This window comes from Suricata suricatta, chromosome 7 (genome assembly GCF_006229205.1).
Source record: "Suricata suricatta isolate VVHF042 chromosome 7, meerkat_22Aug2017_6uvM2_HiC, whole genome shotgun sequence".
NCBI lineage: Eukaryota > Metazoa > Chordata > Mammalia > Carnivora > Herpestidae > Suricata > Suricata suricatta.
The window spans coordinates 34,046,621-34,188,653 of record NC_043706.1 but is presented as its reverse complement, the minus strand read 5'-3'; the positions used below and the strand labels follow the sequence as shown (position 1 = coordinate 34,188,653).

The 142,033-nt window shown below is 47.9% G+C and overlaps 3 protein-coding genes, 2 long non-coding RNA genes and 1 pseudogene across 12 annotated transcripts in view; 2 read left to right on the top strand and 4 right to left on the bottom strand.

Annotated features, from left to right (window-relative positions):
- RAB44 (RAB44, member RAS oncogene family) overlaps positions 1-31,789 on the bottom strand; it is a 36,687-nt gene extending 4,898 nt beyond the window's left edge. For 2 of the 4 annotated variants that reach the window (XM_029945173.1, XM_029945171.1), the window contains exons 1-11: positions 31,683-31,789; positions 26,900-27,192; positions 13,870-13,981; positions 12,492-12,660; positions 11,116-11,262; positions 10,456-10,546; positions 9,985-10,080; positions 7,721-7,908; positions 5,681-7,131; positions 1,579-1,660; positions 462-576 (exon numbers count right to left, since the gene is read on the bottom strand). In XM_029945173.1, coding sequence (XP_029801033.1) covers positions 462-576; positions 1,579-1,660; positions 5,681-7,131; positions 7,721-7,908; positions 9,985-10,080; positions 10,456-10,546; positions 11,116-11,262; positions 12,492-12,660; positions 13,870-13,981; positions 26,900-27,106 — 2,658 coding nt within the window. In that variant the 5' untranslated portion in view covers positions 27,107-27,192; positions 31,683-31,789. The remainder of the gene's footprint in view (positions 1-461; positions 577-1,578; positions 1,661-5,680; positions 7,132-7,720; positions 7,909-9,984; positions 10,081-10,455; positions 10,547-11,115; positions 11,263-12,491; positions 12,661-13,869; positions 13,982-26,899; positions 27,193-31,682) is intronic. The other 2 variants (XM_029945172.1, XM_029945174.1) reach the window with 2 other exon arrangements.
- On the bottom strand, positions 16,647-17,032 carry LOC115296695 (annotated as a pseudogene).
- An 11,594-nt stretch (positions 31,790-43,383) lies between the features above and the next one.
- CDKN1A (cyclin dependent kinase inhibitor 1A) lies at positions 43,384-52,649 on the bottom strand. The gene is made up of 3 exons (XM_029944443.1): positions 52,546-52,649; positions 46,194-46,643; positions 43,384-44,900 (listed from the first exon to the last, which is right to left on the bottom strand). The coding sequence occupies exons 2-3, from the start codon at positions 46,636-46,638 to the stop codon at positions 44,851-44,853; spliced, it is 495 nt and encodes a 164-aa protein (XP_029800303.1). The 5' UTR covers positions 46,639-46,643; positions 52,546-52,649; the 3' UTR covers positions 43,384-44,850.
- Positions 52,650-61,659: 9,010 nt separating this feature from the next.
- On the top strand, positions 61,660-122,702 carry LOC115295583. Of its 5 annotated transcripts, XR_003910483.1 has the most exons (5): positions 61,660-61,896; positions 62,404-62,514; positions 66,484-66,636; positions 80,062-80,222; positions 122,547-122,702. It is a non-coding gene; the product is annotated as an uncharacterized LOC115295583 (long non-coding RNA). The 5 variants fall into 5 exon arrangements; XR_003910484.1 differs by lacking the exons at positions 80,062-80,222; positions 122,547-122,702 and having other exon boundaries at positions 62,404-62,510; positions 66,484-66,739; XR_003910480.1 differs by lacking the exons at positions 80,062-80,222; positions 122,547-122,702 and having other exon boundaries at positions 66,484-66,739.
- LOC115295584 lies at positions 69,111-73,863 on the top strand. Its single transcript, XR_003910485.1, has 2 exons — positions 69,111-69,205; positions 73,689-73,863. It is a non-coding gene; the product is annotated as an uncharacterized LOC115295584 (long non-coding RNA).
- SRSF3 (serine and arginine rich splicing factor 3) lies at positions 114,576-121,709 on the bottom strand. The gene is made up of 6 exons (XM_029943595.1): positions 121,571-121,709; positions 119,878-120,085; positions 118,290-118,424; positions 116,019-116,057; positions 115,704-115,790; positions 114,576-115,555 (listed from the first exon to the last, which is right to left on the bottom strand). Exons 2-6 carry the CDS (start codon positions 120,081-120,083, stop codon positions 115,528-115,530), a joined length of 495 nt encoding a protein of 164 aa, XP_029799455.1. The 5' UTR covers positions 120,084-120,085; positions 121,571-121,709; the 3' UTR covers positions 114,576-115,527.
- Positions 122,703-142,033: the final 19,331 nt, after the last annotated feature.

Genomic DNA, 142,033 nt, shown 5'->3' with positions numbered 1-142,033 from the left:
GTGGCTTCTCTTCAACTAGACCAGAAACTCCTACAGAGAAGACAACATGTCTTCCTCATGCCCCTCTGCTGTGCTAGTACAAACCGCAGAATTTCACTATACATGTATTAATTAGGCACATGGGGAAAGACCTGGAGTTGGGTGGACAGATGAGTCATCACTTAGCGCGGTACGAGACTTGCACTATCCCCAGGCATTAAGAAGACATCCCCAAGCTAATATATAGGAAAGAAGTGTTTGTAAGATCAAGGAAGTAGTTTGTTTTGAAGGCTGTACTGTATGTCGTGGTTTCTCTGTATGCCTATGCTCCCAGCCCATCCAGCCACATGCCCTCAGTCGTCACATCACCCAGGTGTCTGTTGGATCATTTGTAATCCTGGGAGAAATGCGGGGTGTGGGCAGGATGCAAGCTCCCTCTCGGCTCCCCAAACTGAGGCCAACCCCGACAGCCGTCTGCTTACCCGGAGACAGTTCAGCCAGTAGTGCACGTGGGCAAAGCTCTTCTGGGAGGTGATGTCGTACATGAGGACCACCCCATCAGCCTTGCGGAGTATCTGCCGAGACATGCTGTGGTACCTGTCCAGACAGGCTGCGTGAGGCCAGGCTGGGGGCTGAGCCCGTGCCCTGGCCTCTCTAGGCCTTTGCTGCTCCGTCTGTGAAGTGGGACAATTAACCTGGCCCGCTTCTGAGTGCTTCCCAGAGTTTTCCTCCTCACAGTGTAGTGCTTGTTGAATAGGTAACCGTTCTCATGGCTCAGACTTCCAAAGGCACCACACAGTACCCAGTGAAAAGTCTGGCCCCCCGCCCACTAATCTGTACTTTGACTTTTCAGCTAATAAAGCATCTTGGGGGTGTCTCCCCAAGAGGTATCTCTTTTGTGGCTTCAGAATATCCACGTTTGGTGTAGGTGGACGCCAACTGACTCAGCAGGGCCACCGTTCCTGACGCTTCAGTCTTTCCTGGTGTTTTGCAACATAAGGGAGGTTGTTTTGAACATGGTGATATAATAGTCATGTCTCAGTTTATCAAGAGGAAAGTTTCTGGAAGCGGAGCTGCCGGGTCAAAAAAGATGTGCCATTTTTTTTTAAGAGAGAGAGAAAAGAGAATGAGGGGGAGGGGGACAGAGGGAGAGAGAGGATCCCAAGCAGACTCCATGCTCAGCGCAGAGCCCGACTCAGGCTTTGATCCCACGACTCTGGGATCATGACCTGAGCTGAAATCAAGAGTTAGACACTTAACCAACTAAGGCATCCAGGAGCCCAGAAGATGTTTTGATCACCACTGCGTAACTGCAAAGAGACAGGCCAGCGTTTTCAGGACAGGCAATTGGACGGTTGTCCCCAAGGGCCGTGTGGGGATGGCCCTCCCAGCTGCCCAGCCGAGGGGCTCTGGGTCCCTGGCCCCCCTTGCCCCCCTGGGGCTTGACCCATCTCTCCTTGCCCAGCCTCCAAAAGCCTTAGGGGCTGGATCCCTTTTGGGGTTGCCTCTCGCCTATGTTGGACCCTTCAAGGTCAGGGCCGTACCCCACCCCCCTGTACCTCAGGCGCCCTGACCCGGCGAGTGTAGACGGCGTGTTACCTCTCCTGGCCAGCCGTGTCCCAGAGCTGCAGCACGAACCACTTGTTGTCCACCAGCAGAGTTTTGACCTTAAAGTCCACTCCTAGGACACACAAAGAGCGTCAGAGCTGCTTCTGAGTCACCATCCGGGACTTCCAGCCAAAACCTGTCCCCAGTACCCGTCTCTCAGGCCAGCGGGCTTCCCCTCAGCTCTCTGAATCCCATCCATACTCCAAGAAGCCTTTCCTGACCGCCGAGCCCTCCCAGATCCTGGCGGTCAGTGCCAACTCGAGGCACCTTGCACGGTTTTGACCTCTCTGAACATATCCGTCTTCCCAACCATACAGCAATGTTTATCCTCAGGGCACTCAAGAAAACCAGTTTCATTATTCTATTTTTAGAATACTCTGTTTCAGTCCTAATTATGGCGTGTGTCTCCCCCCTTCAACCAGACAGAGCGGTAGAAACAGGCAGTGGAGGAGGGCGGAAGGAGCCCTGCCTCCAGGGATGCCTGACTGGGTGGTGAGCTGTGCACCCTCTGCTGCTGTCCTGGCTGTGTGGCCCCAGGCAAGTCACTTTACCTCTCTGAGCCTCCCTTTCTCATCCGCAAGATGACAATTTACAAAGACCCATACAGGGCGCCTGGCGGGCTCAGTGGGGGGAGCACAAAGCTCTTGATCTCAGGGTTGCGAGTTCAAGTCTCATGTTGGGCACAGAGCTAACTTAAAATAAGTAAATAAATAACTGTAATAATAATAATAATTTTAAAATAAAACAAAAGAACCCACATTGCAGAGTGGTTGGGAGGATTAAATAACTTATGTTCAAGGCTCAGCCCAGTTTCCAGAGGGAGTGCTTGAGAGGGGATCATTTTCACTATTATTCTTTTTTTATTAAAAAATTTTTTTAATGTTTATTTATTTTTGAGAGACAGAGACAGAGCGTGAGCAGGGGAAGGGCAGAGAGAGAAGGAGACACAGAATCTGAAGCAGGTTCCTGGCTCTGAGCTGTCAGCACAGAGCCCAATGTGGGGCTCAAACCCACGGGCCGTGAGATCATGACCTGAGCTGAGGTCGGCCGCTTAACCGACTGAGCCACCAAGACACCCCTATTCCTTTTTTTAATGTTTATTTATTTATTTAGAGAGAGTGTGTGCGAGCAGGGAAGGGTCAGAGAGAGTGGGAGAGAGAGAATCCCAAGCAGTCTCTGCACTGTCAGCATAGAGTCTGACTCGAACCCACAAACTGTGAGATCATGGCCTGAGCTGAAGTCGGGCATTTAACTGACTGAGCCACCCAGGTGCCCTTCATCATTATTCTCATCTCCCTGAACCCCAACCCTTCAAATTTCCCAGCTCCACCCCCTGCTGTGGTCAGGCTTTCAGACCCTTCTGTCCCTGGAAATATGAAGGTAATAGTGAAATCCCAGGGAAGTGTAGAAGATTTGGAGTGTGCCTTCCTGCCAACCCCCACAGCCCTGAGCTTATGGTGACCTCCCTGAGCACCTGCTGCTGTCCCCTCCCCCTCTGCCCCCACCCCCCATGCTCTCCATAGAAAGTGACCGCCTGGGAGGCCGGATTCTGAAAAATGGTGATGCAGAAGTCTATAGCATCTACTTCTCTTTACTGTCCTCTTTCCTGAATGTCTCAGGAAGCCCAGGAACTCTGCAGGAACTCTGAGGTTGTCTAACCAACCCCCAACGATAACATCCAGCTTCGACTTAAATACCCACCATGTAATCTACGAACGACTCTTAAGTGTCCCTCACATTTTGTGACTCCCCCATTACCCCCACTGTGCTACCTCCCTGCCATTCCTACTTCAACCCACCCATAGAGCCCCCATACTGTCCCCCAAACATGTTATAACATAACCACATAAACTGTTAACAATGTAACAGTTATCTCCTTCCCAAGGAATCTGCTATTTACATTAAGAATATAACAATTATCTCCTTTGGAAGGAATCTCCCCAGGGAGAGAGTAGTGCTGAACCCAGAAGAGGGTAAAAGCCAGAAGAGGGTAGGGCATGTGCTTTGATGGCAGGAGACTCTGGGTATGAACTTTGGGCCCCAGCGAGGGCAGGAAAGTTAACCAGGTCTTCAATGATCTGTCCCTCTCGTCTGTAAAATGGGGCTATGGAAAAGCCTGGCAAAAATGCGCATTCAGCTATAACCCATTTGCCTCTGGCTCTGGTCCTCCACCTAGCCCCGTTCTTCTGAGAGAGGGGGTGGGAATGAAATGTTTTAGACTAAGGAAGCCAGAATTGTCCCCATCGAGAATGAAGCCCGAAGGATGGCAGCCACCAGGGGGCACCAAACCGCAGCTGGCACTGGACAGATTTGGATCATCCACCTGGATCTCAGATACTCCCCAGCTGCCTACCAGTGCTTTCAGGCTCATCCTGTCTTTACAATCATGCATCCTGTTTTTCTTGATCTAATTTTGTGGGACCTTCTTATCACAAAATAATGGAGGCAGATCAGTTATACAGGGAGGGCTTTTGTAAGGAATAAGGGATGTAAGGTAGTCAGTAACCGACAACATAGTGATCAATAACAGTGGCCTTGCAGGGGCCCCTGGGTGGCTCAGTCAGTTAAGGGTCTGACTTCGGCTCAGGTCATGATCTCACGGTTTGTGAGTTCGAGTCCCAGCATGGGGCTCTGTGCTGACAGCTCAGAGCCTGGAGCCTGCTTCAGATTCTGTGTCCCTCTCTTTCTACCCCTCCCCCACTTTCACTCTGTGTCTCTCTCTGTTTCTCAAAAGAAAATAAAAATGTAAGAAAATTGTTAGAAAATATAGCAATTGTCTTGCAGACCCTGTGACCCCGCTATGCATACAAGCCGGCTATGAGTTCCCTATTCCCAAGGACACTGCAATTTTAACTGGTTCCCCAGGTGAGGATTCTTAGAAAACAGTTTGAGAATTTGTCTTAGAGCCTCTTTTGCATGAGGCTGTCAGTTACTCACTGGCGTGGCTGGTCCCCAGTCAGCCTGCACCCTGACTGGCATGAACACATGGATCACCCCCATCTTTGTGCCTCCCTGGGTCTCCTCTTCCTTCCCGAGCTTACGTTTATGTGGCTCTAGACAATGCCAAGTGGTCATATATCCCTACGTTTCTAGGTAGAGGACTCTGTGTTTGGGGACATTTCATTTGCAGGGGCACTGAATTAGACATTAGCAAATATTTGCTTATAATAATAACAACAAAAACAGGGGCGCCTGGGTGACTCAGTTGGTTAAATATCTGACTTTGGCTCAGGTCCTGACCTCGCAGTTTGTGGGTTTGAGCCCCACGTCGGGCTCTGTGCTGACAGCTCAGAGCCTGGAGCCTGCTTCTGATTCCCTTTCTCTCTCTCTGCCCCTCCCCTCTCTCTCTCTCTCTCACAAATAAATTAGAAAACATTTTTTAAACTTAATAACAATAAAATACTATTTATTGAGCACTTATGACATGCCGGATATTACTCTAAGAGCCTGACAGGCACTGACTGAACTAATCCTTACAATCATTCTAGGAAGTCAGCACTCTTGTCCCCATTATGCAGATAAGGGATTGGGCCCCCAGAGGGGTTGAATAATTCGCCCAAGTTCAAACTGCTAGCCAGTGGCAGAGAGGGGATTTGAACTCAGGTACTAACCTGACCATACTCTAGAAATACATGTTGGGTCAAGTATTCAACTTGCCCAAGACAACTTCCTGCCAGAGCTTGGCTGCCAGGCCTGGGGCTGATCCTGAACAAAAGGAACCGACGGGGCCGCTGCAGGGGCCGTGTGGGCGGAGACTTGCATCTTAACACAGTCCGTGTGGGCGGAGACTTGATTCTTAACACCACCAACCAGCGGTGGCCCCTAAATTGCAGGGTGCTTTGTTGATGGGGCGCATTATAAGCTAATCAGATCAATGCAGCAAAGCAAATTACCTATAATTAGAGATAATTAGTAAAAGAGTAAGATTATGCCCACATAAAATAAAGTCTAATGCAGGGCCCGTGGCCAGGAGAACCTGCAGCTTCCTCAGAGATGGCTCTCTCTGGCCCTGTTCCAACTCCCTGGCCCTGGCCCTGGGCATGCCCTCCCTCCCAGCCTTCCCCCTCCCGCCCCGGTTCAGGTGGGCCCTTACCCACAGTAGCTGTCAGCCCAGGGGTGAAGGTGTTGTGCTGCAGCAGGTTTAGGAAGGACGTTTTGCCCACGTTTGAGTCTCCCAGGAAGAGGACGTGAAAGAGGTGATCAGGCTCAACGGGACGCTCACTGGCAGCGAGGGATCCTGGGGATGGGGTCGGCCCAGCCTCCCTGGAGTCAGTTCCTGGGTCTTCAGGCCTGTTCTCTGCCCTGGATGGTAGGGTGCCTTGTTCTTCTCCGGGGGCTCCTCTAGGTGAGGGCAGGGGCTGGGTTTCCAGCTCAGCTGTGGGAGGGAGGCTCTGTGTGGGCTCACGGGGCTCTGCTCCGTCCCCACGCTGAGCCCTCTCATGGAGAGACTGTTTTCTAGAAGCAGGGGCTTCTCCTTCAGCCTGAGCCTGTGGTACGTCATTCAGCAGACGATCTTGCTGGGGGTGTTCTGAATGTCCAGTTTTCAGGCCATGAGCTTTGGTTGGCTGCTCTGAACTGAGGTCTTGCCTTCCTTTGTCCACTTGTTGCCTTCCCTTGACCTTGGGCCCTTCTTTCAGACTCTTGTGGGAAAGGGCAGGCAGGCCTTCTGGCGCCAGGACTGGGCTGTGAGCTTCTCTTGGCCTTCCAGGACCTTGGCCTTCATGGACCTCCTGTGCACCAGGACTCAGCTGACCCTGCTCCAATCCCTCTGTGGGAGCCGGACCCGCAGGCTCCGGGTCCTGGGACGGCTCAGCCAGCCCTGGTGTGGGGGCTCTGGCTCCTGGGGACCTTAGTCCTGGCTTGGAGCCAGGGACGGCCTTGTCTTGATGTAGGGCCTCTCTCTGCCTGCGCAGCTTGTCTGGGACAGGCCCCGGCCTCGGGCTCTTGTAGTCTGGGTAGGAGGCCTGGAGCTGCTCGCTGGGCCCAGCTGGGGCCTGGAGAGGGGAGGAGGTCACCGGCGCAGGGGGTGCATCCTCCACAGGAATGAGCACTTTGAGTGCAGCCGCCACTATGCTCCCTGATTCCTCTGTCGGGGCCCCTGGGAAACTCCCGTGGAAGGTGGCCTCGGGGCCAGCCCCGGACTCCTCCTTAGGCTCCGGGCTGTGAGGCGGCTGGACGGGCTGCCCTGGGCTGATGTGCTGCCCATCTAGGTCCACTCCTGTCCCCTCCTTGGCCCTGGGGGGCACCCCCGAGGGGCTCCTTGGAGCCCCATCCAGGTCTGAAGGTGGCTCCCACCCAAACAGCAACGCATGTGGCTCTGAGATGGAGATCTGCCTAACTTCTCGGGGCGTCTGGGGGGCTGAAGGCGCTCTCAGGGTTGGCGGTGGACTCCAGGAGAGCTGCAGGGCTCTGCGTGAGGACGTGTTGAAGTTGCTCAGGAGCTGGTGCCAGTCGTCCTCGCTCCCATACAGTCCAGCCAGGGGAGCCTCCTCTGAGGAGACCGCCTGGGTGTCTGCAGCCTTCACCTCACCTGCTCTGGGGACACTAGACGGGGTTTAGGAAGCTGAGGTCAGGAGAGGGGCAGACAGATGTCACACCAAGCCCACTTACATGTCTCCCCATCAGTAACACCTTACAGCTGCCCCTCTCCACCCCGGGTCTCTGCCCAGGCAGTCCTTCTCATCCCACATGCACCCCCCTCCTCCCCCTCAACCAATCCTTTGGGGCCTATATGAAACCTCACCTCCTCCAGGAGGCCTTCCCTGACCATTCTGATCCATCTCACTCCTCTGGGCTGTAACTGGTAGAGTGAGTGCCTGCCTGGGATCCATTACCACACTAGAGTGCTTGCACGTGCTTGTGTGTATGTGTGTGTGTGTGTGTGTGTGTGTGTGTGTGTGTGTGTGTGTAATCCCAGTATTTGACCTTGACACATGACTTTCCTCTCCCTGCACCTTAGTTTCATTGTCTGAGAGGCGGGTATGAGACTGTCAGCCAGGCAGGATTGTTGTAAGGCTTAAGTGGGGGGGGATTCTGGGTGTGTCCCAGTGCTGACCAGAGCCTCAGAGAACTCCCTCACCTCTTCCAGGAAGTCCCTGGTCCCCACCTCAGCCCAGGGCCAGCGGCTACTTGCCTTGATTCCTCCTCCATCTGCCAGGACACGTGGCCCCTGGTGGCAGTCAGCTGTCCCTTGGTTGCCCGCAGGCACTCCTCCGCTTCCTCCAGCTGCCCGGCCAGGTCACGCTCAGCCTCCCGAAGCTGCTGGTTCTCGGCCATGGCCACCTGGTGTGAGCCTCTGAGGCGGTGCAGCTGGGCCTCCAGCTGCAGGAGGGGCCATGTGAGGAGGAGAGTCGCGCAGATGCCCTTCCGGGGCCACAAACAGCCTCTGGAGGCCACCATAGGGTATAGACCCCAGGCTTCTGGAGACCCAGCTTAAACATAAGATTGGAGGGGGGTACCTGGGGGTCTCAGTCAGTGGAGCATCAGACTCTTGATCTCGGCTCAGGTCATGATCTCAAGGTTTGTGAGTTTGAGCCCCACATTAGGCCTGCTTGGGATTCTCTCTCTCTCTCTCTCTCTCTCTCTCTCTCTGCTCCTCCCCTGCACGTTCTCTCTCCCTCAAAATAAACTTAAAAAAAATAAGATGGGGGGTGGTTACCTCTTATTGGCCTAGTGAGCTCCCTGACCTCCCACTGAGCAGAGACTAGCAGAGACATTTGAATCGCAAGGGGAGGAAGAGGGGAGGGTTGTATGAGAAGCACAAACTGCAGCAGCACAGGGGCCCGCAATATAAATGGGGTCACACCCTCCCCCACTCAAAGCTCTGTGATGGTTGCTCATCTCTGAACCCCGTCTGGTCTGCGGGGAGCTCCCAAGCCAACAGCAAGTCACGTGACTCGGATATGGTTCACAGCTGGAACACTGAGAACGGAAGGTGGAACCCTCGCTGGGGTATGCGGTGCCCTGCAGAGTTCCTCCCAGCCCGTGACATCTCTGACCTCCTCCTTCACTACTCTCCCCTCTCTCTGTCTGCTCCAGCCACAGGTCTGTCTTCTTGCTACTCCTAGAACATTCATAGTGTATGTCTACCTCAGGGCCTTTGCACTTGCTATTCTCTCTGCCTGGACTGCTCTCCCCAGATATCACACAGCCCACCCCTCATCTCCTTCAGGTCTTTACTCCAGTATCAACTCAGTGACACCTTCCTGGACTCCCCCGTCAAAACCCTCCTATCCCCCTGCCCGGCTTCCCTTCTCCTTAGCACTGTCTCACATGTTATAGATTTTAGTTGCTTATGTTGCTGGTCATCCATCTTCCTACCTAAGGCTACAACTCCATGGGCAGGGGTTATGTCTGTCATGTTCCCAGAACCTAGAACAGTGCCAGGCACTAGTAGGTGCACTGTAAATAATCACGGGGTGAAGGAATGAATGACCTCGGAGGAGAGGCTTCACATTGGTGGGGAAGGGGACAAAATGGCCTCATGTGGAAAAGCCAATCTCCTCCCTTGGGTGAAGGGGCCTGTCACAATTTCCAAGAAGCAGGGGCGGTACAGGCTCCTGGAAGTCAGCCCGTTGGGTGGGTGAGACCAGGTGGCAGGACCAGCCAGGGCAATGGCGGGGAAGGCTCTGGGCACCTTGTCCGGTGCTGAAGAAAAGCTGGCTGTCCTACTAAGGAGAGTGGTCTGGGAGCTGAGAGAGGAAGGGATGGCAGGGCAGTGTCTCAGACCCAAAGACTCAGCCACAATGCCAACTGGAAGTGACCAGAGGCCATGGGACCTAGGGTGTCAGGGCAGCAGGGCTCTAGGTCAGATTCAGAGACAGTAACAACTGTGATGTGTAAAGCACCTACTAGGTGCTGGGCACCATACTGGGCCCTCAAATATGTTACCTGTTGTCATCCCAGTGGCCTACTAAGGCAAGAGTTCTGATCTCCAACTCTCTGATGAGGAAACTAAGGCCCAGAGAGGTTAAAGACCTGCCCAAGGTCACTCAGCTGACAGTGGAGACAAAACCCCAATGCCACAAAGTGTCTCCCACATTGAGACCTCATGCTTGCCCTGTGCCTTCCTGCTTCGAAGAGCTTTCCCATTGATTACCTCATTTACAAAACTAGCCTGGGAGATGCAGTAGATGTGGCTATTCCCATTTTATAGATGGGGCAATGAAGGCCAAGACAAGCAAAGTTATCGCCTTAGATCTGCATGGCTCTTAATTGCAACTGCCGGGATTTGAACCTGGGCCTTCCCAGCAGCCCCTCTGCACAGCCTGGCCTCATTTCAGGAAAGGGGGTCACTCTCCTTCGAGAGCCCAGCCAGCCCCGTGAATTTTCAGGAGATGGGTGTCAGAGCCTGTGACTGCTCAGAAGTTGCGCCCCCGGGGAAGCGCTGTCACTCACCTGCCTCTGGCCCTCAGTCAGCCGCTGACATTCATGCTCCTTGGCCTCCAGGACCTCTTGCATCTGGGAGCTGAAGGCCAGGTCCCGGGAGTTGCTCTGGGAAACAGAGAGGTTTCAGCTCCTGCGCTGCACACGTTAAGCCCCAGCAGGGCCAGGCTGGCCCTCCCCGCACTCCACCTCACCCAGGCCCCAGGGACACAGGGTCCAGGATGTCCCAGCAGGAGGGATCTCAGACCTAGCTTGTGGCAATGAGGAGACAGGCCCAGAGAGCAAGGCCTGGCCGAGATGGGTAGGGGGCTCAGGCTCAGCACTTCCTACCCCCTCTCTCAGGAATGCCAGCCGGTCAGGGGCTGACAGGACCAATGCCCCGGAGCCTCCTGCTGCCCCCACTGGCCAGGCTCTGGCCCCACTACTTAGCCAGCAGAGGAGTCCAGGGCTGGAGTACGGGGTGGGGGGCTTCCCAAGGGCCACCTCAGCCTGCAGCTGCTGCTTCTCCTGGAGGATTTGCTGCTCCACTTCCTCGTAGAGCTGCTGCACCTCTCGATGGTGGTCAGAGTCCCGCCTGGCAGGGGGGTGACAGGTGCACAGTGTGTCAGTGCCCCAGGGCCCTGCTGCTGGCAGGGGTGGTCTGGGCCTGGGTTTAGGATCCACCCCACTGCTCCCCTCAGCAGTCACTGACCCCTGCCACCATGAGAACACTCATCCCAATAACAGCCCCTGACCCGTATGCCCTTGACATTGGTCACTGCGATCCCATTGTGCTGACTACTGTAACCAGCCCCAAGGTGTTGGTCCCCCCAGCCCCATCACATGGTCCCTATTGCCCCATCACTCCGTCCCCACTTCCCACTGTCACACCCCCTGCCCCAAACTCAGAACCCCTGTCAGGTCACATGCGTCATAATGTACATGAGCGAGTGGCCCTGCATTAAGACACACTGGCCACTCCCTTTACCAGCTCTGTGCTCCTCATCAGGCCCCCAAGCCCTCCGGCTCAGCTCTGCCCTCCCCTCCACACCCCAGCTCCCAGGCCCGTGATGAACCCCTGGCCTCCATGCTCCTGGAGCTGAGGGAATTCAATTCACATTCTGCTGCAATGCAAAGAGCCCGTCCTCGGCACGCCCCGCTCACTTCTGCAGCATCAGCTCCAGAGTTTTTTTGGTGGCCTGAACCTCCTGCAGGCAGCTGTCCGTCCTGGCCAGGAAGCCCTCCAGGTTGCCTGCCAGCTGGGGCTCCTTCCGCCGCAGGGCCACCCACAGCTTCCAGACCTCCTCCTGCCTAGGGAAGGGAAGAGCCAGAGACAGAGATGTGAGGTGGGACCAGGAGGCAGGGGGCCCCACTTCTCCATTTTAATGGCCACACTCCAGGAGACCTGGGACCCTGGGGCCATGTATACCCTACTGGGAACATCTCAAACTTCCACCTCCCCCAGGAAGCTTGGCCAGACTCTCCCTTTGTGAACCCCCAGGGTACTTTGTCTCTCCGTGGTTGGGGATGAGCTATTGGGTAGGGGGAGGGATGGCTTGGGGGCCTGATGGCCCAGGGTTTCCATTGCCTTCTCTCTTCTCTTGTTCTGTGGCTGTGTGACTTTGGTAACTCCCATGCCATCTCTGGGCTTATTAGTAAAATACCTGCCCAGTAAGGTCGCTGGAGAAGGAGACCGGCCCAGTGAAAGCATCAGCTTGGAGCTTGGCCCATGGCTGGCCCTCGACAAATGTTGCTCTCACACGGATTTAATTAAGTTATGAAGACAGATGCCAGAGGATGGAGCCCAAGCCAAGATGCCAGGTGGGCAGATGGCCCCCTGCCACACCTGCCCCGCCAGCCTGCGCCCTAAGACCCACCCTGCTCACCCAGCAATGCCTGGTCCCGTCCTCGGAGCGCCTGTCCTCACAGAGCCCCATGAGGTAGGTACACAGGCAAAAGTGAGTCCCTCCCTGGCTCTAAGAGACCCAATGGGACCTGGGGGAGGTGAGAGAGGCAGGGTCCCCCTTCTCGGAGCATGCGTGAACCCCAGGAGCCCAGGGTGTGAGACAGTTTGGAGGAAATGACCTCCCCTTCTCCAAATCTTCCCAACCCGGGCATCATTGGGGGATCCTCTTTGTGGGTTAAGAAAGGCATCCTCCGTGAGTCGTGTTTTTAAGAATGTGAGTACCTGGGGGGCCTCATACCCCCAACCCGATAATCCTGGGGAGTAATTATGCAGGGGAGGGCAGGGAAGGAGCGAGTGGTGGTGGGAGGGACTCCTCACGAGCAGACACCTTCCACAGCGGCTTCATTTAATCCCACAACTGCTCTTAAACTCGCTGCAGCTGGGAAACAGAGGTCAAGGCTTAGGCCACTGGCCCGCGCTCACACCTCTAACAAGTGGCCACCCCGGGATTTGCACCCAGCTCTATCTGGTGGCCTCCGACCTTGACCCTGTGTCCAGGAGGGTCCTCACCCCCACGGACAGGCAGTGCCTGCTCCTGCCCACCCCCTGCCCCCGCACACAGCACCAGCCTTACTCAGGAGGGAGCTGGCCTGCCCCCAGCTGCTGCACGAAGGCAGAGAACACCTCCTTCTCCTCAGCGCCGGCCGCCTCCAGCGCCGGGAAGCCGGTGCCTGCAGATTCTCTCTTGGAGGGCACTGGCCTCTTTCTGTGGAGCTCGTGGGTGCTGGAGCCAAAGATGCTCTCTGTGGGACAGAGGGGACAAAAGGCAGCAGAGTGGGGATGGGCTCAGCCCCTTGATCTCCCATCTTGCCCTGCTCCAGCCCCTGGGGACATAATTATATCTGTGTTGGTCACATTTATACAGGGCCATGTTCAGACATTCAGCATATCAACCTTGAGAAGCTGCTCAAGTTATGGGGCGCCTGGGCGGCTCAGTTAGGCATCTGACTTCAGCTTGGGTTATGACCCGGGGTTCGTGAGTTCCAGCCCTGTGTTGGGCTCTGTGCTGACAGCTCAGAGCCTGGAGGCTGCTTTGGATTCTGTGTCTCCCTCTCTTTCTCTGCCCCTACCCTGCTCACACTCTCTCTCAAAAATAAAAATAAATCGAAAAAAAAATTTTTTTAAAGAGAGAATCTACTCTAGTTATACAGTCTGCCCATCTTACAACATGTAAATGCAGATTCCTGGCCTCCCTCTCTGTTGTGCCCCAAACTTTTGGAAACTCAGCGGACCTGAGAACTCGTGATGGCTTTGCCGAGGCTTAAGGCCGAGCTGTGCTTGGTAAGGTCTCTGCAAGGACATCACCTCTTCCACTCTCTGGGTGAGAATATCCACCCTCATCGGGAAGATTAGTGGGAATAGTGTACCCTGCCAGCCTTGGTCCTTTTAGGTCCTTTTGGGACTGTCCTGAGATTCAGGTATTGAAGTATCCCTGCCCAATGGGGACAAAGGGTCTGGGAAGTCCTCAACCACTAAATATTACCCTCTGCTGCTCCCCAGGGCCTGGAATTCCCTTAACCAAAGCCTGTCTCAGGCAGAAACAAAGGTCTGTGGTCTCAGGAATGGGGTTGCTTAACCTCTTGCTCAATGGAAGCCTTTTTTGGGAGCACACAAGTTAGGCATCAGAAAGTAAGCCCAGAGGCCTCCCTGGAGGAGGTGTATGCTAAGGGGAGCCCCCAGCCAATGAACTGTTCTCGCTGGTGGTGAAAGAAGTGACCAGGCCTCCTGGGCTAGAGTCTTAAGACCTAACTCTGTCTTAAACCAACTGCCTGCCCACGCAGGCTTAGTACCCTCATCTCCAGAGCAATCCACACTATCATCCATGCCCTGAACTGTCCATGCCCTGAACTGCTCTCAGGTGCGGTCCTCTATCCCCTCCCCATACTGGGCACACCGCATGGGGTGCCTGACTGTGCAGCAAGTCCCCAGAGGCCCTCCCAGGACAGACATACTGAGCCCAGAGCTGAAGTCTTCAAGAGAGAGGCGTCCCTTCTGCTCCACGTCCACCCAGTCGAAGATCATCTCCGGCGTGTCCTTGCTGCTCAGGAAGGAGAAATCGGCCACCTGCAAGGGAGAGGTATGTTGGGCGCTGTTCCCACTGGGGAAGACTCTGGATCACCCTCAAAAGTAAAGAGGTGTTTGGGGGCACCTGTGTGGCTCAGGCAGTTGAGTGTCTGGCTTCGGCTCAGGTCATGATGTCACGGTCTGTGAGTTCGAGTCCTGCGTCCAACTCTGTGCTGACGGCTCAGAGTCTGGGGCCTCCTTCATGTTCTGCGTCTCCTCTCTCTCTGCCCCTCCCCCGCTCATGCTGACTCTCTCTCTCAAAAATGAATAAACATTTTAAAAACACCTTTTTTTTTTTTAATTAAAAAAAGAGGTGTTTGCCTTCAGTCACTCCTACCTCCCTTTCCCCAGCTTTGGAGTCCCAGCCCCCACCTGCTCCATGAGCCGCCCTTGAGGCCCCAGGACCCCACCCAAGAGAGCCTCCCTCAGCACGGCCTTGATCTTCCTCCACACTTTTTCCCTTTCTCCCACCAGCATCAAAACTTATCTGCTCTGAGTCTCACCCTTCAGGATCCTAGTAAAGGACAGTAGCTAATCCTCCCCAGAAAGTGTTTATCTATCGATGTCCAAAAGAATTCTCTGGAATCAGAAAGTAAGTCCAAAAGGTAGACAGCACGTTCTTTCAGCATTCCACAGGGGCAAAGGGCGCCCGAGCATCTTCTAGACCATAGGAATGAGTGTCACCTCCTCCCCTGGTACGGACTGGAGGTCCCAGACTGAGTGAAGTCACACATTAACCTGTTGGGTTTGTCCAGGAGAGATGTAAACAATTTCTGTCCTCGGGAACAGAAGACCACAAAGACTAATGGCCTGTTGTACATTAACCAGCTTTCGGAAATCGAACCCAGCCCTCTCATTGTAACACTTGTGATTCAGCTTTTGAAACGCTCTTTCAACCGTTCATAACATCTCTCATTAATTAATGAGCTAAATAAGATCTTTGAGATGGCTTTATTTCATTTTTGCCCAAGGTCATAATTTTATCTTTTCGAAAACTGTACTTGAAGACTGTGGGAGGTTCCGTGGAGAGGCCCCAGTGAACGCCGGTGTCAGACCCAAGTAACCCGCGGTCCTGGAGAGGTGCCCTTCATGGTCTCTGGGAACACAAGCACTTCCTCTCTTGGCTCTTGGAGGGAATCCCATGTGTGATAGAACTTTAGGTTTGCTGACTCTGTTTCTAAAATTTTTTAAATGTTTATTTCTTTTTTGAGAGACAGAGCATGAGACAGGGATGAGCAGACAGAAGGAGACACAGAACTCGAAGCAGGCTCCAGGCTCTGAGCCATCAGCCTGGAGCCCGATGCGGGGCTGAAACCCATGAACCATGAGATCATGACCTGAGCCAAAGTGGGACACTTAATGGACTGAGGCACCCAGGTGCCCCATTGGTGACTCTGTTTCTTTTGTCGTCGTTGTCTTTTTTTTTTTTTTTTTTTTATTCCTCGCTAGTTTTGTGTTTTCATCTTTGGTGACAGAAATGACGGGGAATTCAGTTTTATGGACTGGCCATTGGTGATCTTTGTGGGACGGTTAATGGAGACCTAGTGTCTGTTGGTTAAGAGGTAACAGAAAACCTGATTTGCTGATCTTTGGTGGTGGTGATGGTGGTTTTTCTATGTGTGCTCCAAATTGGTGAAGCACTTTGTACCCACTGGGAAGGAGAACAACTCTTTGAGATCTGGACTGGTGAGTTTTGTGTGCATGTGTTTACTTCTGACCTGTAGCCTGTGAGCTGCGGACATGAAGCCACTCTGTCTGTGTATCTGTGTGTCTACGTGTCTGTAGTTCAGAAAGACCTTTAACTCTTCTGTGAGTGTGAAATATTTTTCTGCATCTGAAGGGTATTAATGAATTAGAGTGCTAGGTCTCTTACAGGGGTTCTGTGTTGAGATTGGTTTATAAAGACAAATAAGTGTTTATATAAATCTAATGTTCCCCCAGATAATAAAAAATAAACTGAGCTTATAATGCTTTTAGGTGCTAGATTTTTTTAAAGTTCCTCTTAAAAGAAATTGCTAGCTCAGAAAGATTTTAAGAAACCAAGTTAATAGGGGCGCCTGGGTGGCTTAGCTGGTTGAGTGTTCAAATTCGGCTCAGGTCATGATCTCACGGTCAGTGAGTTTGAGCCCTGCATCAGGCTCTGTGCTGACAGCTCAGAGCCTGGAGCCTGCTTCAGATTCTCTCTCCCTCTCTCTCTGCTCTTCCCCTGCTTACTCTCTCTCAAAAATAAACAAACATGGGCGCCTGGGTGGCTCAGTTGGTTGAGATTCCAATTTTGGCTAAGGTCATGATCTCACGGTCCGTGGGTTCGAGCCCCATGTCAGGCTCTGTGCTGACAGCTAGCTCAGAGCCTGGAGCCTGCTTCAGATTCTGTATCTCCCTCTCTCTCTGACCCTCCCCTGCTCACACTGTCTCTCTCTGTCTCTCAAAAATTAAAAAAAAACCACACACACATAAAAAAAATAAACAAACAAAAAATTTTTTTAAATAAAATTAAAATTAAAAAAGGAACCAAGTTAATGTAATTAATGTGGATCTTTGGATAAATTAGATTGGTTTAATAATTTTACTTATAAACCATAAATAATATCTGTGTTTTCTCTGCTTTATTTTAGGTATCATACAATTATACATTCTACAAGATCTGGATTTTTTTTTCAAGAGAACAAATCTACACCTTTATTTATTTACTTTTCAGTTAGTTTAAATCCTTGAAGGGTACAGCATCACACGGATTCTGTGGCCAATGGCTTTAGCAGCAAGGTTGCTTCGGAATTTGGCGCGATCCATGCCACTGTTTCCATGAGCACGAGTTACTTTCCCCCAGATGACTCTAGTTTTATTAGGTTTGCCACCAGGAGTCACTGTGTTGTTTTTTGCTTTGTACACATAAGCACATCGCTTGCCTAGATAGAACTCAGTTTCATCTCAGGCATAAACACCTTCAATTTTAAGAAGAGCTGTGTGCTCCCTCTGGTTCCGGAGACCCCGCTTGTAGCCAGCACAAATGGCTCTGGACCCCAGCCTTCCAGACATATTTGTCCTTTCAGGAGTCCTGTTCCCAGCAGGCCCCACTTATTTCCACCCAAAGTTCAGCAGCAGGAACCCCCCTCACCTCTGGATTTGTTTTTTGAGAAGAAACTAGTTAATCAGAATTTTCCACACTTCTGATTTTGTCTTCCTGATCAAATAATCCAACATAATCCTTACATAATATTTAAGATTATAAAAATGTAAATTTGGGTTCAACTAAATTGATTCATTACACAATTCCAAGATCTTTGGATCTTGGATCACAGTGTGAATTAATATTAATTAATATTAATTAATTAAGAATTTTGGGGGGCACCTGAGTGATGCAGTCGGTTAAGCATCTGACTGTTGATTTCAGCCCAGGGCATGATCTCACGGTTCATGAGCTTGAGCCCCACATAAGGCTCTGCACTGATAATGCAGAGCCTGCTTGGGATTCTCTCTCTCTCTGCCCCCCCATCTCTCTCTCTCAAAGTAAATAAATAAACTTTAAAAAATAAAATAAAATAAATAAAGAATTGTTGGCTACCTGGACAATTTCTGAGAAAAACTGAAACATTGGGGCACCTGGGTGACTCAGTCAGCTAAGTGTCTTACTCTTGATTTTGGCTCAGATCCTGATGCCACGGTCGTGGGACCGAGCCCTCTGTCGGGCTCTGTGCTGGGTGTGCAGCCTGGTTAAGATTCCCCCTCCTCCTCCTCTGCCCCTCTCCTCCCACCCCCACTCTCTCTCTTTCTCTCTCTCTCAAAAAAAGAAAAACTGAAACATTGATTGCTAAGCATGATTTTAAGTTTATATCTTTTTTTAAAAAGATCTTTAAAATTTGTTTTAATGTCTTATTTATTTTTGAGAGAGAGAGAGAGAGAGAGAGAGAGGAGAGAGAGAGAGAGACAGCATGAGCAGGGGAGGGTCAGAGAGAGAGTGAGACACAGAATCTGAAGCAGGCTCCAGGCTCTGAGCTGTCAGCATAGAGCCCGACACGGGGCCCAAACCCACAAACCGTGAGACCATGACCTGAGCCAAAGTCAGATGCTTAACCTACTAAGCCACCAGGCGCCCCAAGTTTATGTCCTTTTACTGCTTCTTGCTACGTGCAAGAGAGCAGCTAGAACTTTGAGTCATGTTAATGCGTCAAGTCATGTTCATGAGCCACTTTAAATAGTTGTGCAAGGCAAAGCAGAGATTCAAGTAGATATTTGAACACCCAAGCCCATAGTGGCACCATTCACAACAGCCGAAAGATGGAAACAACACACGTGTCCACTGAGGGATGAACAGAAAGACAAAATGTGGCCTATACGTACAGTGGCCTATTATTCAGCCTTAAAAAGGAAGGAAATTCTGACACGTGCTATATATAACATGAATGAACGTTAAGGACCTCATGCTAAGGGAAAGAAGCCACTCACGAAAAGACAAATATTGTATTTTTCAGTTATATGAGGGACCCAGAGTGGTCCAATTCATTGGAGACAGAAAATAGAATGGGGGCTTCCAGAGGATGGGGAGTAAGGAGAATGGAGTTGGTGTTTAATTGGGGCAGAATTTCAGTTGGCGAAGATGAAGATGGTAATAGTGCTCAACAATGTGAAATATACCTAATCCCTCTGAACTCTATACATAAAACTGCTTAAGATGGCAAATTTTGTGTTATGTATATTTTGCCACAATTTTTTTATTATTAAAAAATTTTTTTATGTTTTTTATTTATTTTTGAGAGACAGAGAGAGACAGCACGAGCAAGGGAGGGTCAGAAAGAGAGGGATACACAGAATCCTAAATAGGCTCCAGGCTCTGAGCTAGCTGTCAGCACAGAGCCCAACGCGGGGCTCGAACACTCACAATTTTTTTTAAAGGTGTGCAAGCAGGGGCACCTGGGTGGCTCAGTCTGTTAAGTGTCCAAATCTTGATTTCAGCTCAGGTCATGATCTCATGGTTCGTGAGTTCGAGCCCCCAGCCGGGGTTTGCACTGTAAATGCAGAGCCTGCTTGGGATTTGCTCTCTCCCTCTCTCTGACCCTCCCCTACTTGTGCGGGTGTATGCATGCTCTCTCTCTCTCAAAATAAATAAGTAAACTTTAAAAATAAATAAATAAAAAGTTGTGCATGTTATGTGACTGTAGAAAGTCATGTTAGGTCTGTGAGCTTTGCTGGTCTACTAAAATGCTTGAATAACACAGACAGTTCCCAAGTATTTGGATCCCAGATCTTTCTGTGAAAGAGACTAGCTACTTTGGTTAAGCAATATAGTCACCCCGGATGTTTGAGACAATATAAGGACCATTAGTGATAGAGAGATACAGCTGAGTCTGCAAGGAAAACGGGGTAGGTTTTTGCTTCCCAAGGAATAAAGGAGCGGTTTTGTCTTGAGTTCTGATTGTTCCAGAACATGAAAAGGCATGAACGTGCCTTTTCTCTGAATGGATACAGAGAGTTGTAGGGGGTTTGCTGAAAAAGAATTTCATATGCCCTGATTTATAATACCTGACTCTGAAAATAAGACAACATATGTTAATATTTTGCCAAATGCCAAATTTGGCTCAGTATTGTTGGACTTTAAAATAAAATTAAAATTAAAATAATTTGGGGGAGCGTCTGGTGGTTCAGTCAGTTGAGCATCCGACTCTTGATTTTGGCTCAGTCGTGATCCTAGGGTTATGAGATGGAGCCCCTTGTCGGGCAGGCTCTGCTCAGCGTGCAAAACTAGAATTCAGCTCTATCTCTATTAAAACGATAAATCGTCATAGCACTCTCAGCAATAAAAATAAATAAATAATCTAAGGTACTTCTCCTATGAAAAGGCTAAATATCCTTGTATTCATGTTACCTTCTTCTATGTTTATCTCAAAATATTTTATTTTATTGTCACTTTGATTAAATAGGTAACCAAGTACTATCTCTAAGGCTCCTATGATCCTATTAATCTAGTGGCCAAAATCTTCTCTCATGGCTCTTTTAATTTTGCCTTCCCAATATAAGATCCTAAATTTAGAAAAAAATAATAAAAATTTTAGGATCTTCTTCTCTACATTTATTAAATACTTCACTATTATAAGAGCATTATGGGTAAGAAATAACAAGTTTTGGCCAGGATGTGGAGAAAAGGAAACCCTTGTGCACTCTTGGTGGGAATGAAATTGGTGCAGTCACTGTGGAAAACAGTATGGAGGTTGTTCAAAAAAATTAAAATAGAACTACTATATTATCCAGCAATTCTACTTCTAGATATTTACCCAAAGAAAATTAAAATAATAATACAAAAGATATCTGCATCCCCATGTTCATTGCAGCATTATTTAAAAAAATTTTTTTTAAGGGCATTTGATTTACTTTTGAGAGAGAGAGAGAGACAGTGAGAGGAGAAGGGACAGAGAGAGAGAAGGAGAGAGAATCTCAAACAGGCTCCGCATTGTTGGCATGGAGCCAGTGGGGGGCTTGAACTCACAAACCACGAGCTCTTGCCCTAAGCCGAAATAGAGTTGGACGCTTAACCGACTGAGCCACCCAGGTGCCCCAGCAGCATTATTTACAATAGCTAAGGCACAGAAACAACCTAAATGTTCATAGATGGGTAAACAGAGAAGATGTGGTGTGTGTGTGTGTGTGTGTGTGTGTGTGTGTGTGTGTGTGTATAATATACATAAAATGGAACATTGTTCAGCCATAGAAAAGAATGAAATCTTACCATTTGCAACAACATGGCCGGACCTTGAGGCATTATGCTAAGTAAATCATGTCAGACAGAAAAAGGTAAATATTGAATGAGCTCACTTACGTGTGGAATCTAAACCAACCAACCAACCAAAAAACTGAGCTCATGAAGACGCAGAACAGATTGGTGGTTGCCTGAGGCAAGGGTTGGGGGTGGGCAAAATGGGTGAAGGGGGTCCAAAAAAGTACAGACTTCTAGTTATAAAATGAATAAATCATGGGGATATCAGATACAGCATGGTAAGAATAATTAATAATCTTGAACTGAAAGAGCCTGGGTGGCTCAGATGGTAAAGCATCCAACTTCGGCTCAGGTCATGATCTCACAGTTCGTGGGTTCGAGCCCTGCGTCGGGCTCTGTGCTGACAGCTCAGAGCCTGGAGCCTGCTTCAGATTCTGGGTCTCCCTCTCTCTCTGACCCTCCCCTCCTCGTGCTATCTGTCTCTGTCTCTCAAAAATAAATAAAAAGCATTAAAAAAATTTTTTTAATAAGTGCTTATCACAAGATAAAAATTTTTTGTTACTCTATGGTGACAGCTGTTAACGGGACTTAACGTGGTGGTCACTTTGCAACACATGCAGATATCAGATCATTACGTTATACACCTGAAAGTAATATAATGTTGTACCAATTATGCCTCAATAAAAAAATATATGAAAAAATAATTTTCAAAAATTATAAGGAAATTCTCACTTCAGATCCTTGATGCTGAAATAGTTCTAATGTTCTTTTGGACAATATGGATGACTTACAGAGTATTTAAAAAATTCATTAAGGTTAATTAACACAGTTATGTTTAAGATCTGCTCCCAAAAGATAATGAACTAATTCTTACCAATAAAGAGAAATCTTGCAATATTTGTTGCATGTAGATGAAAATAAAAACTGAGGGCTTAACCTGTAACAAAATCTGGCATTAAATATGGCTTGGGTTAGGAGGGTGGAGGTTAAGTTTAAAAACAACATTTATTTATTTACTTATGGTTTGGGTTAAAAAAAAAAAAGAGCATCATCGGAAGAACTATCAAATCAGAGGAGATGTCCGAGCTTTACTCAGGTAAGATGTAAATAATATAATATTTCAGAAATTGCATGTTTTATGGGAAGGTCCTGGAGATGCCTCAGTGCCTTTGCAAGTGCTTATCTTCAGGTAAAAACACTGATCAAACCCTCATGACATAGTTATGTGCTGTATGAACACACAGAGAACTTTACTATAAACAGAGACCTTTACTCTCTGTTTTCCACTCTGATACTATTAGTTATTGTAATAAATAACTACAGCTTTTCAGTCTCATTACCAACTAAGTTTCTGCTTTCCTACCGTGCCCTGAAGTCTCAGGTAAAACCTGCAGGCCACAAAGGACCGACCCAAAGCCTTGCGGGAGAGGACTGTACCAGGTTCTATGCTTCTGACACCTCTGTTTCCGTTGCTTCACTTGAGTACAAGGGTTCTGAGCTGACATTAGCCGACCCTCAGACTGAGCTGGTGGACTGACAATTTCTAAGACTCATGAATCCAGAAGCGGCCAGCTCACCCAAGATCCAGCAAAACAAGAATTTATTATGTAGAACTGAGTGAATTGTTCAACTGAGGTTAAACATTTTAATGTTTGTTTATTTTTGAGAGAGAAACAGAGTGTGAGCAGGGGAGGAGCAGAGAGAGACACACACAGAAGCTGAAGCAGGCTCCAGGCTTTAAGCTGTCAGCACAGAGCCCAACGCAGGGCTTGAATTTATGGACCATGAGATCATGACCTGAGCTGAAGTTGGATGCTTAACTGACTGAGCCACCCAGGTGCCCCTGAGGGTAAACATTTTAAATGCCGTCTGAATCTCACTGACCCCCTCCCGTGTTAGAAAACAATACTTTTACTGAACCTCCTTACTTTCCCTGGCAATATAGTTGTTTACATAGGTTCAGTAAAAATCCGTCTTTCCTTTCTGTTGGGGTATAGATGGATGAATCAATTGTGTAACCGGAGAGTCATGTAGGAGAATGATTCTCGCTTAATCAGACATGACAAGTCTATTGTAAAGAACAGCCATGGAACCAATGTCAGCAAAACCCTTCCAGAAACCTGGCCTGAGGCCAGTTGATAATAAAGACCACTTCTGGGCATGAGGGGGACCTTAGAAAAATTGGGAACCCCATGAAGAAAGGAAACCCCTTGCATTTATAGGGGCTGCAGGTAAAAAGTTGGTGGAGAGAGAGTCTTGAGTTTAGTTTCCCAGCCTGAGGATAGGAACTAGGGTGGCCAGCCTGACCCAGTCTGCCCCTGACTTACCCAGCTTAAACACTGGAAGTCTCGCATCCCAGGTGTCCCTCCAGTCCTGGGAAAACTAGGACAAACATTTACTCTACATAGAAGAGCAAATAACAGAGGTTTTAAATCTAAGGTTCCGCATGAAAATTTTTAGATAGAGCTAAAATGGCTTCATACCTTCAAAGTCTAGATTTGCAGAGCAAACTCAGGGACGCACATGTTTCACTTACGGAAACCTAATAAGAATAGGCTCTTTTATATCGAGAATAAGCCTGGGAGATTATTTATCATCACAGAAAATTACATGAATAATTGGAGACTTGGAAACAGGGCTGAAAGGTAGAGAGCATGTCCCTTCAAGCATTGTCTAGACTAAAGGAATGCACTCCGTCCATCTCATTGTTTATCTTTAATTAAAAGTCCCAGACTCGCTGAAGTTACTTGTTAACTTGTAGATTTTTGCCCGGGGAGAGATGGAAATAATTTTTGTCTAGTAGAACAGATAACCCCAAAGATTTATGGCCTGTGGGACATCAGCCATGTTAAAAATTGAACTCAGCAATCTTATCCTAACATGGTCCTGTCCAATTGCCTTTAAATACTGTATCTTAGCTTTTCACATACTTTATGAGCCAGTTGTAATATCTCACTGGCTCCTTCATCAATTAACAGTAATAATTTGTTAAATAAGACCTTTGATAAATGTTGATTTTATAGTTACTTGAAAGTCTATTTTTTATCTTTTTGAAAAGTATATATATATAATTTATATAATAGATAAAAAATAAAAAATATATATATTTTTTAAACTGAATTATTCTAGGGAGTTGGCAGGGGTTCCTCTGAGAAAGTCTTATTTATTATTTAAAGTCATCTCTACACCCAGCATGGGGCTCAAACTCACAACCCTCGAGATCAAGAGTCACATGCTTTACTGACTGAGCCAGCCAGGTGCCCCTGAAAATTATATATTAAAAAAATTTTTTTAAACATTTATTTATTTTTGAGAGGGAAAGAAAGACAGATCATGAGCAGGGGAGGGGCAGAGAGAGGCACACACAGAATCGGAAGCAGGCTCCAGGCTCCAAGCTGTCAGAACAGAGCCCAATGTGGGGCTCGAACCCACGAACTGGTGGATCATGACCTGAGCTGAAGCCGGATGCTTAACTGACTGAGCCACCCAGATGCCCCTGAAAATTATATTTTAACATCAGCCATTTATTTGTACCTTGTGGCCCTGAGGCTAGAGCACAAGAAAGGTCAGTTCTGATGGGGGAAGGACAAAGTCTGGAGCACGGAGCAGTGTCCGGAGGCCCAGAGTGCCTCCAGCAACCCAATGGGCCCCTTTGCAGAGAATGAGGAAGAACCAAGAAAGAACTGGTCAATGTTGGTCTAGGCCGAGCGCCTCAGACTCATTACTGGGACACACAATCATGGCCCATCTTGTGTTCGGTCGATGTCTACCATCATCGACACGGTTTGACTTTCAGAACTCTGACTGCTTCCCAAGATAAACTTCCCTGCTCAGTGGGCCCGAAATGCTATCAATCTCAAGTTCCCTCTTTGGCTTGAAGTCCTTTCCTTTGTTAAAATACAAATGTTTCTGGAAGAGTAGCGCACCAAACTTCCTGTCGGCCATTTACACATTAATATAAACAAATCTCTCAATGTTTCCGAGAGCAACTTTTTAAATTTCTTTGCTTGCCTCAGAAATCATGTGTATTTGTCAATTAACATGGAGAACATTTTGGAAGGCAAACCATAAGAGACTCTTAAATACGGGGGCGCCTGGGTGGCTCAGTCAGTTAGGCATCCAACTTCAGCTCAGGTCATGATCTCATGGTTCATGGTTCGAGCCCCATGTTGGGCTCTGTGCTGACAGCTCAGAGCCTGGAGCCTGCTTCAGATTCTGTGTCTCTCTCTCTCTGTCCCTCTCCTGCTCGCATTCTGTCTTTCTCTCTCTCAAAAATAAATAAACATTTAAAAAGAGAGAGAGAGAGACTCTTAGATACAGAGAACAAACTGAGGGTTGCAGTAGGGGTGGTGGTGGGGGATGGGCTAAATGGGTGCCGGGTGTTAAGGGGGCACTTGTTGGGATGAGCACTGGGTGTCATATGTAAGTGATGAAGCACTGCGTTCTACTCCTGAAACCAATACTACACTGTATGTTAACTAACCTGAATCTTAAAAAAAAAAGTAATAATTTGTTCCAGAAACAAAAACATTAATGTTATCATGAACCAATGTGTTTTTCAGGCAGCCAGCTCAAAAAAAACAAAAAAACAAACAAAAAAAAAACCCCAATGGAGAACGTTTCTTTGCATACAAACATAAGTAGCTGATATATACATTGTGCTTTTTGCCCACTGATCTTTATATTTTCATTAATTAAGACATCTTTAATTGAAGTGAGGCTGACACACACTGTTACATTACTTTCAGGTGCACAACACTGTGACTGGACAAGTCTCTATGTTATTGTACTCACCCCAAGTGTGGCTACCACCATACAACACTACTACAATACCTTTTTTTTTTTTTTGAGGGAGAGAGGGAGAGAGAGAGAGAGAGAGAGAGAGAGAGAGAGAGAGAGAGAGAGAGAGTATGAGCTGGGGAGGGGCAGAGAAAGAGAAGAAGAGAGAATCCCAAGCAGGCTCTGCACTGTCAGCGTAGAGCCCGATGTAGGGGTCGAACCCACAAACTGGGAGATCATCAGGACCTGCGCTGAAACCGAGAGTTGGACACTCAACCTACTGAGCCACCCAGCCACCCCTACGATACTCTTAACTGTATTCCCAGTGCTGGGCCTTCCATCCCCATGACTTCCATAACTGGAAGCCTGTATTCCCCACTTCCCATCACGCATTTCACCTGTCCTTCTTTTTTATTTTTTTCAATGTTTGTTTATTTCTGAGAGAGACAGAGACACAGAGTGCGAGCCGGGGAGGGGCAGAGAGAGAGGGAAACACAGAATCCGAAGCAGGCTCCAGGCTCCAAGCTGTCAGCACAGAGCCCGACCTGGGGCTCGAACCCACGAACCGTGAGACCATGACGTGAGCCTAAGTCTGATACTCAACTGACTGAGCCACCCAGGCGCCCCTTGCCAGTCTTCTACTCACCTCCCCGCTGGCAACCAGTTTGTTCTAATTCTGGGTCTGCTTCTCCTTTTTGTTTGTTCATTTGTTTTGAATTTAATTCTACATATAAGTGAGATCATATAGTATTTGTCTTTTTCTGACTTATTTCACTTCCTATAAAACCGTCTGGGTCCATCATGTTGCCACAACTGAGAAGATGTCCTTTTTTGGATGACTAATGCTCTGTTGTATATATATATATGCCACATCTGCCTTATCCAGTCATCCATCAGTGGACACTTAGGTCGCTTCTAGATCCTGACTATTGTAAATAATGCAGCAACGAGCACGGGTTTGAATTTTTGAATTGGCATTCTTGTTTTCTTTGGGTAAATACCCAGTAGCTGAATTATTAGATTGTGGGGACATTTCTATTTCAAAATTTTTGAGGAATTCCCCATCGTGTTTGCCACAGTGGCTGCACCAATTTACATACCCACCAGCAGGGCCTGAGAGTTCTTCTTTGAGAGCAACTTTTGGATGAGAGCAGGCCCTGCCTTCCTGGGATGGGCGGTCTCAGGAGGCTAAGAAAAGGGATTCAGGGGGTGCCTGCGCGGCTCAGTCGGTGAAGCCTCTGACTTTGGCTTGGGTCATGATCTTGTGGTTTCTGGGATCCAGCCCCACATCGGGCTCTGTGCTGCCAGCGAGGAGCCTGCTTCCGATCCTCTCCCTCTCTCTCTGCCCCTCCATCGCTCTGCCTCTCAAAAAGAAATAAACATTTAAAAAAGAGGAAAGAAAGGGGATGGATGCGCTAGGGCCTGGGACTCACCGCCAGGTCCTCGCGGGTGACAAAGCCCCTCTCCTGGGCACCACAGTCCTGGAAGAACGCCTGCAGTTCTGCGGCCACCTGGGGGGGCCAGGACTCTGGCTCTGGGGCCACGGGGGCATCCAAGCCATCAGCTGTTTCTCGCATCTGCCGGCGGCGGCTGGAGCCCAGCTTTCGGCCTTTTCGGGACATTCTCGGATCGCTCTCCATACTGCTTCGGCCTGGCGACGGAAGAATGGTCAGGAGGTCCTGAGCTGCAGAACACAGTCACTTTGCTGCAAACCGTCTCTTGGCTCCTGGAGAAAACACACCATGACTGATGAAGCTGATTGGACCCCAGCTGGCCTCTCCCACCTCATGGCCTTGCCCAGCCTCGTGGCCTCCAGCATGAGGCCTTTGCCCTTTCTTTTTCTTCTGCCTGGAATATTCTCCCCACAAGTTCTCTATGTGCCCTCATCTGTTTCAGATCTTTGCTTGTCAAAAGTCTTCTCTGGGGGCACTTGGGTGGCTCAGTCGGTTGGGCGTCCGACTCTTGATCTCAGCTCAGGTCTTGGTCTCAGGGTCGTGGGTTCAAGCCCCGCATTGGGTTCCTCATTGGGCATGAAGCCTACTTTAAAAAAAAAAAAGAGGGGCGTCTTGGTGGCTTGGTGGGTTAAACGTCCAACTTTGTTTGGCTAACGTCATGATCTCACAGCTTATGAGTTCGAGCCCCACACTGGGCTCTGTGCTGATAGCTCAGAGTCTGGAACCTGCTTTGGATTCTGTGTCTCCCTCTCTCTCTCTCTCTCTGCCCCTCCCCTGCTCACTCTCTCTCAAAAATTAAATAATAAACATTAAAAAGGAGAGGTCTGGCCCTTGCCAAACCACTTCCATTCTTGGAATATCAGATTTCCTCTCACTTTGCTGCCTCTGTCCCAGCTTCCCTGACTCTCTTATCCCCCACCTAACTGATGCCTCTTCTCCCTCACCTAAGAGGCCACCTCCTCCAAGAAGCCTTCCCTGCAGGCATCCCCGTGCCCCCTAGTCTGTGGCCCCATGATGCCCTAGGCTCCCCAATGGATTTCACTGTGCATCTTGGTTCACATTCAGCTTCTTAGCACACAGTAGGTGCTCAAGAAAATGTTCTCCAATTCATTAATTGGGGTCCTCCCCACTGTCGCTGAAGGTCTTAGGTCAGTCAATTGATAAGGATTTGGATGGATAAGGATTTGTCTAGGTGAGACCCCAAGGACAGAAAAGAGGCTGGAGTCTGGAAGGGGAGCAGTCTGGGCCTGCCCCGGGGGGAATAAGTCTGGGGCACACGGAACTGTGTGGGGCGAGATGCACTAGATGTGCACAGAGTTCCGACCGCTTGCTGAGGGCCGCGGGACTCCGGCCAAGCTCTGAAGGAGGCAGGTGGGGTTTAGAAGCAGTGAACAGCATGTGCAAAGGAACTGAACAGCGGGAACAAGACCCCTCTGTGCTTTCTCTGCTGGGATGGAAGGTCACAGACAGGCTGAGTGGAGGGGGCAGGGGACTCTGTTCCAGGGATGGATGGGGGGCTTATTCTGGGGGTCTGGAGCCACTGGTCCAGCCCACCTTTGGGCAAGTTCTCTCGCATGGGTTGCATAGGATTTGAATGAAGCAATTCCCCAGCCTGTGGAGTCCCCCAAACTTTAAAGCGAAGTAGAGTCTCTCTCTCTCTCTCTTCTCTCCCTCCCAGTCTTTCTCTTTCTTCTGTGGGTTTTGTGTCTCTATCTGCTTTTCTCCATCTTACTGTCTCTTTGTCTCTCTCTCAGATGCAGTTCTAAGACCACAGATGACAACTGCAGAGTCAGATCTGAGGGGCCTGCAAAAGCCAATTGTGCACGTCTCTTCCTAGCACGATGGCTTGGGGTCAGCTGCCCTGGGGAGTGTTTAGGCCGTGCGAACCAGCAACTGCCCCCACAGGACCGTCAGCAGCGCAGCATATCTCCGCCCAGAGGACCTCCATCTGCCCAGACTTCTCTCAGGACCTAGCCTGTGTTTGCATGACAAGTGTTTACTGAGCACCGACTGAATGCCATCTCAGTGGTTAGCCGCGATGCCATGATGCCACAATGCCATGATGCCGCAATGCCATGGTCCCATTAGGTGAATAGGGAAAAGACGCCCCTTCCTCTTGGCAGTCCATCCCACGCTCTTGAATCACAGACATGGAAAAGGAGGCCCAAGAGAGGAAGTGACTTACAGTCACAGTGCTTTGGAGTCAGACAGAACTCTGCCTCTCCCAGCCCTGCCACTTGCTAGGCGTGTGACCTTGGGCAAGTCATTTAACGTTCCCGTGTCTGTTAGCTCCCCACCCACCCACCCTGCACCATGTCTGTTTCCTTATTGGAACAAGGGACTACAGTCTACCCCGCCCCCCACCCCTGTACCCAGGGCTGCCGTGAGGCTTAGACGTGATAATTCAGTTGAAACACCACCACCCATTCCGCTGCACAGCCTACCTCCCTTTCTGGCTCTACTTCCTCCTAGCACTTGTTACCTTCTCAGAATAGAGTCTTCTAGTCACTTATTTTGTCAATTTCCCATTGCCTCTTACTGAAATATAAGCCTCCCATGAGGTGAAAGCATGCTCCTTTGTTTACCGCTTTCATTTAATTACCAAAGCCTCAGACAGTGCCTTGCATACAGTTGGCATTCAGCAAATACTTGTTGACTACATGGCCCACATAAAGCACTCACAGCTGTGCCCAGCACACAGTGACGGCTGGGTGAAGGTGGCGTCGACAATGGTGGTGATGACATAGGTGGGGGCAAAATTCCATTCAAGCCTCATAGAAGCCGAGTACTGTATAGATGAGATTTATACTCACTTGACATAGGAGGAAACTGAGGGAGGGGGGCTCTGAGAAGCAAGAGACCTGCCCTAGCCATGATGCCCATAGCAGAACTGGCCCAGGATCCACCTCGCTGGTGTGTGTGTGATAGGCTTCCCCCAAGACCACTTTCTGGAGAGGTTCCCCCTCGGTGGCCCAAAGGCCCCGCTGTGGACCACAGACGTCTGATGCCTATGCGTGAGACAGGGCATTGGAGCAGGGCCGGTGGGCAGGCTTTGCTTGTAGGTCTGAGGCTTGAAAAACTCAAGTTGCACGTGCATTTCCACTGAGGGAGATAACATACATGAGGCAGCAAGATAAGACTCTCAGTGTGGAAGCTTCTAGAACCAAAGCCCTGGGGGAAGAGTTTATAATGATATGGGTGTCATTTCACTGAGTCTGCCAGGCTCCTGCCAGTAAAGGAGATGAGAATCCTAAAATTCCCTGTGGCCCTATCCCAGAATAGGGGGTGTTCTTGACCTCCCTTCCAGGGAGTTCCTGGTCGAACTGCGTCACCGCGGCCCACGTCCAACAGTTCCCTGGCATTTTACAAGAAGGCAGCAGTTCTGGACCCCTCACCGCACGCACCCCCTCGGCCCCAGTCCTTTCCCTGGAGGGCCGCCCGGAGGCACCACCCCCTGCCTGGCGGGAGGCCCCCGGGCAGAAGGACAGCAGACACGCACCACCAGCCCTGCCTCAAAGTACAAACACCTCCAGTCGGGGATGGCGAACTCCCTGTTCATGGCCTTGTAGCAACTCTAAAAACAGCCTGTGCCCCCTTCGTGGCCAGGCAGGACCCCTCAGAGATGGTGCGGCCACACGCACTCCCTCCTCAGCCAGCTCCCACTCAGCTACCACCGACCCCTCCCTCACGAGTCTGACAGGACAATTCCTCACATGTCGTTGGCATGGACAAGGTCCTGCCCACTGGGAGTCACTCAGGACAACATCCCTCCAAGTCAGCCAGCGGGGGGGACCCCTCCGTCCTCTGCCACATCCCCACCCTATCGTTGTACCTCACACCCTTGGCAGTCAGAAGCCTCTCATGACCAGGAACATGCACACGCACCCCCAGCCCAGCCACCTCTCCCCCCCACATCCCTCACCCAAGCCACCATACAAGTGTGGAAGCCAAACTTGAGAGCAAAGGGATCCCGCTCCCAGGCATCAACAGGAACAAGCTCTCTCCACCGCGGCACTGGATTAGGGGAGCAGGCGCTGTGGGCTTTGGGTCAGGGAATGGAGAGCCATGTAAGGAAAATGAGGAAGGGGGGGGTGCCTGGGTGGCTCAGTCCGTTAACCATCCGACTTTCGCTCAGGTCATGATCTCACAGTCCGTGGGTTCAAGCCTGGAGCCTGCTTTGGATTCTGTGTCTCCCTCTCTCTCTCTGCCCCTCCCCTGCTCACGCTCTATTTCTCTCTTAAAAATAAATAAACATTTTTAAAAAACGGGGTAGGCGACAGCTAGTGTAAGACTTCCCCAACTCCATCATTCTTTCACCAAAGGGGCAGGGAACTGCTTCTGCCCTTCGCCTCACTTACTCCAATAACTGAAAATGATAGTGATAGTCACAGAACCCAAACTGTCCAGCGTGGTGGGTCTGAGAGACCACCGAGTGCCTTTCTCTGGTCTACTCACCCTCTCTCTTCCCCTCACGGACCTGATAGTAAAATCAAGGCTTAGAAGCCGGGTGACTCGCCTAAGGTCACAGAGCCATCTGAGGTAGGCAATCTGTCCCTGTCCCCTGCCCAAGTGCCTTCATCAGACCATGCAAGGAGCTCCAAATTCTCAAGAAAAGAGGGCTCAGACCTTTGCACCCTTGTCACAGGAGCCAGATGAGGACCACTGTTTCTTCTCCCATCCCCACCCTTCTCCCATCCCCACCCTTCTCCCATTGCCACCCCGCCGAAAGAAAAGAAAGCATTGCAACTGCGGTGACTCCCACCTCTCAGAAGCTCCCAGTCGGGCACCCAGAGCTGGCCTCTCCGACCTGGTGATGGGGCAACTGCTGCTCCCAGGAGCCCCCGAGCTCTGGAGTTATTAACAGTCTTGTCTCTTGCTTAATCGCCCTTTCCGCTCTGGCAAACCAATCTCTTGTTATCTACAGGACTTCCTGTAGGAGGAAGCACTGGCTGTCCTTTCATAATCTGGGCTGATACTCCCCTAGAGTCTTAGAACTGCAGAGCGCTAGAACTAGCAGGGAGGTCCTTCTAAGCAGAGGCTCTGAGGGTAAGGTGAGCTGCTCAGGGCCACCCGGCTCTCAGTGGCAAAGCCAGGACTCAGACCCAAGTCTCTGGTTGCCAGCGTGATGCGATGCCTTATCCAAGCCAGAGTGTTGAAGGGACATGGTTATGGCCAAAGCTGGTGTGCAGACTGTCCTGGGGTAACTGTACACGTGACTCAGACTTTGTGTGCAAATGCCAGGGGAGGCTTACATCCAAATCATCCTTTAGAGAATAGTCTCACTTAGTACCGAAATGTATTGTAGAGCTGCAACCATCAGAAGAGTGTGGTCCCAGAGCATGAATATACAGGGATGAATCAATGGAACAGAATAGACAGGAATAGGAAATGCATATGGGAATTTAATATCTGTTACAAGTGGCAGTTCAAATCAGTGGATAAAAGACAGTTTATTCAAGGGGTGTCCGGGTGGCTCAGTTGGTTGAGCGTCTGATTTTGGCTCAGGTCATAATCTCACAGTTCCTGAGTTCGAGACCTCCATTGGACTCACTGCTGTCAGAGCAGAGTCTGCTTCAGATCCTCTGTCCACCCCCTCCCTGCCCCTACCCCCCTCAAAAATAAATAAACATTTAAAAAAAGATGGTTTACTCAGTAAACCATTTGGAGGCTGGACTAGCTATCTCCAAAAAGCGAAGTTGAGGCTCTAATTCAAAGATCATTCCAGACGGGGCACCTGGCTGGCTCAGTCGGTAGAGCATGCAACTCGGGGTTCAGTTCAAGCCCCTGGTTAGGTGTAGAGATTGCTTCACATTAAATAAAATCTAGGGGTGCCTGGGTGGCTAAGTTAAGCATCTCTTGATTTCGACTCAAGTCATGATCTCACAGTTCATGAGTTCGAGCCCCACATGGGCTCTGGACTGACAGCGCTGAGCTCTCTCTCCCTCTCTCTGTGCCCCTGTTCGTGCTCTCTCTCTCAAAATAAATAAATAAACATTTAAAAATAAATAAATAAAATCGTTTAAAAATAATAAAACAAAATTATTCTGATTGGTATAAGTTCAAGCATTAAAAATAACATAAACTTATATGTTTGGGATAGGTTTCAAAGTAATGGAGGGTTGGGGGATGGATGGGGCACAGATGAACTGAGGCCTGGCCCTGCTCTGGTTACCACTGAAGTTGGTGAGAACATCACTGACTCATTCTATTCTCTCTACTCTGGTGTATGTTTCAACAGATGCAGTAAGAAATCATGGGATAGTTTTTTAAACAATCCTGGAACAGGTAAGGCCATTCCAGGCTTATCACAAAGCTCTAGAAGCCATAAGAGAAAAGACTGACACATTTGATGACACAGAGATTTTAGAATAAAAAATAAACAACTAAAGGGCAAAAAAAAAAATTAACCACTGACAAGTCAAAAGCAAACAAACTGTGAAAAAATATTCACATGTCACAAAAAATAAGCTCATTTCCTCCTTAGACAATGAGTTCCTATAGAGAAGTTGGGACCATCAATAAATAGACAATTCATGGGGGGGGATAATACCAATGGTTTTTCAACATGTGAAAAATATTTTCTTCACTTGTAATAAAAGAAATACAGGGGTGCCTGGGTGGCTGTCAGCTAAGTGTCTGACTTCAGCTCAGGTCATGATCTCACAGTTCATAAGTTCAACCCCCAAAGTGGGTTCTGTACTGACAGCTTGGAGCCTGGGGCCTGCTTCAGATTCTGTGTCTCCCTTTCTCTCTCCGCCCCTCCCCTGCTCACACTCTGTCTCTCTGTCTCTCAAAAATGAATAGATGTTAAAAAAAATTTTTTTAATTGATAGCATGCTGTGCTGTAAAGGATGCAGGGAAACATTTTCCCTCATTGTGAGGAAGAACATAAACTGACACAGCTTTCCTGAAAAGCAGTGTGACGATATCAACACTAAAAAGGAAGGAGCTTTTTACTCAGCAATTTCACTTCCAGTCATTTGTCCTACAGGCAAAATGACGATATAGAAAGATTTCATTACAGCATCGTCTACAGCAGCAAAGGGCTGGAAACAACCTAAATTTCCACCAACAGGGAACTGATTACAGCTCAAATATGTCCACATAGGGCCTACCAGGCAGCTGTGGAGAAAATGAAAAGGATACAGGTGGACCAGTGTGAAGACCTTCAAAATATATTGTTGAGTGAACCCAGCCAGGTGTAGAGCAGTGAGTGTAGCATGCTTTTCGTGGAGGAAAAAGCATGTGGGTGAAATGTGTGTCCTGCAAATGCACGTGCATTCCCGTACGGTGGTAAATGCGCCAAATATTTCTGACAGAATATACAAGAAACTGGTAGCAGTTAGGCTGGAGAGAAGTGTTCGGACGGAGAAGGAGGGTAATTTATGTTTCACTGTTTATTTTGTACCCTCTTGATATATTGCCTGCTGAAAAAGAAATTTAAGGGGTGTCTGGTTGGCGTCTGATTTCGGCTCAAGTCGTGATATCATGGTTCGTGAGTTTGAACCCTGCGTTGGGCTCGCTGTTGTCAGTGCAGAACCCACTTTGGACCCTCTGTCTCCCTCTCTCTCCACCCCTCCCCTGCTTGCATGTGCTTGCTCTCTCTCTCTCTCTCTCTAAAATAAACATTAAAAATTTGTAATAATAAATTTAAGAATAATTTCTATACATTCAGGGGCACCTGGGTGGCTCAGTCCGTTAGGCTCCAACTCTTGATTTAGGCTCAGGTCATGATCTCATAGTTGGTGGAATCGAGCCCCGTGTTGGGCTCTGCACTGACAACAGGGAGCCCACTTGCGGCTCTCTGCCCCTCCTCCCAGTGCACACAAACCCTCTCTCCCTCTCTCTCAGAATAAGTAAATAAACATTTGGAAAAAAAAGAAAGAAAAAGAATAATTTGTACATATTCAGAGAGAATGATGCAGGAAATGTGGTAAAACGTGAACATTTAGGAACTGTGGGTGAAAAATATGTGACACTTATTTTACTATTTTTGCAATTTTTCTGAGTCTGAAATTATTTCAAAACAAAAAGTTTTGAAATTTAATAAATGTAATTTCTAAATAAACCACTGTTGTCACAATGAACCATCCTTTTTACCCCATTTTTATAGCTGAGGAAATTAATAACCACAGAGTTTCTATAGCTCTATTGAACTAAGTAAGGCATTCATTAAAAAAATTTTTTATGTTTATTTATTATTTTAGACAGAAACAGAGTATGAGTGGGGGACGGGCAGAGAGAGAGGGAGACACAGAATATGAAGCAGGCTCCAGGCTCTGAGCTGTCAGCACAGAGCCCAACACGGGGCTTGAACCCACAAACTGTGAAATCATAACCTGAGCCGAAGTCGGACCTAGTGAGCCACACAGGCGCTCCAAGGCATTCATTTTTTTAATTCAAAAATATTTATTTATTTATTTATTTATTTATTAGCACCTAATACGTGCCAGACACTGTGTTAGGCACTCAGGATATGAAACCGAGGGAGGAAAAATAGGTAATAAGGGCTACGAAGGAAAGGATAGCAAAGTGAATGGAGGGAAGTGTATTTGAGATGCTTGGGGGAGACCTGGACGAGGAGGTGATGTTGGAATAGAGTTTACGAGGAAGAAGAGCTGGAAGAGGCGTGTTCAGAAGAGGAACAGTGGGTGCAAAGGCCCTGAGGCAGGAGCGTGCTTTGTGTACACGAGGAACAGTGAGGAGCCCTGTGTGGCTGGAGCAGATAATGGAGGGAAGAGCGGAGAAGATGAGGTCAGAAGTAACAGACAGGAGGACCTGTAGGCCAAGCAAGGGCCCTGTAAGGACCTAGGGTCTTACCATAAGTGAGCGGGAAGCCATCTGGAAGTTTTAAAAGGATCCCTCTGGCTACCTTCACTGTGGATAATAGACTGTCCTAGGCAAGAGCAGAAGCAGGGAGACCAGGGAGGAGGAGGCAGTTAGGATAATTCACAGAAGCGATGACTTGGACCAGGAGGGAAGCCATGGACTCTGGATGTAATTTTTAAAATGTTTTCTTAAGTGTATTTATTTATTTTGAGAGACAGTGAGCAAGGAAGAGGCAGAGAGAGAGAGAGAGAGAGAGAGAATCCCAAGCAGGCTCTGCACTGGCAGCGTGGAGCCCCACACGGGGCTCGAACTCACAAACCGTGAGATCATGACCTGAGCCAAAACCAAGAGTTGGACGCCTAACCAACTGAGCCACCCAGGCGCCCCTGATGTATTTTGACAGTAGGGCCAACATCGTTTGCTGCTGGTGAGACCACAGCAACAAATCCAAGACTGTTTTCTCAGTAGTGAGGGGCTCTCTCCATTTCCTGGGAACAGAGTGAAGTTTGATTTTTAAGACCCAGCCCCTGAAATGTCAATTCATCTGTCCCCCATCCCCGAGCGCCACCTCCCAAGCATGGAAACAAAAGGGGCACGCGGAAGGCAGCGGTGTCCCCAGGCCTCCCAGATGAGAGGGTCAGAGCTCAGCCCCAAGGGAAAATCTGCCTCAGACCAGTCAGCAGGAGGTGGGAGCCAAGTGCCGAGAAAAAAGTTACATCCAAGCCTTTCTGGAAACAGCACAGCTAATTTTAAAATACGGTATGTCTGGACTTAAAAGCACTGAGGTCAGAAACTACATTTTACAAAAACTGACTGAATGAACAAGGATCTATGACTGTGAGACCGTTTTATCAATGGGGACGTTTCACACTGCAGTTTTTCAAGTCCCAGGTGGCGACCTGGGTCCGGGGGGGGCTCCACACTGTCTCTAGGTGGGGCTTTGGCAGGTTTCCCCGGTGGGAGCTTGATTCAAATTTGCATTTACACAGCATGCTTCAGCTTTATGTATGACTGAGAAAACCGGAGTTCCTTCTGGAACAGAGCAGGGGCCTAGGGGAGGAGGCCTCCTGGAAGTGGTCACAAGGGTGGTGGCCCTGTGCGAAGCATTCCCCTTTCTGGTTTATGTCTAGCAGCAGTGTGGCTGGGGTCCTCTGCGGGGTGTCCTGGCCCCCCACCACTTCCTAGAAGGGTGGCTTCGGGCAAGCGATGTAACGGCTCATTGCCTCAATGTCTCACCTGTAAAACGGGAAATAATGGTGCCCCGCTCATAGGTTTGTTGTAAGGATTAAATGCTACAAACCACATAAAGCATTTTGAACCACGTTAGGCAGATGATCATCAGCGCTGGTCGTTGTTATATTTGTGACTTAAAAGAAGGAACCTGAGCGGCACCTGGGCAGCTCAGTCGGTTAAGCGTCCGACTTCGGCTCAGGTCATGATCTCACTGTTTGTGAGTTCGAGCCCCATGTTGGCCTCGGTGCTAACAGCTCGGAGCCTGCAGCTGCTTCGGATTCTGTGTGTGTCTCTCTCTGGCCGTATCCCGCTTGGGCTGGCTCTCGCTCTCGCTCTCTCTCTCTCTCAAATATAAATTTAAAAAAAGGAGTCTGAGTCAGAGAATCTCCAACATCTCCATCCTGTCATTTAGCAGATGGCCTTGTTCAAATACCAGAGACGGATCATCAGGTGACGAGGGCAGCCGCCTGGAAGCGGGGTGGGGCGGAGCACTGGGCTGGAGAGGTGAACGCTGGAGTCAGGAAGGACATTTCAACGCAGAGAACAATTCGTTCCTTCAACAATATTTATTGAGCACTTACAGTGTGCTGGGCACTCCTTAGGTGCTGAGATATAGCAGCAAATGGAACAGGCAAAGACCTCCCCCTCGCGGAGCTCTCATTTCTGTGGGCTGGTGGGAGAAAGTAAATGTGTTAGGTTAATTTATCAGATGTCAGAGAGCTTACTGTATATAAGTTCAGCTTAATTACTAACCGACTCATCTCGCTTCTGTAACAATGCCCACCTGCCTGCTAGATAGATAGGTTGCAAAACTCTCCCCCACCCCTTTTACTAAGACCTGGTCAAAGGGCAAGGTCAACAGGTGAAAGCACCCAGTCACCGTCTCTTGTGGTATCTCAGGTGTCTAACTATGATTGCTTATTTTAAAGGGACAGAGAACTTTAAAATGATAGGTTCCCGGCAAAACTAACGTCTGTGTATTACAATGTAATTGGCTACCATGGAAGGCTGTGAATGTAATTGGTTAAATAAATAATGATGTATTCTGTCTATATAATCTCACTGCCGCCTTTGTTCGGGGCCATTCTCTGCTCCTTAACACCAGGGAGATCAGGTTTGGCCTGGCCGTAAATAAAACCATGCCTCGCTTCTCTTTGGCATCTGGTGGTCTTTTCGTCATCACCTGCAACAGTAAAGACGCAGTGACTTTTGCCCACATGTTTACCTGGGCGCCAGGCTGGCGGAAGGGAAGTTACAGAGGCCACTGCTGATGCACCACCCATGTCCCCCGGGCCCACATCTCTGTTCACCTGAAACCTGGGTTCCTGGCGGTGATACAGCTTCTCCAGCAAAGGGAGGTGTCAGCAGTTAAAAAGCCCATAGCTACCTAACTAAGCAAGTACCCCAGAGGGACAATTCTAGAGCACGTGCCACATGGCTCCTCAGACCTCCCTGGCGGGTCTGGTCCCAGTTGTACAAGCAGAACCTGCCTGCCAACACCTTTATGGTTTTTTCCTTCCCTTTCTCACACTCTTTTCTCTCCTACTTGTGCTCCCAGGGACCCCCTCCCAAATAAGCCTCCTCCACACAAGTCCTTGTCTCAGGTTGCTTTAGAAGGGGACAAAAATCCACCTGGGTGGCTCCATCAGTTAAGCATCCAACTTTGACTCAAGTCATGATCTCACTGCCTGTGAGTTTGAGTCCCGCTTCGGGCTCTGTGCTAACAGCTCAGAGCCTGGAGCCTCCTCAGATTCTGTGTCTCCCTTTCTCTGTGTCCCTCCCCCACTCGCTCTCTGTCTCTCTTTGTCTCTCAAAAATGAATAAATGTTAAAAAAAAATTTTAATGAAGGGGACAAAAATCTAAGACAGTTGGTCCCAGAAATGGCAGAAAGCAGGATGGGCTTCTGAAAATTGAGCCCTCACCGGTGTGATGATAAGGGGGACCAGACTGCTGGCAGTGAGCAGAGAGGTGACAACCCGTGTCACACGGTGACCACACAATGACCAACACTTAGCTGTGCGGGGCAGACAGGGGTGAGGATCGGAGGGGATGGAGTGGATTCCAGGCCAACACTGATGGGCGCAGTGGGTCTAACACTGGAAAGACACAGGGCCGTGGAGTGTGTACTTGGCTCCCTGGCTGACTGCCCTGCAGGTCTTGAAGGAAAAGACTGACAGGCTCAAGGAGCACGCTGTGGGAGAGGAAGAACGCCACAAGAGCATTTTAAATAGCCCTCCCTGCTTCGGGTGAGCTCGAGCCCCGCTTGGGGTAAAACATGAGCCCGGGTGAGCCCCACTTCTCTCTCTTTCTCTACCCCTCGCTCACTTGTGCCTCTCTCTCTCTCGAATAAATAACTCACTCTGTGGCCCACCAGCAGGCTGTGTTCGTGATCAGCCCCAGGACCTGCTCATAAACACGGTGGGGCTACAGGGAGGCTCAGTGCACGGCTCTGGGCAGCAGGAAAAGTGGGGGAGGGGGAGTGGCTGAGACCTGGAATAGGGTGATGTGGATGGATGTCCCCGGGAGCCTGTACCCCACATCCCCTGAGAACTCCAGGTCCGCAGAAGCACTCCTCCCCTGCTAAATGAGGATGATTTCCCATCACCTGAAGCCCACACAAAGGTCACGTGGGGTGAATGCCGCACAAGCCGACGCTTATCTTCCTCCAGCCATTGCACCTCCCCCCGTGGCCTCTAGACCAGAGGCAGCAAACGTTTTCTTCAAGGACAAGAGAATAAATATTTTAGGCTTGTGGACCACGTGATCTCTGTCACAACTACTCCGTTCTACTTTTGTACTACTTAAAATAATAAGACAAAAACAGCCATAGACAACAGGCTAGCAAATGGGCATGTCTGCTTTCCAATAAAACTTTATACAAAACAGGCAGCTGGTTCACAGAGCTGTGGTTTACTGGCCCCTTCTCTACATTAACAGTTAGAGTCAGGTTTCAGCACTGCCCAACCAGGAAAGTACAGACTCACTCCAGAAGGAAATAACTTACCCAAAAAGCTACACCTGGCTAATGAGCGTGGGTAGGAACAGGGCAACACACATGGGAGATCTTAAGTATGTGAGGACGGGGCTGGGGGAGATGAGGAGGACAGGCCAGATAATGAGAGCTCCTATGGAGGCTTCTCTCCCGACTCAGGACTGAACATCCCGGCAAGGCCCCCAGAGCTGGTCCCAACACAGTGCTGACTTGGTGGTCCTTAAAGCTTAGGGGGAGTGACAGCCTGAGGTCATTGAAGGTGCGATGCTGAAACTGTCCTGGAGGAGAGCTCAGGAGGGGTTAGAAGGTGGGTGAGACTGGATGGACTTACTGCATGAGGACCCGCCAGCTGACTGTCATCCCCAGGAGGTCCCAGGAGACCCTCCCTTCTCAGAGCGACAAAGGATGCCCCAGGGAGTGGAGCTCAGTGCTGGCTGGGAGATGCTGCCACCGAATGCCACGGCCACTGTCAGTGGACACACTAAGATTCAAGAGGAGCAGAGGCCACATAGCGCCATGTAATCATCAGAGGCGAAGTAGACACAAGGCCTGATGGAAAACCAGAGCTCTGTGGCCGTGGTGTTCCCAGGGGTAAGAGAGATGACCCTTTAGTAGGACGTTGCTTGACCTACCACAACAGATCTCAGAGGGTGAGCAGAGGCTGATGCTGGCTGCCGTGATAGAAAATCGCAATCTCTGGGCACCTGGGTGGCTCAGTGGGTTAAGCGTCTGACTTTGGCTTGATCTCGCATTTCGTGGGTTCAAGCCCCACGTCGGGCTCTGTGCTGGCAGCTCAGAGCCTGGAGCCTGCTTCGGATTCTGTCTCCCTCTCTCTCTGCCCCTCCCCGACATGTGCTCTGTCTCTCAAAAATAAATAAAACGCTAAAAAAGTTTTTTTAAAGAAAATCACAATCTCTCACCCAGCTTCCAGGTTTGAGCAAGTTCTCAGACCCAGACTTACCAACTGAAGAGAAAAGACACATAATATCACTGGAGGTATATTAAATAAATATTTCCTCCATCTTTTCCCTCAAAGTGCCCTCTGGTTAGTCACTGGAATAGCTGTACAGTGTGGAAAAGGGAATAACCAGGTCTCCTGAGGTCTATTGGATACAGAGTCTGAGCTTATACTGGGACCAGGTGACCCAAAATATCGTTATGGCTTCCTTTTAAAGGAGGGGGACATGTGAGCCCAGGGGATAAAGGAGTCCTCGCCGGGGTCATCTCAGAGTCCAGTAGGCCTGTGGACACGCTCTGTAGTTATTTCCTAGCCCCTGAGGGCAAACTGGGGTGGATACATTTAGCAGTTGGCAGAATGCGCACTGATTGGTTCCCTTATCTGTGGAAGGAGAGCCATTAATGGAAAGAGAGACTGAATGGAAGTCTCTAAGGTTATCCCACAAGTCAAGAGAGTGAATCAGAACCAACACCACATACCACGGGAAGTGCAGAGACCAGTGTTACTCTCACAGACCTGCAGACGCAAGCTGGTCCCCATCAAACCCCCCTTGCACCCACCATACGGCTCCTGCAATAACCAAACAAAGCATGGCACTTGGTGATTATCCACGTAGTAGCCCTAATGGCAGCCGTTATATCAGACACGGAATCTTTGCTAGAATAGTCTACACAGCGTCTGACTGTGAGAAAGCTAACACTATGGCCAGTGCATTCTTTCCAATCCATTTCAGGAAAGGGAAGAAACAGGGCATGTTCACATTCTTTAATGTTCTTTTTTTTTTTTAATTTGTTTTTTTGATACAGAGAAACAGCACGAGAGGGGGAGGGGCAGAGAGAGAGGGAGACACAGAATCCGAAGCAGGCTCCAGGCTCTGTGCTGACAGCTCAACGGGGCTCGAACCCATGAATGTGAGATCATGACCTGAGCCGAAGCCGGAGGCTTAGCCAACTGAGCCACCCAGGCGCCCCCATGTTCGTGTTCTTTATAAGAATTCAGAGACCTGCCGTGTTTTTGTTTAAGTGGGCAAATGAACTGAGAGGTGCTGGGACATTCCCTCTATAGGAAAAGACAAGTGCTGTGGACACGTTCCCCCTCAGAAGAGGCATAGCTTTAGTGAGTCAAGTTGGACTTCAGAGGCCATATACAAAGGCTCTGGTCCAGACGACATGGGGAGCTGCCATGTTTGCTTGGAGTCCAGAACAAAAGAGGGCTCTGTGACAGGTCCATGACAAGCACTTGGGACATACGACCCTGTGTGTCCCGTGGTACTAGAAACAATCTGCGGCAGATAAGTGAACAGTGTGAAGTCTCTGAGAAGCCCCAGTGGGAGAGCCCTACCTCAGACCCCTAGGGTTCTAGAGCAAAGCCATGCTCCACACAGAAGAGAATTATCCCATATTTGGAAAGTCGTTTGGGGCCAAATTGCAGAATCAAGAGCAAACACAGGTTATTGGTTTTTGTGTTTTTAATTTTTTAAATGTTTTACTTATTTTTGAGAGAGAGAGGGAGAGAGACAGCGTGAGCAGGGGAGGGTCAGAGAGAGAGAGAGAGAGAGACAGAATCTGAAGACAGACTCCAGGCTCTGAGCCAGCTGTCAGCACAGAGCCTGATGCAGGGCTCGAAGCCACGAACCGTGAGATCATGACCTGAGCTGAAGCCTGACGCTCAGTTGACCGAGCCACCCACGCACCCCCACAGGTTATTGTTTTTAAGCCACTAAGTCCTGAGTGGTTCACTCGGAATAGATCATCAGAAACGTGCGCATAAAGTACTTCGTTCTTTTTAATGTTGTGTGATACTCCACTGCTGAAAGATACCACAATTTGCATATCCATTCTTGATGTGGACATTTGGGTTGTTCCCAGCTTGGGTCTGTCAAGAATAACGCTGCTATGAACATGTCTTTTGGTGGAACTATGTACTGATTTCTCGTGGGAACAAATCGGAATGGCAGTCTGGTATCACGAAGCAGGCACGAGGGAAGCTATCTTTAGAAGGCATTGCCCGTTTTCTAAAGTTGTTGAAATATTTTAGACTTCCGCCAGCAAGGTTTAAGACTTCCGCTTTTCCCGGGTCCTTGCCCACGCTTGGCATTGTCAGTCTTTTTCACGTTAGTCATCCTGGTAGGTATACCGTGTTATCTTACTGTGGTTTTCATGTACATTTCCGCAATGAGTAACGATCTGCAGCTCCCTGGTGAGTAACATATCCCTTACTAAAAAAGACCACACAATGAGCCAAAATATTGACCGTGGCGATCTTTGCAGAGGTGTGATGTGTGTTGTGTTTGTTTTGTTGTCGTCTGCTTTTTTGCCTCATGGTCTGTTTGTTAAGCTCTCTGCGTTTTTAAACTTTAAATGCTTAATTGTTAGAATTGTAAAAAAAAACAACCAAAAGAGCATCTGCCCACTTATTCTTACAAATGACAAGGCATATCAGCCACATGGTAGTATTATAAGTAAAATCACCAAGAAACATTTATTGAGCACCTGCTGTGTACCCAGCACGGAGGGAGGGGCTACGAAGGGCAGAGAGAAGTAGAGACCCTGCCCTTCAGAGGCTTACAGTCTAGGTGGAGCCAGGAGAAAACAGTCCAGGCCCAGCATATTATAGGAACTTAAGATGTTTGGGGTCAGACCCACTAAGTGCTTCGGTGCCTCCAGGGGCTCAAAGTTCAGTGATGGGAAAGACAATGTCACAACTCCCAGGGCCATATTAGCTCTCTCAGCCCACCCTGGCCACAGCCTCTACCCTACCGTCTTCAAACATCTGACTCCTTGTTCAGCTGCTATTCAAAGTGCAATGAAATGGGGGAGGGTGGAGCATGGGGAAGGTCCTTAGATGAGTTCCAGGGGCTGGTGTCACACTCTTCCTCCTCAAAAAATCTGCTCCCCGCGACATACCCCTGACAGAGAGATCCCCACTCAAGAAGGCCTGTCCGGCCACCCGGACCCTCTGCCTTGGAAGGTAAGAGGAGGTGGTCACCGCTTGAGCTGCCTGAGGTAGAACTGGGGACCCCTACTTCTAGCACACCCCTTTCCCTCCCAGTCCACTAAACTGGGGGGACAGGCACCCCAGAGCTGCCACCTCGGGCTGAGAGGGCACTAGAGGGAAAGGGCATGGGGGAGGGGAGGGGAGCAGAGAGGGACTTGAAAGCCCAGCTGGAAAAGAGGGGCATCTGGGGCAGGGGAGGCCAAACATTCAGACTGGCCCCCCTAGGGGTGGCAGAGGGGGTGAGGGGAAGTGGGTGGTTTGCTACAGGACCCTACCTTCGTCCAGGCCTTCACAGGGCAGGGTGGGGCACCAAGGGCCAGGGAAGTGCCACGTTCCCAGCCGTGTTCCAGGCTGTGCCCACTTCAAGGTCACCCTGCTCAATCTTAGAGAAGGGGAGGAGACTCCAAAGGGTTGATGGCGCCCCACCCTGCTGGGCCCCCTTCAAAGTGCTATCCGTTTACTTCTCAAATTATAAAGAATTGGGGTTTGAGAACACAGGAAATGAGCAGAAATTTCCTAACACCCATGGGGTGGTGAGCAGAAGGAACCAGGCCCCTCCGGGGAGCACCACCCAGAAGGTGAGGGTCACATGTGCCCCTCCTTACCTCTGGGAGAGTGGAGATGGAGAGTGTAGGATGAAGACGTTTTAAATAAGTTTGCACATAAAAATACCTAGCACTCTAATAAGCTGTCTGCTATCTAATGGGTTTTTAAATAATTGGAAATGCCAAAGGCTGGAGGGAGTAGGGGAAGGGTGGTGGCAAGCAGGGTATGTACATGAGGAGGAGTTTAAATTAAAACACAAATAATAATTAAGACGCACAAACTGAAGGACTAAAGGCAAAGGTGTAGAAGAGGCCTGTGGGGGCGGTGGAGGGGGGTGGCTTGTTTCTAGGAGCTTGAGGCTTCCAGGGGGCAGATTAGGGCTTCCTCTTGGAGAAGATCAGCCGACGTTTGGAGTGATAGAAATCTGGAAGAGAGAACAGAAGTCAGCCAGGCGGGGAAGGAGAGGGGCCCAACGGAGCCAGCCATCCAAAGCTCAGCAGAGGGGGCAGGGACCCCTCCCTAGGGCCAAAGGGACACATTGCCAAGTACAGGGGAAAACTCTGGCAACTCCCACTCCATCTCCCAGGGGACCACCGTGCAGGGGATCCCACCACGCATAACAGACATGACTGATGATAACCAGACCAACATGCGTGGGCCTGCTCCAAGCCAGGCTGCCTACCACTGTAGCCAGAAGCCCTGTGTAGTTAAATTAACTAGACTCAGATAAGATGAAAACTTCAACTCCTTAGTCACACTGGCCACATGTCAAATGCTCAATGGCTACATCGTGGCTAGTGGCACTGGACATTTGCATCACTGTGGAATTCTATTGAATAGCACTGTTGTAGGAATGCAATTAGATAATCTATGAGAAGTGTCCTGCACCATGACTGGGCCAAATACATATGAGCTAGTATCTTCAGTACTGGTAGTTCCGACCCGGCTGCAAATCTGCCTCAGGATTCTTGACTGCACCTCCCTGAGCTTCAGTTTCCTTACATATAAAATGAAGATGACCATTGGTGTGGTGCCCTAAGGATTGAACAAAACGCCCTCTCTACAGGCTCTGGTCTAGGGCCTGGCATAGTAAGTGCTCAAATGTCAGCATCGCTCATCCATTTTTTTTTTCTTATCAAGCACCTACTGTGTGCCAGATGCTGTCCTAGGTGCTGGAAATTCAGCAATGAGTGGAGATAGAGATCCATTTGTCATGGAGATAATGACATCGTGGGGAAGATAGACAATATCAAGACAAGGAAGTAGCTGTTGATAGTAACCAAAAAAAAAAGCCAAAGAGAGCAAAATTCGCAGGGAGGGTGGATGGGAAGTGTGTGTGTGTGTGTGTGTGTGTGTGTGATTCGTTTTCTTCCCACTGCAAATTCGCTGTGGGACCATAGGCAAACCACTCTACCTCTCTGAACCTTATTTCCACTCCTTTAAATAAAGAGTGGAAGAAGGTCATATGAGACAGGGCTGCTATAAGGACTACATGAAATCCACCTTAGAAATTCACTTTAGCGGAGGCCCTGGCGTCTAAGATGTTCCCAGTAGATGTTAGCTAGTTGGTCTTGGCTGTAGGCCTGCATTGTGACCTCAGGCAAGGTGCTTTTGTCTCTCTGGGCTTGCTCCCCCTGGGCCACATAGGTCAGCCCTCACGCCTCGGATTCTGAGGGTCTTGATCCCTTATTGTGCCCTTCCCTGCACCTAGCCTCACCTGTCATGCTGGTCTGCCGCCGTTTTCGGCCCTGAGAGGTGCCAGGTGCACCCGGAGACGCCTCCGGCCGCTCAGGGGAGTGAGGCATGAGAGTGCAGGACAGGGACAGGTCCAGGTGGTCCTCCTGAGCTGTCCCCTGCAGCAGGGCAGGAGAGGTGCTGGGCCGCTTGCCCCCGCCCAGGTCATCCCGGGCCCCCCGGGGCCCCGTAGGCAGGTGGAGCTTGGGCAGGCCCAGGCCCCGCACGCGCTCCCAGACAAAGTCGCCCTCCAGCGGTGTCTCGGTGACGAAGTCAAAGTTCCATCGCTCACGGGCCTCCTGGACGCAGCTGGCCATTAACGCGTCACAGTCTCGGCGCAGCTGCTCGCTGTCCACGGGGCCGAAGAGGCGGCGGCAGGCCTTGCTGCCATGCAGGATCTGGTGGGCATCCCTGGACGGCTCCGACATGGCACCTGCAGCCAAGACATGGGAAGGCCCCGGTCACTCGGGAAACCGGACCGTACCTTACCAGGCTGTGCTTTGCTCACAGGAAGTCTTTGTACCAGAACGTGAGGGCTCTCTGGCTCCTTCCAGCCTCTTCTCCACCACTGCCTTCCCACAGACCGCCCCCAGTCCCCAGCCAACAGCCAGTGGGTGGGGGCAGAGCCGGGTTATCCTGGCACCCCAAGGTCACTTGGGGCAGTGAGCTGCTGAAGGACAAGCTTATGTTGACAAAGACAAGTTTATTGCAATAGCAGGGATCAGAGTCCTGTTTGCCACCAGGCTTTATCAATTAAAATCAATCTGTTTTCCCCCCAAAGGCGTCCCTCATGGGTGCGAATGCCCCAAGTACGTGTGAATTGCCAGAGTCCAGTAGTTTCCCAACCACGGCCTCGGCGAAAAGGTCGGAGACCAAACTGAAAGGGACGGGATCGTACAGCGGTTAGTACTCTGTGTGGTGAAAGGACAGGCGGGCAGCTCCTCTGGCCTCCTGAAACCCCTCGGCCCAGACGCCCATGTGAAATAACCCTGTTCTGAAACACAAAATTACCCTGGTCGCTGGGATAAAAAACACCTAGGATCCAGTCCTAGCTCGCTGCCTACTACCTAAATGTTAAAAAGTCACTTAAGGGGCGCCTGGGTGGCTCAGTCGGTTAAACGTCCGGCTTCGGCTCAGGTCAGATCTCACGGTTCGTGGGTTTGAGCCCCACGTCGGGCTCTGTGCTGACAGCTAGCTCAGAGCCTGGAGCCTGCCTCGGATTCTGTATCTCCCTCTCTCTCTCTGACCCTCCCCTGCTCACACTATCTCTCTCTGTCTCTCAAAAATAAATAAAAAACATTAAAAAATATATTATTAAAAAAAAGTCACTTAAATGGGTGCCTGGGTGGCTCAGGCGGTTAAGTCCCGGCTCTTGGTTCAGCTCAGGTCAGAATCTTGTGGTTTCCTGAGCTTTAGCCACATATTGGGCTCTGTGCTGGCAGCAAGGAGCCTGCTTAGGATTCTCTCTCTCCCTTTCTCTGCCCCTCCCCCCACTCGTGCTGTCTCTGTCTCTCTCAAAAATAAACTTTAAACAAATAAATAGTCACTTAAAGATTTTTTTTTATTTAAAAATTGCAAAAAGGGGCACCTGGGTGGCTCAGTCTGTTATGCATCGACTTTAGCTTGGATTCTGATGTTGTGGTTCATGAGCCTGGCATTGGGTTCTGTGCTGACAGCTCAGAGCCTGGAGCCTGCTTCAGATTCTGTGTCTCCCCCTTCTCAGCCCCTCCCCCACTCATGCTCTACCTCAGTTTCTGTCTCTCTCTCTCAAAAATAAACATTAACAAAAATTTTTAATTAAAAATTTAAAAATATATAAATTGTAAAAATAAAACGTCACTTAATATCTCTTGGCCTCAGTTTTTCTCATCTATAAAATGGAGCTGTGGAAGCACGCTCAAGCAATAGGTAAGGGAGTCCCCTCAGGCAAGCAGATGAAAGAGCTGAGAAGCTGTAGCTTATGGTTAAGAGTGAAGGCTCTTGGCTGGAATCCAGGCTCTGCTGGATGACCCTAGACAAATGGCTTAACCTCTCTGGGCTTGGTTTTTCTCATCTGTAAAATGGAGACAGTAATAGTGAATGTTGCAGAGGGTAGATGTGAGAATTAACTGAGTTAATGTAGGGGACATGCTTAGAGAAGCAGCTGGTATTATAGAAGTACTTGGAACACAGAAATGTTATTATCTCGCTCGGTGTTCGGTTCTGGCTGAGCCTTCCCCCACATCACTCCCCCGGGGCCACCACCCCCTTCAGACAGCAGCTGACAGGTGCTGTGTGCTGAGGGCCTTTCCCAAGGATGTCATCAAGCTGGAGGCCTGGGGGCGAGGAGGGGCTGGGCAGGGCAGGGCAGAACGATGATTTCTCCCAGGCGGAGCCACATCCTGCCAGGCACATCAGGTGATCTGAAGTCTAGACAGCCTGGGAGCCCCTGTCCCGTGTTGGCTCTGTCCAAGGAACCCGTTTTGCAGGCAAAGAAAATTAGAGGTGGCCGGTCTGCCCGGTTCCTCTCCTTCCACCTCAGAAGAGGGAAAACCAAGGTTGAGTTTGCTCGTGACGAAGCGCTGGCACCCACCTGCCCTGCCCTGGCCTGACTCCAGGACTGAGCGGCTGTGCAACCTTGGCAGGGACCGGGTTTTCCCGAGGACTAGTCCTGCTTTGCAGGCTCTGAGGGTGAAAGCTCTGCTGAGTGACCTCCTGGGGCAGGAAGACCCGGACCCCTGCCACACCTACCCCTCCCCACCCCACCTCTCACAGCTGATGGGGGAGGAGAGGCACCGGGTGACCTCAGACCGAATTAAAAGAGCAAGAGTTTGAAGAGATAGGAGGCTTGCCTCCAAACCTGAAAACGTAAAATGCCAAGGGCCACTGTCCCATAGAGGGGCTACCCAGTGCAGTGGGCAGGGCCCTCAAATAACCTTTGCCCACTCTCTTCAGGGTAAGAATCGGGATTTATTTATATATTTTTATGTGCCAACATGCCGTTCCTAAAAAGTGGGTATATTTGTTTTTGTTTTTACAGAATAAGTAACTAAGGCTCAGAGTAGTTAAGTACCTTGCCCAAGGTCACACAGCTCACAGAGTTTGAACCCAAGCCTGTTTGCCTCGGGTTCTGTGCTCTGGTGTTCATCCTTACTCTTTTCTCTAGTTTTGTATTACTAACCACAGGCCCAGCAGAATCATTTGGGGAACTTTTTTTTTAATGTTTATTTTTTATGTTTGAGAGAGAGAGAAAAAGAGAGCACAAACGAGGGAGGGGCAGAGAGAGAGGGAGACACCGAATCCAGACACAGAATCCGAAGCAGGCTCCAGGCTCTGAGCTGTCAGCACAGACCCTGAGGTGGGGCTGGAGCCCACCAACTATGAGATCATGACCTGACCCGAAGCTGGGCACTTAACTAACTGAGCCACCCAGGCACCCTACTTGGGGAGCTTTTTACAAATACAGATTGAGGGACAGCTGGGTGGCTCAGCTGGCTGAGCACCGCACTCTTGGTTTTGGCTCAGGTCATGATCTCACAGCCATGAGATGGAGCCCCATGGGGGGCCTCTTGCACTGGGCATGGACCCTGCTTAAGCTCTCTCTCCTCTGGCCCTCCCCCACTCACACTCTCTCTCAAAAATAAAATAAATTAATACAGGGGTGTTTGGGTGGTCAAAACAGCTACTGACTCTTGACTTCGGCTCAGATGGTGATCCCAGGGTGAGGATAGAGCCCCCAACTTCAGGCTTTACCCTTAGTGTGGGGCCTGCTTGGGATTCTCTCTTTCCTCTGCCCCTCCCCTGCTTGCTCTCTCTCTCTCTCTCTGAAAAAACAACAACAAAACAAAAACAAACAAAAAAACCCATATTGATAAGGTCCATCTCCCACCAGATTAATTTAACTCAAATGAAGGGGGATTTAAGCAGGTTTTTGGCAGTTCCCCAGATGGGCACTCTCGGGCACCGTATAAGAGGGGATACAGAGGCTGGCTGAAATGGACATTCTGGGTCTCAGGGCCTCCACTGGCACAGGGAGAAGGCGCTTGCCTAGGATTTTATCAGGACGCTGGATACTCCCTGGCTTCCAGGAGCTGGCCCCAGAACCCAGGCAGATATCCTGTCTCCTAAACCCCTGCCCTTATGGCTCTCATAGGCTCCACCAAAATCTGATCTCCCTCCCATAATCCTAACTCCCAGCTCAGGGAGAGCTGAGAAACACAAACCCCTGTTTTACAAACAAGGAACGGAGAATAGCTTCCTTTGTTGGCCTTGGTGCTTTAGATTTCAGCCAATTTCAATTCCGAAGTAAATAGTAAGCACTCATTACACACGGATGAACCAATTACTCTTGCTAAGGGGCGTTGGCAGAAAAGCGGCGAGTGAGGCGAGTGATCTTGGCGCAGGCGAAGCGAGCGGGAAGGAAAGGCGAGCGGGAAAGAAAGGCGGGTGACATAGCCTTCCGCAGGAAGGCGTGTTTGCTATTCGCGCCTTGCCCGGAAGGGGGCGCTGGTCGCCAGGAAATCACGCGCAGGCTCGGTGGTGCGTGGGCAGAGCCTTGGGAGCAGGCAGTAGTGATGAGTCAGTTTCCTGCAAAGCTCTCCCCACCCGCCAAAACTTCGCTTCAACTCAGGCTGCGCGTCACCCTCTGGAGGTGCGGGGGGTGGAGGGGGAGACTAGGAGGGGAACCAGGGGCCGCAAACACGTCACGCTGAGCCAGCCAGGCTTCCGAAAGCCCCGCCACTGTTGGGAAACCGGGCGCTCCTCTGTCACTCACTCACACACACACACACACACACACACACACACACACACAGCACGCACAGGCGCGCAGAGGTTTGGGCCCCCGGGCGCTCCTCTGTCACACACACACACACACACACACACACACACACACACACACACACTGCACGCACAGGCGCGCAGAGGTTTGGGCCCTCCACCTTATCTCCACGCCCAAAGCACGGGATGAGTCAGATCCCTGGAAAATAAAAATAGACGAAAGCAAGGAAAACAAAACCGCTCGAAAGTCCTCCTCGAAACGCGACGTGGAGGGAGGGGGGGGGAGGGAGGGGGGAGCTGCCTGGGCGCCCAAAAGTGCCAAACCCTAGTAAGTCCAAGAGTCTTTCCCGAACGAGAAGGGCGCCAGGGTTCCCCGAGGGTCCCCGACAGGGCGGCGGCGTCCGAAGGACGACACGACCCCCGGCTCCGCTCAAACCTGTCGCCCTCGGAGAGGGCATTTGGGAGGGGGGAGCGCCGGGAGCCCCCGGATGCGGCTGGCGGAGTCCCGGAGCAGCGTCGCGCCCCCCGAAGTCCCACCCTCCGATTGTGACCCCTCCCCGTACCCCCTCGCGGGACAAGGGCTGCACGCCCCGCCGCTCCGCAGCGCAGGGCTCCGCGACCCAAGGGCAGGCTAGGCGGGGGTTCGGCGGGCGCGATGGAACAGAGGGTGTGTCCGACTCCTGCTCTCCTCACCCCGACTGGCTGGCGCGCGCCCGCCGGAGCCACCGCTCTGCGTCCTCGAGGTCGCGCTGCGAGGCGGGGACCGCACACCCAGTCCTGGACCTCCTGATGTTCCTGGCTTCCCTGAGAACACTTCGTGCCAGCCAAATAGGTCACTGTGCTGATGGGGTGGGGTGGGGGGGCAGAGACCGCCGAGGGCCGAGAAGAGGACTTTTGGGGTGCCACTGTCCCCCACCAGCCCGGGCGGGGCTCTGACCTCACCCGGTTCGTTTTCCGGGGTCTCCTTGTCACCATGAGTCACCTCCTCAATTGCCCTGAAGGGACGTGTACCAACACGTTCCCAAGGACCAGGGACACAGCCCGCGCTGACCTCAGCGCCCAGCCGGTGGCGGACACGAAGGCGTCGGGACAGGGGAGACGGCACCTATTGGATCCGGGGCTGCCCGGGAGAGGATCGCCGATGAACCTGCTGGGCTCTGCGTTCCCACCTCTCCGGGAGCGCGGCGCTCAGGGGCTTCATCCGCGCGCCGCTAGGGCTAAGGGCGCCAGGGGTCCGCGACGCCCCGGTCCCCGCCTCCCCTCCGCCCAGCTTTGTTTCAAGGGGAGGGGAGCGCGGCAGGGGATCCCTCCAACTCGTGCCCTCCCTCCGCCCGGAGTCACGGCCACAGCGCGGCCTCTGTCACACGGGCACTTACAGAGACACCCGTGGGAGCACAACCCAGACCCGCGCACCGACCCACGCACGGCATTCACCTGTGAAGACAGCACACGCACACAGACCTGCGAGGACACACTCACGGACGTGAACGGACACACAGGCGGACACGCTCGGCTCCGCTCAGAGCGGCCGGCCCAGGGCCGGCTCCTGCCTGTCTTGCCTGGCACGACTCCCTCACCTGGTCTGAGGGTCTCAGTGGCTCCGCGAATCTGCGCCCGGCTCCGGGTCTCTAGGGCACCGGCTAGAGCGGCGGCTCACACCTCTGCTGGCACCGCCCGGCGCTGCCCTTATAAAGGTTCAGTCTCGGAGGCGGGACCCGTTGCTCCGCCCGCCGAGGGCCTGGGACCGCCCTTCCAGGGCCGCGCGACGCTCGGCGCTCCCCGCCTGGCTCTAGAACCTCGGAACTCGGATGCCAATGCCATTAGCAGCAGGAGGGCGCTTCCCTCCCCCCAACCCCTCGCTCCTGGGTCTGTGTGCTTGACATAGTGGGGATGCTGAGCGACTCATCTGGGCAGTTTTAATTGGGGTGTCAGTTGGCACTCCCCAGGAAGAGATGGCTTTCTCAGGAGCCCCCTTTCTGGCCCCAAAAAGAACCGTTAATAAAGAAAACTCCTTAAGTAATAAAAAGGATATCCCTCACTTCGCCATTTCCAGAAGCGCGCCCTATTGCATCACTATTCCTACGGATCCCTCACTACACCACCTCTCCCAAAGCATCACCTAAGCGCCCACCCAGACACCCCAACAAAGCATATTGGAGGCCAGGAGGGGATTCGATCCCCTTTACTGCACAGATGAGGAAATCAAGGCCCACAGAACTAAAGGAAACTGAGGCTCAGAGAAGTTTAGTGATCTGACTCAGGTCACACAGCAAATAAATAGCTATGATTGGAGCATAAGCTTATTTTTTTAATGTTTATTTATTTCTGAGAGAGAGAGCTTGCACAAGCAGGGGAAGGGCAGAGAAGAAGAGATACAGAGGATCTAAAGCGGGCTCTGCGTTGACAGCAGCAAGCCTGACGTGGGGCTCAAACGGTGAGATCATGACCTGAGATGAAGTCGAACGCATAAGCAAGGAAGCCACCCAGGCCCCCCTAGTGCACAGGTCTATTGCCTCCCACCCAGAGCCCTCTGCTCTTTGTGCCCTCCTACACAGTGGCTCTAGAAAGAGGGAAACACCCAGCACCCTTCATTTTCAGGCAGTGTACTGAGGTGACATTGATCAAAAAACAATTCTGGAAATGCCCACCGGTGTTTCTCACAGATACAGAAGTGAGGTGCCCGCTTTCTCCCACCCAGTTCCCACCCCCAGCCCCTCTTGCACCCCATTTTGTCTCCTTTCGCCTAAAACATTTGCAGTTTGAGCTTTTAAAAAATGGCAGAGAACGGAGGTACCTGGCTGGCTCAGTCAGTAGAGCATGAGACTTTTGATTTTGGGGTTGGAGGTCAAGCCCCGTGTTGGGCATAGAGCTTACTTAAAAAAAATAAACTGAAATAGTAAAATAAAATAAATGTTTAAATCTTTTTTTTTAAGAAAATGCAGAGAACAGAATGTTAATTTGGACAGAAATCCTACTAAAAATTAGAACTCTGGCTTGGAACGGCTACAAAACTGACATCGAGGACTGCTCCACGTCTAGAAATCTCTGCCCAGACATGCCCAGCCTTCTTCCGCGAATGCAGCTAACCTCAGGGAGGACAGGTCTCCCCACCACTGGCACAGGAGCCCAGGTAGGAGTGGGAGGAACAGACTCATTGCCTACCTGATATTGGACTTGGGCCAGGACTGCAGATGGACCTCAGGAGGACCTCAAAAAGGCCAGTCCCCTCTTCCCTTCCCAGCCCCCGCCCCCAACATACACATACCCAAAGGCTGTGTTGTCAAATGTCCCGCTGAGGACAGCCACATCCTCCTCCCGCCTTGAATCCCCTCGGCTTTCAGGCATTTCAAATAGACTTGACATTGTCTGTCTGTTTACTTTGGGGAAAAAAAATTTTTAATGAAGGCCTGTATTGAATTATTTAAAGCTTTGTGATACTGAACTTCACAATAAAATAATTCTTTTTGTTGTTTTTGTTGGGAAATGAGTTCTGTTTTTTTCCTATAACTTTTTGCTCACCACTACCACAACAGAATTCCACAAGTACTTATTAAGCACCTACTAAGTGTCTAATACTGTTCCGTACTTAAAAAAAAAAGAGTTTCCAACCATACAGTTGAGTGTGTAGCCAGGTATGCCCTTAAAGAAGGACTTCTGCCCTGAGAAGGGCAAAAGAGCAGATTGTTAGAAGTTGCACACAATATCTGATGCAAAAAATGCACACACACACACACACACACACACACACACACACACACTGGATCCCAGGCCAATCCCAAGAGATCTGCACCAAACCACATATTTCTGTTCAGAGAAATGCAGACCAAGGTCTCCTTGGGGTCTCGGGGGTCTCCTGTGTCTTACCACCCCCCTCTTTGCCCCAAAGCAGGCAGCTCAAAGGGCAAAACAGCCAGGAGCCAGTGCTCAACATGTTGGGACATGTTCCGGACGGCCCTGGGGCCAGTCAGGGCTACAGCCTGCTGCCTGGGCATGCTTCCCCGGAAGGAGGGCAGCTTAGGGATGGAGAGAGGCTCAGCTTGGGAGACAAGAAGTTTCAGACCAGCCAGCCCCCACCAGGAGGGAGGTGCTGACAGAAAGGAAAGGTGGTTAGCCCAAGCCTGAAGGAGGAGGGCATGAGCGTAGCTACGGGAGCTGCTCAGGAAGGGAGAGGAAGTACTAGGAACAATGTCACCATTTCTCAGAAAATGTCTGGGGAGTCCCAAACAGGGGTACTTGGCTTTCAGAGGAATTCACCTTCACACAGGCTCCTGAGAAGTGAGACCCCAGGAAAAAAGGCAGAACAGAAATATTATTGCACCACTGAGAAGAGCAGAAGTCCCGCTTCTTTTTCTGTTAGTTTTTGTTGGTTTTTATTATTTTTTTTTTTTTAGGAAGAATGAGTTTGGGAGCCCTATCCCTAACTTGCTGGGGGCTTTACCCAGCCAATACAAAAATATTAGGACTACTAGACAGTGAGACAGAGAAAGAAAGAATATGTGATACACAAACACTTCCAGACTCCCTGAGCTGACCATTTCACCTTTCTGGAGTCTGCAATTTCACCATTATAAATTCATTTCTTTGGCATTAGCTCATTCCATTCTTTATTAAATAAGCTCACATAGGCAAAAGTGCTTAGCATAGTGCCTAGCTCATAGAAATCACTCTGTGAATATTAGTTAATATTATTGCTATACAAACACCTCTAGGAAGGACGTTTTTAATCCCTGATTGAGTAATCACTTACACTTAGTGGGTAGTTTAGATAGGTTTTCTACAAAACATACTCTGAAGTGGAGATACTCTTTTTTCTTTTAAGTTTACGTATTTAAAGCAAGTTCAAGTGGGGGAAGGACAGAGAGAGAGAGAAAATCCTAAGCAGGTTCTGCACTGTCAGCACAGAGCCCAGTACAGGGCTTGAACTCACAAACCGTGAGATCACGACCCCAGCCAAAGTCAGACTCTTAACCTACTGAGCCACCCAGGTGTCCTGAAGTGGAGGTACTCTTGGATGAGGTTTCTTGGGGAGTACCTTCACAGTCAACACCTGTGGGGGTATAAAAGCCAGATGAGTAGGACTGTAATGGAGGCCAGAGGCCCCAGAGAGCCCTAGCTGATCCCGCGGGAAGCTCTGGGGCTGGGATGCCCTGCTGAGTTCCCTGAATTGAAGTAAGGGGGCTAGACCTTTATATTCCTGCTGTGACCAGTCACTTGAATGTGGCTGCCCCTGGGGGGCATGACGTGGGGCACGAGAGCTCCCTCATAGGAGGCTGACTCCTGAAGAAAGACTAGGCTGTAAGCATCGGCAACCAAGGCTCCCAGCAGCCAATAGGGAGAATGAGTGGCTGGGTCCCGCTGAAGGTTCTGGGTGGCACAGCAGGGCATGAAAGGGCTGATCAGATCATTCAAAGACTAGAAGGCGAGGAAATCCTGCGAACACAGGCAGCTGGGGAACGAAGGGCTCACCGTGCCTTGCGCGTATTGGTCCGTGTTCCGCGTATTGGTCTGTGTTCCGAGAATGAGTCCTGGCCAACCTACCCCACCCGGCTCCACTCCTTTCTCTACCGGTTGAACTCCTACTGATCCTGCATGACCCAACCCTCGTGAGCCCTCGGAGGGAGGCCCTCACAGGGCTTCCTCTGGCTTCCAGAGTGTCTGGTGAGCAATCCATCTCCCTGTGCCTTGCTGGCTTGCTTGGTTTGCGTGCCTACTGCATTCCCTGAGCTGGGAACCTGGAAGGGAAGAGCCCATATTTTATTCATCTTTGTACCTTTGAGGTCTAGCGGCCTCAGCCAGAACTCCTCAAATATTTATGAAAGGGCCATTTTTGGCCTACACTCTGGGATTAGACTTCAATGTCACTGCTTCTGAGTCCCTTCTAATTATTCATTCACTCATCCATTCATGTATAGATATATAAAATTAACACTCATTGCTCAACCCAAGAACCAGAACCTTACAAATCACGGACACCTTCCTGTGAGGTCCTCCCCTATCCTGTAATAAACACGATCTTGAATTTTAGGTTGAACTCTCCTTTGTTTTCAGGAGCTTCATCCCATGTGGCCAAGACCGTAGGGCTCACCCACTTTTCTCTGTGTTCCCAGCCCCTCCTTGCACTTACACAGGGTCATGTGACTAGTTCTGGCCAATGAAATGCGAGTACACGTGACATGTGCCTCTTCAGGGCAGACGCCAAGGGAAACTCTCCAGGCTTTCTGTCCTGTGGCAAAACTGGGGTATCCTGTCCCAGATGCTGCACCTCAACATGGTGGAGCTTCCATCGGCCTGGGGTCCTGGGGGACTGTGTGGAATAGAGTGCCCCCCCCCACTTTGTGTGGGATCTGTGAGAAAGCAGTAACCCTTCATTGTGTAAAGTCGCTGAGATGTGGGGACTATTTGTTGCTGCACCATAATCTACCTGACATTTATTCGTGTGGCCATGGGTGGCTGCCGTCTGTAGAAGGTTGTGGCACCCAATGAACCACACCTCTGGGTCCTCACACTCTTTCGTAGTTTCTTCCCCTTAAATCTGTCTAGTTTGTGACTCTTTCGGCCAAAAGAATGGGACAGAAATAAGCTGGTACCCATTCCAGGTTTAAGCCTTAAGAAAGTCTGGCTTCTTTCTGGGGCCCCTGGGTGCCTCAGTCGGTTAAACATTCAACTATTGGGGCGCCTGGGTGGCTCAGTTGGTTCAGCATCCGACTTCGGCTCAGATCATGATCTCATGGTTCATTGGTTCAAGTCCAGCATAGGACTCTCTGCTGACAGCTCAGAGACTGGAGCCTGCTTTGGATTCTGTGTCTCCCTCTCTCTCTTTGCTCCTCCCCTGCTCGTGCTCTCTCTGTCTCTCTCTTTAATGTTTAATAAACATTAAAATTTTTTTAAAAGGTCTAGCAACTTTCTGCTTTTTCATTCTTGAAACACATGTGAAACATTGGATTACTCTGACAGCATCATGCTGTGAGAAGTCATGTGGAGAGATCATGGGCAAGATAACTGAGCCCCTCCCCCCCACACCAAATAGCCCCTGCTGATCTCCCAGCAGTGGGCAGCACTAATGTGCCAGCACTGGGAGTAGGGCCATCTTGAAAGTTGATCTTTCAGGTGACTTCCCAGCCGAAGCCACATGGAGTAAGACAAGCCAACCCCAATGTGCGCCTCCTAAATCATGGAATCGTGAGCAAATAAAGATTGTGGTTGTCACCATGTTCTAATATGGTTTGCTGTGAGGCAATACCTAATTAAATCAGGGTTCAATCGTGTTCACTGTTATTTAACATTCTTTGGTCCCCATCTCCTGTCAGGGAGCACTTGGGGTTATTTCCAGTATTGTTTTATTAGGCACAGGGATGCTCTATTTTTTTTTTATTTAAAAAAATTTTTTGAAAGAGAGAGACAGAGCATGAGCAGGGGAGGGGCAGAGAGAGAGGGAGACACAGAATCCGAAGCAGGCTCCTGGCTCTGAGCTGTCAGCACAGAGCCTGACGTGGGGCTCTAACCCACAAGTCGTGAGGTCATGCCCTGAGCTGAAGTTGGATGCTTAACCAACTGAGCCCCCCAGGCGCCCCTGACTATTCTTATCCATTTCTCCAGGGCACATGCACCAGAGTTTCTCTTGCATATACACCTAGCAGTAGAATTGCCCACCATCTTCCTGTCAGGAGAAGTGATGGAGAAACACCACACCCAATGTTTGGGCCTGCCTGTCTCTTTCAGGATTATTGGGACAAGTGTAAAGCACTGAACAAATGTTAGGGATTATCATTGCTTGCATTTTTGTGGAGGAACAAATGCAGCAGTAATGGTGGAATTACAGACACTGGACATCTGAGAGCAGACATTTGGTGGCAGGGGACGCTGCCCACAGACACTGGGTTCAGTCCTCTGAGCTGGCCTTCCAAGCTCCAAGACACCCTTCTCCTGGGCCCATTAGCTTAGAACAGCCTTCTGGATGATCCCCATAGAATAGGCATTTTGTGCTCTTTCACTGTTTTCTTCCCTAATGTTCTTCCCTAACTCCCGAGGAATAGCCCCTCACATACACATCAAAGTCCTGAGGGTCTTGGGTTTGGATCTTTTGACTGCTCGACAGTGTTGAGTCTTAGAAAGTGATTTCAGAATTTGAGATTTATTATCTCACTCCTCACCATCTCCACCTCCCTCCCTCCCCATCCATGACAGGTGGTGTGTGTGTGTGTGTGTGTGTGTGTGTGTGTGTGTGTGTTTGAATCAGACTCCACCCAACATGGGACTTGAACTCCCGACCCCAAGATCAAGAGTCACAGGTTCCACTGACTGAGCCAGCCCCCCAGCCAGCCAGTCACCCCCATGACAGGTGTTTTAAACTCATATTACAGACGGGGAAACGGAGGCCCCAGGAGGTACTGGCTTTGGCAGAGGTGACACAGGCAGCGAGTCTGGGCAGACCCCTCTGGCTGTGGCCCCACCCTCCCATCAGCTGCTTGTCCTTGTCTTTGCTTCCCTAGGATAGCTCTGAGGGTGTCTCATGGTCATAATACCGCCAGGGCCATTGCAGAATGCCAAAAGCTGCAATCACCAAGCCCCAAATGCTGGTGGCCCCAATCTTAGAGCGAGGGAGAAGACAATGTCTCCCTTTCGGCGCACTCAGTTTGCTGTAAGGAATAATTGAACAATTGTCCATATCTCCTTTTGGGCCCATGTAAGCAGCCCAAGGCTGGACTTAGGAAGAAAAGGGGGGGCACATATGTGTTAGGATGGCACTACCCACTGTGACAAATAGACTCTCCCATTGATTTCCAAGGCAACCCAAAGAAGGGTGTCTCTCACACACATAGAATACAACTACGGTGTTCTGGCTGGCCAGCAGGTGACCTCCGCGTGGTAATTCTGGGATGCAGGCTCTCTCCGCCTGTGGTTCCAGGACATCAGGATCTCTGCTTTCTGCTGGAGTCATGAAGCAGGCCCGTGCCTTTCTGGCTCAGAAGTTACACCCATCATTTCCCACCCACACTTCATTGATGAGAATGTGTCAGGCACCCCACGTAGATGCAAGGGTCAACGTAATCCTTAGATAGGGGCACAGATTTGTGATGACCTGTGAGCTAGCTGTGCCACAGCAGGAGAGAGAGGAAAAATAAAGCCCCTGCCCCCCTCCATCCCCCCTTTACCCTCCTACCCTACCTCCGCCTGCCTACAAGAGGGTCTTGTCCTGCCCAGTTTCTGGGCCCTGCCACAAGAACAGCCACTTCTGAGCTGTGTGACCTGAGACCTCAATATCTTCATCTATAAAATGGGTACTTTCATATCCACGATCTTGCAACCTCCCTGAGAGAATGGAAAAACATGAAAGAGGCCTGATGCTCCTCCATCCCCCAAGGAGGAAACCAGGACACAAAGAGACAGTGTGACTGGTCTAACGTAACACAGCAGGATCCAATTTCCTCTCTCTGGTACACAGGTTTGTTTTGTTTTGTTTTGTTTTTACTGGTCAACATCAAAGTCTGCTGAGAACACTGAAATTCGGGGAAAACCCTTTACTCAGCAAATCTGTCTGAAACCGCCCGAGAGCCTTGGAGCATTGCTAAGAAAGGGCCTTTGATTGCCTGAAATGCAGGTACAGAGACCCTGACAGGTCCTTGATGGGGTTTGTGGGAGCCAGCCTGGGTCTGGTGGGGGGCCAGGGGTGAGGCTTCAGCACGGACTCCATCCTCCCTCACCTTGTGGATGCCTCAACTCCCTCCATTAGACCCTGCTTCTCAACAGAGCAGCAAGAAAGGGAAGCCCCTTTAGAAAAATGTTCAGATCCTGCAAGCTATGGGGTCTCTCTGGAAGAAGACACTGGAAATAACGACTCATCACCCACATCCGGAGCACCAAGCACCATCCAAGACAGTGTGGCAATGCCCCCTGGAGTTGTGGTATGTACAGCCTGCTTGGCCAGGGGTACAAGGTAGGCTTATTCCTCATAATATAGCTTTGTAGTTGTTAATATCATTTTATTTTTTTAATGTGTATTTATTTATTTTGAGAGGGAGAGAGAGGTAGAGAGAGGAAGGGAGAGAGAATCCCATGCAGGCTCTCTCACCTAGTGCAGACCCCAACAGGAACCATGAGATCATGACCTGAGCTGAAATCAAGAGTCAGAAGCTTAACAGACAGAGCCACCCAGGCACCCCATTAGTTAATATCATTTTAAATAATAACCAATACAATTAAACAACATATTCCAATTTCTGGCCCTATCCACACCTACCAAATTAAAATTGGGTGAGGGTCAGCCAGCTACACAAGTTCACAGGTGTTTTGAAAAATCTCCCGGGTGCCTGAAACATCCGCACCCTCTACCCTCATGGCTCTGGGGTCCCTGATGTAGTCTATCTAGGCTCGGGGACCCCTTCCTCAGCTCAGGGAGTTCTCAGCAGACCCTTCTACCCCGATGAGAACGAGAGAAGTAGGGATGGGGGACAGGTGAGGTGCTCAAGACAGGTGAACAGAAGACCGGCTTTTCCTCCTGGGCAGTCAGCACCCCCCACCCCACAGCCCTGAACCCCCACTCCCTTCCCCCTCCTGCAGCAGAGCACCGCGTCAGCCTCCCCAGAGGCACAGCTCAGGCTTGGCCTTGCCCGGGCTAGCCTTTTGTTACATCATCCTCTGGCCTTGCGGGTGCTAGGGGAGCGAGCCGCCCACTCACTGCTGGATACAACCAGCTAATTATATCACCCAGAGACCCAGGGCCGAGCGTGTGGGCATTTTTCAGCTGACCCAGCCTGTTTCTACTTGCTTTGCATGATTGTTCTTGATTTTTCAAAATAATAATAACCACTACCAACCAGGGGGAAAAAAATCCCCCCAGGGGCTGTGGAGCAGGCTCCCGGAGCAAGAGTCCTGGGCCACCTGCTGTTCCAGAGAGACCTACTCAGCATTCTTGGTTGCCAAAACTAAAAGTAAGTTTCTGGACTCCCAAATCAGGGCTCTGTAGGCGAAGCGGCTGTCAGGACAGGATACGCCGGCATCAGCAGAATCAAAAAAGACAAATATTGGCATGACGGCGTCTATCACAGTAGCTCAGCAATGCAGCTCTTCCAAATCTTTAAAGTTCTATTTATAGTTGAGTCAAAAGTGCAGAGAGTTTTGCTTCTCCATAATTTCCTGTATTTATTTTTTTGAGGAGACAATGCATTCACATGTTGTGTAGTCAAAAGATGCAAAAGAATACGCACTGAAAATGTTCCGTCCTCTGCCTGCCCTCCGGGCACCCGTTTCCTTCCCAGAGCCTGTGGCTGGTCGCTGTGTCTCCTGCCAGAGATAGACCATGAACGTTCAGGTCCACAGGCCTTCCTCCAAACCCCAGGAGACTGGCTGGTTTCAGAAGCTAGAGCTTCTCAGGTTTCAGATATGTGATACGGGGCAAATGCATGGATTCAATAACACTCTCCCCTCTCCCTCATTAGGTTCAGCATTAGGATGACTCGCCTTCAGGGTGTTAGCGCTGTAAGTTCCATGCCCAGGAAACCCTGTCAGTCCCAGGCAAACAGGACCATTGGTCACCGGAGGTCTGGTGTGTAAGTTATTCACACTAATAGGGACAAGAAACACCGCAAATGTCTTCACATCTTTTCGGTTTTGCTACCATACAAATTTGACACAAACCAAAGAAAAGATTGTGTACCCGTAAGCAAATATGCATATGTTCCTATGACTGCTCACGTGGGAGGAAGCGCAGTGTGGGGCACCTCGCTTTTTTCCACTCCACTTATCTGAGAGCCGATCTACATCAGTACAAAGAGCCCGATTCCCCTTGCCGCTGCCTGGCACTCCATCATGTGGACCAACATTTTGGCCGCCTCCAATCATTTTCATTTATTTTTATTTTTTTAATGTTTGTTTTTGAGAGAAAGACAGACCATGAGTGGGGGAGGGGCAGATAGAGAGGGAGACACAGAATCCAAAGCAGACTCCAAGCTCTGAGCACAGAGCCCAGTGCAGGGCTTGAACCCACGAACCACGAGATGATGACCTGAGCCAAAGTCAGAGGCTCAACCAACTGAGCCACCCAGGCACACGTCCAGTCTTCTGTTATTACAAACTCATGTAGTTTTTTATTTTAATTTTTTAACATTTATTCATTTTCGAGAGATAGAAAGAGACAGAGCCCGAGCAGGGAAGGGGCAGAGAGAGAAGGAGACACAGAATCCAAAGCAGACTCCAGGCTCTGAGCTGTCAGCACAGAGCCCGATGCAGGGATCGAACTCACGAACCATGAGATCTTGACCTGAGCTGAAGTCGGACGCTTAACCAACTGAGCCACCCAAATGCCCCAAGAATGATTTTTTTTCCCAAGCAAGAAAACAACATACTGCACTAGGATCCTCTAGAGAAACAGAACCAAATTTTATATACATACCAAATATATATACAGGTATCCCACAACTTAGCAAAGTTTGCATTACCACACTCTGTTTTTATGAAAGACCTACATTTGTACCTATTTTTGCTAACCAAAAGAAATCTGAAAAAGACTGTCACCTTTACCAAAAAAAAAAAAAAAAGACGGGGAGCTAAAAGTGACAATAGTGTTCAGTGTTTGTTGGGCAACGGGCTGTGACAGACTCAACGCCCCAACCGTAGCCCCGCCCCCGCTCTCAGCATCTCAGCATCCAGCGGCCATAGCCTTGAACTGCATTTTTGAGCATCCGTGCTTTATCTCAATTTATTTGGTGCATCTGTTAGCAAGATGTGTCCTAACACATCTGAAAAGCCTAAGAGAAGTGTTTTGGGGTCTGAGAACACTAAAAAAAGTTCCATATAAGTTAACAGCAATTGTTTCTTTGCTTTCTGCCATATCGGCTTACGAAAGTTTTCATAAAACACTCTTACTTTTTATGTATCTATCCAGAGACAGACAGACAAATAGGTTTACTGTAAGGTACTGGGGTTTGTGCTTTAGGGGGAGGGCTAATGTTCCTAATATAGAGGCAGGGTGGCAATTTCAGCAAGAGTTAATGTTGCAGGTTTGGAAAGACCATCCAGAGGCAGAATTCCTTTGTTTCTTAGAGTGCGGGTGGGCTTAAATATACCTAAAAGACACCTTCTCAGCAGGGTGCCTGGGGGGCTCAGTCAGGTAAGTGACTGACTTCCCGCTCATGTCATGGGCTCATGAGTTCAAGCCCTCCGTCGGGCTCTGTGCTGACAGCTCAGAGGCCTGGAACCCGCTTCAGATTCTGTGTGTGTGTGTCTCTGTGCCCCTCCCTCACTATCTCTCAAAAATAAATAAACATTCAAAAAAAAAGATACTACTTTCTCAACAACAGCTATATTGGTGTTTGACCAAACAACTGGGTTCAGTGTTTGTTGGGCAACGGGCTGTGACAGACTCAATGCCCCAACCGTGGCCCCGCCCCCGCTCTCAGCATCTCAGCATCTAAGTCAATACAAAATTAATCATCATACCTATTTAATACTGGGGTCATAATACTGAAGTATTTAATACTTCAGCTTTGACTGTTTGTCATGGGTGGGATGTGAAAGTCCCACCTTCCCAGAATTAACAGGCACAGAGGAGATAAAGCTGGGACACATAAAACAATCACAAAGAGTATGAAGCAGCTGGTATGGGGTAAATTGCAAGGTTCTGTACACGGCCTGAAAAAGTCCCCTCAAATATAGTCCAGAAAACTAGACATACCCCTGGAAGTTCATGCCTAATACTGAGACAAGAACCTTCCTCTTGTGGATCTTGCCCGTTTTTAAATAAAAACATAAATCTTTAATAAAGAACAGCAGAGGGGCGCCTGGGTGGCTCAGTCGGTTAAGCATATGACTTCAGATGAGGTCATGATCTCATGGTCTGTGAGTTGGGGCCCTGTGTCAGGCTTTGCCGCTGACAGTGCGGAGCCTGCTTCAGATTATCTGTCTCCCTTTCTCTCTGCCATTTCGCCCCCTCTCAAAAATAAATAAATAGGGGTGCCTGGGTCGTTCAATTGGTTAAATGTCCAACTTCAGCTCAAGTCATGATCTCACAGTTCATGAGTTCGAGCCCCACATCGGGCTCTGTGCTGACAGCTTGGAGCCTGGAGCCTACTTCAGATTCTGTGTCTCCCTCTCTCTGCCCCTTCCCCTCTCGAGCTCTGTCTCTCACTGTCTCTCAAAAATAAATAAACTTTAAAATAAATAAACAAACAAGCAATCAAACATGAAAAAGAGAAAGGAAAGAACACCAGAGCAGCCTTAAGAAAGCTAGAACACAAGGAGAACACACGCTCCAGTAAAGAACACAGGTACGATAGGGATCCTCTCTCCCTGACTTGCGACTATTCATCAATTCCAGCTTCTGGTTGAGTTTCCAGACTTAACATTTTTTCCCAACTAGATGTGTAAGTCAGGTTCCTAAGCTGCCAAACACTCTAAGATTTCAGAGACTTCTTGTTCCCCATAGATTCAAAAGGCCTTCCAGCTTCTCCTCTCTGCCAAGAGCTTGGCTCCAAGAATTAAGCCATTTTTCTGCTGGTTTACCCTGAGAACAAAACAGACCCAGAGGGTATTCATTCATTCACTCACTCACTCACTCACTCACTCACTCAGGTAGAGGCTATGGCTGCAAGAAGAGACAGAAAGTACTATGCACCAGCAACAAAGGAAAACAGATTCACTTGCGCAAAAATCCTACCCGGGTAGGTCTCAGTGACTGGGCCCAGTTAAAGAAAGGAGCTGGATTTCATCAGAAGTCTGAATTAGGAGTCCCCTTCCCCAAATTAAGGAGGATCCAGGTGGGGCTGAAATTTATGCAATGATGGAAAGAAAAAGAACACAATTATAAATGTAATGTTGCAGGCACTCCCCATGCAAATAAGTCCTGGAAGCCTCCCTTCATCAGCTTTACCATAAATCTACCCTGTTTATGGCTAAATAAAGATCAGGGAGGCGGTGGTGTACGTGCAAGGAGTGGCCCCTTGGGGGGCCACCGTTTTAAAACTTAAAGGGCCAGAATAACCGGGGCTGGAGGAGAACACAAGAGAGGCCAGAGTGGATGGGGCCATCCTGCAATGCCCAGCTCAACCCATCTCATGCACCCTGTACCCCACCCCGCCTGCCTCTACGTGAGATGCTCTGGTGGGGGGTGCCCCCATCCCTGCCTCCCCCAAGAGCAATAATAATAATAACAACAACATTTAGTATTAGAGCAGCTGACACTCAGTGAGCACTTTCTCTGTGCCAGGTACTGTTCTAAGTACTTTATCCATAGCTACTCAGTGAATATTCCTAACGATCTATGAAGTGCCATTACTTTCATCCCCGTTTTCAAGATTAGGAAACTGAGGTAGAAACAGATATTAAATCACTTGCCCAAGACAGAGACAGAACAAGGATTTGAACCCAGACAGGCTGGCTCCAGAGGCGAAGCTCTTACCCACTAATAACAATAACAGCTAACACTTAGGTGGTGATTACCCCGAACCAGCTGTGTGCTTATGTTCACGTGTATCAACTCAACTAATTCTTACAGGTATATGATTAATTTCTCCATCTTACAGATGAGGCAACCAAAACACAGAAAGGTCAAGGTGCTCACCCAAGTCACACAGCTAGGAAGCTGCAGAAGAGAGACTTGAACCAGGCACTCTGCTTCCTGAGGCCACATATTTTGTGCACAGACCTGAACTCCCGTGCCATGACTGGATTTAAGGGTAATCTGAGGGCAGTGGTCACAGCTCACGTTTCTCTGCATTAGGTGTGGTGCCTCCACTGTAGAATTGAATAAGCACTCGATAAATATTCAGTGGACGTTCATCTAAAAGAACTCTTTCTGGCATGTACAATAATCATGTTCCACGTTCACCATAGAAAGTCTGGAAAATACAGAAAGGCTCCAGGATGAAATGCAAGTCATCCTCCCTACAGCAGGGATAACCACAGCTAACATTTTGGTGTCTTTACAGCCCGCATTACAAAATAGGGATCCCACTCTATGTCCTGTTTGGAAACCTCCTTTTCTCTCACTTATCAATACATCACAAACATTTCCCATGACCTTACAGTTTCTTCTGCAACTTCCACGGAGGGATAATCTGTGATTGCTCAAGTGTCCTGACCAGGGTGCTGCCAGCAATGAGCCAGACTGTCCCCCACAAACAGCTCTCTCCCACCAATCTCTCCATCCCCCACATACGCCCCACCATTTACATTTGACCCTTTGCTACTTCCTGGCCTCTCTGGGAAGCTCCCGGCATTCCCTCTGCCTTTCTCTTAGACTCAGGGTCTCCACCACTCCTACCGAGGGCATGTCCTCCCATCCTTCTCAATCCTGTCCCCACACCTCTCCTCTCCTGTCTTCCCCTCTTCAAGTCACACTGCACCCTTCTCACACCTCCCCTCAGCCCCCATCAAACTTTCCCATCCTCTGCCCCTTTCCCACAGGACTCGCTAGAAACCATTCCATCAGCAGGCTGGCATTAGGCAATGGGTGTTGTAACGCGCAGAGCGACGGGGAAGAGGACACCAGCTACGGTGTTGGAGGCGGCCCTGTGGGAGGCTCGCTCAGGGACACAGGTGCATTTTGAGCAGGGGCCTCTGATGCACAATGCCTTTTACCTAAAAGAGATCTCTCATGGTGTGATTTCAAGCTACCAGACAGGGCCTGTGAGAGCTATTTTGGTGCAGGGAGCTCTTTTGATGTGCCTTAAACCCCAACAAGGAGGCGGAGGCCTAATCCACCCTAAGGGTGGGGCGGCCTGGGCGCCTTGCCCCATTAGGACGGAATGAAAGGCTTTTGAAGGTGGTGGCTCAAGACAGGTGGCTTCTTGATTGTAGCCACAGAGTCTCAGCCAGGCTGGAGGAAAGGCGGGGGCTGTGCTCTGTGACTTGAGGCAGGTGTCTGTGCCTTCTCCAGTCTCATTGTCATAATAGCACCTACACTACCTACCTCACAGGTTTTTCTAAGATGAGATAACTTCAGTAAAAGTGTTTTGCCAGGGGTAAAACCTCAAAGTCAGGTGTGATTAGACTTCTTTGTCTCTTTCTTTCTTTTTTTTTTTCCCGGAAGGTGCAGTGAATAACTTTATTTTTAAGGCATTTTTCTCCCTAGCTGCATTTCCCCCTACAGACAAGTCAGAGGATGGAACTTAGTGTCCAAAGAGCCACCGGCGAGTCCCCTTAGCTCTGGGCTTCTGCAGCCTCCTATCTCTCTGCTCCCAGAGCGGCTCAGATCTTATCACTGGCACTTATTGGGGGACCAGCCTAATTCATTTGAACAACGGTGGGGGGTGGGGGGTGACCATCTTGCCAGATTGTCCAAGATTGAGCGGTTTCTCAGGATGCAGGATTTTTTGTGCTAAAACCAGGCCAGTTCTGGGTACATAAAGGATGGTGGGTCACCATAAGTGTACCTAGAAGTTAGGTTGTTCAGTTGCTGAGTGTGGGAAGATGTGCTATGTGCTGGTCCTTGTAAGATGCACACGTATGGGTAGGGCTTGGATAATGTGATGTATTTGGTGTGGTGTGGGTAATGTATACACGTATACATTGTGTGCAATGTTTTTTTTTCTTTTACTCAGAGGTTTAAGTCTATATTTTGTGTTCGATGTAGTGTGGAATGCATGCCATCTGCGCGAAGAGGGAGCCGTGCGATGTGGTGTGTAGATGTGAGTGACTCGGCCATCTCTGCAAAATACACGATGTTTGTAGTGCGTGCTTGTGTAGGTGGCGCTTTGTGTGTGCTGTGTTGAGGGCCTTCTGTCTTTGGCGAGCAGAGTGAACACTGTGATCGACGTGGGAACGGTCGCGTAGCAGCGGTGTGCGGGGACACGGTGTTGCGGGTCGTGCATGCGGGTGCCGTGAGGTGTGCGTTCTGTTTGGCGTGGGGGAGACATGTGTCATTTGTGAGCCAAATCCAGAGTGTGGTCGTGTGTGGAGGTGTGTGTTGGCGTTATCTGTGCAGGGAGTGCGGTGGCCCCGCGTGTGGGCTGCTCCTAGGCGAGACCCTGGAGGAGGCGGGACCTCTGCTGGGGGCCGGGGGCGGGGTATTCTGGGAAACGAGGCCCCGCCCACCGCGGAGGCGAGGGCGCTGGGCATGCACGTGGTGCCGGCGTCTGTCCCCTCGCCTGGTGCGGGCTGGGCTTTGTGACAGCCCCTCGGTGTCTACAGTGTCTCACTTGATGGCTCCTGGCGGCAGAGCGCCTTGCCCCCTCCCTGTGTTCCCCGGGCCAGTACTCAGAGCCTCCTCCCGAGAGGAGTTCTTATCCCCACCGCACCGCACAGGTGAGTGGCCTCAAGCTCGGAGAGGTGAGGGAACCCGGTGCCCTCGGGTCCCTAACGCCCCAACTTGCTGCCCGGGAGTTTACGGCGAGATAAACGCCGTGGGGGAGGGGAACTCTGAATAGCATGACCTTCAGTTGCCCCCAAAACCTTGTCTTAGGGTGCTTGCCAAAATCTCTCCTGAGACCTTTCAGAATTTCTAGCCCATGATGGAAGGGGAGGTCTAGGTTTAGTGCCGTGAAAACAGAGTTGGAAGAATGGAGATGTTGGATATGCTTGTAGGGTAAAATATGAAACTTCCCAGAGGGTATATAGTTGAATAACAAAGAAGCTAATTGTCCATAATTAGGCTTAATACCCATTGTGGAGTAAAGTATTCACATCTCTTTAAACTCCACATGGTTGTAATTCAGATTTGCTTCTGGTGGGACTGTGTCCTCCTCTCCTCCACTTACTCCTCCTCCTTCCTTCTGTTCTCATTCCTTACTCTTTCTTCTACCATATTTTCCTGTGCATTTGATCTATTAAGTTGAATCATTGAAATTGACCCCTTTTTTATGTAGATCAAAACAAGTTAAAATGTTGGCAGTTCTGTATGTTCAACCTAATACATTTTGGAAAGCTCCTTTATGTTTTATAATATGCAGGGAAACCTTGATTAGAGTTGCAGAAATTCTGAGATTCTCACAGATGAGAGCAGCTTGGGATTTATGCATCCTGGCTAGAGGAGCGGCGTGTGAGGTGTTGGAACTGGCAAGTGCTGGCTTCCCAGGTGATTATTAAATATTCAAGAATTTTGGAAGCCAATTGTTAAAAACCATGGATAACCTGAAATTGGCTAAGTAGGGAGTGCTTCCACTGTGGAAATTGCCTTCCCTCTCCACCCTCCTTGGATCCAGTTTACCAACACACTACTAGCTATTAGGTTCATCTTGGGCCAAGTGAAGTCAGAGTAAAATCAGCTTTCCCAGAACCAGACAGATCCTCAAATAGAAATCAAGACTGTGGGCAGAGTGGAATGGATGCTGGGGAAGAAACCAACAAGTTCTGTGGTTGTGGGAGAAAGCACTGAAAACTTGGGGATGAGCTATTATAGTTCACCTCAGTTAATATTTATCAAGCATTTAGCATGTGCCAAACACTGTTGGAAGTACTCTATATAGGTTAACTCGTTTGGTCCCCACAGTGACCTTATGAAGTGGATATCATTAATCTCCGTATTTATTTTACAAATGGAGAAACTGAGGCTCAGGCTAAGTAACTTGGTCAAGATATACAAGATTATACAGATAGCAGTAGAGCTTGGCTGTTTAGCTCCAGAATGTATGCTCTTAATATGGGCACTCACTGCCCATATTAATATCTGTTGAGTTCTGCAGTAAAACCCCCAATTCTCATTGTCTTCCAGTAATAAAGGCTTATTCTAGCTCATGTTACACGTTGGCTTTGTGTCAGCCGTAGTTCTTCACATGTCTTGTTCTGCGACCCAGGCTGAGAGCAGCCCCTGCGTTGGCCTTTCCCCCAAAGAAACAAGCAATTCTAGTAACAGGTGATGATTCTTAAGGTTCAAGTAATGTACAACGCCTGTTCCCCCCAGGCATTGCAAGTCACATGGCCACCTGCTTGGCAATGAATGATTAGGAGCTATTTTAGGTTAAGTTCTCCAGAAGTAGACTCTGAGTCAAGGATTTGTGGGTAAGTGATTTACTAAGGAAGTGTTCCTAGGAGAATCCAGAAAAGGAGTAGGGGAACAGAACGGAAGGGGACAGGGCTGAGTAGCATCAGGCAAAATCCTGGGATGAACGTCCCCCTGCAGGGCGTTCTGGAGTGTAAATTATACCTCAGAGTCTATCCCAACTCCAGGCAGGGGACCTAGGCTTTCGTATTTTCACAGCTGTCTGTCATTGGCTAAGGAGCAGAAGCAACTGAGCAGTTTGGACTTTCCAAATGTGGGTAAAGCAGCTCCAGTAGCCCTGGAACAGCCCTTTCTAAAAAGAGTCACAGGTGCATGGCTCCTAGAAACAAAGTCACACAGAAATTGGGAGAAGGACCGGAACCTGGAGAGATGAGATCTGAGCAGAGCACCAGTAATGTCTGCTAAAGAATCGTTAATGCCATCTTCCACACGGCCTCTACTTTACACTGTCTTATTTCTGCATCAAAGGCATGACTGCGTTTCTCCTGTGGTTAATGGTGTGTCTTTGATGCCAGGCAGAGGAGCCACAGTTTACTGTGATTGGAACAAAAGGCAATGGGAAGTCATTATGGGTGGTTCATATTCCGGTGTAGTTATTTGATGACCACAGATTCCTAACACTGAAATCTCTCTAGAGTGAAGAGAGATGTGTGTAATACTGCAGAACTATTCTGGCAGTAATAGCCCAGAGTTAGCACAGCCTCCACAGGTTAAGAGCAGTGTCCAAATAAGATTTCTCTACTCAGACCCCAGCTGCCAATTCAAGGGGTCCCCAGGCCATCCTCACTTCCAACCAATGGGCTACAAATTCAGAGGCTCCCATGACCTCCTCAGGTTTCATGATTTGCTAGGATGATTTATAGAACTCAGGAAAGGGCTATTCTTAACAGTTTTGTTATAGAGGGTGTAAATCAGAATCAGTCAAATGAGAGACACCTAGGTGAGGTCTGGGAGGATCCCAACCATAGATTTCCCATGCCCTCTTCCCTGAGGAATCAGGATGTGCCACCTTCCCAGCACATAGAGGCATTTACCAGCCAGGAGGCTCCCCCAAGCTTTGGGTGTCTGCAGTTTTTGTTGGGATTTCACTATATACACATAATTGGTTGAACTGACTCTCCAACCCCCTCCTCTCCCAAGAGGAAGTTAGGCTGATATCATGTGGCTCAAATCCCCAACCCTCTAGTCACATGGCTAGTCTTTCTGGTGTGACCAGCCCCCATCCTGAGTCACTCATTAACATAAACTCAGATGTGATCTAAGGGTCCCATCATAATTAACAAAGACAATCCATTGGGAAAATTAGGAAGAGTTTAGAATCTCCCTTCCAGGAACCCAGGACTAAGACCAAATTTTTTATTATATATCGTGTATCATCAGATTAAAGAATCACTGAGGGGCGCCTGGGTGGCTCAGTCAGTTGAGCATCCGACTCTTGATTTTGGCTCAAGTCATAATCTCACAGTTCATGGGATTGAGCCCTACACAGGACTCTGTGCTGACAGCTGGGGTATTCTTGGGGCTCTCTTGCTCACTCTCTCAAAATACATAAATAAACTTAAAAAAACATATTGAACCCTGAGCAGAATTTTCTTTTTAAGTTTATTTACTCCTTTTCAGTAATCTCTACACCCAATGTGGGGCTGAAACTTGTAACTCTGAGATCAAGAGTTGCATGTTTTTTCAACTGAGCCAGCCAGGTGCCCAGAGCAGAATTTTTTAAAATTCCACTGATAGACATATATGTAAGAGCAAATGTAGTACACCAAGGATAAAGAAAAAAATCTTAAATGCAGCCTGGGATATAAGACAGATAATTTATAAAGAAACTAAAATAGATTAACAGCAGACTTACCTTTAGCAGCAATAGAGGCTGGAAGATAATGGAATGATATCTCCAAGAGAATTTGAAGGCAGGTTGCTCTTACTGAAAGGTCGAACATAAAATAATTGTAGGACACTATAGTAAGATTTATATATCATCATGAGGGAAAGGTAATATGTTACTGAAGTTATCATCCATTTGAAAACCAAAACAAGGGCACCTGGGTGGCTCATTCGTTAAGCATCCAACCCTTGACCTCAGCTCAGGTCTTGGTCTCAGGGTCATGAGTTCAAGCCCCGTGTTGGGCTCTGCACTGGGTGTGAAGCCTACCTAAAAATATATACATACATACATGCATAAAATCTTAAAAATAAATATAAAAACCAAAACATGGTTTTAATGATTTGATATAACTCATTCCAAAGTATATCACCCCATCCTTTGCTTCTTAACAGAAGGTTCAAATTCAACATTAGTGTGTCTTAGATAGACTCCCAGGAGTTCCTGATGTCTGGTAGGCTGTTTGCGCCTGCATTAAATGGTCCTACACTGCTGTGCTTTCTACTTCTCACTGCCTCACTGTGGTGGTTTTATTGAGCCTTTTAATCTGTGGCTGCATTTAATATGCAACTGTTGGAATATGGACCAGGGACTTTTGCTCTCTTCCAGTGTCTACCGCTCACTACATGGCACTATGTGGCAGATTATTCCCAAACCAGGCACCACAATATATCACATCCAGCATGTTCTTACAGTGTAATGTTGACAGTCCACGCATCATGTACGCTTTCTCCCCTTGAATCCGAGTGGGCCCATGATGCTGTGTGACTTACAAGGTCATACAAGATGATGCAGTTTCCACTCAGTCCTCTAGAAATGCTTGTTCTTGGAACCTAATCACCATGCCACAAGGGAGAGGCCACATATGGGTGTGTGTGACAGTCAGCCGTGGCCCCATTCCACAGCCAGCACCAGTCTCCAACCATCTGAATGAGAGAGTGAGCCTTCAGCTGATTCCAGTCCCAGCCTTCGAGCCACCCCAACCGATGCCAACTGGAGCAGAAGCAAGTCTTCCCTGCGAGCCCGGCGCAAATCATGGAGTTATGAACAAAATAAATAATGGTTGTGTTAAGCCTCTAAGTTCAGAGTGGTATTCACAGCAATAGATAACTAGAAAATCGTGTGACTCCTTCTCCTTCACTGCCTAGAAGCAGCTCCAAGTGTTGGTTGGAGCTCTTGGGGAGCCTTAACCCAAAGGTGTCCCTTGCCAATTGTAAGGAAGTGCAAATGTAAGTTATTTCGTTTCCTCCTGCTCTAGACAAAGCTGCTTTGGTTCAAGAAAGAGAAGAAAGCCCATTCAGTTTACCTCAGGAGAAGGAGTTTTTATGAAAGGATGGGCAGGCTCATGGGAATCCAAGCACAGAAACTGCACCGCCACGCGTGGGTGGGTGTGGTCTTTCTGCCCCTCTGCACACACCCCCTACTCTTTTCTCTTTCCGTGCTTTCTCATTTGTTGACTCATCAGTTCAATAGTGGCTCATCCTCCCTCCTCCCATTTCCTGTCTACATCACTACCTTTGTAATTCAAGTGCCTGTTACTGATTCTGTGGCGGCCCTTCTTGGATTTCCCAATCCCCAGTTCTTGAATGGGCATCTGATTAAAACAGTTCCCCTTTACTGAGCCAAGTCCCACAAGGCATGAGCTGCGGGGCTCATCACAGCCCAGCTGACCTTGCTCAGGTGTCTGTCTTGAAACAGTCAGCTGGGACCCTGGAGGGCAGGTTTTCAGGTAACAAGAAAAATGGAAGCTAACACTGGGCCCTAGCATGAGCTTCAGATGAGAGCAGCACATGGTCAGGAAGTGGCAGCCCAGCGCAGGGTCGGGAACAAGGAGGAGGAAGAGGAGCCATGGCGGGGAGCAGACCGCAGGGTCTGCAGGTCTCGGGAAAGCTTTCAGGTGCATTTCACCCTTGAAGGCTCCATGGTATCCTACATAGAGTCCGGAGTCCAGCAGGCTTTGTTCAAACTCCAGGTCAGCCCATTTAAAACCTGCGAGACTTGGGGCCAATTACCCGTGCCCTCTCCAAGTCTCGATTTTGTCATCTGTAAGATGAGACCAGTCCCAGCCTTGCCGGGAGAGGGTGGGAATTAAATAACTCTGTTAAGTATTTAACACACAGTCTGGCTCATCACAGCTACTCACTAAACGTGGGCTTCCGTTCTTCCTACCCTTTGGAGTTGGAGTTCGCCCTTCCAGATTGTGAAATGTGCCAGGACAAAGATCCTCTGACTGGAGGTCAAAAGGCTTCTCACGTATTACTCACCCCCTCAGAGGAGTTCCCTACCTCAGGGCTTGGCACCTTGCAGAGGTGAAACAAGCCCTGCATGAGTCCGGAAACCCCCTGATGGACCCCAGCTACCAGCCTCAGCCTTTGGACTCCCAAAAATCTGCAAAACAATTAGGCTGCAAATGGTTTGGAGTTAACCAAAGAACACACACAGGAGAAATCTATTGACTAGGGGCACCTACGTGGCTCGGTCCGTTGAGTTTCTGACTTTAGCTCAGGTCATGATCTCACAGTTCTTGAGTTGGAGCCCTACATTGGGCTCTCTGCTGTCAGCACAGAGCCTGCTTCAGATCCTCTGTCCCCCTCTCTCTCTGCCCCATCTTTGCTCTCTCTGGCTTTCTCTCAAAAATAAAAATTAAAAACATTAAAAAAAAAGATAGAAATCCATGAATAGAGGGGCTCTGACTGACTCAGTTGGTGGAGTGGTGAAGTGTCCGACTCTTGATCAGGGGGTCGTCAAGTTCGAGCCCCATGTTGGGTACAGAGTTTACTTTAAAAAGATTTTAAAAATGAATAGAAATTTATAGTGCGACAACATTGAAGCAGTGCTTTTGGATGGGTCCTCTCATTTTAAGAACTCAGTGAAATTCTAAAACCGGGGGGCGGATCTTGCTCCTCTGAAGACTCGCTGTCCTCAGGCCATTCAGCAGCACTTCTTGAAGGTCAAACATCGCACATCAAAGGTCAGCACGGAGGCTGGGTCCTGGATCAGGCTTGGGGTCCAAGTCCAGCCCTGCTGTTGACTAGCTGTGTGTCCTTGGACAAGTCACTCACTCTCCAAGTCTGCATCTCCACGGCTATAATAGAAAGGTTGGGGGTACCTGGGTGGCTCAGTCAGTTAAATGTCCAAGTCTTGATTTGGGCTCAGGTCATGATCCCAGGGTCATAGTATGGAGCCCCACATCGGGATCCACACAGAGCATGGAGCCTGCTCGAGATTCATTCTCTCTCTTACCCCCATCCCCCCCCCCCCCCCCCGCCTGGCTCTTGTGTACTCTCTCTCTCTCAAAAAAAAAAAAAGCTGGACTAGATGATTTCCAAGAGGCCTCAAACTCAGCTAGGGAAGGGGTATCTTAGCAATTAAAAGAACCCTCAGTTGGGGCACCCAGGTGGCTCAAGTCAGTTAAGTGTCCAACCTCAGTTCAGGTCATGATCTCACGGTTCATGGGTTTGAGCCCCACATTTAGCTCTGTGCTGACACCTCAGAGCCTGGAGCATCCTTTGGATTCTGTGCCTCCCTCTCTCTCTGACACTCCCCTGCTTGCGCTGTCTCTCTCTGTCTCTCAAAGATAAATAAAAAACATAAAAAAAAAAAAAAGAGTTGGATGGTCAACCAACTGAGCCACCCAGGAACCCCTATTAGATGGAGTTGAGCGGGAACAGACGGGCAAGTTGTCCCCTCCCTTGCCAGCTCCATTCCCTGAGGTGGGGCTCACGGGACAGACTATATCAGTGACAGAGATGGACCATCTTCTTTGCACATCATACAGTGTCCTGTAAGTGGATTGTTGCTCTTGTTACATCACATAGTCGTCATGTCACATCAGTGTCATCAAGAAGTCTTCATTGGACAGTGTCTCAGGCTTTTTTTTTTTTAATGTTTTTATTTATTTTTGAGAGACAGAGAGAGACAGCGCAACGAGGGGGAGGGTCAGAGAGAGAGGGAGACACAGAATCTGAAGCAGGCTCCAGGCTTTGAGCTAGCTGTCAGCTCAGAGCCTGATGCGGGGCTCGAACCCACAAACTGTGAGATCATGACCTGAGTCGAAGCCGGTCGCTTAACGGACTGAGCCCCCCAGGCGCCCCAGTCTCTTAGGCTTTAAAGCCTACGGGTCCGGAGTTACTCAGGAACTAAGCCAGGTTTGGGCCTTTTATGTCCCGGAAGCTGCCCTTTGTCTGCAGGGCAGGCCCCAGAAAGGACTCTTCCAATCTGGCTGGGAAACAATTTGTGGGGCAGGGCGCTGGGGAGGAAATCTTCCCCAACAGATCACACAGCCACCAAATTAAAGGGTAAGCCCACCTGGATGGATTTTGAAATTCCCAGATCATTTCTTCCCTGGCCTTGGCATTCTGGGTTTCCCCTCAGGCCATACTGCTCCTGGGCTGAATGGATTGGGTCCCTGGGGCTCTGCGTCCTTTCCTTTTTCTTGTTTTGCTTTTTCCAGGCACTTCTCACTCTGCTTTGCTACAGATGCAAAACTGAAATTGTGGCCACCACATTTGTTTGATTGTTAATCACAGAAATATTATTTATAATAAACAGATTTGAATCATGTATACTGTTGATGTCTTTTTTTTTAATGCTTATTTATTTTTGAGACAGACTGACTGTAAGTGGGGGAGGAGCAGAGAGAGAGGGAGACACAGGATCTGACCCAGCTTCCAGACTGCGCTGTCAGCACAAAACCCGACGCAGGGTTCAAACTCACAAACCATGAGATTATGACTTGAGTCAAAGTCAGATGCTTAATTGACTGAGCCACCCAGGTGCCCCATCCTGTTGATAAGTCTTAAAAAAATTGTGGCAATATAAATATAACCTAGCATTTTAAGCCCTCGAGTGTACAATTCAGTGGCATTAGGACATTCATGGTGTTGTGCAAACCATCACCCCTGTCTAGTTCCAGAACGTTTCCATCGCCTTAACAGGAAACCCCACACCCACTCTCCATTCTCCGCCCCCAGCCCCCGGCAACCACTAATCTTTTTTTCTTTGTATATTCGCCCCTTGTGGATATTTGACATAAATGAAATTATGTGTCTAGGTGGCTCAGTCAGTTAAACATCTGACCTCAGCTCGGGTCATGATCTCAAGGTCTGTGGGTTCTACTGGCAGCTCAGTGCCTGGTGCCTGCTTTAGAGTCTGTCTTCCTCTCTCTCCGCCCTTCCCCTGCTCCCACTCTGTCTGTCCCTCTCTCTCAAAAATAAAAAAACATTTAAAAAATTAAAATAAATTGTGTGTCTGGCTTCTTTTGCTAAACGTAATGTTTTCGACATCCATCCATGTTGTCTTGTGTCAGTGGTTCATTCCTTTTTAAGATTGAACAGGACTCCATTGTATTAATATGCCACATTTTGTGTATCCTTTCATCAGCGGACATCCTTAATCCTTTACTTTTTTAATGTTTACTTATTTTTTGAGAGAGGATGCGTGCGAGTTGGGGCGGAGCAGAGAGAGAGACTGAAGATCCGAGTGGCTCTGAGCTGATAGCAGAGACCCTGATGTGGGGCTCAAACCGTGAGATCATGACCGGAGCAAAGTCAGGCGCTTAACCGACTGAGCCACCCAGGCTCCCCCATCCTTTATACTTTTAAAATGCTTTTGTATACATTATGTCAGCTGATCCTCACAGAAAGTCTGGGAGGTAGTCAGGGCAGGTCCTATTCATTATGATGATGATTCTCCCCATTTTGTAGATAAGAAGACTGAGGCCCATGAAGGCGAAATTACTTGCCCAAGATCTCATAAGCTAGCTAATGGCAGAGAGCCAGATTCAGAACCCCGGGTCTCTCCAGTTTGGATGACCAAAATCTTGGCTGGGCAGTTTGCTTTATAATCCCTAGTCACTGTCCTTCCGCCGAGGAGATTCTGAGGGGACATGCGCTCCCCATGGAAAAGGCAGGTTAGGACCGGTGAGGGCCCAGCCCTTGGACAGGCCCAAGTTTAGGACTCGTTTTGTCCACTGTCAAAGTCTGTCGCTGCCTACAGGGCCTGATCTTGCCAGGCCTCCGCTCAGACCTTCTTGAGGACCCCTCTTCTATCTGCATGAAACCTCCTGGCCTCAGGAGCCTAGCGCCCAGGAAGGGCCGGGACTGGGTCCTGGGACCCTGGACTCTCAGCTCCATGCCTGGCAGTGAGAGTTCCGTATGTTGGCCAGCTTCGAAGGGCCCAAAGGTGCTTTGATTTTGGCTTTTTTTCTCCCCGGCAACATGTCACTGGTAGCGAAGTAGCAGCCTCCCACCACCCAGGGCAGCCCCTTGGGCTTCGTGACTTGGAAGGAATAACAGTCAGGGAGCCCCAGGCCCTTAGCACGACTCAGCAGGACTTGGGGGAACCCACTCTGCAGCAGTGAGGGTTCCATTCCTGCTCAAATAACAATGAAACCACATAATGAAAGGTTTGGAAAACAGAACAAAACAAGAATGACTCATTATCTTACTACCCTGTTGCTATTTTGTTACTACCAAAACTTGTTTTGAGGAACTCCCTTGGACTAAGATTTCCTCCCTTTCTTTCTTCCAGGTGTCATGAAAATAATACAAAATATTGTAATGTTTTAAAAATTATCGGGGCACCTAGGTGGCTCAGTCAGTTAAGCGTCTGACTTCAGCTTGGGTCATGATCTCACAGTTCAGGAGTTCAAGCCCTGTGTCGGGCTCTGTGCCAACAGCTCAGAGCCTGGAGCCTGCTTCAGATTCTGTGTCTCCCTTTCTCTCTCTCTGCCCCTCCCCTGCTAGTGCTCTGTCTCTGTCTCTCTCTCAAAAAATAAATTAGTTAAATAAACATTAAAAACAATAAAAATTACCTAAGATCTCATGACAACCACTGTGAACATTTTGCATATTTCCTTCAAGTCTTTTTCAACCTTGTTTCCATAATTGAGATTATACAGAATATACAATTTGCTTAGTAGATATATTTTTTCTTATGTCACAGGTTTCTAATCAGCACAGATTCTCTCTCTCCCTCTCTCTGCCCATCCTTCACTCGTTTTCTCTCTCTCTCTCTTTCAAAAAAAACATTTTAAAAAAGCACTATGTGTTTATTATAGATATTTGGGGGGGGAAATTACAAAAAAGAAAGGAAATAAAAATTACCCAGACTATCTTTTCCACCAGACAGAAATTTCAACATGCATTTATTTTACATGTTTATAATCCTACTGAATATAGGTTTTTTAAAATCTTTTTCCCATGTATCTTATAAACATTTTTCCATGCTGCCTCATAATCTTTATAATTAACTTTATTTTATTTTTATTTTTAACAGGTTACATATTGACATGATACAATATTCAGAAAATCTGAAGGCTCTTCAGTGGAAAGATCTCTTTCTACCTTGTTCCGCATGTGCCCATTTTCTCTCCTGTGGCGCTCACTGTTACCATTTTCTGAGACTCCTCCCTGAGGCCCCTCTACGCTAGGAAACAGGTAGGTGTATATTTAAATGCATCCCTTCCCCTTCACTCCAGTTTTTACACTAAATGATCTACCACACTCTTTGTCAACTTCTGTTTTAATGCAACAATATGTCTTAGGGGTTTTCCTGTTTATACTCAAAGAGAGCTTCTCCTGGGGACGCCTGGCTGGCTCAGTCTGTAGAGCATGTGACTCTTGATCTCAGGGTTGTGAGTTCAAACCTCACATTGGGTATAGAGTTTACTTTAAAATAAAAATAAAACGACAAAGGCCGCTTCTTTATTTTTTTTTTCATACCACAAAGGATTCTGCTCTGTACAGGTGTAGCATAACCTGTTAAATTGGCCCCACAGTTGCTTCGGTGGCTCAGTCCATTAGACGTCTGACTTCGGTTCAGGTCATGATTTCACACAATGTGGGTTCGAGCCCCTCGTCGGGTTCTGTACTGACAACTCAGAGCCTGGAGCCTGCTTCCAATTCTGTGTCTCCCTCTCTCTGTTCTTCCCCCATTCTCTCGAAGATAAATAAACATTTTTTAAAATTTTGTAAATAAACAAAATAAACAGGCCCCTTAGATGAACATTTAAATCATTGCCAATCCATTGCAAACAATACTGCAGTGACCGTCACTATCGGTGTCACTATACACATACCCTTTCTCATGTGTGAGCGTCCATCTGTCCAATAAACTCAGAGAAGTGGAACCACTGGACCCAAAAGTGAGCACACTTATAATGTTGATGGCTGTGGCCAAACTGCACCCTGCAGGCAGCGGCAACATATGATTTAACCCAGTGTCTAGCCTTAATTACGCTCCCTATCGTCTGTTATCCCTAAATAACAGAGTTAGGACCAACTTCAGGCACAAGCCCATATCCCTTCATGGACGCTCAGATGTAGTCTGCAACATATTGGAGTCCCTTTAGGCGACAGGCACTTGCTGGGCACTGAGCTACAAAGATGTGTAAGACAGGGCGCTGTCCTGGGGAGCTGGTCTACGGGGGAGTGGAGGCTAGAAAGGTGGGGGCGAGGAGGAAGGGATATGTAAGAAGAGCGCTCTCCTCCCCCCCCCCCCGCCCAGCAGGCCCTAAACTCCCATAGACGGAGAGCTGGGTCTGGTTTTTGCTCTTTTTGTGCTAGCACCCAGAGGAGCACAGGGTAGGTAGCGAGCTCTCAATATACAGATGAAATGATTGAATGTCTGGTGTGGAGGAAGTGGGGAGAAGCACCGGAACTGGGACCATGGTCAGGTCAGGTTTCACAGAGGAGGAAGAACGTCTGAGGGTTACCTTTTTGAGGATTAATTTCACCAAGTAAAATTCCAAGCCAGAGGGAGGAATGTCTTGGTCTCCTGACTCACAAAGGACAGCTGGGCAGGTGCGACAGGGCGTTGGGGGAGGGGGCGGGGCGAGGCGTGATGGCAATGATCTGGGGGCAAATCTGAATGGGTATAGTTTGGGGGTCCCTTTGATCAGCCCTGGACAGTGGGCATTCCCAAAACCAGGCAGAAGGTCTCTGCGCTGAGACACAGAAAGAGAAGGGAAAACAGCAAGTGAGGACTGCCAGAGGGAAGTTCCCCACACTTCCCCACTCCGGGGCAGAAGGCAGCTGCGTGGGGTCTGCCCCGCCCCAGACTTGAGTACACCCTGTGCAGCCTGAGTCCACACCCTGCCCCTGTGGGCTGCAGACAGGATGCCCCGCCCCTGTCCCACCAAGGATCACGAACCCTGAAGGCCAGTCTGAGCATTCACAAGCCCCAGCGCCATCCCCAGGAACACAGGTGCCCGTTTCTCTCTTTACGGAGGAAACCAGCATGATGTCAACTCCTCTAGCCCATTTCCTGGAATTTTAGAAAGACAGAACAGTTCTTACAGAAAATCAAGCATGAACCCATGTCCTATCAGTCTGCCCATTTTACAGGGAAGGAAACTGAGGTCTGGAGATGTGGAGGTGGCCTGCCTGAGGTCACGGAGAAAGGTAGAAGCAGAGCTAGGGCTAGAAACCCAGCTCCTGGCCGTGTCCAAAACTGTCTGCTCTGACCCAGGGGATGGAAGCCAGGATGGTGACCTAGATGTGGGGCTAGAGAGGGGAGACCAATGCCAGAGCTGGAGGCAGGGTCAGAGCTGGGGTAGGGTTGGGGTCAGCTACCCACACTTGCCCCAGTTGCTGGGTTATAAATCCTCCGGGAATTCCAGATATGCCACTCATGACCAAGTTTTCTGCTTGGAAGCAGGTCTGCCAATGTGGGTTTAAGAGAGGTGGGGGCCCAGAGAAGACAGGTGTGCTGAGAAGCGGCCCAGCTGAGGGAAGGGTTGCCACGCCACCGGGTTCAAGGGACCGCTTTGGTGGGGAGCTGTCCCAGCCCTGCGCTCCCAGGAGCCCAGATGGCCTCTAGCAGTGACTCAAGATTTGCAGTGAATGTTCTGGGAACCCAGCCAGAGGGGGAAGGGGTGGCAGCAGGCCCAGACCCCTCTGTTTCTGGACTAAGGGTGGGAGGCTACCCCTTCTTCTGGCCTCTGGGGACATTGACTCACCTTTGGAAACTGCTCATGCTCGAGGGTTTGCCAGAGTTTGACGTTATCTGCATAAAATCCTTAAGAGAGTCTCCCCTGGGGATTTAGACTCTGAAATACCTTTCTGGACACCCCTCCAGCCCCTGGGCTGCTCCTCAACTAGGGATCCCCCACGGGTGAGGGGTCTGTGCATTCCTTTGTCCTGAGATGGTAGAGAAACAATTCACCTGCTAGAGTAGACAGACCTGAATGAAATGATGAAATAACAAAACCGCCCTTTACCACATTGGGTGTGTGTGCCTTCAAGTTCTTTGGTTCCTGGTAATCTTCATAGCACACCTGTGAGGGGTTTGGGAGATAGGGAAACTGAGGCCCAGGACAGTCATGTCCCTCATTCCAGGACACAGAGAGGAAAGGACCCAAGTCAGGGCTCCACGGCTGTGGCCTGGACTAAGTGACCCTGCCCCCTCAGATCCTCCCCTGAGGGCCCGCCCTCCCTACACAACCCACCCCAAGCCTCCCCTGGATGGTTCGCTGCTTTTCAACCAACTTACTCAGAGAAAAATTGAAAACCACTGGTAGATCAGTGGTTTTTTTCAGACTTTGCGATTATAAATCACAGTAAGAAGTGCGTTTAACATCACAATGCAGTAACTGGACACACAAACATAATTTGTAGCGCTTAGGATAATTTGCAGTGACTTCACTTGTTTATTTACAAATATGTAAAACCAAATTCAAAAAAAAAAAAGACCAAATTCAAATTTCAAGAAATAATGCTTCCCTTAGATGCACTCTGGCATTCTCTAATCTCTGCTATTCAGTGTCATTATGGTTCTTTAAAATTTTTTTTAATGTTCATTTATTTTTGAGAGAGACAAAGCATGAGTGGGGGAGGGGCAGAGAGAGAGGGAGACAGAAGGAAGCAGGCTCCAGGCTCTGAGCGGTCAGCACAGAGCCTGATAGAGGGCCTGAACTCATGAACATGAGATCATCACCTGAGCTGAAGTCGGACGCTTAACTGACTGAGCCACCCTGTTTGAAAAGTGCTCATGTGACTCACTGCATCGATTCCATGACCTGTTTGGGTTGTGAAGCTTTCTTTTTCTTTTCAGATTTTTCTTTAAATTCTAGTTATTTAACATACAATATTGCAATATTGGTTTCAGGAGTAGATTCAGTGATTCATCACTTACATACAACACCCAGTGCTCATCCCAACAAGTGCCCTCCTTAGTGCCCATCAGCCGTCTAGCCCATCCCCCACTCTCCTCCCTCTACAGCCCTCAGTTTGTTCTCTAATAAGAGTCTCTTATGGTTTGTTTCCCTTTTTCTTCCACCTCCCCCAAACTTGTTCATCTGTTTTGTTTCTTAAATTCCATATATTAGAGAAATCATATGGTATTTGTCCTTCTCTGACTGACTTATTTCGCCTAGCATAATGCACTCTAGTTCCATCCATGTCATTGCAAATGGCAAGATTCAATTCTTTTTGATAGCTGAGTAATAGTCCCTTGTGTGTGTGTGTGTGTGTGTGTGTGTGTGTGTGTGTGTACCACATCTTCTTTATCCATTCATCAGTTGGTGGACCTTTGGGCTCTCTCCATAACTTGGCTATTGTTGATAGTGCTGCTATTAACATTGGGGTGCATGTGTCCTTTTGAATCAGTGTTTTTGTACCCTTTGGGTAAATAGTAGTGCAATTGCTGGGTTATAGGATATTCTATTTTTAACTTTTAAAAAATTGTCTTAATATTTATTTATTTTTGAGAGAGAGATCGAGCACGAGCAGGGGAGGGACAGAGAGAGAGAGGGAGACACAGAATCTGAAGCAGACTTCAGGATCAGAGCTGTCAGCAGAGAGCCCAATGTGAGGCCCGAACTCATGAACTTTTAGATCATGACCTGAGCTGAAGTCAGACACTTAACCAACTGACCCACTCAGGAGCCCCTATTTTTAACTTTTTGAGGAAACTTCATACTGTTCTCCAGGGTAGCTGCACCAGTTTGCATTCCCAACAAGAGTGCAAGAGGATTCCCCTTTCTCGGCATCCCCTTCAACACCTGTTGTTTCTTGTGTTGTTAATTTTAGCCACTCTGACTAGTGTGAGATGGTATCTCATCATGGTTTGGATTTGTATTTCCCTGATGATGAGTGAGGTTGAGCATTTTTTCATGTGTCTATTAGCCATCAGAATGCCTTCTTTGGAAAAATGTCTGTTCATGTCTTCTGCCCATTTCTTAACTGGATTATTTGTTTTTGTGGGTATTGAGTTTGATAAGCTCTTTATAGATTTAGGATATTAGCCCTTTATCAGATAGGTCATTTGAAAATATCTTCTCCCTTTCTGTAGGCTGCCTTATAGTGCTGTTGTCTCCTTCGCTGTGCAAAAGCTTCTTATCGTGATGAGGTCCCCATAGTTCATTTGCGCTTTTGTTCCCCTTGCCTGTGGCGACATGTCTAGGAAGAAGCTGCCCCAGCCAGGGTCATAGAGGCTGCTGCCTGTGTTCCCCTCTAGGATTTTGATGGTTTCCTGTCTCACATTTAGGTCTCTCATCCATTTTGAATGTATCTTTGTATATAATATAAGAAAATCATCCAGTTTCATTTTTCTGCATGTCGCTGTCCAGTTCTCCCCACACCATTTGTTGAAGAGACTGTCGTTTTTCCATCAGATCTTCTTTCCTGCTTTATCCACTACCTGAAGTTTGAACAGTATCTTGGTGGTTGGCAACTGGTCCGCTCCCGGCCTGCAGGTGGGCAAGGCAGGCAGTGAGGATGCAGGTCCAAGTGTGTCCACTTTGTATGTGGTATGGAAGACCCTGAAGACACAGGGAGGATACATCTGCCTGGATCTCACCTCCAGTTGTTAGAAGCAGAGGAACAAAACTCCTCACCTCACACATATCACGCGGCAGACACGGATTAATGGCAGAAAGAATCGGTACCTCTTAAAGGCTGCATTAAAGTATTCTACAGCTGCCATAACAAAATACCACAGACTATGATTTAAACACGTTTACTTTCTCATAGTTCTGGAGGCTGGAAGTCCACGAGCAAGGTTGCCAAAGGCTTAATTTCTCTGGAAGCCTCTTCCTTGGCTTGCAGCTGCCCTGTTGCCACCTCCTAACATGGTCGTCCCCCCAGAGTCTCTCTGTGTGTCCTAATGTCCTCTTTTTACAAGGACACCAGTTAGATAGGATTAGCCCCCTGCCCCCAACAGCCCCATTTTAACTTAATTACCTGTGTAAGAGCCCTCACTCCACATGCAGCCACGTTTAAGGAACTGGGGTTTAAGCTCTTCGACATATGAGTGGGGGATGGGGTGGGCACCATTCCAGCCTTAACCAGGAGGAACTCTGCGTTCGGGCTCATTAGCTCAGGCAGTGTCACCCCAGCCTGGGCCCTGTGGGCCTTGTTCCTGTTTTAAAGAGGGAGAGCTGGTGTTGGGACAGGGGACCACCAGCTGACAAGTGACGGCAGAACATCTAAGTTCACACCCCGCCTGTCTCATGTGGCCTTCTGTGGGAGACGTGGAGGGAGCCGGGCTGAGCTTTCGAGGGCGCTCCTGGAGGCAGAGGGGAGGGGAGCGAGGCGGGGGCAGGGGCTGGACCGCATGGACCTGGCAGGTTTGTCCAGACGCAGGAAGAGGAGCCGGCTTTCCAGGCAAGGACGTGCAGAGCTGGAAGGCCCTCCTGAGAGCTAGAGCGCCTCCCCCATTTCAAGGCTGGACGGAGGGGGTGCGGGGGAAGCCTGCACAGCGCGGTCTGCGTGTGAGCACCCCGCGTCCTCCCTCTCCTCAGACCAGGCCTCACCATGGGTTTCTCCACGCTCCCTGTGGAACCGAGACTCAGGTACTTACAGAACACTCCAGACATGGACGCTGGGAGGAAACAGGACCGCGCAGGGGCCTCAGCCTCTAACGGTGGCTAAACGTGTGCACAACACCCGAGGTGAAAACAAGCAATTGCTGATCACAAACGTTCCAAGAGCACGAGCGTGTGGGCTGCACACACACACTCACATATACACACTTTTTTCCTCCTTTTTAAGCTTTTCACACAGAGACATTCTGTGGCTGACTATGGAGTCAGCATCAGAGGGTCGTTTCTGTCTTCTGGCTTTCCTCCCTCATGTCCCCGCACCCACTGGAATTCTCCAGGTCTCGCCATGCTTCTACAAGTAAGGCTTTTGCTAGACAAACTGATCCTTCTGTGACTAAAATCAATCACCTCTCAAAGTGTTTGTTACTGTGCTAAAAGACCTGACCAATGGTGTGCTGGTAAATGTTGAACAATCAGCTCTGCAGGGGGGAAAAAACGATATATCAATAACTTCGGTTTTTTTTTTTTAATTTTTTTATGTTTATTCACTATTGAGACAGAGAGAAAAAGAGCATGAGCAGGGGATGGGGCAGAAAGAAAGAGGGAGACACAGAATCCGAAGCAGGCTCCAGGCTCTGAGCTGTCAGCACAGAGCCTGGCACGGGGCTCGAGCCCACGAACCATGAGATCATGACCTGAGCCGAAGTCGATGCTCAGCCGACTGAGCCACCCAGGCACCCCTATATAATTTAATTTTCAATGATGGCTGTGTTCAACAATGAGCTCACAAATTTCCTGAATCTTTAACAATGGACTCCTGTAAGTCTGCATGAACCGGCTCCAGCACACCCTGCTTGGAGTGAGGCAGGTGGGCACAAAGTCGAGGAGGAAGAAAGAAACCCCTCTTGTCACCCAAGCAATACAGCAGGCCAATAGGAAAGACGGTGTCAGGTGTTCAGGAGACAAAGAGAGTCTCTGGACCAACACAAATCAATGGGGGGCGCCCCTCTGTTAGCCCCGGAGACTCCATCCAGGACTCCAGGTCCTGGCCCATGCCTTCCCCTCAGGCGGTTCTCCTGTCCTGGCAGATGGGTGGTGGCATCCTGCAGGGCCCCCAACCCCACAGGGCACCCCCTCACCCTTGTCCTGAAGGGAGGCTCAGAGAATTCAGATCACCTTTGTTCAGTGCCTCTGGTCCGGTGGTTCTGCTGAAAGACAGGCCTCAGGCGGGTGAGGGGAGGCAGGAAGGGAGGGGCCTGTATTCCCACTGGGAGCCAGAGGGGCCCCCCCAGCGATGTGCCTTCCCATCCAACGCTCCCCGCAACGGGGATGACACAGCCCTCAGTGAGTCTCGATTAGGTCGGTCCCGTGGAAACTTGGACAGCACTGGGCACCTTTCAGTGCTGTCCAGAGTGGGGAAGAGGGTCAGGGCCCCAGGCACGCGGATCCCACCAGACCCCAGCAAGGGGCCCCAAGCTGGGCTGACAGCGCTCTGTGGATGGCGGGAGTGGGGGAGAAGCGTGACAGTGGTTGCTGTAATTGCTTTAGGGGAACCAGTCCAGAGTCAGCCAAAGGCACTTTGTTTTCTGTAAACAGGGCAGAGAGAGGGCACTGGGGACAGGAAGCGGTGGCTCCCACTCCTCCAGTCTGTCTGTCCCCATTTCTGACCCATCAGGCTAAGGTCTCGCCAGCTCATCCCAGAGCCTCTGAACCCTGTGTAAAATCTCTGCGAGGCTTTTCTGAGTGTCATTTGCCGAAGAACCCAGCTGCCTCCCAAAAGCGTCAGCCTGAGAAGTGGCCGCAAGCCCCAACTTTCCTCTGCAGCCTTGCTTTTCCCTTTCGCTGCCCTGTAAAATGGGCTTAATCACTGCCTTCCCACCCAGTCAAGGAGTGGGAGGTCATGGGTATGAGTGGAGTGCTCTGACTCCCAGTGGAGGCTCTGGTGGTTCTGGGAAGGGGTGATCATTGCTTCTTTGAGCCCCTCACTGCCCGCTGCCGAGGCTTCGTTTTACAAAGGTCATTTATATGGGTCCCCCATTCACTCACTCTTCGAAAACTCCCTGAGGACTTGCCCCAAGCCCTGATAGGACTGTCCCTGTTGGTTCCCTGACCAGCTTCCCGCATTGGAGATTTTTCAGGCCTCCCTGCAGAGGCCCCTGAGACCAGCCTGTTACTTGAAGCTCAGGGAGGTTGGTACCCACACTACTAGGTGATGGTCAGCCTCCCACGTGATCCAAGAAGGGTGGGCCATAAGGCTCCAACCTGGAGTGGGGGGCTACATGCCTGGGAGGGCTGCCAAGGTCAGTCTGTGAGAGTTCTGGGGTAGAACTTACAGTTTTCTCATACTCATACACACACCTTTCCTCAGAGCCTTTGCAAATGCTGTTCCCTCTGCCTGGAACCTTCTTTCTTCTTTCTGTTCTACATCTGATTAACTTCCGCTTATCTTTCATGCCCCAGCCCAGCCACCACTGCCTCCAGGAAGCAGCCTTCTCAGTTCTACATTTGTAACAAATAACAAATGTCTATGATTACGGTTTTCATGGCCAAGGGTATCTGTTTATTGGAGCTAACTTTTTGGGGTGTGAAAATATGATTAATGTCTGTGTGTCTACTAGAGGCTTCCCAAGAGCAGGTGGAATGTCCGTTTTTGCTCATCTTCATACCCCAGTCTGAAGATTTCTTGAATGAATGGATGACACGAGCCACCACCTCTGGGAGGCCCTCTCTGTGTGCCATTCTCTATCTGGCTGGCTCTCTAAGCAAGGAGGTGACTCAATGAGAAATGTGGGTAGTGGAGTCACACGAATTGGTTCATAGGGGCCCTGCCACTCACTAGCTAAATAATAACCCTGGGCGAGTTACTAAATGGCTCTGTGCCTCAGTTTCCCCATCTGTAAAATGAGGGTAATAGTAAATGAGTTAATGTGAGTGAGATGCTTCAAGCAAGGTCAGGCAGGTAAGTGCTCCAATGAACGTGGGTGCTATTGCTATTTTTGTATCTCAGGTACCCAGTCCTCAGAGCTGGGGGCATAATAGGTTTTCAGTGAAGGTTTCTTTTTTTCCCCATGTTTATTTACTTTTGAGAGAGAGAGAGAGCAGGAGAGGTACAGAGAGAGGGGGACAGAGGATCTGAAGCATGCTCCGCGTTGACAGCAGAGAGCCTGATGCAGGGCTCGAACTCACAAACATGAGATCATGACACTTAACCAACTGAACCACCGAGGCGCCCTCAGTAAAGGTGTCTTTTTTTTTTTTTAACATTTTATTTACTTTTGAGAGAGAGAGAGAGAGAGAGAGAGAGAGAGAGAGAGTGTGTGTGAGCAGGGGAGGGGCAGAGAGAGAGGGAGACACAGAATCCAAAGACAGGCTCCATGTTCTGAGCTGTCAGCACAGAGCCTGACGCGGGGCTCGAACCCACGAACTGCGGGATCATGACCAGAGATGAAGTCGAACGCTTAACCAACTGAGCCACCCAGGCGTCCTCAATAAAGGTTTCTTGATTGAACCAGCAATGTTTGGGATTGGCCCTGGAGAGAAGTAAACTGAGAGAGGAGAGAGGGAGCCTGGGGTGAGGTAGAGAGAAGACAGACAACATGGAAATCCAGCTGGCCCCACATCCCCTGACAGCAGCAAGGCTTTTTCCGCCTAACGTCACCAGTTCATTCCAAGAGGGGCAATTGATTCCAGGTCGCTTTTTCCCCAAATACTTGTAGAACGTGCCTCATGGTTTCAGGGACACCAGTACAACCAGCTGGCCTCCCCTCCCCAAATGTCTGGGTTTCGGCTTGTGCAACCTTCCTCTGAGCTTCTAGATTGGAATTTTTTGTGTGTTTATTTTTATTTTTGAGAGAGAGCAAAATAGAACGAGCACAAGCAGGGAAGGGGCAGAGAGAGAGGGAGACAGGAGACAGAATCCAAAGCAGGCTGACCGCTCCGAGCCTGACATGGGGCTCGAATCCACACACCAGGAGATCTTGGCCTGAGCCAAAGTCGGACACTTAACCGACTGAGCCACCCAGGCGCCCCTTCTAGATTTAAACCATTGCAAACTTTCCTCTGTGTTCTTCTGGCCTTAGGGAAACCCTGTTGCCCTTTGCACTTGGACCCCGGGACTCTCTGGCATTCTTGCTTTGTCTTTTCAAATCCTCAGTACCTAATGAACAATTCTTCATATTAGGTTCTCTCTGCAAAAATAACAGGTGCAGTTTCTGTCTCCTGAATGGATCCTGACTGATGAATTCATGTATCCTTGAACTTGAAGCTCAAAGTGATACAGTTAGAAGCTGGAGACTACCCCTTCCCAGCCCCCGCTCCTCTCCCTCACTCCTTACTTCAGCCCTAAGGGGAAAACAGCGGCTTCGGCCCCTTTGCGGGAATCCCGTGGACCAGGCAGGGATATGCTGCTCTCAGGGATATCTAATCAGCTCTGGAAAAACTGGGCCAACAGTTAAACCACACAAACAAAAGAGCTGCAACTCCACACAGAATCGCCTGCTTGGGGAAATGCCAAGACAAACAGTTGCGGAGCTCTGGGCCCCAGTAGGGGTGCAGGCTTCCTGGGCCGGCATGGAGTCATCTCGAGAAGGAGGGGCTGGGGTGGGGTTCCATGGTGTAATGGTTAGCACTCTGGACTCTGAGAAGGAGGGGCTGGGCCCCCAGAATCTCTCCTTCCTGACTCTGAGTCTTCCCTCATTCCCTCCAGGATTCTCCTGTACAGGCTGCTCTATTCTTCTACTCTAGAACCTTCTGGTAAAACAGAGAGCCTTCCAGGGCTTACCTTCCTGGTGTGGGTCAAAGGCAGAGAAGTGAACCATGGGAGCTTCTAAAAACACTGATGCCCGGGCCCCACCCCAGAGATTCTGATCTGGCCCAGGGCCAAAGCTCCCGAGTGATTCGACTGTGCGGTCAGAATCGAAATCCACGGAGTTAAAAGAACAGACAGCATGGAGATTCTCAAATGTGAGAGTGCATCAGAATTACCTGGGGGGCATGTGAAGCTGTAGCCCACTGGGCCTCCCCCCACCCCCGCCCCAGGTTTTAGGAGCAGAATCTGAGAATGTGTGGTTCTTACAAGATCCTGGTCTGGGGACCACATTTTGAGAAGCCCTGGCTCAGGAGTCAGACAGCTCAGGTTCAAATCCCACCTCCGCCAGATGTGGTTAACTCTCCACCCTGAGAAGGGTTTGTGAGGCCTGAAAGACACAACTTTCAGCAGTTGCCTGCATGTAATAATGTTGAATAAACACTGCAATTGCTACGGTTATGACATTTGGGAGGTGAGGCTACAGAAATCTTGAGCGATGGCATGTTACTTTGAACCATCGTTTATTTATTTTTTAAAACAGAGAGTCACTGCTGAGCTCTTTTTTTTTTAATGTTTATTCATTTCTGAGAGATGGAGAGAGACAGAGCCTGAGTGCGGGAGGGGCAGAGAGAGAGGGAGACACAGAATCTGAAGCAGGCTCCAGGCTCTGAGCTGTCAGCACAGAGCCCGATGCGGGACTCAAACCCTCGAACTGCGAGATCATGACCTGAGCTGAAGTTGGATGCTTAACTGACTGAGCTACCCAGGCGCCCCTGAACCATCATTTTAATCAGAGCCTCAGCTTCCCCATCTGTAAAATGGGATTAATGATACCCTGGCACAGCCCACTTTCAAGGTAGTGGAAGGATCAAAGGAGTTCCCTGATGTGAACACCTTTGGGATACTATAAAGCCTGGTAAGAGAGTTTTATTAGAAAGGAGTCAGGCAGGCACACAGTCTCAAACTGGAGCTCAGTGAGGACATCTGAAACACATTCACACGCTGGTGAAAGAGGGATTCTAGTGCCTTCCTCCAGCTGCCTGCGTGCTTGCCTGCCACCCTCAGGCATTTGGCACGCCAGGGTTGGGGAGTGGCTGGTTGGCTCTCCAAACATCTGAGGGGAAGAGATAGGGGGCTGGGGCACAACCACCCCCACCCCACCAGTATTTCTGTTAAGAAAAGGAATGTGCTGGAAGAGCCAAAATCTGCGCAATCGAAGATTCCCTCCCCAGGCCCTTGCCAACCGGTGGCCACGTAGGTGCCCTTCCTCCTGGATCCTTCCCCCTCCTTCCAGTCGGCCGGCCCCCACACCTCCACCCAGGAAAGCTGAGGGGCAACCAGAAAACCTATTCTGCTTGGCTCAGGAACTCATTTAGTTGGTTTCATCCTTTTTCAGTCCAACTCACAGACACATACTGCATGTCTGTTGGCATAAGGCTTTTTAAAAGGCTTGTTCACATTCATACTTTCTGAATAAAAAAAGAGGGGTGAGCTGCCTGGGTGTCTCAGTTGGTTAAACACTCGACTCTTCATTTTGGCTCAGATCATGATCTCACGGTTGGCAGATTCGAGCCCCAATTTGGGCTCTGCACAGATAGCACAGAGCCTGCTTGGGATTCTCTGTCTCCCAATCTCACTCTGCCTCTCTCTCATAAATAAATAAATAAATAAATAAATAAATAAATAAACAAACAAACAAACAAACAAACATTGTTTTAAAAGACAAATTTGGGAGGAATGGCCTCCCAAGGGGCTCGGCTGGAAAAAGCTGAGAGCTCACATCCTGGCAGTAGGACATGAGAAGTGGTCCCCACATTGCTGGTTGGGAAGGGCACTTGGACCTGACTTGACTCAGGGGCAGTTTGATAGAAAGGTCAAAAGCCTGAAGATATGCATTCTCTGACCTGGGATTCAGGCTGAGGAACCCATCCCAAAGAAATATCACAAGATGGTCAGCCTGGCTTGAGTCTTGGATCCACTGGTGGATGACCTTGGGCCAGTTACGGCTTCATCCCTAAACAAGGGCTTGATAATTGGACCCCATCACCCAGGGTTGAGGAAGAAATGAGACAGTGCCTCATAGGTAGTGTGTGCTCAGAAATGTTAGTATCTTGGTTGGGGTCCCCCCACATGCAGACCCCCAAACGAGGCTTTGGAAGGGGAGCCCAGGAGGCTCATGGGATCATGGAGACATGGAGACAAGGAAGGAAGGAAGCTCACACAGGGAGCATTTACACATTTATCAAGCTCCACACAGAATGAGCTGTCTGCTTGGGAAAATGCTTGGATGTAGAGTTGGGAAGATGAGGGGTACCCGGGTATCTATTCTTTTATTCTTGCTTTTAAAATGCTCAGGGGGGTGCCTGGGTGTCTCAGCTGGTTATTCATCCAACTTTTGGTTTTGGCTCAGGTCATGATCTCACAGTTCGTGAGTTCGAGCCTTGCATCGGGCTCTGTGCTGATAGTGTGGAGCCTGCTTAAGACTCTGTCTCCCATTTTCTCTGCCCCCCCTCCCCCACTTGTGTGTATCACAACTCACAATACCAAGTTAGGGGCACGGGGGGGCTCAGTCGGTTAAGTGTCCGACTTCGGCTCAGGTCATGATCTCGTGGTTCGTGGGTTTGGGCCCCGCATCAGGCTCTGCACTGGGGGTGTGGAGCCTGCTTGGGATTCTCTGTCCCCCTCTCTCTCTACCTCTCCCCGACTTGTGTGCTCTCTCTCGCTCTCTTGCTCTCTCTCTCTCTCTCTCTCTCTCTCTCTCAAAAACAAATAAATAAACACTTAAAAAATACTTTAAATAGGGCACCTGGGTGGCTCAATCAGTTAAGCATCCGACTTCGGCTCAGGTCATGATCTCGTCATCTGTGAGTTTGAGCTCTGCGTCAGGCTCTGTGCTGACAGCTCAGAGCCTGGAGCCTGCTTCAGATTCTGTGCCTCCCTCTCTCTGCCCCATTTCCTGCTTGTACTTTCTCTAAAATAAACATTAAAAAAATACTTTGATGTTCAGGACTCTGCCTCCACAATTCATTTACGTGAGCGGAAAATAAAGCTTTCTCCGATTTAAGCCACATATTTTGCTTTCCTGTTACACGCAGCTGGGTTTAATCCTTATCTGAAGCTGGAGGCCGGTGGCTGTCCCATCAGGAAGTTGTCCAACTGACCCATGGAGACCCAATGACACAAGCAGGTGCCAGGGAAAGGGACCCCATTCGCCCTACCCACCCCCCTGAAGCCTAATTATGCAGTGAAAAAAAGTCCTCCTAGGTCAGGTTTCTCCCTTCTTGCCCAGACCCCTGGCTCTCCAGCACCCCCTTGCTGGTCAGAGGTCCTAAGGGACATGCCCCAGGCCCCCAGCCCTTCCCCCACTCTTCTTCACAGCTTGTGTGTTCCATGTGCCCCTCCCCAAGGCCTCTCCTGTGTCAGGCAGCAGCTAACACGTCTAACCAGTGGATTGGTGTTACTGGGTTAATGTGTCACCCTCCCAATGAGCAGATGTGCATTTCTGATGGGGGCCCAAAGAAGACAAGGCCTTGTGCCCAGAGCAGAATGACGCGCAAGTCCCCAGAACCACCGCTGCTGGTCTCACTTCCCTGTTCTCTTCCTCTTCCCTCCTGCATCCCATCCCCTCCCTTGGCACAGCTGGCCGTGGCCACAGCTCCGCCTCAGCAAGTGCCGGGCCCCCACCCTCCACTGCCATTTGGCCTGACTGCCATACTGAAAGCGAAAGGAGGAGTTGGAACAGAAAGAAAAATAATAAAACCACGGAAAGAGCAGAAACAGCTGGCAGAATATTGGAAAAATTCCCGGGCGGGAATTCCCAGCCCTCAAGGGCTCTACCCAGCTGAGGACATTCTTAAAGGGCAATCCTGAAATTCGGTGGCAACACTGTTGCCAGCTCAGGGGGGTACCTGAGCCCTGGCCCATCACCCCCCCCCCACCAGGCAGGGTATATGTGCTAGTCGGTGGGTGGCCTTGTGTTTTGAGGTGGGAGCAAAGCTAAGGTGGGAGGGAGAGGGGAGGGCTAAGGAGTACACGATAGGCCGGGACCTTGATCAATAGGCTAAACAGTGGCTGAGGGTCCAAGCCCTTCTGGGATTTCAGGGGCCGGGACCTTTCCCTGGGCCAGAACGCAGCCAGCAGAAGGCTTGGCAGAGCCCGGTGGCCCAGAGGGGTGCTGGCAGGTGTGGGGAGGGGCGCCGAGAAGAGGTGGCCTTGGCAGCGGCTGGGCAGTGGCAGCCAAAACATGAAATTGGCTGTTCTTACTGAAGCCGCAGTACGATTCTGCATCCGCTCAGGAAACGTGGATGAAACCTGGGAGAGGCTGAGACAGGGAGCTGGCCTGTGCGCCTGCAGGGGGCATGGCGGTGGTGGGCAGGCCGTGAGACAGAGCAGAGACACTGCTGCCCCCCCAACCCCCGGCCCCCGGAAGCCTGGTCCCAGCCAGCCCTGGGGCCAGTACTGGGACTTCCAAATGGGAACGTGGGGGTGGGGAGAGGGGGCAGTGGAAGTGGGTCCCTGGCTCACATGAACCCGAAGCGTGGGGATTGGCTGTGGACTTGGCAAAGGAGGCAGAGTCTGGCCTTGGTGCAAATCCTCACCTCTCCTGGCCCATTCTGGGAGACCAGCTCCTGGGTGCACACTCAGGGCCCCATCCACCAGAAAGGCTCTCTCACCCCTCCGTGAATTGCAATGAACACTAATAAAAATGATCCACACTAAACTGTCCGGCGGTCCTCTGATCTTCCAAGTTCATTCATTCCAGGCAAGGGAAGCCCTGTCCATGGATTCTTCTCAGTCTTCACTTTTCTCCCCATCTTCAGTGAGGCCAGGGGACTGCCCGGCCCTGCCCCTGCCATGCCTCTGGCCACCTGTCCCCCAGCTGATTCCACACACACACCCCAGATCACTCTTCTGAAAACGCTGGATCCCCACTCCTCTGCCTGGTCTTTGCCACATTACCTGCCAACCTGACCTCTCACCCCTTCTTACTGAGGCTACTGGAGTAGTGAGGCAACATGATCAGAGCACAGGCTCTGGGTTCGAATCCTGCCTCCGCCACTCCATGCCTAGGCTTTCTCTTCCCTGAACTAGAGACAAGGCCCATGTCTCTTTTATGTGGGCATTTTGAAAAAGGCTCCAGGTTCCGAGCCATCAGCACAGAACCTGACACGGGGCTCGAACCCACAAACCATGAGATCATGACCTGAGCCGAATTCGGGGCGCTTCACTGATTGAGCTAGCCAGGCGCCCCATGCTGTTCCTGCCTCTTGAAAGGCCTTACCCCATCCAGCATAATTCCTCCTACTACTTCAAATTTCCAGCTTTCTGCTTCCTCTCCCCTCAGAGGACCTCCCTGGGCTCAGAACCTGTAAGAAACAAGCACTCACTCAAGGCTCAGTGGTTTGTGGCTGGGGGGTTTTTATGCTTTGGCTCCAAAACAGAGTTTCCTCACTGACCTGGCACTTAGCTCTCACTGCCTCCTGCGGTGGCCCTGAAGAAGAAGCACCTAGCTACTATTTATGTCCTTTATCTTGCAGCTTTGACATTCAGACAGTGCTCCCCAGGTGAAGCCCCCAGAATAACTAGACGTAACTAGCCGTGTGGTCTCCAGACCACAGTTTCCGGGCTTCCTGTTTGGTGAGTTGAGAGACATGGCATCTCTTTGTCCAAGAAACATGAGCCAGGCGGCTCCACACAACAGGCGCCTTTCCACCCCGGACGGGGCAACAGCTGCCTGTAACTCGGCTGTTTACGCACTAAAAAAAGAAATTCCATGGTGACCAGTTGACTCGAGCCAGCTCCCAATTCGAGGCGGTAGTTTCAAAGTGATCCCAATGACACCAGATGCTCCCCACCCAGTCCTTAATAAAGAGAAACAAGAAAACAAGGGCAAAACGTCAACAGGAGTATGCAGTGAGTCAGTACTCGGAGCCGCCTGGGGGGGGCAGTGTCTGAGCCAGAGTTGGATCTGGAAGGCGTTGGCCTAAAAGTCCCCTCCAGGCAGGCTGGTCCCCTGAAAACCCCCCTTCCCCAGAGACGGGCCACTCCCCACTTTCCAACAAGGCCCATCCCACCATTAGGAAGGCCCTGTCTCTGGGACGCCTGGGTGGCCCAGTCCCTTAAACATCCGACTTTGTCTCCGGTCATCATGATCCCACGGTTCGTGGGTTCGAGCCTGGGCGTCGGGCTCTGTGCTGACAGCTGGGAGCCTGGACCCTGCTTTGGATTCTGTGTCTTCCTCCCCCTCTGCCCCTCCCCCACTCAAGCTCTCTCTCTGTCTAAAAACATAAATAAAACATTAAGAAGTTTTTTAAAAAAATAAGAAAGTTCCTGTCTGATAAAGAAAGAAAAACAAAAACAGAAAGGAAAAAGACAGGTCCTGTCTGGAAGGCCAGAGAGGGGCAGAGGAGACTAACCTTACGGGTGACAGGTATGGTCCAGGCTCTACAAGGGCCTTCTTGAAGAGCATAATTTCATGTTTTCTCCACAACAGACACACACCACACACCAGGCCTTTTAAGTGCATTGCATACTAGGCTTTTTTAATCCTCACACACGGCCAGGAAGGCAGATCCAATTATTTCTGCCATTTTACAGGTGGAGAACATGAAGTCCAGGGAGCGTCTGCACCATTTGAAAATAGCTGAGCTGGTTAGAACCTGGCTCTGCTTGGCCCAGAGTCCATTCATTTTTTTTTAAGTTATTTATTTATGAGAGAGAGCGTGTGCGTGGGAGGGGCAGAGAGAGAGAGAGAGAGAGAGAGAGACAGAGAGAGAGAAGATCCCAAGCAGGCTCCACACTGTCAGCACAGAGCCCGACATGGGGGCTTGAACTCATGAACCATGAGATCATAATTGAGCTGAGATCAAGATGCTTAACCAACTGAGCCACCAGGTGCCCCCAGAATCCATTCTTAAGTCTGGGGCAAAGTGGAATTTAGTGTTGTCATCCCTTCCTGTCCCACTGGAGGCCACCTCCATCTCTCCAGTGTCACCGCCATGCTTGGCTCCTCCCAGTTGCTACTATCTATGTGAACTTTGCACGCTGCCCTTCTTAATTAACCCAGGTGAAGGGCTTGCTGATAAAGATTTATAGTTTCCTCCCAGCCTGGCTGGCGACGTGGAGCCTGCTGCCTCCCCCGCCCCGTTTCCCCACACTCATGCATACAAAGTCACCAGTCACCCTCACACACACGATAACACACCTATAGACACAAAGGCACTCATACATTCTCACACATACACACAGACACACGCATACACACCCCTCTGTGGTGGTTAATGGTTGAGGACTGACAGGCTAAGAGATTTACGTTCTAGAAAATCATTCTTGCTTCTCCTTCCTGCCCTTCCCTGGCTACTGGGCTTACAGGCTTCTGCCTCATTTCATGTTTAATAATGAGCCACTCTCTCGAAGGACCACTGTCAACCCTTCTCTTGCCCACAGGCAAGCCTGGGCTTCTTGGCTGGGAGTTGGGGACCAGCTTTCTTCTCCATGCTGCCACCTTGTGACCTGATCCTGAAACTGCAGGTTCCCTGCCTGGGGGTGTAACCACTGCCCAGAGAGGTTCCAGTAGCCAGGTGGGCTTAAGGGAGGTCTACATCCAACTGTCCCTGGTCTACAGATGGGCAAGCTGAGTAATGAAGATGCCTCATCCTCACCTGATCCTCACAGGCACACTCCGCTGGCACGGGAGACGGAGGCATGCACCACTTGGTCCAGCATGTAGTGGGACCGTTATGGCAACCAAGCCTACAATCGCCATACAATCATGGAACTATTGGCTTATGCCCATGTCTTCTTGACATCCTTAGAATCACCCCAGTAGTGGATTTGGCTAACCCACCTGTGACAGCAGGTGACTGTGTGACCTCTGACACTAACCCAGGAGCTGCTCTTCCCTCCTTCCCTGGGGCTCTGGAGAGTCTGCCCTGTGGCCTCTTACCTGGAGCTCGAGCTCAGAGGTAGGCGTGATGGACTGACCCCTTGACCTCGCTCGTTCCACCCAGGGACCCTCTCCCAGGCCTCTGCCTCTGTGAGGTAATCCAGGATGCGTCCCCACCTTTCCTCCTGGAGCCCAGAGCCAATGTGTCTCGGGCAAAGTGATTTCATCCAGTCTCTTCGTTGTACTCAGTTTTATTTTTGGCCCTCTGCTGCAGAGGGATGAGTTAACTCTATTTCCTAGGCGATGGCTCGCGGTCGTCATTAGTCCTGGCTAGCCCCCTCTTGTTTTATGTATTCCTCTGCACCCCATGGGTCCCTCCCATTTCCCTGCCCCAGAGGCAGCCATTCTAGTAGACATTTTATTTGTGTGCAGCGTGGAGTGCAGAGCTTTGCAGGCATGTATTGCCAAAGCATAGAGCATTGCGCAGTGCTTATCCTTCTATTACCCACTTTAGATGCCTGTTATTTAATGTCTGGGGCCGGGATCAATGGGTACACCATGTGAGAGTGTGGTAGCGCCTTGACAGTTCACTGAGGCTCGCTGCGTTAATGATAATGGTGACCGACCTTTTTCACCGAGTTGTGTTTCCTAGGACAGACCCTCAGGATTGTGAGCCGTGGGCCCCCTGATGAGGCATGGCCGCCCCGCAGGCCCAGGTCCTCGCCTCAGCTCTGCCAGCCTTAACCAAGAGCTCCGACAGGGCTTTTACCCTCTGACCCCTGGTGTCCTCATCCCGTAAGTGGGAGGTTAACCCAGGGCCCTTCTGAGGTTTCTTCTACCTTCAACAGTCTTTGAAAGCTGTTGTCTACGAGTCACCAGCCCTAGAATTTATTTATCTAAGATAAATATGCTTATCTATGCTATGTGACATTGGATAAATTACTTTTCATTCTTAAAATGGAGATGGTGGGGTGCCTGGCTGGCCCAGTCAGCAGAGCGTGGAACTCTTGATTTCGGGGTTGTGAGTTCGGCCCCACATTGAGTGTAGAGATTAAAATCTTAAAAAAATGTTTAGGGGCACCTGGGTGGCTCAGTTGGTTGAGTGCCTGACTTAGGCTCAGGTCATGATATCAAGGTTCGTGAGTTCGAGCCTCGACTCTGGCTCTGTGCTGCCAGCTCAGAGCCTAGAGCCTGCCTGCTTCAGCCTCTGTGTCTCCCTCTCTCTCTGCCCCTCCCCCCACTTCTGCTCTGTCTCTCTCTCTCTCAAAAATAAATAAGGATTAAAAATCATTGTTTTTAATGTTTAAAAAATAGGAGTTCCCCGGGTGGCTCAGTCGGTTGAGCCCCTGACTTCGGCTCAGGTCATGATCTCAAGGTTCGTGAGTTCGAGCTCCATGTTGGGCCCTGCATTGACAGTGCAAAGCCTGCTTGAGATTCTCTCTCTCTTTTCTCTGCCCCTCCCCCACTCATGCTTTCTCTCTTTCAACATAAATAATCTTCAAAACAAATTTTTAAATAAAAATGGAGATAGCAATAGCACCTACTGTCTGAGGGTTTCTGTGAAGATTAAATAAGTTAACACAGGTGAACAGTGCCTGGCACCTACGAAGCGTTCAGTAAGGTGATTGCTGTTTTTATTTAAAGCCTATAATAACCCTATGAAGTAGTGTAATTAATTCCATTTTACAGATACAAGACCAGGGTTCAAGGAGCGAAGCAGTTTGCCCAGGCTTGCAGAGTAGTAGTGCCAGGAGCCAAATCCGGGTCTCCAGACTCTGACTGCCGTGCCCTTCCCGCCACGGACAGACACAGGACCTCAGTTCCCGGTGTGCAATGTCCCGATGTTACGCAAAACCTTCTCGCTGCTGCTCTGATGGGCGGTGACCCAGGGGCCGTTGTGGAGACGGCCGCTGGTCCTGGTGGTCTTTTCGGTCTTTGTCGGCATCCTTCCCCTGTACGTGACCCCTTCTGAGGAAGCACCTGCTTCCTCCTGGGCTTTCATGGCTGTCCATGCGCACCAAGCAGCCCCTGAGATGCCCTGAATCCCAAGGTCAGAGCCGTTATTAGCATACACATTTGGCTGGGATGTGCTGGAAGAGCATGGGCCTGAGGAGTTAGGCCTTGGGTTCTAGTCCCAACTGTGTCACTTCCTCTGGGCTGAGTTGGCTTCAGTTTCCACATCTGTACAATGGGCAGCAACTCTGAACAGAGTTGTATGACCACGAAGTTTTAAGAGACTCTTCCAGTCTTGACCGAGTGCTAACAGTTGCCTGATCCTTGGTGAACAGAAATGCCTGACAGGGCCTCAGGTAAATTGTCCTCCACTGCGTTCATTTTAACATTTTTCCTTTCCCCTCTGGGAAGAGGACTGTCTGTCTGGACCTGCCATCTTTACAAAGAAACCACCTCATTCTTTTGGGGGAGTTACCAAATCCTAGAATGCCAATGCCAGAAAGGGCCTTGTGGGCCTTCGGGCCCCAGCGTGGTGAACTTGGCTCTCAGGGCCCACCTCCGCCTGAAGCAGGAGGGGAGGCTGAGTCAGAGCTCCGATGGAAGGAAGAGCACTGCGGTCCTTCTGCCCTGGGTAAGGCACGGAGGGGCGCAGGCCGCCACGTGAGCCACCGCTAGCTCAGCTGCCCCCTCCTACAGATGTGCAAACCGAGGACATGCAGGTCTCCTGTCGTCTTGCCCCTGACCTCCGGCGCTAGCAGACCTGCCGCCATGTTGCCACAGGAGACTGCTTTGCGGCCCCTCGGGCCAGGCCAGGGCAGGCCTCCGTCACACATGCACTTACAGTCATCACACAGTTCGCGTTCACGGGCTGATGTCCTTATCTTCTTGGCATTCTTTAGACTTATCGTGGTCGATTTCAGGAAACAATTTGCCCACCATCCACTTGACCTCCACCTCAACACACAATTTTAACCGTGGAAACATTTGTCACCACAGTCATGGAAACAGTGCACGCTTCTTTTAGAAAACAAGAGAAGTATGTGCTGGGAGCCCCAAGACAGCCAGCTAGGCCAGAAAAACGCAAACACAGGGTTAGAGCACACCTTATCGTGAAGGACAGGCTCAGAATGACAGCAGGCCTAAGGACCAGCGCCCAACGTGGCGAAGAAAGCCGAGGGGCCTAAAAACCCCGCCTAAGTAGGTTGTTTTTTTGATACCCTGCCCATTCCTGGGACGGCAGGACTGGGCAGGCCACGTCTTCAGTGGGGAATGTGAAATCTTGGGCACAGGTTCCCTGCAAGGGACAGGTGTCTGAGACGCACCTATGAGGCCCCTCCTGGTCCTGACACATGTGGTGCTGGGCTTGGACTCGGAAGCTGGGAGTTTAAATATCGGCTTAACCTTCCTACTATCTTTGTGACCTTGGGGAAGGCACTTCCTCTTTCTGGAATTCAGTTTCCTCATTTGTGAAATGGGGCCATGATATCACCTTCCTAACAACCTCTAAACACAAATGAAGAAAGTCCTACTCCACACACACAAAATAAAGAAAACAGGATTTATTATTTTTTAATGTTTTTATTTATTTTTGAGCCAGAGAGAGAGTGGGGGAGGTGCGGGGAGCAAGGGAGACAGAGGATCCGAAGGAGGCTCCGCGCTATCAGCAGAAAGCCAGATGCAAAACGTGAACTCACAAACTGAGCCGTGAGATCACGACCCGAGCTGGACACTAACCGACAGCCACCCAGGTGCCCCAAGGGAACAGGATTAAAAAAACAACAACAACAACAACAACAACAAAAAAAAAACCCAAAAATACTTACAAAAACCAGAAGCTATTGATTCACTTCATTCTCTTTTTGTTCTGTGTTCTATAATTTTTCTACCACGATCATGGATTACCTTTGAATTAAATGTGAGTAATTAAAGGGGATGGGATAGAGCTGATGTGAGGGGAAATGCTGAGCTCGGCAACTTTCGGGGCCTCCTCTGCACCAGGCGCCTTTGTGGATGCTTTACACGCTGTTACCCCAGGTTTCTGTCTTAACAAGCCTGGAATGGAAGCGGTGTGGCCACCCCTTCCCCGCTGCAAAGACTGAGTTCCCAGAGCAGTCAGTGGCTTTGCCATCGTGAGGCCCTGGTGATGCGCCAGGAGCAGGTGTTCAAGTGCACAGCACTCTTGTCAAGGTCAGACCTCCAACTCTGGGAAAAGCAGAACCTTCTTCCTTTCCTGCAACAGGACCACAGAGCCTCTGAGAAAAGCCTTCCCCGTCTGACCAACGCTCCGGGGAAACTGCTCCCCACCCCCACCCGTTATGGTCAGGTTAATTTATGATTAAATAACAGTCTTGTGTCCAGCCAGGGGTTTTTGTGTCTGCACTTCCTTTTTTTTTTTTTAAGTTTATTTATTTTTGGCAGAGAGAGAGAGGGAGAGAGAGAGGTGCCCCAGGAACAAATATTTTAAAATTAAATTCAAGGGCACCTGTGTGCCTCGTTGGCTAAGCGTCCCATTCTTGGTTTCGGCTCAGGTCACGATCTAGTGGTTGTGAGTTCGAGCCCCGCATCAGGCACCACGCTGGCAGTGCAGAGCATGCTTGGGATTCTCTCTCTCTGCCTCTCAAAATAAATAAATAAACATAAAAAATTTTAAAAAAATATTTGTTTCTGTATCAAAGCAGTTTGCAAGTAGTAGTCTCTTCAGCAGCAACACAATGCAGTCTCTAAACAAAATCTCTGATTATACCGTGATAAGAAACATCTTCTAATAATGATTTAATAGTAATGCTTTTCTGAAAAAAGAAAGAAAAAAGAGCCAGTTACATCTCGAAATGTCCTGCCATTCGTAAGCAGACTGCTTCTTTCAAAAGGCAAATACTGATAAATGGTGTTTTTGAAATCCCGGAGGCAGCGGTGGGGGCAGGGAGGGAGGCAGCCCACCTGTTCTCCCAAGCCCGAGTCGCCACCTGCCGCCAGCACGTCTGCACCCCGGCCCCACAGCACCCCACCCCGCGACACTGCCCCACCCTGATACTGAACCCCAGGCTGGTGGGGCAACGTCTGAGCCGCCCAGAGGAATGGGGCGGGTAAGGCCCTCGGCCGCCTGGAAAACCGGTACCATTGCTACGCTCACAGGTGTCTGCCTGTCCGCTCAGGAGTCCCAACCTGGCCACAGTAAGGGAAGTGATATAGCAGAGCGGAGGATCCGGGGACCAGCCTTGAGGCCGGCAGCAACACAAACCATCGCCTGAGTCTGACCTGCACCGACTCCTGGAGCCACGGACTGTTTGCTCTCTGTCTGAGGCTTTATCTGCCAGCGACATGGGCAAGCGGCCAGGGCCCTCTCGGGTGAGGGGTTGAACAGCCAGGTGGCGGCACGCTGCTGTACCAGATGTCATGACGGGTCACTCAGAGGAGCTCTGGGCCAGGAGTCAGGAGGCCAGGTGCCGGGAGATGGCTTCAGCTGGGCTCCATGAGTCTGAGTGATTCCCCCACACCCCTTCACGGCAAGCTTTCCATCTGCGGAGTCGCAGTGTGGGCGGCAGAAGAAATTCTCATCCGTGCAGCATGAGTCTCACATTTGATTGTGTCTCAAATATATACCCATAGGTTGAACACGTCTCTTAAAAGTTTTTAAAACATTTTTTAATGTTTTTATTATTGAGAGACAGAAAGAGTCAGAAGATGAGCATGGGAGAGGCAGATAGAGGGGGAGACAGAATCTGAAGGAGGCCCCAGGCTCTGAGCTATCAGCACAGAGCCCGATGCGGGGCTCGAACCCACAAACTGTGAGATCATGACCTGAGCCGAAGTCAGACGCTTAACAGACTGAGCCACCCAGGCGCCCTGTAAAAGTATTTTTTTTAAGATAAAACCTATTCAACCATATGCATATTAATGTGCTGAAGTTAGTGTTGTTTGGAGGTAGATTCTTCCTGTCACTTCTGAAATTGCAACATGTGTTTAAAATGTAATCATTTGCATTTACTTCTACCACCAAAATCCGGGAGAAAATCAGTTCTGAGGTCAATCTAAGACTGCATTCATCAAAATGTTACTTTTCCTGTTTTTATAAGTCGGTATTATCCATCAGAACTTACACTTTTTATAGCAATATCATCTAAATCGTTTTATGTATTTTATTATTCTTATAGAGGACTTCATTCCAAAAATACACTGGGCTAGTTTTCAACTTTGAAAATCACCATCCCCAATAACCTCTAAATTTTCCTCTGGCTCTGACTTTCCACTAATCTCCAATTCGAAACCCTGAACAAATTCATAGGGCCTTGAACTTGTCCACGAGAAACTTGAAACCTTCTGCCTTTACTTTGATGCGTGAGGCTTTTCCGTGTGTACAGCCAGCTTTGTATCCAAATCCCACCCTTCAGCACTTAGCCCAAGTACCACCTCTTCTACACAAAACACTTAACATGGGTCTTGGACCGAAGCCTCTGTTTCTTCATCTGCAAGATGAGAGAGCAGAACCTCCCTCAAGTGGTGAGGTTTACATGAACTGGTGGGAGGTATATCTAAAACATCAGAACACCGACACGCGCGTGCAAGGAATGCTTACTCTCACTCTTGTATTTATTACCGTCTCTCTTGTTCTTGTATGGTGGGAAGGACTCTGGAGTCGATGAAGTCTCCGTTCTACCAAGCAATAAATGTGTGACCTCAGGCAAAGACTCGGCCCCGTATTCTCAATGGGGTAGTACTGCCTCCTGGAGGGCGGTTGGGGGAATTGATGTGGTGTTTTTATGACTGTCACACTGGTCATGGAGCATAACCTGCTTTAGGGGAAGGGGACAGAGAGACCAGATGTCTGGCACACACAAGACTGCCCAAGTCTGTGGGACTGGGCCAATGACCGTGCCTGGATAAGGCCAATGTAGAGAGAATGAATAAAGACATTGTCTAGAAATAATTGCCCTGTGCATTCAGACTACTCAATTTTTCCTAATCCAGTGATTCCCTTTCCATCGAGGGATATGTGCTATTCAATACTGACATAGTATTTCGGTGCCAGGAACTGTGTTGAGCACATTCCATGTATCAATTCACCGAAGACAACATAAACCTATGGAACAGGTGCTTGTCCTTTAATCCCCTCCCCCTGCTCCGTGTTCGAATGGGGAAGTTACTTTTGACACGACAGTGTGAAGGCCCAGCACAGCTGTGAGAACACGGTATTTCCTCATTTCTCCAATTCAGCCGCCTGTCGTCTTGCCATGTTAGCCTTAGCTCGATCGGGCTGATTTCCTCCTCTCCTATCATATTCAAGTAAGTCTGAATGAATCTATCATTACTTCCTGGCTCGAGGTGTCTGCATATGCATTCACTCTTATTTTCCTGCAAGAATGGCTTCAAGCAGGTTCAGGCATCCGACTTCTTACATCTTTTGGCAGTTACACCTGACTTTCATAAAGAAATACATGCCTTTAATAAAATGCTTTCCTTTATGTTAGTTAAGGCTTCATCATGATGTTTTTCTTTAAATAATGAACATAGAAAATGGACTTCACTTCCGAACAGTCAAGGATCATTACAGTATTTTTTTTTGCTGTCCCTATCTGAGGAAATGGGAAATAAGAACCCCAATATCATGGAGCTGATGAGAAAAAGCACCATGCATGTGCTTGGCGTACAATAATTTGAGTTCCCTTCCCGTCTGTCTACCTTTTCTCTCCACACCTTGCTCAAGGGGGGTGTCCCCAACACCAGAATGTGAATGTGCTGAACGAAGGCTCAAGCGAAGGCATCCAGGTGTTAGGGCACACCAGAGCAGGTGGCTGCGGAGCTCTGGAGTTCTAGTCAGCTCCACAGCCTCGCTCCAGAAACAGAACCATGGCTGCTTCTCCGTGCAAGATTTAAGAGGCCAGGACAGGGGTGCTTGGGAGGCTCAGTCGGTTGAGCATCTGGCTTTGGCTCAGGTCATGATCTCACAGTCTGTGGGTTTGGGCCCCACATCGGGCTCTGTGTGACAGCCAGCTCAGAGCTTGGAGCCTGTCTTCAGACTCTGCGGCTCCCTCTCTATGACCCTCCCCTGCTCGCGCTGTCTGTGTCTCTTAAAATTTTTTTAAATAAAAAAATAAGGAAAAAAAAAGAGAGACAAGAACAGGGATGGGCAGAGGGTCTGGCCAGGGGGCAGGATTGAAGGCCTAGGGCATGGATGGGCTTTGTTCCATATATAAGGGAGGTCTGGAGCAAGAAAAAGACAAATAGACCAGTAGGACTGTGGGATCAGAAGTAGATCTTAGTTCTTACTGCTCTTTAGAATCACCACCAAGTTCCCACCTCAAACTGTATCAGGACCTCTGGGAACCACGGTCCAGGTGTGAGTGGTTTTCAGAAGTTGTCCAGGTGATTCCAATGTGTAGGCAAAGGGTGGAAAGTCACTGACATGCAGACTCATCCATAATACCATGTTAGGTCTGGTTTATTATCCCCACCTTTACAAAACAGAAATTAAGTAAGTGGTTTGCCCCCAAGCACACAGCCAAAAGATGGAAATTCGAGTCCACACTGGACTAGGCTCATTTGAAAACCCATTTTTATTTATTTTTCCTAAGTCTGTCTATCTATTTTGAGCAAGAGGATGTGCATGTGTGCTCAAGTGGAAGAGGGGCAGAGAGAAAATCTCAAGCAGGCTCTGCACTGTCAGCAGAAATCAAGCAACACTGAACCACCTGGGCCACCCAGGCACCCCTGAAAACCCATAGGTGTTTGTTTTTGTTTTCGTTTTGTTAGCTAATACCAGAGATGAACCTTTTTTAAGGTTTAACCCTTCATCCTATCTTTCCCACCTCCCTATATCCCTGTGACTTCAGAAGCTCCGTTCTTGAAATCCGCCTAGATCCTTTCAACCACAGAGGTCTCTCTTAACCTTGGACCCCTTAAATCAATCCCTTCTAACTGGACAAGAGACTCAAAAGTTGGTAAAGGTCCAGGTCCAGGGTCAGTGGAAACACACTGCCAGTATGTACTGGGGAATTTAAGAATGAATTGGGACCACTCTTCCCTACCCAGCACCGTAAAGAGTCAATTTCACTGAAACGCCATTCCTTGGTGCATACAAGTGTGAGCCTCCCACATAACAGCTCTTACTAAGCAGTGTGCCATGCCATTTGAGTGACACCTATATGTCACAGTACTACCTTCTCAAGATATTGATAGGAAGTAGTTGTTTTCTATTTCCTTTCTATTTCTTTTCTATGGATGAGAACATGAAACCCTAGAGATTATGTAGTTGGTCCAAAGTCAGGAGCTAGAAGCAAGGAAGCCAGAATTCCAATGCTAGCTACTGGCTTCAAAGCCTGAAGACCTTAACTTTATGCTGCTCCCTGAAACTAGCATTGGATTCGCTGTTTGGGGCAGTCCTTGTCCCAGCCAAGGTTTCCTTGCGTGACCTTGAGCAAACCCACCTTCTCCCCTCTCACCATAGGACTGGGATTATGGACTCTAAGACCCCTTCCAGTTAACCCACACCTGGTCCTGCAACCTGGGCTACACCACTCCAGCTCCGTCACTACCGGGCTGCAGTCCTGGACCACTTGCCCAGCCATCTCTGTACTTCAGTCTCCTCAGTAAAGTGGGACGATGGCTAATTATCTTCATCATTTTCTTCTGGTTAACTGCCGTCAAATCCAAAAAGATAGTCCTAGTTTAGGAACCAGTCTTGGACGGATGTACGTCGTAAGTACTTAACCTTTCTTTTCATCCACCTGTTGAGAATTAATTATAATCATCTAAAGAATGGAACAATCTTCCAGGTCAGTAGACGGCAGCTGCTAATGAACAATTAAGTAGCTTTAATCAGGGTTCCTGGGTGGCTCAGTCAGTTAAAATGCGGCTCTTGATTTTGGCTCAGGTCACGATCTTAGGATCATGAGATTGAACCCATGGCAGGCTCCATGCTGATTAAAAAATTCTAATTTAACACTCTCTCAAAAGACTTTAAATAGCTTCAATCAACAAGTCCTCTGTCAAAATCTAAGTAATCATTGAGATGGGCCTGCTTTTCCCCCCCAACAAATAAGAAATGTTGCACAAGACTCCTCTAACTTGAGCAACCCGGTTTTGAAGCCAGAAAAAGGTGCTCTCTTGAATCTGCAATAGCCTTGTCCAGCCATGGAATTCTGCAGTGTTCCCCCTAGGAGTCCATTAAAAATGAAAGAAAAATAAAAGAGGGGGGCACCTGGGTAGCTCAGTCCCAACTTTGGCTCAGGTCACGATCTTGTGGCTCATGGGTTTAAGCCCCGTGTTGGGCTCTATGCTGACAGCTCAGAGCCTGGAGCCTGCTTCTTATTTTGTGTCTCCCTCTCTCTGCCCCTCCTACACTCATGCTCTGTCTCATAAAATAAATATATAAATTGTGCCGCCTTCTCTATTAGGTTGATAGTTAACGAGGCACCTTGGTTAAGCATTCAACTTTGGCTCACGTCATGATTTCATGATTTGTGGACTTGAGTCCCCCATCAGACTCTGGACTGATAATATGGAGCCTGCTTGGGATTCTCTTTCCCTCTTTCTCTGCCCCTCTCCCACTCAGCCTTTCTCTCTCTCAAACTTTATACAAAAGTTTAAAGGCCCCTCAAATTTACTGGTCCTTGCCTATAAAATGCCACACACCCAACGTTGCTCTCACATTCGAGTTAAAACGAGGGTGATGTCAAGACCAGGAGACTGGAGTGACCATAGCAACTAGCCATAGCTTCACACCACTCACAAACAATTGCACAACATCAGGGACAATCTTCACAAGGGCACAGCTTGTCTTCTACAGACAAGGACAACATGGACATTCAGTGATCCTTTGCAAGGAATCCTGTTTGTGGCACCTGGCCACAGAATGGCCTGTGCTGTATTTAGTATATACACTTCAGATATGCGGGCTTCAGGTGTGTAAAAAAGGAAGCGCTGAACACATGGTTAGCATCTCTTGGTGTGTAGTATTTGCTCATCATGGGGTGACTGGGTGGCTTGGTTGGTTGGTTGACTCCTGGCTCCAGAGATCAAGCCCTGCACCCAGCTCTGCAGACAGCATGAGACCTGCTTGTGATTTGGTCTCTCCCCTGTTCATGCTCTGTCCCTCTCAAAATAAGTACTTGTTCATCACATGTACCTAACTTTCTTGGGGGTGGGGGACCTCTAACAGGTTACCTGTAAAACTGGAGGTCATGTACAATTTACTTTTTTTTTTTTTTTTTTACCATGAATAGGTTTTACAATTAAAAAGAGCCCCCAGTGGTACCTGGGTGGCTCAGTTAAGCATCCAACTCTTGAGGGTCAGGTCATGATCTCAGTTCTTGAGTTTGTTGCCCCACATCAGGCTCTGTGCAGAATGTGCTGGGCCTGCTTGGGATTCCACACCCCTCTCAAAATAAGCAGCCCCAAATCCTGACAATCACTGAATGACAGACAAGGAAATAGCATCTTAAGGGGTTGATAAAGCCCATGTGCAGTAGAATAGAATACAAGGGCTTCGAGTCAAGGCCAGCCTGGGTTATAAACACACTGTGTAGCAGGATGAGGAATGTGTAGGGAACTTTCTCCCCTGTGGTATTCACCTCAAGTGGTTCAACATCACAGAAGGCAGCCCGTCTGTTTAGCAGCAGGGTACTCAAATACTTCTTTCCTGACCACTGCAGTGTCCTCACCTAAGCGCCCAGCACTCTAAGGCAGTTACCATTAAAGCTTGGGGTCCTGCCCACCCCCCAAATGATAGGTGTTCATCCACTCCTTACTACCCTCTAAGAGGGCAGTTTCTGCTCCAAAGTTCACTCCTGATGAGCCAATTTCATGTCAGGTGGATGGTTATATACATTGCCAACTAACTCAAGTCCAACCAGGACTACCAGTTCAATTTCTTGTCCCCACTCAATCTGACAGATGGAACGCAGGAGCCAGCTATTAATGGGAGTCAGATACTCCCAACTTCTCCAGGTCCTGCCAGGACAATGTTGCACAAGTTACCCAACACCTGTTTATCTGGCAGTGCAACTGAAGGAAAGTCAAAAAGCTGGACTTCAAACTACTCCTATTTCAGTTCTAGAATTCCCTCACCTCCCTAGTACAGCTTGCACATTCAAGTGCTTACCCTCCCAACCTCTGCTTTATGAAGGTACTCCTTACTTTATCCAATTCCTTATGCCTTTGCTTATCATTCAGCTCTAACTTTAGTCCCCATAACACCTTGCCATCTGACCCAATTCACTTTGCTCTGTTGCTAAGGGACTTTTCAAAGATCCCTCAAGTACACCTCACTCCATGCCCAAAAGCCTTTCCCTGAGACCACATGAAGCCCTACACCACCAACTCGTAAGTCATTCTAACCCAAAACGGGTGAAACACCAAGAAATTAGTGAAGCTTAGGTCTCACTCTTGAACTCAGGTCGAACAAATACTTTCTAAGTACTGAGCAGCTAGGTGTATCCCTGTACCCCATTCCACTAAGTCCCAGGGTCTTGGACTATCATAGGAAAAAAGGACACAACAATTAAATGACAAATTAACACTGCAACTTGATATTATTTGTAAAGTGCTGCTCTTGTTGAAACCTAAGGTTTTTTTTATCTATAAAGAAATTCTGGAGGCAGAGAGCCAGCTGGAATGGGTGGAGTCACCAGCTGCTTAAGCTTAAAAGGATTTAAAAATTATATTGAGGTAGTTATTCAAAAATTCTTAACTGTCAGGAAGTAACTTTTTATATTGATGGTTTCCATTTCCTTTTCCAAATAACACACAAAATAGGGCAGCATTAAGCAACTCCCCCCCTTGGCTTTGATTTGCAGTTTGGGTGGTAAAACTCTCCCCTTCAAAGGATGCTGACTTGGCCCATACAAAATCTCAAAGATACCTACTGAAACAAAGGTGCCACTTACAGGTGAATAGGACTTTATAGGCAGGGCGTTAGGGGTACCTACCTGGCTGGCTCAGTGGGTAGGAAGGACGACTTGAGGTCATGAGTTTGAGTCCCTTATCAGGCACAGGAATTACTTATAAAGAAAGAAGGGAAAAGTCACCTATGAACTATTTTTCTGCAAAGTTCCACTGTGCTCTGGAAATAGTGAAATATTCTCCACATAAGAACCTTTCCAAATGACTAGGAACCAAGTAGCAAAGGCACGAAATGATCCCATTCAAAGACTTCAGTAAAACAATCATAATACACAATGTGTTAAGTCACAAAGAATGGAGGAAAAACCAAGTATTACAATACATGTATTTCATGTTAGCTTGGGAAACCTTTTGGCTATTATGTGTTCTGAATAATTAGCAAGAACTGGGATATTAAAGGAGTCTAAAAACAGTATCACGAATTTATGTAATCCCAATAAAACCAAAATAAGCAGTTATACTAGGTTTATCAAAAGACAAAATTTCAATCTCTTCTTAGAACCTCAAGTGCGCTGTCCAACTGAGTTCTTTTGAGTATCCAAGGACTCTTTAATAGGATGAAAATTTGTGTGGGCATAGGAAACTGAATTCAACACTATCAGTTGTTTTGATAAAAATATACTCCAACCCAGTTTTTCTTCAGCTACTTTAATTATAAAAAAGACTTTTCTCAAAAAAGAAAAAGAAAAACCAGAAGGCAAATCTAATACAAAAATATACAACTGGAAGACATTACCACCAACTAGATCTGTCAACTAAATCATGTTGAGGATTCTGAAAACAAAATCAAAGTACTAAACCAGTGGTTTTAACCAGGGATGTTTATCACCTAAAACTCTTCAAATTACAGTGCTTAATTACTGGGGGGAAAAAAAAAAAAAAAGTATATGAACCTGGAATCAGGCTGTATTTTAAAAAACTTCTATGACTGACACCATTCCTGATAAAGCACTGTACTAATATGAACCATATTAAATAAAAACCAGGACTGCTCATCCAGAATAGTCTAATGAAAAGAGATGCCATCAACTCATTACACCTTTGTAAGATTAAAAGTATATAAACAGTAGAGAAGTATCTACAATCTGATAAAATTCAAATTTCTCTGGCTAATTGATCTTCACCTTTCTACTTAAGACATGAAGGTCTGAAATAACCCACAATGAGATGATAACCATAGATAATTGCTCTGAGAAAGAATTTTCAAAAAGTCCTTCTGTTTCCTTAATCACCCAGGATTAACAGTGGCCTCTAGTGAACATCTGTAGTCACCACACGAGAGGTCAGTTTTTGTGACTGACCTGTTGCAGGAAGCATTACACTCCACTCAGGACACAGGACAAAACTGGCTAATAAAACTTAATTTTTGAAATTACAGTAGCCAGAACTTTTAATGGCCACAGCTAAATGTGCAATGTTAAGGTTTTAACAGTCTATCCTCCATATTTTTTGTCACAAGCCATAAAACTGCGGGGACTTCCGGTTAACCTTGATTCCAAGTTTGGCCTAGAAGTCAGGCAGGATAAACTCCCTGAGATCAACTTTACCTTAGGTTCTGTATAAGCCACATTAGACCCATAACCTATTTTCTTACAACAGAAACCTAATTTAAGACTTTGCAAGTTGTATACTGCCAAAAACGCCCCTATCAATGTCCAATGTTATTGATATACCCTATTACTTCCATGACCTTACGATCTTGCCTTGGTCTGAATAAATTTTAAAAAGCTATGAGGAAATGCCAGAAGACAAAAAGGCCCAAAAGAGCTCCCAGTACATCAAAAGTCTTAAGGATCTTCTCTAAGAAGGCTTTTCCAGAATCTGAATTCTACTTTGTGACACCAATCTTTCTTCATTGGTATCTGCATGAAAGGTTAGTAAGGACCACTGGAAATAATTTTCTTTAGGCCCTATGCCTTATAAAGTATCTTTACAGACTGAACTCAATGCAGGGACTTCTTTCAAATTAAAGTCAGTATAAAATAATTCAAATCTGTAAGTAGCACGTTTAAGGAAACTAAGCCACAAAGACTGTTGCATTATGATTTAATCTAATTGCACAAAAATTTAAAATTACAACTCCTCTGGATTTCTAAGAGGAAGGTTAATGCATGCCTTCATATTTAGGTTCTGCACTTACATTTGAATCCTATAGTGAATTTTACATCATGATGGATCAATTTAGAATTTCCATGCAATACCTCGAATTATATAAAATGGAAGCAGTTTTTAAAGCTTTGTTGAAAGGTCTCATGCTAATGATAAAGACTTTTTTATGGGCCACTTTGGGTTATAATGCACCAGGTTGCTATACTTTAAAATGTTAGTCACAAAGTATCAATGGTCTTTGAACTGGCTCCTACTCCTAAAAAATGGTTAAGTACAATCACTTGGGTGACAACCAAAAATTCCCTTCAGCCTCAATTGTTTTCTTCTAAGAATTGTGTAACCAACAGATTTCCATGGGATAAGAACTATGGTAATAGTGGGTTTGACTATTACACAATTATGCTAATATTTTATTAATTCAAAAGCACTTTACAAGAAAATAGAAGTATGGCTTCCAATAGGAATGTTATACCTGGACTTGATACCAAGCTCACAGATTTTAGTTTTGCAAGGAAAAACAGGCTTTCAGGTTAAACAACAATTTGTAACCAAAACTTTAATCCCAAGGATTCTCACAAACATATTACAAATGACAGCATGAAAAAAAATCTTGCACAGTAACTCAAAGTTCAGCTCTACAATGTACCCTTAAACTGGCAGGACATTGATATCTTGAATAGTTTCAAATTTCCAAAGACACAATGTTTACAAAGAGCTGTGTGTTCATATACAGCAATTGTGTTAAGAATGAACTTATGACCTAAAGCAAAAGTAAAACTTTCTTGACAAGAAACTTCCAATTCTACACCAACTGGACCACCTCTGCCCAGTACAAAGACTAGTTGGATTCTTTTTCTTAATTTTAAACCTCTAACCTAGTCCCACAGTGCAGCTTAATTTTTATCTGCTGGCTTGTGTTCACAGCAGCTTTTAAAGACTGCTTATTCAATTACGATCTCAGCTACGGAAAAACTTTGTTGAATTTTTACTAGTTTTGTCTTCATAATGTGAAATGTCAAGCTTTAGCTGGGCAGGAATTAATAAGAGGTTTATTATCAATCTATGTAAGACTAAAAAGCAAATTCAATTTTGCTTAAGGGAACATTGTAAAGTAACAATTCTTAATATTACATGCCTCATATGATCCATTCAAATCATAGAGAATTACATCTTTATGTGACACTGTTCCAAGAGACAGACAAAGGTGAACAGCTAAAACATCTTAATGCACCAAGCTTATGAAGTCTCAAACAAAACTTGAATTTTCTGTACATACTCCTGTCAAATGAAGTTATTTCCTGTACACCACTCCTCTTGCAAACTGGTCTTCTATTTCCTTTCATTTGACCTAGATCGGCTAAAAGACAGAAAACCAGAAATTACATATGCAACTCAGTGACAACTTAAATTTTTATGGCAAAAATAAAAATAATTAAAATGGCTTAAGAAGATCAACTTCTGTTTTTAGTACATTTATCAACAATCAAGTCATCAAAAGATCTTACCTACGAGACCTAGAGAAGGATCGGGACGGCTTGTGATTTCTCTCCCGAGACAGTGATCTCTCTCTCCTCCTATCTCTAGAAAGGGACCTAAAACAAGAAAAACAGGGCCATTCAGAATTATACACAACAAATATCCTAAGAAGTCTTCAAACACTAAAAGCTTGTTCATTCATGCAACTTATTAACACTGGCTCTATATACTACTTGATTCATTAGTAAAGCCAGCCTTTTATCATTAACCACATCATTTGGAAAGCAGCTTAGGAACAGCAGAAACACTTTTCTGAATACGTGGCCCAAAAAGTAGTAATTTACCTGCTCCGGCTACGGGAGAAGCTTCTCCGTCTTGGAGATCTAAAAGCAGAAACAGGAAAATTAGGCTAATTGTCAATTAGTATTTATGGTGAGGCATTTCCCAACTTTTCAATTTCACTGTTGGGCCCAGTGAATGTGCCGGAAGAACTGGCACCCATCGTCCAAAAACAAACCAAAACCAAAACCAAAAAAAAACAAACAAAACAAAACAAAACAAAAAAAACAAAAAAAAAAAAAAACCAAAAAACAACCAAAACCAGAAAAAATCAGAAAAGAAAAAAAGGCACAGAAGGATTAAGGAACCAAAAGCTCAAGTGAAAAGCAGGTATTCCAACCATGGATTCACTTTAACAAAGAATGCTTCACAGCAGATCTGTCCAATGCAAAACTTCATGTCAAACTAACTTCACTACCCAAACACCACACCAAAATATAGTCCCACAAGTAGTTCCAAAAACAGTACCATAAACCAGTATTTGGAACCCATGCAAACCTATAAGTCCATGACAAGACTTAGGTACCAGGTGGATAGTGTAATTTGGTGAAAACGCGCTAGGTGTAAATACTGATGCCATTAAGTGCTACATTAGAACTGCATTTGTGATCGTCACATTAAAGTGTGTTTAAAATTACCTCAGCTTGGCCCACTTTACCCCCAAAATTTAAAATTTGAAAACTGTTAGTAAAACCATTTAAAGGTGATAGGATTCAACCAATTTTTGCTAGAAAAGAAAGCTAAATCTGTTAGGAGTTATTAAAATTTTTTAGTTTGGCATCTCACACATGCAAATAAGTTTCACCTGAAGATCTAAGTTACATTATGAGTTCCCTATCACCCTTAAAAGTTTTATTCAAGCAATATATATGTACGTTACCATTCAATTATGCACAGCCAGCCTTTGATCCAGAAAAAGAATTACTTTAAGCCGCTTACTCCTTATTTTAACCAGCAGTAAACTGTATAAGCAGGAAAAACTTACTAGTTTTGGGTTTCAACAAGCTAGAAATGGTGAGGTGAGGCTGCCGGACTGACGGCCAGGAAGAATTTGCTGAAAAGGTTTTGCCAGATGTTGCGTTGGATTTAGTTGGTTGGCGAAGGGGGTGTTGTGGATTTTTCCTGCTTTTTTGTTAGCCGAAGGCTGCTGCTGTAGTTGTTGTGAAGACATTTGGTAAATAAACAGCTGAGCTGATTGGCCAGGAATGTGTGGGCGGTCGAGGTGGCTGCTGCCGATTTGGTTAAGGTTGGAGAGAAGGCTGAGAGAAAACAGCATGCTCGGGAACCAAAGGGCGGTGCAACCTGACGACTGGCCATGCCTGGGTCATGTGAAACGACACCAGCCAAGCTGAATGGGGCGCGCTGGTCACATGACGCTGAAAGGGCTAGTTGACTGGCTAATGCAGACTCAGAGGGTGGTGAGAAGAGACATGATGGTGACTCTGTAACGGGGTTCATTTTTATTAATAGATGGACCAAAAAGCACAAAAAAAAAATGAAAAACAAGCCATCAGTACAACCATCTATTTAGCTAACAATTACTCTTTATTATGATGGGCAACAGTGTGTTGTTTTGTTTTTCAAAATAGCAAAAGGGGCAAGATTTTGAACTCCTATCTCCTAGAAGGACTTCACTCACCTGTAAGAGGTAAATTCAGTCCTATAGAAACTATTTTGGAGGTTTGAGGAGATGTGGAGTTAGCATCCAGACAATACTGCCTGGTCCAAGAATGATGCCATTTTCAATTATAAAAAAACTGAAATCTCTCCTATTTGGTTTTGAAGAACAGATGACTGGGAATACTTTTTTAGCCCCCTTTATTGGTCAGTGACTTAAGTTAGTTTCAGAATGATTTCTACTTTACCAGTTTTAATATTACAACAGCTGCCTGCTTGATAAATACTACAATCGTGCTAATAGTAGAAAACACATTTTTGTGAAGAGCTAGAGTTGAATGTAATGTTTGTCATTATGGAGTCAAGAAATGGAAAAAGGCCTAAATTGAAGTATAAGGGAAGACTTGGAAAGATGCAACTAGAAGATGAACTAGAAGATAGATCCAAGATAGAAGTTACTGACTACCAACATGAACAGTGACCTAAAGACAAAAGCCAACACTCAGCACAACTCACATACCCCAAACTACACCCAGCAAATATTTCATAAAAACCTCTGATTCTTCAAAGTTTAAAACCCACCAACAAACTTTGAGAGAAATACCTGCTCCTATTAGCTACTCCATCACACCAATACCTCTAAACACGCTCTCAAGTACCTGCGACGAGGTGGAGGACTCCTTCTCCGATAATCATCTCGAGGGCGACGACCCCAAGAAGGAGGTGGGCCACGATTTCTACTTCTCTTTTCACCATTCGAGAGTTCCACCCTTACTCGGCAGCCACATAGCGTTCTAAGGGAAGAAACATTACTAAATTTGAGACTCAGAGTAAAACAAGTATATTAAAACAGAAAGCACTCCTATGTAGTTTTTGCAAAGTACACACTTGAATGTCCAGAGAATCCTTAATAGCAAAAGGTTTTTCTAATAAAGAAAACCAACTTCCTTATGCTTTAATGCTTTGTTAAGAGTCTAGTCACTGGGCTCAATGTTACTTTGTTAACAGTTACAAATGTGAAAACCTCTGGATTCATCCTCAAAGAACCAGTTCATCTGACATCTTGCTGGGACTTCAAGATCCCAGCACTTGCTTACTGATCTTGATCTTACTACTCTGTAGTTTTCTCCTCCCCACACAAACTCAATACTTCAGGCCGACGGCAGCGAACAGAAGCATTTTGGCCATTTTACACTACCGTCTCCCCGCAATCATCACACCATAGCTGACACATTAAGAAACTGCAGCTGAAAATAGTCGAAAAAAGTTATCCTCCACCTCTTCATTGTGCCACATTTGTTTAGATAAACCACCATTATTTGGACAGTGATTAGGAAGGGGGGAATCTGGAAAAAACGGTCTCTACAATCTGCTCCCAACAAATAACCTTCCAGACAGCTTTTCAGCCAACCCTTAGACCCCTTAACTTTTGGGCCTTAAAGATTAACCATTTCCCCTGGTTGCCTGAAATCCAATGGTTTTCCAACAAGCAGGAGGGAGAAAAGGGCAGACTCGTGTTACTTTTTAAAAAAAAATTTTTTTTAATGTTTTATTTATTTTTGATACAGAGACACAGTATGAGAGGGGGAGGGGCAGAGAGAGAAGGAGACACAGAACTGGAAGCAGGCTCCAGGCTCTGAGCTAGCTGTCAGCACAGAGCCTGATGCGGGGCTCGAACCCAGGAACGTGAGATCTGACCTGAGCCGAAGCCGGAGGCTTAACCGACTGAGCCACCCAGGCGCCCCTCGTGTTACTTTTCAACCATTAATGTGACACTGCAAACACATACAAATAGCTAAATATTCTACACTTCCTAAATATTTCCCCCTGCCCCCCCAAAAAAGGTACAATAAAGCCCAGGCAGCCATTATCCAACTACAATAATCAGTTTGTGGCCATTCTTATTTGAAAAGATAGCTGATTTCAGTTGTTTCAGGAAATAATTCAAAAGTGACACCGCAGGTGACAACTTTGTGCAGTTTAGATTCAAATGCTTCAACCACATTTTGAACATGGAAATCCAGCCAATTGACTGTTAAACTTTTCTTCAATGGCTACTTGAACAAAAAGGACTTCTTACCAATCTCCAATGAAACACTCCTGTTTCTTTGCATAAAAGGCTTATGTTAAGTCTCTGTTAACAATAACCTCAGATAGCCATGAAGCTATCTTAAGTCACATAACCTAGGAATTTTAAATATTAAACACAAGCAACATATTTATCATCAGTATTAGTCGTTAAATTACCTCCCATCTAGCTCTCGGACAGCATCAGCTGCATCTCGGGGATCTTCAAATTCAACAAAAGCGAAGCCGGGAGGGTTTCTAGCAACCCACACACTTCGGAGTGGTCCATAATAGCCAAAAGCTCGTTCCAGTTCAGTCTTGTTACCATTGTTTCCCAGATTACCGACGTACACTTTACAGTCCAATGGACAGGAATCACGATGCATTTCTGTAATAAAAAATACCCAAATGTTAATCATGTACCCAATAACCTATAGTGTAAAACATCTTTAGAAAAGAAAGCTGAAATTCTAAAAACCAATTACTACCCTTGAAACACCCATTTCTCTCTAATCTGTACTTCTAACTACCAGGAAGCACAAATGCATTAAGAACAAAAAGCCTTCTTGAAAAATTGGGGGTTGGGGGGAGCACTGATGGGAGCATTTACTACAATCTGGGCAGTTGGAAAAGTAGAGTAACTTGTGCAGAAGCAAATCCTACAGACATAAAAACCAAATCGAACATTTCTTAATAGTTAAGGCTAAGCCACTAGAAAAGGAATACTAATGTGCCTCCATAAGCAGAAACTTAACCAGCTTCATTCCTCAAGTGTTAGGAATCCAGACACAAAAGCGCACACATTCCAATTCTATGTATATAAAATATTCAACAGGTAAATCTAGAGACAGATCAGTGGTGACCAGGGACGGGCTGAGAGGGCAAGGGAAATGAGAAACAGCTGCTTACTGGGTATAGGTCTCCTTACAGGTTAACAAAAAAGGTTTTCTAACTAAACAGATATTGGTTACACAGTACTGAGAATGTAAATCCCACTTAATTACACACTTCACAACGAAGCTTATATGAATTTCGGGGGCGGGAGATTTCTTAGTGCAAAAATTTACTGCACTTTGGGGTCTTCTATTTGATAAATCTTCGATCCAAGTCACTTTCACAACGAATTTAATCAACTTGTAGGACGGATTCCTTTGCAAAGAGCAGCGAATCCGGTAACTCAGCTGAAGGGCTTCTCATAAACATCACGTTCTTTCGCTCTGGGCTTATCCGAGTAAAAAATCTAGTCCAGACACATTTTATTTGCATGACCCCACCCTGTCCCCACGAGTCCTGAGACCAAACCATTGCTGGAGATTGGTTTTATAAAAACTTAGCTGTGAGCTGTTTCAGGGAATAAGCTGGTACAAGAACAATGCGGCTCCAAGAAGACCAATCGGTTAAAAAAAAGTGGTAAGAGTGTATAAAGTCAAATTAAAATGACGAAAATAGACGTAAGTACGCACACCACGTAATACGGACTGAAAGGTCCAGTCTTATTAGTGACTGGAAAAAAAAATCCTACGCTTCCGAAGAAAACGTGGAGAGGGGGTGTAAGGCGCCATAAATCGAAAGGCCGCGGCCAGGAGTACAACTCGGTTACCGGCACCTCCCCCACCAGCCTCAACTTTCGGGTTATCCCACTTCTCAGTTCACCACCACCAACCCCCGCACAGAGGAAGATTATAAACACTTCCACTTCGAGACCGAGATCCATTCTCTGATGGGCCAGGAGCCCCCGCCACCGCCCCATGCTGAACGTCACAAAATGGCGGCGGCGTCTCTTTGTCTCAAGCTGGCGCCATTGGGCCTGGCCCCACCGCGATCCTGTTAAGTGCCATTTCCCACTACACTCCTTTAGTCGCTGGTCTCTTACCGAAATCTGGGGTTAGAATGCGGACGCTCAAATCCACACACCCTCGGATGGGTCTTCCCGCTTCCCACTCCGGTCCCCCCCGGCTCCCGCAGATGCTCTCGCTGACCTGGCGTCCACGAAATGGCGGACCGCCGCCTTCTCCTCGCCCTTATTTATAGGCCATGTAGAAGTCAGGTGATTGGACGGGTTCACCCAATGAGAAGCGGAGGAGGCTGTGACGTAACGGCCAGCGGTGCAATGAGCATCGCGTTTGCTGGGAGCGCGCTCTGCCTGTGCCGCTCGGTCCCAGGAGGCGTACGCTGCCGCGCTCCCGTCGCCTCAGGCCCGGGGCTGCCTCGGGTATTTCCGGGTGGCCAACGTACAAGTTACCCCCAATCCCCTCTCTCTGGTCTCCAGATAGGCTAGGGTTTCATAACTCCTCTGCCGTTACTCCCAAACACTGATAGAGCCATTTGCCCCCAAATAAATAAGATTTAGGTATTAAATGAATTCGTTTCTTAATCCTCGAGAACAGTTAGACGAACTAAGAGCATCGCGTTTACAGACGCGCTTCAGCGTTGCTCCTAAGGTCACTGAGCTGTGTGTGGCCCAACTGCCACTAGACTGTGCCCGCCCACGTCCCACACTATGGAAAAGCCCGATCCTGGAAAGTCTGCCCAACTCTGGCTGGTTTCCCGCCTCTCACCCGAACTGCAGTATTTGGCAGAGAAGGGTGGCGTCATCATCCGGGACTCCTAAAAGGTTTCATAGAAACTCAAACGCTAATGAGACCGGCCAGGCCATCTGGACGCTCGCCTTTAGCCAATAACCGTAAGAATAAGTTCCTGAAGAATTAGTTTAAATTCTGGGCCCCCAAACAAATGCCAGGAAGGGTACCTCTGACCTCTCTCCTGGAAACGCCTGCCTGCGTATAGACGGGGTGGGGCTGGAGTTCCTGGACCACTTATACCTCCCTCTGTTTATCGTTTGCCCCTAGGAAAACAGAGCCGCAAGAATAATTCACTACTAGGAGAGAAATACCGCAATCGTGCTCGAAAGATCGCTAACATCTCCCTCTCTAGAACAGTGAGTCAAGCTACGAAGTTTGGTGTCGTGAAACCTACTCCTCTACCCCTCCCCCCCCCGTTTCAGGGCTGACTTATTAAAATTGAAATATGCTTTCAAGAAAAAGAAAACTAATAACTGGTATTTTCGGTCACAAAACTGAAAAAGATATGCCAGTATTTACTTTTCACTACAGGTATTTTCTTTTGAAGCCTTATCTCTTGGCTCCAAAAGGTTTATCCATGGTTGGGGGAGGGGAATACAAAGATTTAATCCCTCTGAGCCTTCGTTTTCTCCCCGTTAAGATAGGAATTTCATACTGCAGGGAAAGAGGAAAGAATTAGGGTCGTGGAGCCAGGACCTGTGTTGGCCTTACCAGGGGTGTGTCTCAGGTGAAGGGGGGTTCTAGCAAACCCTCTTTCTCTTCTTACTTTCCTTTCTTTTTCTAAATGTTTTTTCCCTTCTGGCTCACTTCTGTTGCCTCGTTTTGATCCCCTCCTCTGGGTAAGTTTTAAATTTTATTTTCTTCTGCCAAAGCAAAGGCTTTGAACTGAAACAGTCCTGAATTTGGACTATCAAAGTCCCATGACCACATACTGCTAAAATGTCTTGAGGAGAATCCCTTACCCTGTCTCCGGATTATTTCCTTCTGTAAAATGGGATATTGGTTGCAGCCTGCAGGGTTGTTACATGCTGTCTCCTCTCCCAGGAACTTCAGATTTGTATATGGTGGTCACTCCTGCATTCCTGGGGCCTAGGAACAAGTCTGACACACAGCACTTAAACATGTTTAATTATTGAATTACTTAAAAGGAAGTACGAGTATAAATCACCTGACAACCTCTATTCAAAACAATGCCGACTCCTCAGAGAGTATCCTATCCTTTCCCACCATTTTTCCTGTTTTTTGGTTTGTGGGTGTAATGCTAGTCTTGCATTCATCTTTCAATGGAGCACTCTTAATCCCTCCCGCTGTATTCCAGAATACATTTTGAACCTCCTCTGGCCATCCACACACACTTTTCCATCTTCTGGTAGCTGCAGCCAAGTGAATTATCCGTTTAAATTATGGATGTTGCTTCAAATGTATTCAATCACCAACCACTCTTGTCCAGATCCTAGAACCACATGAGGCTTCAAAGGGACATGTCTGGGCGCCTGGGTGGTTCAGTGGGTTAAGTGTCTGGCTTCCGGCTTCAGCTCAGGTCATGATCTCACAGTTTGTGGGTTCAAGCCCCGCGTCGGGCTCTGTGCTGACAGCTAGCTCAGAGCCTGAAGCCTGCTTCAGATTCTGTGTCTCCCTCCCTCTCTGATCCTCCCCTGCTCATGCTGTCTCTGTCTTCTCTCAAAAATAAATAAAACAAAAACAAAGGGACATGTCAATATTTCTTGGTAGGGACAAGGAATAGGGATCATATGTTGTAGTAAACATCTCTTGATTTCACTTGGTAAACTACCTTTCTCACAGTAGAACATGGTATTGATTCAGGTGTAGTTGGGTTAATAAAATCATTTCAGTGCTTAGCACCCCCTCCCCACCCTAATTAGTTCAGGAATGGATGAGTAATCCAATCAGACCAGTCAGCTGCTAATTCTAGTCCTGCTGTTAGGCCCACCAGAGGTGTGCTCATTTTCTCTGACTAGTGGGTCCCTGAGGCGGGGCAGCCATCTTGTTTTAGAGGGAAGAGGCAGCCTTAGTGGACCCAACCTACGAGGAGGGAGAGAACTGAGAGATGGGAAATAAAGAGCCCTGGAACTCTTGTCTAATAAGCCCTGAACCCAGTTCTACTCTTGTTATTCCATAATAACATACATTCCCTAACATGTCACCCAATTTGCCTAAGCCACTTGAGTTAGGTTGTTTTTTTTCCTGTCATTTGCAAACAGAAAAATTCTAGGGCGCCTGGATGGCTCAGTTGGTTAGGTGTCCTACTTTGGCTCAGGTCATGATCTCACAGTTTGTGAGTTCCAGACCCATGTTGGACTCTGGGCTGACAGTTCGGAGCCTGGAGCCTGCTTCAGATTCAGTGTCCTCTCTCTCTGCCCCTCCCCTGCTCCTGCTGTCTTCCTCTCTCTCTCAAAAAAAAAAAAAGAAAAAAAAATTAAAAAAAGAAAATTCCAAACACAAAGTTCCAAACACAAAAATTACTCTGATACCAACTTTCTCAGTACCTCAAATTGAGAACCATGGCCCTGAGTTTTCTTCTGATTCTCAAATTTGCCTGTTACCTATTCACTATTTGCTTTTTTTTAAGGAAAAATATTACTTATGGCCAGGCACTAATATATATGTATAAGAATTAATACTTTAGGGGTGCCTGGGTGCTTCAGTCAGTTAAGTGACCAACTTCAGCTCAGGTCACGATCTCATGGCTTGTGAGGTCAAGCCCTACACTGGGCTCTGCACTGGTGGTGCAGAGCCTGCTTGGGATTCTCTCTCTGCCTCTCTCTCTCTGCCTCTCTCTCTCTCTCTCTCTCTCTGCCTCTTTCCACTTGTGCTTCCCCACTTGAGTCTTTCAAAATAAATAAACTTTAAAAAAAGAATTAATGCTTTAAATATTGTGATTGACTCCAAGTATCCAAAGGAAAAATCTAGTAAGAGCCTGGACTGTAGCAATAGTTCATTAACTACTTGGTTCAGTGCCTGTCTTGGCAGGAGAAAGATGGCACTCTCAACAAAGAGTTAATTGAAGAGGTAATTGTTTACAGAGGTGCCGGCAGGGATAAGGAAACCCACTTGGGAAGAGGCTACTCTCTGTGGCGGCTCTTAGACCCAATGGAGCAAGAAAGGGAGGACGGTTACCAGAAGAAGCCAGATGCTGCAGCGATGAACCGATGAACCGAGGCCACTAGGGCCTCCCTGCCCAGTTGCGGAGGGGAGCGGGGATGGTTAGAGGTGGAATACTTGGGCTAATCTCTCTTCCCAGAGCTCCGTCTTATAATGGTGACTTCCATTGCCCAGAAGCCACTGGAAAACCTGAGGACAAGAGGCTGAGTGATGTGAGCTTGGAGGTCGGCCTCACAGCGACAGAGTAGGGCAGAGAAGACCAGAAAACTGATTCAGGGCTATATGATCCAGTAAAGCAGCCACTGGACAAACACAGCTATTTGAGTCCAGTTTTTTTTAAAAACAGGAAGTCTATGTTTGTTTTTTTGTTTGTTTGTTTATTTGTTTTTGAAAGAGAGGGAGACACAAAATCCGCAACAGGCTCCAAGCTCTGGGCTGTCAGCACAGAGCCGGATGTGGGGCTCAAACTTACGAACCGTGAGATCATGACCTGAGCCGAAGCCTGATGCTTAATTGACTGACCACCCAGGCTCTCCATTTGAGTCCAAATGAACACACGCTGTAAATGTAAGATACATGCTGGATTCCCAACACTTAATATATTAAAAAAGGAATATAAAATATCTTATTTTTATACTGATTATATGTCAAAATGATACTTTTTTGATGTATTGGGTTAAATATTTTATTGAAATTAATTTGGGGTACCTGGCTGGCTCAGTCCGTAGAGCATCTAACTCTTGATCTCTGAGTCATGAGTTCAAGCCCCACATTGCGTGTAGAGATTACTTGAAAAACAGAAAGAAAGAAAGAAAGAAGGAAAGAAAGGAAGAAAGGAAGAAAGAAAAAAGAATAATTATTATAAAAGCCTTCCGTTTCGGACACCTGGCTAGCTCAGTTGGTAGAGCGTGCGACTCTTGATCTTGGTTCAAGCTCATGTTGGGTGTACAGATTAGTTAAAAATAATAATAAATAACAATAAATAAATGGAGGTGCTTGGGTGGTTCAGTCAGTAAGCATCTGACTCTGGATCTTAGCTCTTCTAGGCCATGATCTCATGGTTTGTGAGTTCAAGCCCTGTGTCTGTCAGTATGAAGCCTACTTGGGATTCTCTCTCTCTCTCTCTCTCTCTCTGCCCCTCCCTTGCTTATGCTTTCTCTCTCTCAAAATAAATAAACCTTCAAATAAATAAAAATAAATAAGTAAAATTACCTTCATCTCTTTCCTTATACATTTTTTTATGTTTTTATTTATTTTTGATACAGAGAGAGAGAGAGAGAGAAAGAGAGAGAGAGAGAGAGAGAGCTTGAGAGGGGGAGGGGCAGAGAGAGAAGGAGACACAGAACTGGAAGCAGGCTCCAGGCTCTGAGCTAGCTGTCAGCACAGAGCCCGACGCGGGGCTCGAACCCACGAACGTGAGATCTGACCTGAGCCAAAGTCGGAGGCTTAACCGACTGAGCCACCCAGGCGCCCCTTTCCTTATACTTTTTAACTGTGCCTACCAGCACATTTAAAATAACATGTTTGTCTCATTATATTGCTATTAGACAGTGTTGATCTATAGGAACACATGAAAAATAACCACACATGATTATGATAAACATTTGAAAACTCATTTTAATGAGACATCTGGGTGGCTCAGTCATTTAAGCATCTGACTCTTGATTTCGGCTCAGGTCATGATCTCACATTTGGAGAGTTTGAGCCCCACATCAGGCTCTGCACTGACAACTCGAGCCTGCTTGGATGCTCTGTATCCCTCTCTTTCTGCCTGTTCCCTGTCGCTCTCTTGCTCTCTCTCCCAAAAATAAATTTTAAAAAATAATAATAATAACTCATTTTAGTTCCAATCCTTGATAATTATTTGAAAATTGCATTTAAAAAATGTTTTATTTATTTTTGAGAGAGAGAGACAGAATGTGAGTGGGGGAGCGGCAGAGAGAGAGGGAGACACAATATCTGAAGCAGCATCCAGGCTCCGAGCTGTCAGCACAGAGCCCGATGCGGGGCTCGAACTCAGGAAATGGGAGATCATGAACTGAGGAGAAGTTGGACACTTAACCGACTGAACCACCCAGGCACCCCTGTTTCTGACACGTATATCACTTAAGCTTCTTTTTTTTAACCTAATTGCTTTGATAGCTTGATAGCTATTCTATGCTTTTTTTAAAAATATAATTCCCTGAAACAGTTTTTTGGATCATATTACATACTTAACACTTATTCATTTGAAAAGCATTTATTAGGTACCTTCTATTTTCCAAACACTGAGATGGATTTGGAGAACAAAACAGCCCAAACAGAGCCTCAGCCAGCTGCTGTCATAGAGCTACGTTCTAATACAGGGGGAACTAGAGAATCATACAAGCAGTTGTGAAATTATTTATGGGGAAAATTATCTGGAGAAGAAAATGGTGCCTTAAGAATATATCATAGGAAAGAGTGGCCTGATTAGCTAAACCAAAGGAGGCTTCCCTAGAGAAGATACTATTGAGCATAAGCAGCAGGGCAAAACTTGTGAGAGGCACAAGAGAATGTTCCCGGAGGAGGGTGCAGAATGCGTAAAGTTCCTATAGTAATTTAGGGGAGTTAGGAAGAAAAAAGTGAGGAATAGATTTGAAATGTTATTAATGTGTAAAATATTCATATTATATATGTATTTATTCATATATCAACAATGCTTACCAAGTGCCTACTAAGTGCTTGCAAAGAAGCAAGGCGAATCCATCACGAATATTACACAGCTGTGAAAAAGGATGAGTTCACACCGCTTGTGACAACATGGATGAACCTAGAGGGTATTATGCTAAGTGAAATAAGTCAACTGAGAAAGACAAATAGTGTATGATTTCACTCATGTAAAATCTTAAACAATCAAAAAACACCCAAATGAATAAGAAGCAAAATCAAACCAGTAAATACAGAGAATGAACTGGTGGCTCTCAGGTCAGAAGGGGTGGGGGAAGAGCAAACTGGGTGAAGGGGAGTGAGAGACACAGATTTCCAGTTATGGAATGAGTAAGTCCTGGGAATAAAAGGTGCAGCATGAAGAATAGAGTCAAAGATCCTGTAATTGCATATGATGACAGAGGTAACATAGCATAATGTAGAAGCTTTTGGAATCACTATGTTGTATTCCTGAAACGAATATAACATTGTGGGTCAACTATACTCAAAAAAATTTTTTGCTTTGGATTCTCATTCTCCTTCCCTCTCTCTGCCCCTTCCCTGCTCGCTCTCTCTCTCTCTCTCTCAAAATAAATAAACTTAAAAAAATGAGTACTTACTATGTTTCTCTGTGGCAGGCTCAGAGAGCTGCTACAATGCTATGTTAGAAGTATGTACACCAGGGGCGCCTGGGTGGCTCAGTCAGTTCCATGGCCAGCTCTTGGTTTCAGTTCAGGTCATGGTCTTGCAGTTCGTGAGTTCGAGTCCCATGTTGGGCTCCGTGCTATCGATGTGAAGCCTGCTTGGGATTCTCTCTCTGTCCCTCTCTCTCTGACCCTCCAACCCTCAAAATAAATAAACTTAAAAAAAAGAAAAGTGTTGGGTACACCAAAAAAAAAACCCCAAAAAACTAGAAGAAGTATTTATACCCTGGAGACTTTCCCCTCCTCCACATAGATTACATGTGGCTACTGTGCTTTTGTGTGTGTGTGTGTGCTTTTTATTTCCAAGCGGGGAGGGGCTCTTGTGCCTGAAAAGGAATAATTGATTAACTCTGGTGTTTTGATTAATGTTAATCAGTTTCAAATTCTTAAATTCAGTTTTTTTGGTATGTTTAAGCTAAACTTCTAATCATTGTCATTTTATTTTCTAAAACTCTAATGTTTCTGAATAAGATAATTCTCACTGTTCTTTTTTTATTTTTTAAATGTTTTTTATTTATTTTTTTGAGAGACAGAGCTAGTGCGAGCAGGGGAGGGTCAGAGAGAGAGGGAGATACAGAATCTGAAGCAGGCTCCAGGCTCTGAGCTAGCTGTCAGCACAGAGCCCAATGCGGGGCTCGAACCCATGAACTGTGAGATCATGACCTGAGCTGAACTCTTAACCGACCGAGCCACCCAGGCGCCCCTAATTCTCACTGTTCTTAGGTAAATCTTAAATAGAAGCAAAAATCTGGGGCACCTGGCAGGTTCAGACAGTAAAACAGCTCTTGATCTTGGGGTTGTGAGTTCAAGTCCCATATTGAGTGTAGAGATTACATAAAAATAAATTTTAATGTTTTTTAAAATTTATTTTTGAGAGAGAGAGACAGCATGACAGGGGAGGGGCAAAGAGAGAGGGAGATACAGAATCTGAAGGAGGCTCCAGGCTCTGAGCTAGCTGTCAGCACAGAGCCTGACACGGGGCTCCAACCCAGGAACCATGAGATCATGACCTGAGCCGAAGCTGGATGCTTAACTGACTGAGCCACTCAGGCACCCCAAAAATAAATTTTAAAAAAAGGTGATAGAATCAGAAATTAATCAGAATTTCCCTAAATGACCTTATTCACAAATTCAGCAACATTTAATTTTTTTCATGTGTATTCATTTGAGGGGGGAGGGAGCAGATAGAGGGGGAACCGAGGATCTGAAGTGGGCTGAGCTGACAGCAGACAGCCTGATGCAGGGCTTGAACCCACAAACCATGAGATCATGACCCGAGCTGAAGTTGGATGCTCAACCAAATGAGCCACCCAGGAGCCCCAACACGTCTAATTTTCTGAAACATTGCAAAGGTCTATTACAGCAAACTGAAAATTCTAACAAGCAAGATCTCCATTGTTCATGGATTGAAAGGCTTTAATATTGTTAAGATGGCAATACTACCTAAAGCCATATATGGATTCAATGTAATCCCTATCAAATCCCTTTGGAAAAAGGCCTTTTTTGCAGAAATGGAAAAGCCAATCCTCAAATTCATATGAATTTGAAAGAGGCCCCAAATAAATAAAAATAACATTAAAAAATAAGAACGAAGTTGGAAGACTCACACTTCCTAGTTCCAAAACTTACTACAAAGCGTGGATACTCAGTTGATTGTAGTATTAGCACAAGAATAGACATATAGGCCAATGGAATAGAATTAAGAGTCTGGAAATAAACCCATGTGTTTCTAGGCAACTGATTTTTAGCAAGGGCCAAGACTATTCAGCGAGGAAAGACTAGTCTCTTCAACAAATGATGTTGTGACAACTGGGTACCTGCAAGCAAAAAAGAAAGAAAGAAAAAGAAAGAAAGAACAAAAGAACGAATGAACGAACGAAAGAAAGAAGACGTTGAAATCCTGCCTTATACTGTATAAAAAATTAACTGTAAATGCATCAATGAGTTTAAGTATTAGATCTAAGATCTAAAACCACCTAACTTTAATACAAATACATAGGGATAAGTCTTCATGATCTTGTACTTGGCAATGGATACCTAGATATGACACCAAAAGTACTAGCAACAACAACAAAAAAATGGTTGAATTGAATTTCATCAAAATTAACAATATTTGTGCACTTAAAGGGCATTATTGAAAAAGTGAAAAGGCAGCAACTGTGTAATAAAGAATTTGTCTGGTCAGTGTTCCAGGTTCCTGACACTGAGCTTCTAAAACCCTTGGAATTTCCTGAGCAGCCACATGATTAGAAGGTTGGGACTTAGAGCCAGACCCTACCTACAGCTGGGAAGAGAGGGATGGGGGTGGGAGCTGATGTTCAAGTCCTGTGGCCAGTGGCTTAATCAGTTAAACCTATGTAAACAAACTCCCATTAAAAACTCTACACTGAAGCTCAGTGGAGCTTCCTGATTGGTAAATATATTGATGTGCTTAAAGAGTGATGCACTGTGATTCTATGATTCTGTGTCGGAGATCCTCCCAGACCTTCCCTTCAGCATCTCCCTAGTTTGCTCCTCCTGAGATATATATCCTTTGTTTTATTTATTTATTTGTTTATTTATTTGTAAGTAAGCTCTACATCCGACATAGGGCTCTAACTCAGGGCCCCAACATCAAGAGCCCCATGCTCTACCGACTGAGCCAGCCAGTCGCCCCAAAATCCAACAGCAAATAGGTTTCTTGAGTTCTCTGAATCAGTCTTGTGAATTACCAAACCCAGGGCACATTTGTAGCCACCTTGTTCAAGAGTGCTGGTAGCACGGAGACATCCAGATACTGAGGCTGGTGTCTCAAGTGGAGTCATTCTTGTTGGGAACGCTGTCCTTATACCCATAGTTTCTGATGCTAACTTTGAGTGTCCAGTATCAAAGTGAAATGTAGTACACCAGTTGGTGTTGCCACAGGCTGGGGTTGAAATGGAATAACAACCTACAGAGTAGGAGAAAATATTTGCAAATCATATATCTGATTAAAAAATCATATATCTGGTTAGGGTCTAATATCTTTTCTTATTTTTGAGAGAGAGAGAGAGAGAGAGAGAGAGAGAGAGAGAGAGAGAGAGAGAGAGAGAAAGAATCCCAAAAAGATTCCACACTGTCAGCACAGAGCTCGATGTGGGACTCGAATCCATGAACCAAGAGATTGTGACCTGAGCTGAAACCAAGGCTTAATCAACTGAGCTTAAGTTGCCCCAAATTTGTTTTAAAGTTTAAGGGGCACGGCCAGCAAATGAGGGCTTATCATTCCAGGTTATAGTTGACAGTTCTGTTCAAGTTACTCTTCCTCCCTCTCCCTCACCATGCTGTACCTGGGGAAAGTTAAGTCCTCTCAAAGTGTGGCACAGACTCAAAAAGTTTGGGAAACACTGCGTGATAGGTTTGTTGGCTCGGGGAAAGGAACACCAAGGTGGCCGACAGACCACCATTTTGGAACTTTCCACCCCCTGCCGGCTTCTCAGAAAACACGTAATCTGTGTTTTCCTAGCCTCATCTCTTCACCTTATTAAGGAGGTCTTCTGCCCCCGGACACACCCCCGGAACTAGTGCCCTATGTAAGGCCCTGCTCTTTGTCCCCCTGGCGTGACTTCCCTGGCCCATCCTGTCGGGACCAGGGAACCTCTCCCCCCTCCCCCCCGCCCCCCAGAGCGCTCCCAATAACGGCCTTTTAGATTTATTTCTGACCTTGGTTTTCTATATTGTCTCTGCGACTTCCCTGACTTGTTCCCTCCGAGCCACGGAACCCCGCCCAAGAGCTCTTTAATAAAGGGTGCTCTGATCTCTTTTCCCAGTCTCTCTGTTTTGTGACTTTCTCACTCTGCTGATTTAACCTTACACTGAGTTTCAGGTTTTCAAGCTTTCTTTTTCCTTCTTTCTTTTTTTTAATCTGGGGGGAGGAGCAGAGAGGGAGAGAGAATATCAAGCGACTCCGCACCCAGCATCAAGCCTGTCATGGGGCTCTATCCCATGACCCTGAGATCATGACCTGAACCAAAATCAGGAGTCGGACACTCAGTCGATGGAGCCACCCAGCCACCTCTCAAACTTTCGCTTTAAGTTGGTGACCCGAGTTCTCCTTGAGTGGCCTGTCACATGACCACTCAGTTTGGGCTGAGCTGAAGGTTAGTTTGAGTGATTCCATTTCCCTGACACTGCCTACCCGCCAAATACCTTTCTCCACATGTAGCCACGCCTCCCCCAGCCCGGCACACCCACTCGTCTTTCACCCTGTGGTTTTCTCCAGAATGTATCTGATTACAAAATGTGATTTTACACTTGAAACAAGTGGAAACTGGGATACAGAAAGGTTAAGTAACTTGCCCCAGGTCACACAGCTGGTAAGGAATGGAGGTGGGATTCACTGGAGATACCTCTGGGTCTGATAATTATTTGAGCAGGGCACTGTGGCAATGCTCAGAAATTGTGGCCATTTGGAAAGGCTGCCTTTGACATCTCTGGGGGTGTGTGTGTGTGTGTGTGTGTGTGTGTGTTTTCAGCTCCAAGGAACAACATGTTATAAGAACACATGTCCTTCCTTGCTGGGCCAGCCTCCTTTTTCTGATTTCAGCTCCACCCTCTTCCCCCCAGGGTGGGGCCAGAATGTCAGTGCCTTGGTGTATTACCTTATTTGGTTCTCAGTCCCACAAAGAAGTCTGGAAAAGGATCCAGGCCTGACTAAAAGGATTGCTTGTGCAACTAGGGGGATGAGAAATCTTTATTTCACTGACCCTGGCTGGTGCTCTGGGAATCACAGATCCAGAGAAATAAGTTTGCTGAGAAGAAACTATGAGAAGCAGCTAAGAGGGGCCAGGAAAGGTATCAAGATGTCACAACTTCTAGTGTGTGCTTTATCTAGTGTGTTTGGAAATAGATTTGTCTTTCTTCAGCTCCCCCATGGCTATCTTTCTTTTTTCCCTTTTTTTTCCCTGAGCTTCTAGGGTCTACACACCAATCCCTAGATTATAGCCAAGGAAATGCAGGCCTAGGAAGTGTAAAAAATTTAGGTAGCTCATACCTGAACTGTCATAATTTAGGATATGGCTTACATGTAGCACTTAACAGTCTTTTTTTAAAAATTTATTTTTATTAATATGGCTCTTTTGTTTAAGTTTATTCATTTATTTTGAGAGAGAGAGAGAGAGAGAAAAGGCACACCTGGGGAAGGGCCAGAGAGAAACGAGAAAGAATCCCAAGCAGCTGTCAGTGTAGAGCTCTATGTGAGGCTCCATGAACCTTGAGATCATGACCGAGCCGAAGTTGGATGCTTAACTGACTGAGCCACATAGCCGCCAGTAGTAGCCATTTATTTATTTATTTATTTATTTAATTTATATTTAATGTTAATTTTTGAGAGGGAGAGAGATAGAGTGTTAGTGGGAGAGGGGCAGAGAGAGAGAGACAGACAGACAGAATTCGAAGCAGGCTCCAGGCTCCGAGCTGTCAACACAGGGCCTCATTTGGGGCTTGAACCCATGAACTGTGAGATCATGACCTGAGCCAAAGTTGGATGCTCAACAGACTGAGCCACCCAGGCCACCCCCTCAGTAGCCTTTTAAACTAGGTTCAGAGAGTTTTTTTCTCTCTCTCTCCTCTCTCTCCCACCCTCATTTTTGTTTTTTTTAAGATTTTGTTTTTAAGTAATCTCTACCCTCAGTGTGGGGCTCAAACTCACAACTTCAAGAAGAGTTGCACACTCCACTGACTGAGCCAGCCAGGGGCCCCTCCCCTCCAATGCTCTTATTTATTCCATGAAATTCCTGAGTTAGATGTTCTTATTCTCTCCCTTTTATGGATGAAAAAACTGAGGCACCAACAATTAAGTGATTTACCCAGCACCCCAGAGCTCAGAATTACCAGAACCAGATTTGACCCCTGCAGTCAGGCCCACACAAGGGGTGCTCAGAAGCACCCCCTTCCTGCCCCCATGTATCTGGAATCCTAGTCTACTTAAACCCTTGACATATTGGTTCCCTTTCTCTTGCATCTCTGTCCTTTCCCTTCCAGTTAATTTAATTTAATTTATTGTTTTACTTATGTAAGTAATCTCTACATCCAGTGTGGGGCTTGAACTCACAACCCCAAGATCAAGAGTCGCGTGCTCTACAGACTGAGCCAACCAGGTGCCCCTCTCCCTGTGCATTTTGTAAGTTCTCAAATCTCTGGCTCCCCATTCTCAGTGCTCTTCAGAGAGCTTCTTCCTCTACCGCCTGCTAATGCAGGCAGCCCTCACGGTTTCCCCTTGGTCTCTGTGGGGCACTCTGGTTGAATGGGGAGTCACCAAATGTGGGGTGTCCCAATTGGGTAGGGACTGGCGGCATGTGCAGTGAAAGAACTCAGCCAAGGCAGAAAATGAAAGAGATAGAAGTTTACTGAATACATAGCAAAGGAGCAGTGGGCAGGACAGAAGCTTCGATGAGGTGGTGGTGAGGGGCCACGGTTATGGGGCAGAGTGAGGGAGTATAGGGATGTATGGAACTTCCCCTTTTTTGGTAATCTAAGGAACTGTGCCTGATTGTACTTGGTCAGTTAGGGCCTGTGGCCATTTCATGGTGGGTCACCTAATGAGCCTGTTTGCACTCAGCCCACTCACTGTGGGTCTTTTGACCTTACTCAGGTTTCCATTGCTCAAATTTATTGACTGGAAGTGGCCTTTACAGTCTCCTCCTGGCTACCTGTGAGTCTCTCTCCATTAGGGAGCTTGGCTGCTTTTAGGACCAAAGTTCTTTGCTGTATCTTTGGTGGGGTACTTATTCCTTCATGCTTACAACATACATCCAGGAGTGCCCGGGTGGCTTAGTTGGTGGAGCACATGACTCTTCATCTTGGGGTCTTGGGTTTGGGACCCAAGTTTGACGTAGAGTTTACTTAAACATAAAATTAAAAAAACTCTTACATCCAAATATTACACATGCCCTTCAGTCCCCAACATTCTTCAGACCCCCAATTCAGTCTTTCCATCCTATGTCCCCTAATTGAGTCTCATCACTTTGAGGCTACCTTTGACTGACCTCGAGCCTCATGGCCTTCATACCGGGCCTTGCCTACTTCCTAGTCATCTTGTCTTTCCTTTCCAGAAACAAGCCGCATACCTCTGTATTTTGGTTCCCTTTGCCAGGAATGCCCTAGCCTGGAGTTTTCAACAAACTTTTGATCCCAACTATAACAAATTCAGGTGACCATCCAGGCTACCCAGTACCCACAAGTACATGACCCAAGGGTGGGCTCTGTCTTGACAGTGTTTGACAACACCGTGATCATGTTCAAGTTAGAATGTAGGTGCCAGGTCTTACCAGTTAGAATTCCAGTCAAGTCTTTGTCCACACCCAGGGGAGTTATTCCAAATATTTAACCCTGGGTCAGCCTGGACCCTAGCTAATCAAAACAGTCATGAGAGGGTGGTGAGAGAGGAGACAGGTCTCAGCTGGGTGGGAGACTGGCACTAGGGTAGGGACAGGCGTTCTCAGAGTAGCAGCCATTTACCAACAAACACAGAAGTATTTGAATATTTTAACAGCTGTCACCTCTGTTCCAGAGCCTTCCAGCTGAAAAACCAGTCCTGTCTGCCTCTTAACTTCCATGTCCCTTACTGACTCCGCCATCGAAACCTGCTTTCAAGACTCCTGGCTTTTCTGCTTCTTGTTACTTTCTGCCCCATCCTTGCTTGGAAATTAGCCCACTAGGTCACCCCTAATTAATTCTAATTTCTGAGAGAAAAGCAGTCTGCTCAGCTAGATGTCAATGAAGGGGTCTTTAATGGCAAAGGAATGTATTCCAGGCCCGTCGCACCACAGAGCTTGGTGCCACACCAGCAGGTGCTGAGAAGGGGCAGCACAACGCCTGTGGGCCACTTGGTAATGGTCCTGCTGCGGACGAGGGAGCTAATGGCTGGGAGATGAAACGGTTCTCCATAGTCTGACAACGTTGCTAGGAAGCAGGAGCCCAGCACACTGTGACAAGCCTTCAGAGTACCTTGGCAACTGAAACGTTTAAATCTAGAAGCAAACTCCTGTCAGGATTCTTAGCTGTTGGCTGAGATTGAGACCTTGAGCAACTTTTCAGTAACAAGCTCTTTTGAGTCTCCGTATCATACCTTTCATATTACAAAATGGGAAAGGGAGAGTGGCCTACCTGAATCAAAGTGGGGTATGAAGATTAAAACAACTCTTTGTTTTGAAAATTGGCAACTAAAGGGAGAAAATTAAACCTTTAAGCTGTGTTCTAGTGAGAACTATATTTAGGGTAACTACGTAACCTCAGTTGATGAGAGAAAACTCTATTTTGCTAAGAATGCCAGTTAATCCATGTAGAAGTAGTGTTAGAAATATAAAATCAGGGGCGCCTGGGTGACTCAGCTCAGTGGATTGAACGTCCAACTCTTGATTTCAGCTCAGGTCATGATCTAACGTGGGCCCAAGCCCCGCATGAGGCTCTGTGTTGACATCAAAGAGCCTGCTTGGGATTCTCTCTCTCCCTTTCTCTCTCTGCCACTCCCCCAGTCAGGCTCTCCCTCCCTCTCTCTCAAAATAAATAAATAAACATTAAAAATATTTAAATAAAAAAATATAAGGAGCACCTGGGTGGCTCCGTTGGTTGAGTGTCTGACTTTGTATCAGGACATGATTTCATGGTTTGCGGGTTCAAACCCCACATCGGGCTCTGTGCTGACAGCTCTGAGCCTGCTTTGGATTCTGTGTCACCCTCTCTGTGTGCCTGTCCCCTGCTCACAGTCCATTTCTCTCTATTTCAAAAATAAATAAGCATTAAAAAAGAGAAAAGAAATATAAAATAATTTTAAAAAAATTTTAAATGTTTATTTACTTTTGAGAGTGAGAGAGAGACAGAATATGAGTAGGGGAGGGGCAGAGAGAAAGGTAGACATAGATTCTGAAGCAGACTTCAGGACCTGAGCCCTTAGCGCAGAGCCTGGCACCAGGCTTGAACTCATGAATTGTGAAACCATGACCAGAGCCCAAGTCATACACTTAATCGATTGAGCCACCCAGGCGCCCCATAATAATCAGCATCTTGGAAGCTCTAATAAAATCGATTCAAGCAAGGGTTGTCAACTGGTGTTAGAATCATTAGGTATTCTACCCATTACAGTGGCTAAAATTAAGAATCCTGACCATAGTTAATGTCAGCGAGGATGTGGAGGAATTGGAGCTCTCACACAGTGCTGGTGGGAATGTGGAATGTACAACCACTTTGTTAAACTGTGGCAGCTTTTTCAAAAGTTAAATATGCATCATCGTACAACTCAGCCATTCCACTTCTAGGTATTTACCCAAGAGAAATGGAAGCGTGTCTTCAGAAATGGAAGCATGTCCACACAAAGACTCATACATGAATGTTTGCATTGGATTTCTTTGGAACCACACACAAAAAAACTCTTGGAAGAGATTAAGGGTATGACTCATAGATCCCCTCAGCCATCTCAATAAAAGAAAAAAAAAAAGAGGTGAGATTATCTAGAAAAGATAAGTGGGAGAATCTCTTATCTACTGGAGTGAATCCCTGTGACATGCACAGGAGACCCACAGGGTCTTGAGAAGTTTCTACTGGGTAGAACAGCTTGTACTGAAAGGCACAGAGGAGATAAAATGAAAAAAGGCTGTCAGACCCCACAAATTCTATGGGTATAAAGCAGGTGATAAAACTCCTCTGCTGTGCACACATACACCTTTCATGAGAAAGGATGATCAGGATGAAGCCTCAAACCCAGAGAACAGAGCTGAGAGCCAAAAAAAGATTATTCTCAAACATTGAAACTGATGGAGTTTACCTGACTGAATTTTGGAATTCCTTGGGACCAGAGATTTCCTTATTTCCTTCTAGAATAGGAATGTCTATAACTGTTATTCTCTGCCAGCCCCACCATTGTCTTTTGGGAGCAGAAAATTTTTTGGTTTCACAGGTCTGCAGATGGAGAGGAGGAATTTTGCCCCAGGATGGTCTATACCCAGAGTCTCACTCATGTCTAATTCAGATGATTTCAAGGATGAGATTTTAGACTTTGAGTTCATGCTCTATCATGTTGAGATTTGGGGGATCTTGGAATGGGGTGAATATATTTAGCATATGAGATGGACTTAAATCTTTGGGGATCACAGAGCAGATTATGGTAGGCAGAATAATGGTCCCCCAAGATGTCTGCATCCTAATCCCTAAAACCTAGGAATGTGTATGTTATACGGCAAAAGGGAGTTCAGGTAGGAGATGGAATTAAATTTAATCAGATGACCTTAAAATAGAGAGATTAACTTGCATAATATAGGCCTTATATAATCAAGAAGGTTCTTGAAAGTGGAAGTGGGGGGCACCTGGGTGACTCAGTTGGTTAAGCAACCAACTTTTGATTTTGGCTCAGGTTGTGATCTCATGGGTTTGTGGGTTTGAGCCCTGCATTGGGCTCTGCAGTGACAGCATGGAGCCTGTTTGGGATTCTCTCTCTTTCTCTCTCTGCCCCTCCCCTGCTCGCTCTCTCTGTCTCTCTATCCCCTGCTTTCTCTCTGTGCCTCTCTCTTTTAATGGGAGAGAGGGGTGCCTGGCTGGCTCAGTTAGTGGGGTATGCAATTCTTGATCTCACAATTGTGAGTTTGAGCCCTACATTGGGTGTAGAGATTACTTAAAAATAAAATCTTTAAGAAAAAAAAAGTAGAGAGAAAGAGGAGGATGAACAACTGTCAAAGAGATGGAATGTTGCTGGCTTTTCAGAAGGACAAAGGGACTCACCTGCCAAAGCACGTGGGCAGCCTTTAGAAGCTGGAAAAGGCAAGGATATGGATTCTCAACTCAAGTTTGTACAAAGGGATGCAGTCCCACTGAGACCTCGACTTAAACCCAGTGAAGCCCATGTTGAACTCCTAATCTACAGAACTGGAAGATAATAAATTTTGTGTTGTTTTAACCTACTCTGTGCTAATTGGTCACAGCAGCAATAGAAAACCAACACAGTACCCTTTAAAAATGTGCCATTTAGTGCTTGCTGTACCGAAATAATTCAATGAATGGTTGATAGAGAACTGGATGCACAAATACTGTCGGTTAATACCAATTGGTTCACGTCTAGTGTCAAATTGGAGGAGGGGTAGATGTAATCATATTGTGGGAGAATCAGACTATAGTTCCCCTTAAGACTGCTGAATTTCAGCATCAGTAATGGATCCAGACATTAGGTGTCTTCTGATGATGTAATATGAATACACAACACTACTTAAACTGTAGTCTAGCCAAAATGTTTAAATTGAGTCTGTCACACCTTTAGATACAACTTTTAATTTTCAGTAACCGCAAAGGTGCAAGATAAACACTCACGCAAGGAAGTAAACAGAGAAATCAGAAACTGAAACATTCTGCAGGACACTTGGCCTGATCTCTCTGAAAGTCAGTGTCAAGACAAAAAGATCAGAAGACACTAAGGGTCATAACCACCAGATCAAGAAACAATACTGTACCAATACTGCTTTCAACAAGTTTGCTAAGAAGGACATTTTGGGGGAAATTTGAATACAGTTTGGATAGCAGATAAAATGAAAGTCTACAAGCGTGAAGAGAAGGAGATTGCTGAGGCTCACAAAATAATATGTAGGATATAATTTTATTGAATTAAAAACTATGTATATAGAAAAAGATACAAATTGATGTTAACTAAGATCTTAACAGTGGTAATCTCCGGTAATGGGATGATGCTATTATGTTTTTGCTTATTTGGATTTTCTAGCTTTCTACCCTGGACATGCATGGTTTTATAATAAATAAAACATTGTTTCTAAAGGAACATTAGTGGGCCACCTGGGTGGCTCAGTTGTTAAGCGTCTGACTTCGGCTCAGGTCATGATCTCACGATTCGTGGGTTCAAGCCCCACATTGGGCTTTGCATCAACAGCACAGAGCCTGCTTCAGAGCTTCTGTCTCCCCTTCTCTCTCTGCCCCTCCTTCACTTGTGCTCCTTCTCTCTCTCAAGAATAAAAAATAAAAAAACCAAAACAATTACTTACCCGATGTGCAATGTAATCTGATATCTTCTACTTTAAAAATGCTGGCTAAATCATTTAATTGATTTCATGATTCACTATCGGGTCTTGACCTGCAGTTTGAAAAACCCTTTTAACTCATTTAATACACACAAACATGCATAAATTCCTATGCGGTAGGAACTATTACTGTACCTATTTTTTAAAAGAGGAAATCCTGGCACAGAGAGGTTAAGTAACTTGCCTAAGTACACACAGCTAAAGATGAAGTGGGAGAACCAGAATTCTAACCCAGGGAGTTGGCACCAAAGCCTGTCCTTTGAACCACACTTTTCTTTTTTTATAATTTTTTTGGTTTTATTTATTTTTGAGACAGAGAGAGATAGAGCACCAGTGGAGGAGGGGCAGAGAGAGAGGGAGACCCAATCTGAAACAGGATCCAGGCTCCGAGCTGTCAGCACAGAACCTGATGCAGAGCTCAAACCCACAAACCCATGAGATCATGACCTGAGGTGAAGTCAGACACTTAACCAACTGAGCCACCCAGGCGCCCCTGAACCACTCTTTCATATGCCTTTCCTCCCATCTGCCACATGGTGACAAATGAGTATCTGCTGATTCTACAAACAAGTGATTCAAGTGGTATTTGAACAGGGTCTTGTCGTATTTGACATTATGCAGATTTAGGGAGCATAATTTCTGACTTTTGCATTTCATGGTGAAAAATAGTTCTGTGTAAACGGTATAGGCTTCGAAGTCAGATAATTCTGGGCTCCACAGCAGGGACAGATCCAGAGTTGGTGGGGACTGAATTTTGTACGATAGTAAAAGCTCCTGTTAAGGAGAAGAATAAAGCGTATGCACACAATATCAGGTGCAGGGCCTTGAAAGAAACCCATGTAAGAGAGGGTATCTTGAATTTCCTTAAGTTTCTTAGCTTCCTGTTTAATTTGCCTCTGTCTGCCCTTCATTAGCCCTTTATTTCTGACACTCAGTTTCCAAATCTCTGTGATAGGGTTAATAATACTTGTTTCTGGGATGCCTGGGTGGCTCAGTTGGTTGGGCATCTGCCTTTTGATTTTGGCTCAGGTCATGATCTCACAGTTTATGGGCTAGAGCCTCAAGTCGGGCTCCATGCTGAGCCCACTTGGGATTCTTTCTCTCTCTCCCTCTCTCTCTGCCCTTCCCCCACCTGTGCTCTCTCTCTCAAAATGAATACCTAAACATTAAGGAAAAACCCCCACAATTTTTGTTTCTTATGGATACCAGATTAGCTGGAGGGACCAGCACA

Excerpts from the sequence above, each read along its gene's own strand:
- CDKN1A (XM_029944443.1), bottom strand. The coding sequence starts at position 46,638 with ATGTCGGAGCCGTCCAGGGATGCCCACCAGATCCTGCATGGCAGCAAG. Across the intron at positions 44,901-46,193 it reads GCGGCAGACCAGCATGACAG|ATTTCTATCACTCCAAACGT; the intron begins GTGAGGCTAGGT and ends TCTCTCTTCCAG.
- SRSF3 (XM_029943595.1), bottom strand. The coding sequence starts at position 120,083 with ATGCATCGTGATTCCTGTCCATTGGACTGTAAAGTGTACGTCGGTAAT. Across the intron at positions 116,058-118,289 it reads AGTCCTCCACCTCGTCGCAG|ATCTCCAAGACGGAGAAGCT; the intron begins GTACTTGAGAGC and ends TTCTGCTTTTAG. Across the intron at positions 115,556-115,703 it reads TCCTTCTCTAGGTCTCGTAG|CCGATCTAGGTCAAATGAAA; the intron begins GTAAGATCTTTT and ends TCTGTCTTTTAG.